We start from the raw sequence: 144179 nt of genomic DNA, 5'->3' as shown, positions 1-144179 counted from the left end.
CACATGACCAGAACAGCTCTTTTTTGAGTTTTTAATGATCATCTTTAAACTGTTGATTCGGATAACGCAGCTATTCCAATGTTTCAAGACTTGATTGCTACCTCATATTATATTTTTATCATTTCTTGAAGAATGTGCAGGCATCAAAGCACCATTCTCAAATGGTTCAGGTCATATCTCACAGATAAGAGCTTCTCAGTTCACGCAGGTGAATAATGGTTGACTGTAGCCACTCTTGCTCGTGGGTTCCCTTAGGGCTCCATTTTGGGTTCTGCCCTCTTTTCATTACACACACTCCCCTTGGGGTCTATTTTTATGAAATATCACATTCCTTTTCATTGTTTTTCAGATGATATGCAGATCTGTAGGCACATAAAAAAAGTAAAAACTCAATGCAGACCTTGATGGATAGCTTAAAACATCAAAACATGGATGGTTTGCAGCTTACTTAACCTTGATAAAAACAAGACAGAGATTATTATGTTTTATCGACCAGGGTTAGTGGGGGTGACGTCAGTCTTGGCCCTTTGGCCTTATATAATCTCTCTTTTGTTAAAAACCTTGGCAACTCCTTCAAATTTGACAGACAGATCAGCTCAGTGGTCAAAATCCGCTTTTTTCAGTTGAAACTTTGAGCCCAGGTAAAACTCTATTGTCCTCTCAAAGTCAAAGTTATTCATGTTTCTATCACCACAGGGTTGTAATTCTTTGTATGTGGGTGTAAAGCAGTAGGTGTAAAGCATTTTAACTGTACTGCACTTTGATTCAACTCCTATTGCTTTAAAATGTGCTTTGACTTTGACTTGGCTTCCAAAATATCACGTACCTAAATCCACCAAACATCTATGGAATGTTCTAAGCTCTAGCTCACAGCTTCCTCAACTTCCAGGATGTCAAATGTCTTGATTTCTGTTACAGTGCATCCTGCCACTCTGCAGCTATTGCTCAGGAATAGCTTGAGGGAAATGACAAAGAATCCAAGGTATTGATTTTGCCCCAAATTTCCCAGATCTCAAACCAATCAGGCATCTGTAGAATGTGCTGGAAAGACACATCTGACCCACGGAGGCCCCACCTTGCAACTTACATCTTGGTGCTTCATACCAAAGGACACAATCAATGGAATTGTGTCCTTTCACTGAGTTGTCATGTTTTGTAAAATAATATGCAATGTTCATATGTGCAGCACAAAGCATTTTACATTTCAGCTGTCTTTAAGATACAATTTGGTCACTGAACAACGTAAATAAAACGACCTAAATATGTAAATTATCGATTTAACTGTGCTACATTTGACTGCTTCATCTGTAACATTTGACAGGAACATCCCTAATTCTATTACACACATCGTTCGAAAATAGTTAGCATGAAGATGTCATTCTGAGTATTAGATATCTAAGTATATAAGCAGCAAGAAACTAAGGTCAAGCCTGCTGATTTAAAATAAATCACAAGTGGGTTACCCTTTTTACTTCAGTAAGATCATACTGTACCATGAAACTTTTAAGATACATTTAAGGTGTGTGGTTAAGTTAATGCACATTTCTGTCATTTGCATGTCTTTTTTTTATTCCTTTACAAGTGAAAATATCTGTATACACAGAGAATCCAGTATATAAAATACTACTCAGTGTTCACTGTATCTGTGTGTCTCTACTGAGCATGCAGACCAGTATTTTAATGTGTGAGTAGAAAGAGGACAAAGCAAAAAAGAGAGAGAGAAATAAAACCCTTTTTGCTTGCATAAGCGAGAGCAGCAGCAGATCTCAAGGTGCGTAAGTGTTCATTTGCTATCATCTGTAAGTCCAGTTTAATGAAAGTTGTAGTAATCCTGTAGTTATGCTAGGAGCTAATGCTAATGCCTCCCGATTGGCCGCCTTCTCTCCAGGCAGACCCGGAGGTGTCAGACTTCATCTGCTCCCGTCCTGCCGGAGGGGATATCTCCCGGTTTGATAAATGATGAATTCCTGAAGGATCGCCTCGAGTCAGTCAGCAGACAGAAAATAGCTCCCAGCTCACATGACGAATGTTACCATACCCACACACTCCATTTGACCCTAGGACAGATGGACAGCCTGCCTTGTTGTTATTTTGCCTCTATCTTTTTTAAATAACACGCTCAACTGTCAGTAATTCTAACAATTACCATGTCCACCCACCAAATGGGTACATTTTCAGGGGACAGATTTAATTCCTTTAACATACGCGTGAATTGATTGTTAGCTTCAGAATCATTAATTAAAGCATGGGACATTTCCTGGCAAGCTGCACATTGATGGAGAGCAGATCATTAGTGGCCCTTTGGGTCCTTTTAATATACTCTTTCGACAGTGGGCAATTCAGCAGTGACTTGAGTAGGAGGACCCAACTCACAAATCAACCTTGTTGACCTATAATTTGTTGTGGGCTGGATATCAGCTGCACTAAAAATAAGGAGACACTCCCTTGTGTTTACCAACTATTGGTTTTACATTAGCTATTGGAAATTGTTGGAAGAGAAGCATAAGGGTTTATAATTATAATAAATTCACAATTTATTGTCACATGTAAGTGACAATAAATATTTGGCACCTCAGTATATTTCTGTATTTCCAATATAAACTAACAGAATCAAGCAGAATCGTCATTAATATTTATTTCCTTTTGTTTTATTTTTTCATTATTTGCCTGCATTTCTCCAGTACTGTAGGATGTGTTGATCCATTGCGACTGGTGAATCACACTGAGGGCCATGGTTCAATAGCAATGATCACCAATCCTAAAATCAATTACATCCACATTTCCCCACTTGTAAGTATAGGCAGGTTGATAGATCTTCTAACTCCAGGGTATTGCATGTAATTAAAAACAGTAAAAGGGGCCCTCATGGTGTCAAGGCTTTGCATTTCAAATGACCTCAGTTTTAGGACTCATATTCTGGAATAAAAGGAAAAAGAAATAGCACGCACAGCAGCAATGACCTCAACTTGAGCCCATGAAACAAAAGGCTAGTAAGATGTCACATTAAAGTGAGTGTCCCAACGTACACTGTAAAAGGCTAGTGACCTTCAAGAGAAGTAAGTGCTCACACTCCATTGACTATAAATTCAGAGTGATGGAGAAAATGACATGTTTTCTGAGAGCACTATTTTAAGAAAGAATAACAAAGGCTATGAATGCCTGGTCTTCAAAAAATATCTCTATGGGTCCAAACATTCGGTGGTGCCAGCTCCCTTTGGCCCACAAACTAAGAACACAGAGACTCCAGGTCACAAATCAAATGAAGCTCTCGATTGCATCTTCAACCAACATTGATTTCCAGGGTCTGTGGATGACCACAATTCAATGTCCGGTCCCTGATTAAACACCACAGGCATGTTTGACAAAGTACTGGAGGTTATCTCCTGACCGCCATCAGTACCACTGGGAATCCACTGCTGATTTTTAAGTGGTAAGCTCACTGAGCAGCTTCTTATTACCCGAGTAACCTTTGACATATGGAGGACTTCCACTGCTCTTGATACAATTACAATCAGAAGAAAGAAAAAGAAAAAAAGGATTTAAGACAAATAATTTGTGCATTACGAAAAATGCGGCTTCAAGTAATGTTGCAGAAAAAGCTCAAACCACTGTCCACTTAATATAGTGTAATCTTAGATTCCTTAGGTTTAATGAATCAGAAATTAAGACAAAAGTTAACCTTTTATCACTAAATAATCCTTAAAAAGGGCTTTATTATCTGTTCTATGATTGCTCAGATAATGGCAAATTATAAAAAAGCCATTTCACATGTACAACTTCTATCATTTGACCTCAGTGATGTTTTCTCTCTGGCTCAAATTATTTTTGTAAAACCTGGTCCTTGTCCATGGCTTTGAAATATTCATTGGTAAAGCCAAATGACAGGTTACGTGTGCTTTTGGCCCTGTCCATCCTAAATAAAAGAGCCATTGTGTCTTTGAAGTCACATTAAACACCAGTTGAAAGTATTCTGAAACATTTGACTTCAGCTTCAATAGATAATATTTGTACCTCTCATCATCAACTGCTCATGACAGACGCCACTGATCCCAGAATACGAATGAAAGTCTGAGTGTGGGCAAGGTTTAACACAACAAGGATGGAAATATTAATGCACAAATTTTACCAATTAATACAATGCCATTTTAACGCTATTTCCTATTGCAGCTCAGGATGAAACACATATGCATTGACCCTCACAAGAACAGAGGAGGCTTGCACATTTAGAATTTTACAGCGAGGTCAGCGTCCAGTATTATCTGGTAACTTGCTGAACACCCAAATAAAACGTGCAGTAAGGAGTTTTTCCCTTCAAGGAGGATGTAAACGGATGGGGTGCTCTGCCAGAGTGGATTTGGGGGAGCCAGCCGAGGCTGACTAATCAGAGGGTGCTTGGGAGAGCATTAAGACAGACGTGTGGAGGGGAAATGTGACACCTGGAAATTACACAATGTAATGGAATCAGCCAAGTGGTAAATGTAGCTTTTAAATAGGTTTTGTGTTCTCCATTAACTTGCCAGACACTGATTGGTTCTGACAGCAAGGGAAAGTGACGGTCAGCATGTTGCCCCCTCCCTGCAGTACAGGCTCAACTGCACGTGTGCACACTCACACCACACACTCACATGCACTCATGCCTCTCGCTGTGGGACACAAAGTTCTTTGTAGTTAGTAGGTTGTCTGGAGCCAAATGAAAATCTGGCTTGAACTGGGTACAGGAGATCACAGCACAGTGGCTGCAGTTGTGCTAAAATCTTCCTGTTTTAGCCAAATCTGCTCCATCTTTTCCTTTTCTATCATTTAAAGTCATCTCTTTCAATTAGAACAATGACAAGTAAAAGGAAGCATCTTAGTAACGTATCGGGATTCTATGAATTACACAAAGCTAATTTTAAAACAAAACTAGACTCTGTAAAATGTAATATTTTCATGTTTGCAGCTGTTTCAGAGTGCTTACTTATTTAGTAACCATTCTGTTTACATATTTCATTCCTAAGGCAAAAGAACAGTGCTCTTGTAAGAACAGTTATACTTTACTGTAGCAGTGCTCTAATTTCTTAGTGACTTTTCTGATTTAATTTCCTGCTGAGAGTGGATTGGATTCTTATTGTGTTAGTGAGACAAGCTTAAAGGTCTTCTTGCTTGGTTGTATTTTAGAGTTAAACCATGTAGAAATGACAAGACAAAATTTTCAGAATGGGGTTTGGCAAAGATCACAATCACTTCATTGACCTAATATTGTAGTTTTATTTCCCAGATTGTCAAGACAAGTCTTTTGATTCCATGTTATAGGAAAGAGGTTTAAATGAGTTCATGGGGTTTGGACAATAGCTATTTATTTATTTATTTATTTATTTATTTTTCTATTGGAAACTGAAATTCTCATCTTTTTATATAAATAATTATGAAAGCACAGATATGCATATTTGTAAATATATTTTCATTTGTTTCCACAGCAATGTTGGTTGTGTACCAATACCAGATTAGAACTATTACTCATTTTTAACACAGTTCAGTTCAATTCAATTCAATTAAATTAAAAAAAAACAAAACTTTATTTGTCCCTTGGGGGAATATAAGATGATATTTGAGATGACAAAGACAACTTTAAACAAAATTCCCAGCAGGTTTGCTTTGTGATCAGACAACTTAGTAAGTGAATTGGCTCATAGTTAGAAAGAGGAAGTTACTCACACTTTTAGTTTTTGTTACACAAAGCACCACACTCTAACCTCCATATAATACACTATGATTAGAATTATGACATCGAGTAACATAAGGAGTCAGTCAGCAGCAGCTAATAACTTTGGTGCTCCAGCTGGCTGCTGAATCTGAAGTGATATTACAAACCTATTTCAGTTTCAGTCAATCAAATTCCTAATATCAGCATTATCAGTTGGTCCCAATCACATCCTGGGGAACTCTATAGGGCTGTTACTGCAGAGAAAGAGTACATGAGGTATATATAGCAACTCTGAGTAAAAAATTACTTTCATTTCAGTTCGAATTCAATAAGATGGGCTTTACTTCTAAATTAACCCCTTGACGGCTATTGTCACGAATTTGGAACATACCACTTTCATTCAGACTGCAGCCGAGATAGCATATCCATTCCCCCAATGACAGTTTGTGCATATTCAATACGTACCTCGGAACCTTTTGCAAGCACTGGTTTCTCGTGAGACCGGTCGGAGTGAGACCTAATTATTATACATGTTAGTATTATATTTCTGTTCAATGTGTAATAGACAAATTAACAATCTCTACTTATCGTAGCATCAGCTGGAAAGCAAAAACACACTTTTTCAAAAATTTAATTGTCAATAAATTCAGGCGTCAAGGGGTTAATACTGCTATTTTATTTTCAACAACAAATGTTAAACCAAAATATGTTCCATCTGTATAGGCAGGCAGTAAAATACGAAACACGTTTAACACTGTGTAACGCATTAACATATTCTATTAGGGTTTTTTTTTACCTGAGTTTTTATGTCTACACTATGCATAGCTGCCAAAAATGTGACTGGGGGCAATGATCGCTGTTACCCTTGCCTTTGCTCAGAGCTCTTACATGTTCACCAACATGTGGGAGTATGAACTGGCTCAAGGGGGCCCACACAGTGCCATGAAGCTCATGAGCCTCAGCCTTCACACGAACCCTGCAGTCCTTTCAATGCAAATGAGAGAGGAAAAGAGAGGAGGGCTTAGCTGGGTATGTTCACTATCTGCCTCCCTGCTTTTGCATTTCAAATGAATAAATGATAAAAGCCCACTTTTTAGTCAGTTGGTGACTGTCCTCTCTCTCTCTCTCTTTTCATTTACAGAGCACCCTCACTCTCTCCACCCCCCATCCTATCACTCTTCTCATTTTGAGTTTATAGTGACTTTCCCTTGACTGTATGGTTATTATTCCTCTTCTGAATATGAAGTTGCTTTTAGCATAACATCTAAAGCTCATATTAACCGGCTAATTTGACCAGTTGTTATTCGTTATTCTGCCAATTAACTGTATTTATTTAGGGTCTCTTGAGGTTTACAACTAGCCATCAAAGAAGACAAAAGTACATTGAAAGGATTATCATTGAAGAAGCCAATGGTCTGTTCAGCTGAGCCATTCTTAGAAATGTAGAATTTTTTTTTCTTTTTTTTTTTAAACTGGATATTCTGCGACAGAGGAGCCACCCTCTCCACCACTGTTTCCACCTCTGCTCTTTAGCTTTAGCAGCCTGTAGTAAATGCTATAGTTGGGGTGCATCGAAATAATGGGCCATTCTGTTTCAGATGAACACTGGAGGCTCGTAATGTTAGAATAGTGGGAGGGTATGATTGAAACTGTGCCCTACCTCATGGGATGTGGGGGTGGAAAAGAGTATGTTGGAGTCAAACACCAATTACTGTAGGCACTGAACTCTGGATAATTCACAGTAAGAGGAACTGAAGGAAATCTGTAGATATAAATACATGTTGTATCAGTGTCAGTGAATATTTGTATGGTGTCACAGAATTAGGACTATTTTCATCGAGTGATACTTCTGATCTCAGATCCAGATGATTTGTACATGCAGCTGATGGTTAATTTGTAGATTAATATAAACTGATATTAGTTTGTTGGGGTGTTGTGTTCTTTTGTGTTATTTTATGACTTTGTTTGGATGGGCTTTCCAGTTTGTCTTTTTTTACACACAGTGTCAGTATGCTTCTTTGGTAATAGTGAGGTTTGGGATTCTCTGGTACTATGCTTTTGGGGGTCAGAGGGTAGAAAGTTTGGGAACATCAGGCAAGCAATTAATGTTCTGTAAATACCTTTTAAAATAACTGACTGTTAAACCACAGTGATTTCTGTAATTATACAGAACAGATGTAATTATCTTTAAGGTTAAGCAATTATTAAAGCAATATATTTACATTTATGAATGAGGTGTGAGTAATCAGTAGGATCACATTTTTAGTACCTGGTCTAACACAGGTGCTATCAGACAGAGATAAACTCAAACTCTTCAACTTAAGCCAAAAATTGGCCTATTCCTGGTGAGTTCCAAGTTCAACAACTGACAGACTGCACAGTTTGTCACAATGTACAAAGTTTAACATATGTACAGTCGCTGCATTGATTATCTGGGAGAAAGTCTCCCAAATCAGGCAAAAAACTCTCCTCACGTTCTGTCTGAATGCAACTTCAGGGTACCGTGGGCACCCACAGGAAGAAAAACTAGAAACTGCATAGAATTTAAACTGGAACATGCACTGACAAACCCGACATTTCTATTTTATGTTCAGCAAAAAAAAAAAAAGTTGAGCTGTGGTTGCATGAAGGTGAAACTGAATAGAAGCCACGTCACTGAGAATCCTAGATGGTGCTTTATTTACAGAATATTCATCCCAAGGGACTCACTGAAGAGCTACGACGTGACATTCATCTCTGAAATTATTCTCTGTACTTTTAGCCCAAGATATTTCTCAGTATAAAGCTTTTCTTTGATGATTTCATAAATTTCTAGTGAAATGGAAATGCTGAGAGTGTGCGTATGTCCCAGTGTTGATTCTGCCAGAATCAACTGAGACTTAGCAAAATATTCCAAATTTTAAAAAAAGAAAAAAGACAACTTAAATAAGTTAAAGAAAGAACAACTTGGAAATAATTTTTCATTACACAGAGTAAAAAACTCATGAACTCAGAAATTGCACTTTAAAATGCATATAAGACTTTTGGAATTGAACTTTATTCATTATTGATGTCAACACCATATAAACACAGTAAGAATTCTAAACTACTCGCATTAAATGTGATGATGAAATTAAAACTTAAATTTTTTCTCTGACAGAAGATATTTAGTTTTGGCTCCAGACGGATTTGCAAGCTGAAAAATCTGGGACAAATTCATTTATTATTAATCCACCTTTTATTTCCACACTTTCTCATTTGATTATCTGTTTTCTGATATGGCAGCACTCATTTGCTTTCAGGCATTAATAATTCAGAATTTATGCTGGTGTTCAGACACAGATACTTTCACATTTGCAGTGTCGTGTAACAATGATGCTTTGTTTCTTCGTTGCATTCAATAAGAGTCCACCAAACTTATTTCCCAGATCCGTGTCTGTAGGTATTAGGATATTTACTGTATTTTTGTCAGAATATAGTAAATGTTCATGTTAGAAGTGATGTTGCAATTACGACTGAAAAATATAAAGATAAAAATCACGTAGTTAGGAAGTGGAGACTAAACAGCAATGCATTAGTCAAGGGTATTTGCCTTTGCGTAAAATAAATTTTTCTGCATCTTCTGATTTTTTCAGTGTTTGGAGTTTGTAAGGTCTGAGGCAGCAGCAATTTTGTACAAAAACACCATAAGCGTTACGGTCTCTCAAAAGCCAAACACTGTACTGAGCTGAGAGTTCCAGCACTAGCTGCTCGTGTTTTCTGCCCTCACAATGCTATGTGAGTAGAAATTCTATTAGACTCAACATTTACCACATTTAATCTTTAATGAGACTGGTTCTAATTTTATCACATTTCCCTTTTTCGAAGCATCAGTCAGAATTGTCCACGCCTTGAGAAAATTCTGAAACCATGATGCGAGACAAGTCTTATCGGGGAAGACAGATGGGATTGTCGATAGTTGACAGACATGCTGATAAAGGATTTTGGTTTTATCTCCAATCACTTCATAGGCTGGAAAGCCTGACAGCCTGCATCTTCAAAGCAACAAAAGGCCAGAAACACACCATGCTCTGACAGATGGAGAGACTGTGTTTTTAATAACCTCAGTGCCACCACGGCCTAGCAATGATGCCAGACACAGGGTTGCCAGCGAGGGACACCTCACTGTTGTGCCTTCTTAGCTGTCACATCTGCAAGACGGCCTAGGTGATAACATCTTTTCTAGCATTACGAAAATGGCAATATGGCAGTGGGGGCACTTGTGGTTTGGAATTTGCTCTTTCTGTATGCTTTGAAATGTTAATAGCTCCTTTACATGTGGTCAGATTTAAATTTAACCGCCAGATGTCTGGTCACAAGTTTGCATTCCTTTGAGGTTTCTAAATCTAAGCAAAGTTAATGCACCATTCCTGAAGGTTATGCAGTGAAGTTTATGTAGAATGGCAGGCTTTTTTGTTTAATTGTTTGTTTAGAATTTACTCTCATGCTGCACTCTTCAAATAAACATAGTCAATGTCAGGTCAATGGTGTTTATCTTAAGTAGCAGAGCTAGTCTTTGTGACGTCCCTGCAGCTGGACTGACATCTCACGCTCAGCAAAGCTGCTTTAACTGTCTCAGTGACAGTTATGGTAAGAGCCACCACTGACTGCAGAGCGTTAATGTGAACTGATCTTGTCTCTCAATGGTGCACTGAATTCTAATGTCAACAGTCATGCTCGTTTTTCATTAGCGTTATGAATAACTGCCTCCACTCGTCATGCCGTTGCTCTAATGACTCATGGCTGTGTAGGTTTGCTGTAACATAACCAATCATTCCTTCAACAACTCCTAGAGGCTTTGAGTGCTGTAATGTACTACTCTGGATGGAAATCCAGCAAAAATAATAATTTCAAATCAGGAGAGATAATATTTGAAACAATAATTCACAGAGCCGACTGAGACACTTGTGTTCCATCATGCATCATCCTGCAGTTTAGCAGAGAAATGGAAAGCTCTGTTGAGAAAAGAACTGACTATTGACTGGCCATTCATAAATAATATATAACTCTACAGTGCAATTTGATGTGAATTGGAGAATGACTCTGCAATGAGGTTCTCAGAGTTTAATGGGAACACTGTAGCAAGGTGTTAATAGAGTGTAGCTACGCAAATAATTTTTTAGTTATTTTCAGCTAAAGAATGCCACATTAATTTAAGAGACAAACTGAGTGTAAGAAGGTAAAAACATGCATACTGTAGCTTAGTGACTTGAATTCAGAGTAAGGTGTTTACAACATGTCTAGATGCTATTTGTGTATTGACATTCTCACTTTCATTAGTAAATATAACACCATTGGTATAACTTCAGATTGCTTTTATGTTCAACCAACAGTTGAGAGTTGACAGCTCTTGACTATACTATACTACATACAACCACAGCAGTAAAATCACCTGCCTAATATTGTGCAAGCCCCACAGGCTCCACCAAAACACCTCTGCAGCGACATGAACTCAACATCTGCAGCAGACCCTCTGAGATGTGATGTGGGGTCTCCATGGATTGGATTTGTTTTCCAGCACATCCCAAAGAATTTCAACCTGGGGAATTTGGAGCAAAGTCAAAACCTTCATGTTCTTTAAGCTGTTTCTAAACAGTTTTTTGCAGTGTGACAGGACACATTATCTGGTGGAAAGAGGCCACTGCCATTGCAATGAAAGGGTGTATGAGTACTGTGCCAGTGTTTAGGTTGGTGGTATGTGTCCAAGTAACATCCACATGAATGCCAGGACATAAGGTTCCCAGAGTCTTACTTACTATCTCAGCTAACTGTCTTTCTTCCCATAAGGATTCCTGCTGCAATTTGTTCTCAAGGTAAATAGCGCAAACCCACTCGGCCATCCACATGATGAAAAAAAAAATGTGTTCATCATACTGGGCCGTCTCCTTTCTTTGCTCAATGGTCCACATCCGCTGCCCACATGCCCATTGTAGCCACGTTTGGTAGTGGACAGATGTGAACATTGGCCCTCTGGCCAGTCTGTGGCTACACAACCCCCTACGCAGCATGCTGTGATGCACTGTGTGTTCTGACACCTTTCTTTCATAGCCAGTTTTCAGCAATTTGTGCTACAGTAGCACCTCTGTGGTATCGGAGGCATGGGTCAGCATTTGCTCCCCACAAATATCAACGAGCCTGGGGCAACTACAGTCCTGTTGCCAGTTCACTGGTTGTCCTTCGTTTGGCCACATTTGGTAGATGCTAACCAGTGGATACTGGAAGACTTGCTGTTTCAGAGATGCTTGGACCGAATCATCTAACAATCACAATTTGACCCTTGTTAAACTCTCCCACTTCCTTAAGCTTGATCATTTTTCTAGCTATCACCACATCAACTTCAAGAGCTGACTGTTCATTTGCTGTGTAATAACTATATCTTAATACTTGACAAGTGAAATTTGTAATGAAATAATCCACGTTATTTATATCACCTGTCAGTACATACTGTATTATACGCTAGATCAGTGTATGATACAGAATATACTGTATTATATTATACAATGACTTTTTTTTTAGATGGCATTTATTTAGGCTAGTTTAGATAGTCTGACTAGTCAGCAGAATCCTACAGATATTTTGTGTTCTGAACTCACTGAATAAATAATTTAAATATATAGGGGAGATTCAACTTGATCAATAACTGTTGACAATATTGTTTTCATTCCTTTCTTGGTATTTGTCTTTTGGATTCTGCTTGCCCAGTGCTGCCAGAATCCCTAGTGCAGTGGGGGAAATGACAAATTTGTTAGCTCTATTGTTTTGACTGAGTCGTCTCTACCGTAAAACATAGCGTACAACTGTAGTACAACCTGCCTCCTAAAATAACTGCAGACTGTTGATGAGCAGCAGGGAACCTCAGGCTCAAACTATACACATCTGTCAGGCAGGTTTGAGCAAAATTTATGTTGCATTATTAATGACGCACCGCTTGGAGGCTAAGCCTCAGGATGACATCTGTCAGAGAGCAACACATCTCTTTCTACGTTGGGGTACTTCAGTCCAGCTTGACATGCAGGGAGGTGTGTGCGTTGGGAGTTTATCTAAGTTGACCTTCACTTTCCTTAGGCTTTATTCATCACCATATTTCTAACTAATTTCTAGCATTACTATTCCTTTTCTCTGTGTGGTTTTATGCTGCTTTGTCAGACAACACACTTGAGGCTATTTTAGAACTCATTAGTTTAATTGGCAATAAACTGCAATTATTTTTGCAGCTGCAAACTGCATTTCTAAGCTACTACACTCACTAAATGAAAAGAATGCCAGTGCCAGCTTTCCTGGATTTCTCCCTCTCTGTCCTGTGTGGAGTGATAATAATTACTGCTCAGGGGGTGGGCAAGTTCATCTAAAAAGTTCCCCTGCATCAAGGGAGTGGATTTCTTCTCCCTTCTCTTAATAATAATACATTTGTAGACTTGTCTGTGGCTTCCATGACTCAATAAAAATAGATGAATAAATAATAAGCTCAATTGAAAGCACTTGGTCAACATTCATGCTCCAGCTTCTCCCTTACACAGAACACTCCCTAATCCCTGCTCACATGAATTATTCACACATTTAGGAATGCAAGTGTGTGGTTGGAAACCTAACTGATGAAAGGGAATTGTACACACAAAGACATTACAGTAGGTATACTCACAGTCAAAAGGGAAGGGTTTAGAAAATACATGTAGTATGTTCAATGATACTATCAGAAACAGTGCCTACACATAAGATATAAATATTCCCAATTTGAAAAAAAGAATTAAAACAAAACTGCACTGAAAACCGTGTACACTTTTTGTGCAATAAACAATGAAGGTGGAAGGAGACAATTATATTAGTGAAAAAAGTGAACTAACTGAAAGATCAAAACTCATTTGAGACCACTTAATGGCCACCCACCCAAGTGTATAATGTACCACAAAGAGGTACAAGGTCTGGTTCAAGACTGGTGTGTCAGAGGTTGTGCAATTAACCTCTGTGAATGAGTGTTTACTGCAGAGGGATACATGAGTCGTGTGTGTGTGTTTCTCTGGTTTTGTTTTTCATGTGTGCATGTGCATGTGCATGTGTGAGTATATTTCTCAGGCAATGAGACCTTGGACAGGAGAGTAATTGATTCAGAGAATCTTCAAATCAATTCTTGGACAGCTGGGGCTGAGGAGATTAGAAGTGAAGCACAGGCAGCCCAGAGTGCAGGCAGACAGGCCCCAGAGCAAACAGTAATCTCAGGATTATAGACCTGGGGGAGATGTACCTGTTTTCTCTCATTTCGTTCCCTCTTGGTCTCCCAGCAGTGACAGTCTATATTCACTACTAACCACTTTCCCCCAAAATGCTGCACTCCCCCTTCCATCTGTAGAGCTTTACAATAAAAAGTCGACTAAAAGCTTCTGCTGACATCGAAGTGTGATTTCAGTGAGAGCATATGAACATAAGGCAATTGGGCAACTGATATATGCTTTTAGATGACTTTTGACCTTTTCATTCTCTGCAATTCCTTTAAATAAAGCTCATCGCAAAAGTAGCCAAGTCAGAGGCAAGTGAAGATTATCTGGCTATGCAGCTCAAAGAAACCACTTAACCTAATGAAGTAAATAAGGTAATGTGTTCAAAGGTCATTTGTATAATTGTTTTGGTCGGACTGACTATAGACGAATGATGCAGTCCTTTGTCCCATGGCTGGAATATATCTTATTGCCCTTTCCAATTGATTGAATTAGATCACAAGAGTAAATGTGTCAGCTTAATGGTGGAAAAATTGGCCTTAGAAGTAGATAAGAAGAAGTAATTTTAAAAATAACTCTGGAACAGGCAGCACCACAGGCTGCAGCTGACATAAAATAAGCCCTTATAGCTTTCTCTATGTGCAGTATTAGCAGTTTGACTTCTGACGGTTTTTCAACTTATGAAAAATACTGTATATAAACCTCTAATTATCCAGAGTGCACAAGGTCCACGGAATGCATATTTGCGTTCACAAACTGTATTTTAATGTGCGCTGGAAAGAAAATCCAAATCCATTATGTCATCTGCAGTATTTTCCAAAATTTTAATTGTTTCTCTGGGGATTTTAATGAACAATGCCACAGCTGAACATGGGCTAGTGTACTAGTTCACACTTAACAATCACTAAAACAAGATACTCTGGAAGTGAAACGAAATAGGCCCGGTTTTTCTCATCATTATTTTCAGAAACAGACCTATTTGACAGAAAGCATTTAAAACTTTAAATATTAAAATTTCGCTTTATATCTCCCTATAAATGAGGAGTAAATACACCTTGACAATGACTCAGTGTATTTTGCTCATGACTATTTTAATAGGCTGTAGGACAACTGTTTACTCCCACGACATAGTGGCAGTTCTGGTCATTTGTAGATAACATGTTTGTGAGGAATAACAACAGAATGCATATCATTACAATTGAGCTGACGCTACCAAATGAGCAGTAACTATAATGGTGCATAGTCGTCTGGAACAAATGAATCACTCATGCCTGACTTATCAGTCTGTTCATCAAACTACCTCATGTCACCCAATCATTTGGCACTGCAACCGAAAACAGTTCCAATTATAACTTGTTGACATTAAATCTATAAGAGTGGCTTTTAGGAACTCACCTTTAAATTCTGATTGAACAGAGGCTCCAGGGATTGTTGGTGTATTTCAACTAACACAAATGATAAGCCTGTTTTAGATCCTCTGAGGTGCTTTTTTCTCTTTTATATTTTCATGAATGGAGTTTCTTTGTGTTTGTAAGTTGAACAAAAAGGCAGTTTTGAGGTTGTCATACTGGGCTCAATTAGTAGAAAAAAATCTAACAAATAATCATTAGTTGCAGCCCTAATCTACATATATCAGAAACTCTGAAGCACTCTTTTCTTTGAGAAATGTGAGATCAGACCTGGAGGTCCTCTCCTCACAGTGGCTTTTTGAAAAAGCTCAAATTGAAAATGTTCTGTGTGAAGAGATTAGACGAGGAACAATAGCTGGAGGATGAATATCTCAGTCAGCATATTTCTACTGGAGGGAGTTCAAATGAAGGCCTGCAACAGGATGAGACGTCTGTCAGCTGTGTGGTCATATTGATGAGAATGGTGGCTCCCAAAAGGCTTAATCAAGGGGCTTGACAGGCTCTTAAGGTGATTATTGGCTGATTAGCATTACTGTAATCAAAAGATGATTTCTGATATGGAAGGGATTGTTTCTCCACAGTTCACGACCTCGGCTGAAGCCTCTTCTCTGGCAAGCGAGTGAAATGAGGCTGGGCAGATGAGAAAACCCCTGACCATGTTCTGCTCGCACAGGAACATGATAAATTTAAACTTTCATCGAAGCACTGTCATACTGCATTTTACAGCCTGTCCCTCAGTCTGACGTTAGAGCGTAATGAATCACTGATCCTGGATAATTTACTCTTGCTATCTCTATTAGCATGGGTGTAGATCTTTGAAAGTAATAGTCACCACTGATGTCTGGAGTTGAGTAATAATAGCACTAAACACAATGGAAGCTGATAGGAATATCTTTAGTTTTGTAGATGTTTGGTCGTGGCTAGTGTACTGGAGATCTAAACAGCTGTTACAAGTTATCCTGGGGAAAACATAAATCTGTGTCTAAGTTTTGAGCAAAAGCATCGCCATGTATGTTATTCTCCCTCCCGATTGTTCTGCAGAAATCATAAACTTCTGGGGGGCTGCACTACAACAGCCACAAGGCATGGATTAGCATTTCCTATCGATGTTAAGGTAAAGGAGGAATCAAGGGAGGATAGTGCAATCGTATCTTAGACGGGTATAGGCTTGGGATTTTCCAGAAATCAGATGCAGAAAAAGGACGAAAGAGAGGCAGCAGGGGTTTGTGAGTAGGCATTGGTTGTAATGCACCACTCTATGTGTGCAATGATCCAAAAAAGAGGGAGCGATCAAATCAGGAAGAGAAATTATAAGTGCTCCTCGCACAGCCTTCCACCGGAAGCCTGACAGAGCTGTGAAATTTTTATACTTGTCAGAATTTGTACCAGATGCATGACATGTAAATGAAACTGGCAACAGAACACAGCCAGTGGGCAATGGAGGCAACAGCGGTCTGAAGTTACCCTTAAATATCTGAAAGTATTACAGAGAAGAGATTTTAAACAAGTGTGCTATTGTGGCTGCTGGAGGAGTTATATTACTCTACAAAAAAAAAAAAAAAACTGTTCAGGGGGGGAAGGGGCAAAATTCCTGCCTCACTTGTTGAACATTGCCGGTGGCAGTCAAAAAATCAATAATTCCAAAATAATACTTCAAAATCTAAAACCTTTATGATTACTCCCACGTCACCAATAACTTCTGCAAACACTGTCCTTAGCCACCCGGCCTCAGATAGTGTGACATGATGTCTAAAATGACCTACAGCTGAAGAAGTACCCCTTAAAGAGACGGGGGAGTTTGCATTTGAAAAAAAAATTTGTTATCTACATCCTCCAGGTCCTTGATGAACATTTTGCAACACAAACAACATAGTAGTACTGTAAATCTAACCACTGATAACCGAGTTTTCTCTGGCTGACATGTGGCTTTATAAGCAGCATCCTGGGGCAGAGCAAAGATTTGGCTTTAACATGAGGTGTTTCGGTCACACCACATTGTACAGGATTTAGGCAGGTGTGGCTTTCATCATGCATATGCTGGCTGGCAAATCCTCCAAAGTGGAATTCTGTGGGAGGATTTCTGCTGGCAGAGAAAGGTGGCAGCAATTCAAAAACAAAGTGAAAAAAAAAACTAAATCCTGAGCACCATCTCATGATGAACACAGCTCCATCTTCTGCTTAAAATGTATAACTGAAATGTAGATTATATGTGGGTTTTCAGGGCATCATTTGGTGACATGTAATTTCCCTCCTTCCCGCACGCACTTTCTTTCAACCTGCCTTCCACAAAAATCTATTTTATACAGTTTAAATCCCAGAGTGACTTTCAAGAAGACACCTGAACTTTTATTCAGTCCGGGCGGTTGCAAAGAGCTCTAGCAAAATAGTGAAAGCAATAAAGTGAGAATTTTTCAGGTCACAAAAAGGTGAATTGCACCCATTACTCAAAAACCTGCCGTTCATCTTTGATGGATTCCTTCCGATATGACTGCTGAACATGGAGGCAACAACACACTGCCAGAAAGAGGCCCACGATCTTTGAATCTGTGGCTCAACTGATGTTTACATTTATGATATAGACAGCTGAGTATTTTTTTTTTCATCGAACTCCAATGTGGGCCCACTGAAATATCTCAGCATGACATGCCATGCTCCATGGATGACCAGTTATCCAGAACCAGACAAGAAAGTCAGACCAGTAATACAAGGTACATCACTGGTGCTATGTTAGTAAATTGATTGAATACAGTGCTGCACAAAGCATTACACAAATCTGATTAGTGAAGAATTATTCCTCTTTAATTAGACACTCATCCCTATTTTATTCAAACAGTCTTGTTTGTTTGACAAATCCTTCAAGAAATTCGCTTTTCACATACTTGTGAAATCTTCAGGCTCACTAACACATTTGATATTATAGATTCTTATGTATTCATGCAGCCACTCCCATTTTTTCCCCCAATTTTCAGGATAGGGAGCACATTAGCGTGATTAGCAGGTGGCCCCAAATGTTGATTAATGTGATTTGATACAGGGAGATAATTCTGCCTGATGCCTAATATTTAGCTGATCCAAAAGACAATGGACATTAATTATCATTGTTACTAATGCTTCTGGCATGAAATGCTCTCATTACCTATTCCCATCTAATTTAACAGCAGGAATGGCAGAGGGAGAAAGAGAAGCACACGTAGAGAGAGTGAGAGAGAGAGAGAGAGAGAGAGAGAGAGAGAGAGAGGTAGAGAGAGAGAGAGAGGTAGAGAGAGAGAGAGAGAGAGTGAGAGAGAGAGGTGGGGGTAGGAGGGATGAATTTATCCTGCAAGAGACAGAATGAGTCAGATCAAGAAGACAGATAGATAGATAGATAGATAGATAGATAGATAGATAGATAGATAGATAGATAGATAGATAGATAGATAGATAGATAGATAGATAGATAGATAGATAGATAGATAGATAGATAGAACAAACACACAAACTTGGCAGTTTTACTCTTACATTGTTGCAGTGAGAAAGACTAGAAACTACAGCATATCAGTCTCAGTAGTGCCAGTAGTTGTAGTGCACACTGTTTCAACTTGTGGAGAAAGCTTCATATGCTGACAGTGCCTTGTGACTATTGCCAAGCTATGATTAGACATGGGCAAGGGGTTTGATAAACTGTCAATTTACAGAACCTGAGTATAGTGTTGCTACCGAAGAGAGACTGTGAAGGTTTCAACTCAGTAACTGATAGAGAACACATTTTGAGCCTGTAGTACAAGACCTTTTGTTATGCTGAAGTAAAATAACTGATAGCTAGGCAGAGCTTAGAAAGGGCCTCTCCTTGAGATGACAGAGGACCTGCACAATGCCTCCTATCCAGCATTCAATGGGAAAACAATAAACAAGCCTGTGGGGAGGGGACGGGGAGATTGATGGGCGTGCAGTTCTGATCGCTCAACCAACAGAAACTCACTTTACCAGTTCTGTGCTTTATGCACATTTGTGTTTATGAAATTGCAATCGATTGTTTCAATTACATGCGCGGCTGGACCATAACGTTGTCACAATTGATGGTGCTACTCTGAGTCAACCTTTGTAAAAAGCATTTGAATTGTGAGCAGTGTTTTTTTTTAATCATATCCCACTGTAGGTTGAAGTGATGAAGGCTATGATTGAGACTATGGAGGTAATTATTAAGACATCTGGGACAAGAAAGTTGTAGTCTTTGTACTGACCCTCATCAGTGGGCACAAGCTTTGGGTAGCGACCATAAGAAATAGATCATGGGTCGAAGCAGGTGAAATTAGGTTTCTCTGTTGGGTGGCCAGGCTCTTTCCCCATGACAGCACAAAGATTTCATTGATCTGGAAGGACCTTGGAGTCAAACCACTATTTCTCCAAACTGAAGTGAGCCATGTACTGTAATGTAGCTAGGGTACCTGGTTTAAAAAAAAAAAAAAAAAAAAAACATAAAAATTTGCGGTTGACCTCCTTTTGTAAGTCACTGGAGTCATGACTTGCTGGACAGATAGTATTTTAATAGAAAGTTCACGATGCTGTTCAGTGTATGATCAAATTAGTCATTGAGTAAACTTCTGATTAACAGGCACATTAATGAATAAGGTAAAAGGTTTGATTTTTACTGGTTTAAAACTCATTGAAAAACCACAAAACCTCTGTGATAAACAATAATTCTGTTGCAGAGATGTGCTTGGGGGTGCAGAAATTAGCACTGAAGCCTCTCAGCTAGAAGTCCCTCGACTGGTCAGCCTTTCTATGTGGAGTTTGTGCTTCAGATCACAGTGTGATTGCAGTGATGCTTATTTCGACAACCTTAATATATTTAGGTATTAAGTTCGCACTGGACAAACCTGAAACGTGCTACTTGGACAACATTCAGTATAGGAATTAGTATGATCATATTGATAAAAATGGTTACAACCATGATCTTTTCATATTCACCGTCAAGTCTTTAAGTTATCTGCCCTATTCATATCATAGTCTCCAATAATCTTTTGGAGATAGGGTGAATAAGACCCCCCCCCTTCTTCTTGGTCGAAACTACTTAATTACTGAGGAAAGGCGATCTTAGCTCCACTGCACTGTTAATTACTGCAAGCATGGCTGAGATGAGCACCAAAAATATGGATGGATGGCTTTATTCGGCTATGGATGATTTAGATCAAGTGTACTATGCATAATAATTTTAAAGTCCCCTTAATGAGTGCTTTCCCAAATGTTGTTGTTGCCATTTTATTGCTCTCCAGAGTGGATGATGCCATTTGGGTATAGCAATTCCATCCTTCCTGAAATTAAGGGTGAATTACATAATTTGAAGAGACAAATGTTTAGTTTTGTCACTCCCCTGTGTGCTAAAATAAGTGCTGCTGCTTTTAAGTGCGACCATTGCACCTTGCAAAAAGACCAAACAACTCCATACATTACTAATGACAGTAAGACAAGGAGAAATCTGTTTACACATAATAAATGAATATATTTTGTGGTTTAGCTCTGTCATGTAACTCACTGTTAATTACTACTACTGCACCTGTGTTTGATTACTGTAGACAAGGGGTCACCAACCTTTTTGAACCTGAGAGCAACTTCAAAGGTACTGAGTAGTAGGAAGGGCACCTTGTTTGATACAAACTTCCTCAATAGCAAACTTGCGTCATCACCTTTAAACAATAATAATAATAATAATAATAATAATAATAATAATAATAATAATAATAATGAAAATAATATGTAAAAAGACTGTCTGATCACATTTATGTTAATTATTCCTTGCAATAATTATTAACAATGATTTCCACAACAATGACGGTAGGAAACACACACACACACACATATATGGAAATCTGTTTCAATATTTAAAAGTCAGAGGTATCCCATCTCTGAAACTTTGGTAAATATCTTTCTTGGCAGTTTTGTATGAATCAGCATATTTGCAGCATTATGTTCAAAATCACACCAGTTACATTTCTGTGCAAACTGTCACTTCTAACATTTTTAGGAAATCATTAACTGTCATCAAATCATGCTTCATTTGTGCAAACCTCTACCTTTGTAACATTTTTGAACAATTCATGAACTCTGTCCCATGTTTGTACAAATTGCCAGTTATGTAAGAAAAAAAATCAACTCTTTCACATTTTGAAATGAATCCTATCACATTAGTACTAATCACCAGCATTTTTCACCAGCATTGCAACATTTTTAACAGATCATAACAACAAATCATTACATGTTTTCAACTAATTATTTTTTACGTTTTTATGTAATGGCACGGTGTTTTCAATGACAGCATGTTACCTCTTTCTCTGTCTGTAAATGTGTGTTAGTGGGAAGCCTGGCATTGCAGAGCTTATCATGTCTTACCTTTACCTTGTAGCTCACGGTTCAGATGGTTCAGTTTCCCAGTGATGTCCGTTAAAAATGCAAGACCAAGAATCCACTTAGTGTCCTCAAGCAGCGAGGTGTCTTCCCCTTTGGACTGCATTAACTCTTTGATTTCGGCCAAAAGTGACAAAAAACGCTGCAAAACTGGTCCCCTGCTGATCCATGGGGTTTCTGTGTGTAGTAACAGGTCACCATGATCAGCTGACAGCTCCTCCAGCAGCACCTTCAATGTCCTGGTTGTTTGGCTTTGAAGCCATTTATGATCTTCACGACACGAGTCATCACATGATCAAATCCGGCCACTTTTGTACATACATATGGCCTGTTGGTGAATGATGCAGTGGTAATGTAGGAATGTTGGGAAGTCTGGATCACCTCTGCATCGTACAATGAAGCCTGCATGGCGACCCGTCATGGAGGAGCCCTGTCCGCTGTAACTGAAACAAGCTTTTCTAATGGTACATTTTTCTCCACGAAGAAACTTTTCACAGCGAAGTAGATGTCAAAGCTGCCTTTAAGTCCCGAGCTTTTCCTGTCCGTAGTGTGCATACAGTCCATGTGCTACCAGGTGGCTAGTTAGCATGGAAGCTTTGTAGCAGCGAAAGTAGCGTCTCTCCACATTGTGCCGCTTTGCCGTCGCAATAGTCGCCGCGCAAATAGGACACACACATTTATCTTTCACTGTCGTGAAAAAGAACTCTTCCTCCCAGTCATCGTGAAAATAGTGTTATCTCTTCCACTTCTCTGTCATGTTTTGGGGGTAAAAACCACATCGAGCTTCCCAAACTGTCTGCACCCGGACGCTTCAGCAGAGTGACGTGGTGGTTTGACATGCGCAGTGAACTTTGACTCGGACACGGTCAAAGTTCATTTACACCAAAGACGTTTTTTTTTTTTTTTTTTTTTTTTTTTTGTTTTTTAATTTAATAAATATTGTAATTTAAAATCTACATTAATGTAAGTATTTTTGATTTAAAAAGAACAGCAACTATAATTTTTATAAGAAATTTCATGGTGACTAGTGTTATTTTTAGAACGTGTCCAGCAACTCACATGGTCTCTGCCGGCAACCAGGCGCCCCTGGGCACCGTGTTGGCCACTCCTGCTGTAGACGATTTCTGGGTTCATATACGTGCCAGCACAGCCTGTCAAGACAGCTCTTCATCCATAATAGGATAGCAATTAACTGTTCTGTGCCTAAATGAAGCAATACAGTGCTTGTGGAATTTAGTTTTTGTGCCTCGTTAGCAGCAAACCTAAAGCAAAGATGTCCTGTTGGTCAGTCCACATCTTCTGCTTTACATGGTCAAGAACAAGAAATCCCAGATTTCTGTACAGATTGCCGTGAAGCTTCATGGTTTTTCATGACAAGGGCCAGGGCAAGGAATTGCATGTTTTATATGACATTTACTATTCATGATCCATAGGGGATGAATTCATGTATGCCACAAATAGGGAAAAAAAAAATACCATCAGGTCAAGGTTCTCAAATAAAAGTCAGATTTCTACTACCGCTATATTTTGGCTGAAAGGATACGTTTGTAAGGAAGATAACTCATATTCAAATTGTCAGATTACCATGACGTTTGCAGAGCATGCTACTGCCCAAGCAATCTCAGCACAGACATTTTGACCCAACAAATGGTAAGGCACAATTAAGTGATACAAAGATATGTTATTTCTGCTTATCCAAATAATATGAATGGCATTGTACAAACATTTTTAAACTTCATGTATAGTGTTTTTTGTCTCATGTTGTGTGACAGGTTGCAAACTCTGTGTATGAAGTAAAAGGTCATGTTTGCTCCACCAGCTCTCGTTCTGTTACTGTGTTAATAAGAATGATGACTGAAATCATATCAGACACATTTATACAATAGCCTCACTTTTATTTTGAATGTTTTCTGTATGTCTTTGTTGTCATTGTTGACTATTTTGACTAAAATAAATCAAAAGCATTCATTGTGGGACTTCTTGTTTCATTATTTAGGAGACCATTGAGACTGTACCTGTAATTAAGGGCAATAAATTAAACTTGACTCAACTAGAAATCCCTCCCGGGCTGCCTAAATATTCAGCATATTGTGATGGCTCCCCTGTGGTCATGTATCTTTGCATAGTTATAGTGCACTCACAAAATGTTTAACATTGGATGCACCCCATGAGTAAAATTAAAAAAAAAAACAAAAACAACTCATTGTCAGCTCATTTGTCCTTTCCCACAGCATACAATTCCACTCCTTCACCCAAAGTCTTTCAATTTAGTGAGGTAGCACAAAGGTGTTGATTGAAATTTCATTGACTGTACACAAATCCCTGGCCTCTAATCCCCATAATTCCTGCAAATTGTATTGTCATTAACCACTCACTGGCTGGTAAATACAAATCCTTTCACCTTTCACTTTCTAGTCCATGGATAATTGCTGTATCCTCTGCTCAGAAGCATTCCCATGGGGAGGACCAAGCACATACAGGAAACAGGCGCTGTTGGTCTTGACAATGTAATATGGACTTACATTATACTGGAGATCACTTGGCAGTGGAAGGAAGTGCCTTGTGTGGGTCTGCTATCGCTGACAGAGCAGACACACTAATTAGACCTTTACAACCTCCCAGTGGTGGAACACTTAAATGTCTGGTCTTTGAGTTGAAGCTCCACTCTTTAAGGCTGTTCCCTGGTGGAGTCAGAGCTTGCACTTTGGTTTATTTGGTAAAATGGAGGATGCTTACTTTAAGCTGAAGCTCTTCTGCTCTGACAGCACAGATGTTGCGATAGGAGGTAAAATGAGGACAGTAAAATGAATGCATGAAATGAAAAGGTAACACATTTTTAAAAGACAAGCTCACCAGTGACATATAATGTAGTTTTCCTGGATATCAATAGCAATAAACCCAGTTTCATTTCAAAGAATATTAAACGTAAAAGAAATGAGCCATTGGATTTCATTAGACAATACAGATGCAGCAACTTAAATGAAATGTATGTGCTTGTCAGGTCACTTCCTTTTATTGACTGCACAAGTAAACGAGGAGCACTCAGTTGCACAATTTCCCACAGGGCTTTCAGGTAATGCCACCATGAACAATACAGGTTAATTAATTCCCAAGATACTTGTATTGGTCCATGACAACTATTTTCAGAGAGATTTATTTAACAACAAAGCAGAATCAAAAATTGCTAATCAGGTACTGATGCGGACCATTTCTGCAGATGGAGCATCAGTGGAAGCAGCATTTTTTGTAGACAAAACAAAAATATTATGTGAGGCAGTCTTATTTTCATTCTCAAAGAAATTGCATTCGAAACCTTTGGAAATCTGCTGGTTTAACTTTCATAACGGGATCCTTATGTTCAGACTATATCATTAATTGTCAAAAATCCAAGTCAGAACTTCCATTGAAAATGTAATTATTTAATTCTCCTAAGTCTTTCTTCAGTGTTAAGATTATTTTGCTTATAGTTACATCCAAGAAAAAAAATCCCACCAGAGATCAAGATCTAAACTCTCATGAGTGTTTCTTTTTTTTTTTTTTTTGTCAAAGATTCACATAAGAACTTCAACTGGCATTGATGCAGCTTATATAACTCTCACATGTCCTTCTTTATATGAAGGCATAAATGTCCATATTTGCCATAAAGGAACACGTTTAACATCTTCAACAGAGAGTTGAGTTGGGGCTAGAAAAAAAAAATAAAAAACTGGTACATTAGTGTCTTAATAACATCAGCAGTGTCTTTGGATGGATTCTCTTTTAGGTGTCTCAAACCTCAGGCTGCAAATCATTGGAATAGCCTGAGTAAACAGACCTACAGGAAGGCAAAAGGCACTGTCATTTCCCACATCCCCTTAAAACTAAATTATTGCTCATAATTGATTTAGCTATCCCTCCATTATACATAATCAATGTCAAACTGTGACCACATTGATATGTGAAAAACTATCTGACAAAAGGACTTTTGATGTGTTCAGCTTCTAACAGATAACATCAAATATAGAGTCTGAGACTGACTCCTGTAACTCAATATATGCAAATGTTAGCCAAGCAAGGTTCACTTGTAGCAATTATCCATGTACAAGATCTTTGATTAAGCCAGCACAGTGCAGTGTACATTGATTGAAAGAGCACCTTTCCAAATGACCCCTGTCTCTCATTACAGTTTTTTCTTTCTTCTTAACCCATTCAGTGATTACTAGTAGGTGTGGTGTTCATCATTCTAGTGTGCTTAATGTATACAGTCATAATCAGTCAGCCATTAAATAGGCATTTTATATACAAAAAAATTGCATGCTTTGTAATAATTTTAAATATCTAATGAATCTTACAGGAATAATGAATAATTAACTCAACGTATTTTTTTTAGCTATTATTTTTTCACGCTTTAGTCCACTTATAATCAACCTATTCATGCAACATGCAACTGAACAGATGCACACAATTAAATACAATCTAATTTCTACATTTTTTAAAACAATTTAACTGCATAATGAAAGGTATTCAATGCTGATGTTTGTTTTGAATAAAATAGAAATTAAAGTATCGCTTCCTGTTTGCTCATCTGCAGCTGTGAGAAAGAAAAAAATGGAGATGGTTTAGATCTTGATGTGTTGGTCAAACATGTGTGTGAACCAATCACACCTCAGCAAGTTCCTTGACTCAAGTGTGACATGAGGGACTTGCCCAACATGCAGCTGTGAATGACATGCTGCTGGTTGGTACGTGCTTCACTTCACACTCATCTGCTCCTACAATGATGGACAGCACACACACACATTCATCTCCACAGGGAGAGATGTTCCAGGCATAGGCCATACAAGACATAAATGATCCACGATGCCCGAGGAATATGTTGCAGCGGGTTCATTCATTCATGTTGTCAGGAATCTGTCTCTGCTATTCTCTTTCTATAAAAGAAGACCTCAGCTCCCCTGCTGCCTTTCAGCTTCTGCAAGCATTCCATGGCTCTGCTACACATTACTTTTCAATTTCTTATCATACAAAACACAGAGGATAATCCCTGAATTGCATCTACAAATATCACGGTGTGAGTTTATCTCATAGATTAATAAACATGTTTTCAATTTTAGGAAAGTGAGTTCTTGTACAAACAGCTGAGTGAATGTAATCATTCAAGACTCCAGTGGAGACATTAATGCAGGGGAGCATGTGCACTTTGTAACATAATTAAAAGTTGTCCAGGGGTAGGGACTGCTGCAGGGTGCAATTACTCATAACTGCCAATGTGATAACATGAAAGTCCACGGATCACTGTATTGTGCAAAAATTCAAGCACGTTTCAAATTGGCGAGACACTGTCTTTCACAGGTTGTCTGAATGTGTGGACGAGTGCATCAGATTAGAACTTAGGTTCATGCAGTGTACACAGACACACACCCAGGAATGGATGCAGCCTTCAAGCTGCAATTCCATGGCAAACAATATTACCAACTTGTGAACTGTTACATTAAACAAGAGGAATAAAACTGATATCAAATGCTGCAAACCTCGTGGTCCCTCTTGTTGCACAAGAACATGCAACATAGAAACACTCCATGTTCACTCAAAATATTTGACAAGCTTATGACTACTATTGTCACATGTAACATTAACACTAAATCAATGAAAGCCTGCATGCCCTGCAAACACCTGCACTTTCATGATACCCACTTTGTGTTGCGGGAGATTTTTAATGGGCCATTGATTTGGCAGACGCAAACGAAAACAAGGTGGAAATGCATTCTAAGTCATTTATAATGTAGTTTTGAAGCTACTAAGCTTGTCTGGGTTGGATACTGCATATAATTAATGTCTCATTGTTTGTGTTAGACAGGGTCATTGAGGTTAATTGAGTCTTACTTCAAAATTCTGGCTGGGAGCCACACGTGCAGTCTTTACTGTATATTCACTTTAATTAATATAAAAGGAGTAGGCAGCCAGCCTTGCCAAGCCTAATGATGGGCAAATGCTGCGTAAACAACAACAAAGGCTGGCCCTGTTCAGCTGCCTGCGCAATATTAGCAGACATAGTGTCTAATCGTACTGTGGCTGTCACCACTGCTCCCTTTCCGTCACTGATAGATAGGCTACTCGAGTGAACTGAGTAGAGAGCGGCGATAACCTCCCAAACAAAGCCTTGTGGGTATTGGCTGCTGGAGCATTTGCAACACATGTCATGATACCAGGCTCTCACTCTGCCTCACTTTGATGCACTCTCTGGAGATAGTAAACACACTTTAAGGGTGCTTCGCTGACGGCCTTCCATAGTTCTAAACTCAAACCCCCATAATTAGCCATATGTTTGTATGCATATTCTAAACTTCTAAGCCTGATTCGCTGCATTAAACTCTGCACAGCTACACCTTCACCTCTCGGGGAGAAAATCAGTGATTATGGTGAGGCAGCGAACATTAGCATTAGTGTATATTCAGCTTTGTGAATTGTAAGTAGTAGAGTAATACCCCACTCTTGTTCAATGTATTTTTACATGACAGTAATGAAAATCAGCAGATGAAATGGTCCGTCAATTAGGTGGCTGAAAAACAAAGGAACCCATTTAGCTGTTAATGAAAAATATTTTCTTTATGAAGAATTTTTTTGTGGGCCCAGTTGGGGGCACTTCTGTGTCTTTGGGTTCTGGACTGGTGGCTGAAAAAAGCAAGTCTAATATATCACTCTGTCTTCTTGATGTTTCGCTGACAAAACTATTGACTAACAAAGACTATAATCAGCAGCTTTATAAATAATAAAAATAACTGTTAGTAGCTATGCGGATATTTCCATGGCTATTTCATTTTCAAATTAGTTGCCTCCACTCTATCAAGAAATATTGATCCCTTCTATGCTTTTAAATATTTTAATTTAATAGGTGGTTTGTTGTAATTTATGCATAATTTGGATACCCATGCAACCCTGTGTTACCAAAAATTATGTTTCTATACAACAAAACTGGAATATAATTTACGTTTTGAAAGAAACATAGTTTCATTTTGATAGAAAGATCTATCTATCTATCTATCTATCTATCTATCTATCTATCTATCTATCTATCTATCTATCTATCTATCTATCTATCTATCTATCTATCTATCTATCTATCTATCTATCTATCTATCTATCTATTTATCTATCTAGTTGTGAGATATGCCAAACACATGCAGTGTTCTGACAGGCACGAGACATCTGGAGAAATTATAACTGCAGGTCCTACACTACTTCAATAACAACTCTTTCAATAATTTAATTATAAAGGTGAAGGATGGGCAATCTCCTCATACAGCCTCTCTTTATAACAACCATTTGTTTTAAGCATCATCTGACTTCCTGGTGCATGTGCAGATGGCACACTTGCTATCTGGACAGCGCCTCCCATGTAATACATGTTTGTATTTGTCATAGCTCTCCAATAAACCAACCTATTCCTTGTCCCATTTTGTACAAAAGAGGAATCAAATGACGTGTTAAACGCCCCTTTTTATGGGGACATGCTCAGAGTGTGGTAAAGAAAATCAGTGTTAACAAGGAAGATGAATAACCATCATTGTGCTAACACAAACAAGATCTGGGTATGTTTAACTAGTGTTGTAGTACACCTGTCAGGGTTTGTGTCTTGTCTGGCACAATAACTTTCACATTATTTTTGTACCTTTTGTTTTCACTCCTTATTTACTTTTGGTTTTCACTCACTATTTTTTTTAGGTTTAAGAACCAATACTACATAGTAAGGTTCAGGAAAATAGTACAGCTAAAGTTTAAATACAACATTTTCCCTTTATATTTGAACCCTCTCCTTCATTTTTGCCGTTGTCAAGGGCATGAGTCCCACTGCATCTCTATAGTCTATGATAGGTTAGCTGAATAGGAGTAAAGCAATAGGAAATGGTAAGGATATGTTAATTAGGACCATTTATGACACAAGTAAAGATAAACAGCACAAAATACATTTCTTTTAAACCCTATTTGACAAGGCAGTTTTGTATAGGAACATTATTTTTGGGAGACCTACTATATAAATTAAAGAACTGAAAGTTGACTTTTAGATTGTCACGTGGCAAATGACAGTCAAAGTCACATTTGTTTATCTTCAGAGGAAAAAAACACAATACAAAGAGACAGCGCGTGCATTCCGTGGTCACTTTTTCACATGTACAGTTTAATGTAATCCCTTGTTCTGCTGAACAGTTCACTTTTATGATGCCTGTAATATTCAGAGGTTGATACTGTCATAGAGGTGTTAATTAAACTATATGGTTTAACACCAAGGTCAGCGATAATAGTGGTGAAGTATTAGACTGGGCCGCATTATATTCAGAGGTGAGAAGGACAAAAAATTTGAAACCCTTCTCCATATAATGCAGTCCAGCACAATGCCACCTTTAACTATAACCTCAGTAGGAAGGATGAATGAATTTATATAATTCTGTAAAAGGCCAACAAAATAAATATCACATATTTTGCGAAAGCAGAATTTACAGTACAAATGAGACACTGAACCACATATATTTGTGTAGTTGTGTTTAATGAAGGGTTCGGGTAATAATACTATTTGCTGAAGGATTATTTCACCTTGTCAACATATTATAATCAGGCAGATAGAAATATGATGCATCACAAAGCATAAGTCTTTCTTTCTGAAGTACAATTTACATAATGATAGGTAAAGGCTTACTGCATAGCTTCTGGGAATAAACTAACATAATGTTAAACAGCCACATGCTGTCATTTGAAACACTCAATGACAGACACCTCAAAAACAATCAAATCTGAGCAACAATTACATCCAAAGCACGGCACTGACTATGCAAATAATATGACCCCTGCATACGACAAAAACAACATCCTGATCCTGACTGCATTCTGACGACAGCTTGAGTGTAGGTCAGGACCAATGATGCATACAGTGTACACAGGGTCAAGTGTAATCACAGAGTTCTGTGAAAAATTAATCACTCCTTAACTGCACTCTATAGGTTCTCCAACAGAATTGTTCAAGTGCGATTTTAATTCCCCAGTTTGCCTCCTTGACCTTAAAGACCTCCTTGAACATCAAGGACCATTCACGTGAGAAGTGAATGACTCTGGATTATGCTTTAGTTGGAAAATATATTTTTTCTTCTTCTTCTCCCTGTGACAGACTCATATAACCATCTTTGTAACCATGACATTCATTGTGATCTACGGAAGCATCACCTAAACTCCAAAGATAGACGTGTTGATTTAAAGGTCATGAGACTGTCTGGGATTTTTTTTTTTAATGCGTGCCTACAAAATGCTTCACAATTTTTAGCTGTCATTCAGTATAGTTACTGAAGATAGATGATGGGAATGATAAGGATGATATCACTAATAATTCAATTGATAAATCAGGTTGGTCAGGAATCCATTATTACTCTGTGCCTTTCTCATCTATAACCAGTGGCTGAACCCCGCTAGCAGTCATTTCCCATCTCACAGACTGTCTGGATGACTGATCAGGGTTGTGATTGTCTCCCCTCTCCCCAACACACCACCGCCACATACGTCAGCAGTGGCCCATACATCTTGAGCAGTCTCTAACTCCAAGCCAGAGCATTCTAGAGCCCCAGTAAACGTTGCAATCAATGGCAGAATTGGGCCAATTCCTCATAACCTTGTCTGCACATGGCACCTTGCCTTGAATCATAAGAACATACGGCTGTAGCAAGTGTTCGGTCTGTCTGCAAAGCAGCTATATTGCCCCAGTACAGTTGAAGAGGGTAAATCGACATTTAATTATCTGTGACAGCCCACAAAAGCTGCATGGGTATTGTAGATGTGATATAATGGGGTTGCCACAAACCCTGTCATGATAGCAACATGTACAAACAGCAGTTATATGACACTGCAGCCTGTTCCATATGACTGCTCTGTGCTATGACCAACAGAGGATGAATATTTTAAAGAAATCTTTTTGAGATGGTTTAAATATCTGTTCAGACCTTCATAAGAGAGAGAAATATAAAAAGACATCACAGGTGTACTTTATTCCACTCACAATAAACCCCAAAAATCCAAATGTGGAATATTATTTCCTAAATAGTAAGCGTCTATGCCTCGCAAACCTATTTTTGATTTGTCCTTAAGAGATCAATACAACTCCCTCGCAGTTTGAAAAGTAGAATTTGTTTTTTTATAAAGCAATCATCTTTTCTTTTAACAAAGCCAAGCTTCAGCTTAAAAAAGTGAATCCCATCAAAGAGACTTTAAAACGGCATCTAATTTATAACCATATTAGACTTAGAGATGAGTTCCCATTGACCATTGTTGAGGGGAGATGTTCGATCTTAAGCATTATGCTCAGTCTGGTGGCAGACTTCTTTATGTTTCTTTTGAAAAGAAAGGCAAAATCAATAGTGAAAATGTTTCACATATTCACTTGTAAGGCTCAATCGAAGTAACAGCAATTTTTTCAAATAATTATGAGCAATCTAACATCTCAGATTGCACATCTTCTCCAGCCAATCACAGGCATATGAGCAAGCAGTGAAAAGCGTTGTGGAAATTGATTGTCCTTTCTCCTCTCTCAAAATCTTCAAAAAATAAACAAAATGTGCTGATCAATGTAGTCACATAAGTACACCTCTTGTCAGTGTCTCCAGTTTTACAATGGAGACTTGATGTTTCTGGAGCCATTAGTTATGACCAGCATGGCAGACAAGGCATTGATTGCGAGCTGGTTGTAAATGCAGCAGCAATCATTTCACAAAGAAAAATTAGAGCTGACTATGCTATGCTATAAATGTGTGACCTGTGCAAAAAGTGTCAAGTTAAATGACTTTTTAATTTACTCAAAGTACAGAGTGGAGTTACTTCAGAAGTGGTTGTTATTACAGACCTCCGTGTTCTTCAGGATCACTTTTACACTTCTTGCATTTCACAGTTACATCAGATATCATCTAAACAAGAAAAAATGTGAAAATTCGCCAAAATACTATATTTCTATATCCAGTGGGAAGTCTGTTCAAGCATACAATAGGAAACTGTTGGTGTAAGTGTGCTGCCTGCTTTATGCAGACTCAAGCGAGTTGACACTGCAGTTTTTTCTGAACTGGATTTTGATTGTTGCCATGTTGCGGAGAAACACATTTGTATAAAACTGAATCATAAGTGTGTGTGTGTGTATATGCTTAATTTTGCTTCATTCATTTATTTTGCCCTTTTGCACTTTGTTGTCATCATCCACGCCATTATGTATATCTTTAGTTCATTGCATTGGTATTCTGTATATTCAAACACGTGCCTCTGAACGTTGTTCCTTGTAACCTTATACATAGGGAGGTCACTGGAACTGCTAACAGTACAAAATTTGAGACTTGAAGTCAATTTGTCTGATAATTATTCTATCTTTATAATGAGGTATTTTTCACACTGGCACTTTTACTTAGATAAAGCGTCTGACTTCTTCATCCATCACTGATTTCAAACTTGTCTGCACAAGTTTGAAATCAGTCGTTTGTGTGCAACACGCCACAAACGACGAGAATGTAGAAGACACCCACACTGCTCCATTTTTACTTCTAACAATCCTCCTGATTCCACTCCCTGCTGAAGTGTATTTCTTCTATTTCTCATGATGGCAGAGTCATTATAACATATGGCTCTTCTTACAATGACACACAGACAGAACTGATGGCTGAATAGCTGTGAAGATTTAATGCCAGCTGCTGTAAGAAACAGAAACAACTCAAATTCAGTTTGCTTCACCAGCTATTTAAAATGTAGGAAATTGACTGAGACACTGTTTTTTATGTTCCACATTTACTCTCTGTCACAGTGGGGATCTTTCCTGCCCCAGGGCCTGACTCCTTCCAGTTATCAGCCCAGGTGATTAAGAGCACAGACCGCCATCTCTCTATAGAGGGCACCCACAGACCCAGAATGTCTTGTTTGCTAGAGCTGTGTACATTTTGTATTTGAAAGAGCAGGAAGTCAATGAATCTCGATAATGCGAGAGCCGGGCCACATAACTCACGTTGATAGTCCTTACATTGCGCCAAGAGGCGATAAATCTGCTCTGGGAGACATGAATATGCAGTGGCACTCAGTCTGGCTTGTTCTTGCTTGCATGCCCCCTGATGCACAGTTTATTCCTCTCCCATTCCAAACACAAAAATAAAACCAATGAGCCGCAGCACTATCTCATCAACAGCATTGTATTAAGCACCAAAAAAAAAAAAGTAACAGTGCATCTTTCAAAAATATGCTTAATAACTGCAAATCATTAATTTGAAAAATTGCAGTTTGTGGTGTCAGCTTATGAGAATTTCATATGTAAAATATCTACTTTTAATTATGATTTCAGAAAATATAACATTTATCTATCTATCTATCTATCTATCTATCTATCTATCTATCTATCTATCTATCTATCTATCTATCTATCTATCTATCTATCTATCTATCTATCTATCTATCTATGTGGCAATATAATCAAATCTAAAATATGACTAACTAGCATTTTTTTTTTAAAGTTGAAATTTAAAACTACAAGCTGCAGCTTTCATCTTTACAAACTCTATTTCAGTGTTTTCATAGAGCTAGAAGTTGTCTGTTTTAGGCGAAATGTACAAAGCACTACCTAAAATCATAATTCCATACATTCTAACCGCCTTTGCCTCGTCCTCTGCGGTAGTGAGAGAGACATAAGCAGTACTCTATGTGGTTGTTTTTGTAGCTTGTGTTTGACGCCACTTTTCTTAAAGAATGAAAAATGGACCGCCAGATAGGCACCATGCAGTTACGGGGGATTAATGTACTCATTGACAGAGACAGAATGCCTCAAATAACAGCGATAAGAAGCTTGCTTTGTCAGTGGTCCAACCCTCATCTGATGCTTATTTCCCTCATGCAAATAATTTATCCTTTTCACAGTACTGCAAGCAGTTGGGGGGTTGTTTCTTTTTTGCTTGAGGCAGAAAATTATATTGCAATTTCTATCTCAGTGCCAGAATAGAAAGAAAAAACTACATCTTTAACATTCCTGAGAACACAGTAACACAACTCCCAAATTGCAGTGATAAAAATGATGAGGAAATTAATGGCTCTCATAATGAAAGTGTTCACAACATTTAGAAAAGTGGAGAATCATGGGTGCTTATTCGGATCCCTCTCACATCCATAAAACACTTCTTGGACATACTTGACAAATATGCGTAACGACGCGTGCCTCTAGTGGCACTGTGGAAGGAGGGTCGTCAGACGCACGCAGATGCACCGCTTTTCCGCACTACCTTTCCATCCTGTGCAAACTAGGAGATTTGTTAAACGAACACTGTGTAACAGAGGTCCTTTTCAGTAGATCTGGACGTCCTTCAACAACCAGCTTCGCGCAATCGTGCGCAACTGGAGAGGAGCGTCGCGGAGCAGATTTCCTTCAGTGTTCTGAACTGTTATATTAAGTGAAATGAAGGACTGTAATGATTAAACTGCAGCAAGATCTTTTTTTTTTGAGTCACTGAAGTGTGTTGAAATTCCTCAGCACTCATCGTGCAACATTTTTTCTCTGTCTGTCTTTCGGACGACAGAATCGTTCGAGGCAACCCAAAGTTCCGCAGGCGCAGTTCTCCTCCACACAGCGGTGCAGGAGTCCGACTCGGCTGTTGCCGTGGTACTTGCCAGTAGATAGATAGCATCGTCGGTAGGAGGGGATACAGAGACTCCTGCAGGCTTATTGTAGCAGCCTGCAGTCGCAGGTGTTTCGCTGATCTGCCTGTGAGGGACTGGCGGGTTCCATCCTGACCGAGTCGCTCTCAGACTTGTGAGAAACAGAAAAAAGAAAGAAACCCTGGGAGAATGTTGCACCAAGTACAATGAGCGCAGACTTGTCGCAGACACTAAAATCCATATATGCTCCGCCGATTTCAGTTTTGATGAGCAATTCTGACTCGTCTTTGGAATTTTAAAAAGTGGATCCCGCGACTTTATAACCATGCGAAATACTTGGCTGTCTCCCCGGAGTGCGATTTGGGAATACTGGACATCGCTGATTGCATGTCTCTTTTGGATTCAGTACACTTACGGGATGCCTCATGTTATTCGAATAGGTAAGTTGTCCACATTTAGATCCACAAACACACTCACACACACATGGTCACGCGTTTGTATTGTAACCTTGAAAGTTGCTCCATATTCAGCGCGTTTCACTGCGAGTGTTGCTTCGTGTTTTCACGGCTGCAGCAGTTAGTTTTTTGGAGTGGGCTCGATGAGCGCTCCATTTCATTTACCGTCCGCCTCAGCCGGGTCGGGTGTGAATTTTCATTTTATTTAAACATGAGGCAGCCAGGCAGCAACAGGAGAGAAGTACATAACAGCACACGGTCGCCTGTAAAATTGAGGATGCCTTCTGCACTTAGAGACCTTGCAATGGAATATTGTGGGTTAGTGTGACCTCTATGCACTCTGCTTTGTCTGTTCCATTTTCTACAGCCAGCATGTTGAGTCACCAGCTAAATTCAGGCTCATTGCCATGCCTTCTGGAAATACATTTTTTGAGGACAGTCTGTTCAATTAAATACTACAGTTTAAAATTGAGAAGATCAGCTCCAGTATAGAAAGTTTTGGACATCATCTAGTCGAGAAAGAGAAATGAAGTTGTATCTCATATTATCAGACAAATCAGAACAGAAAACGATCTAAGTTGTGCACTTAAATACTGGTTACTTTTCTTTTTTGCACATACTGTGAGAGATCCAGAAGGAAGTCTATGCTGGCTTTGTCTTTTTCCCCCCAATCACTCACTGAGGAACAATGTGAGAATTGTCATTCGGAGGCTGGCGATGCGATGAAACATTTTGCGCGACCAAGAGACAGGGACAGAATGAAGATCAATACGTTTTTGTCAGAATGCAAATCGTTCTTGACATTTGGCAGAGTGCCATGCAGGACAATTACTCAAAATGGCATTGCCCCACATTAACATAGTACTACAACGCAGGCAGAGAGTGAGAGCATCTTAATGGCATTTTGTCTTCCAGGTAGAACTGATGCTTGGAAGTGGATGAATGTTGCAAAATTCCATATTCCACATCCTACTCTAAGAGCAGCAAATGGCCTTTTATAAGCCAGTTGTCTCCTTGTGTGACACATCTGCAAATCCTCAGCATCATCCTCTGATTTTGCAATTGTTAATTCCTAGTCAGGTCTGTGGGTGGTCCCTGGAAAGCTATATTAATTTAAAAACAAACAAAAAACTTATTGATGAGATATACGTGCTAGATTTTATAGTACACATTTTATAACACTTTAACTTAAAATGAATGCTAACTTTCTGTATATTTGCTATAAACATTTTGAATAAAAGCTTACAGACACACACAGAAACACAAAGTCTAAGAATAATGTTTACTGCTGAGTGTCATATGCAGCCATCAGACAGGCCCAGCATGCAGCTACCTGTGATTGACTGCTGCTCTCTGAAGAGCCGTGACTTCTGACATCGCAGTGTATGGAATCTGGTGATGTCTTAAAAAAACACAGCATAAATCCTAAAGCTCTCTTTCTACTAAACTGAACTAAAACTGTTTGGTCAAAGGGCCATTTTTCCTCTCAATATTATTTATTTATTTATTTGTTTGTTTATTTATTTTTTTGTGTGGCAGCAGCTCAAATGAAGACCTGAAATAGACTTGACAGGCTTTGTTTTTAAAAATGTCAAAGTGCTGAGACAAATTTACCCTGAAATGTGCTACAGTCGCACCATTGCTTTTTATAGAATCCATCATTGCTTGTGGTGCAGGAGCAGTTTGGTTTTCTTGTGTTCCTGAGATTGTATTTTGACAAGTTGAGAAGAGGGACATGCGAGGAAGGAAGGTTGCGGAATTTACTTCAACGGCAAAACAAAAAAGGAAATCAAAAGGCCCATGTCTTTGTATGCTCTTTTAAAACAGAGTGTGTTTATGTACAGCAGCCACATGTGTATTCACTTTACTTTGTCCACCTTAAAAATAACAGCTCGTGAAAATATCATGAATAATATTCTATAAAATAACATTTACATAATTGAATTTTATCTATCCTAGTGGATACGCTTGAGGGTGTGTTTGAAATATGCAACGCGTGTGTATTATTGTAAACATACTGTAAGTATTCTCTATGAGAGAATGTTAGCGCTTTTTGGAGTAGAAGCGTAGTGGACCTTTATTCCCTTTTTTTAAATTTATTTGGAACTCGGTGTGCAAATCTGTATGGGTGCTCTGTGTCACGGCTACCCTGCTAAAACCAACTGAGGGCTCTCTTATAGTCAGTGCACGGGGGCTAATGTCGCTCTTCAGCACTGGTTACCAACACAAGCGAACCAGTGAAATTCATCGAGGTGGGCGGTGGCATTTGAGCACGGCGCTCTCTGTTCTGTGTCTGCTCTTGGTTAGGTGGCCTGCAGTTCTCCAAGTACACCATCTGGGTAATGGTGGGCATCCAAGGTAGAGTTGTTGCCATTGATTTTAGTGCTTTTACAGTGCATTGCTCTAAGTTGAGGCCAGATGGTCGCTCCGTCTCATTCAGCAGCTTCTATTTGTTGGAGGGAATAAAAGACTGCTCCTTCTGTATTTGTCCTCTTACATGCTGTGCTTCTCTTTAGTCTCCCCCCTGCTTGCCTTTCATAGTTCTTTTTCTTTCTTCCTGACATGTTTTGCAAACTCTCATCTCATCCAGGAACCATTTCAGTTGATAACATAATGTTTTTATAATAAAGACGAAAGTGCTCAAGGATGGCGATGTGATTTTTTTCCTCTCTCTCTCTAAAGATAGCATGTGTCTGTAGATAATTTGTATGTTTGCCAGCATGGAAAAAAAGACACATTAAAGTAGTACACTGATGATTTCATTGAATTTGGTAGTTGATTTTTTTGCTTTATTCTGTAACCACAGTGAGTGGCATTCTGCATACAATATATTAAAACCCTTCATGCCTCGGTTTCTTCTCAAGACAGGAATTGCCCTAATTTAAAATTATGTTCGGAATACTTTTAGAATAATATATCATTAAAGCATACAGTAATGACAGATCATTGTACATTGTCTCTTTCATCTGTGGATTGATTAAACTAATTTATCATTTGTTGTTTCTTTTCTCTCTCAGTGAGGTTATTCACTGCCTGACAGGGATTTATTGAATAATCAATTACTTTATCTAGCTAATACTTAAAGCACTTAATCAGTGCCAGTTAATCAATCCCCTTCATGATTTCATGTTGATTTCATTTCCTTCGGGCCTCGCTCTGCCTTTCCAACACCGGGTCACTTGCATTTTTATTTTTATTTTTTTTAATTTAGCTTTCCTGAAATGCTTTGTGCAGGAGACTTGAGATTTAATTATTTTCTGTGAAAGCACCCCAGCATTTAAGAGTAAGCTGACAAATGTGCAGCACTTGAAGATGTATGCAGTGTGACCACTCAGAAGCTTCAGTGGGATAAATCGCGTTTGTGGTCACCACTTTTGGTTGAAGTCTCCAAACACAGAGCCACTTCAGTGGCTTGTCGTTATCCCCACACCAGCAGCGGCAAGAGACTGAGAAGTTTTCATGTGATTACCTCTTCTAGCAGGCTATAGAGTGCACTCCACTCGCATGCTCCCGAAGATCCTCCTCACCGGGGTTTGTGCAAATGTCTCATCTGAAATGACTCAGACATATTTCAAGAGACTGCAAAAAGCTGTAATGGTACTTTTCAGTTCTACTTTTAACTAAGTCAAATCCAAAGGGGTGCTCGTGTTGAGAATTACCCAAAGGAGGGATGCTATGGTTGGGTGGGAAGAGTGGGAAGAAGACATAAAAAAAAAAGTATTTGGTGATGAAAAAGAACAATGAGGAGATGTTGCATCAAAAGTTGCATCAAATTAAGATGGCCATCAGTTGCTGAGTGGAAATGAATATTTCATTGTCATCTAAATTTATTCTCTCCCTAGACAGAGAGAGAGGAAGCATGGAGAAGCCTGCTGGCGGAGACATGGGGCCTGCGAGTTGTTGTGGTGAATATGAACAAAGGCTTGTAGAGGTCACATAAGAATTGGATACAGAGAGGAGCTTCTTTGATGTGTAATTCCATTATCTGTTAGCAAAAGCAGAGATTGAAATGGGAGGAATACAACGGTTGTTTTACCTGTGCTAACACGCTCCTCTTCATCCACTTGTATAAACATGGATGGATAAACGAACTGCAAATGCAAGAGCAGAGGCCCATTCTCTGCCTCTTCCACTCACGGGCATCTGTATCTTAGCTTGCACACACACATACACACCAACGCACACTATATAAACCCATACTTCATCCAGAACATTTTCTAAAACATATGTCTGGTCTCACTGGGCCTCTTGTACACAATCCAATTCCATTCTCTTTGTCAGCACACTCGTGGCTCATCATTAGCTTCAATCTCACTGATGAGAAACGGCAGATGTTCGTTTTGTTGAGCAGAGGACCCGTCTCTGAATGTGCCATCTTCTCTACTCGTCTGTGATCCTGTTTAGAGGCATTAGAAAGGAACATTCTACTTCCACTAACAAATATGGGCTCTAGCTGTGCCATAATCTCTTTTTTTTCTGAAGCACAAAACCTACCTTTAATTGAAGCCAGTAAAGACAGTCAATATGCACAGAGCATACAGCGTGAATCCAAATCAGAGTATATCAAATAAATTGTGTGAGTATGTTCAAGCAGGGTATCATAAATGCATGATGCTTTGTTAGGTGGACAGACTGTATCTGATCACTAACATTACCAAAACAAGTGTGTCAAGGAAGTGCAGGTACTTAGCTCTATGTTCAGTCACACATAGTAATGATCATCCAATAATCCAAGCCACTAGGGGCTAATAGAGCGGATCTACCAACCAGTAAGATAATCCTGTGGCACAGCAGGGCCCTATCTAGCCCCAGCTAGCTTAGCTTAGCCACTGCTCACACACCAGATGGTGTTTTCATATCGCACTACAAAGTGGGTGCTCCGTGGTTAAAGGTCTGCTGAAAGCATATGCTTCTGCCTATTGAAATAAATAAGGTGGTGGGTGGTGGGTAGGGCTATAAATTTCAGCTGTTTCATTCAAAAAGTGAGACAATCTTTTTGCAGTTTTATGCAGGTTAGATATTATTTTGCAGCCAATATTTTATTGTCTGTCATATGTAAAATTTGAGAGTAGAACAGGAGCTTTAAAAGGTTAATTCACCCAAATAACCAAAAACACAGTGTTGTTTGTCCTTGACGGTGTAATTCCATTAAGATAATCCTGGTTTTATCTGGGTTCTTAGATTTTGCCTCAGATATTTCTACAATGGCAGTGAATGGAATATGTTTTGTGGCTTCAAAAAAAATAGAATTTAAACAAAATCAACTCAGTAGCACATTTAGATGTTAATGGTTGCACTGATACACAGCAAGAAAATGTGGTGGTCTCACAATAAAGACTGTAAAACTTTTTGACTTCTTCTTTTCTTATGGCCTGTGTCTGCATGATGTGACAAATTTCATGTCACACGACTAATCAGTTTCTTTTGTTTCGCACATAAAAAGAGCAACCATGTCGGCATTAGAAGGCTACAGAGGTGTTGATGAAATTAACCAAGTACAGAATTTTCACTCTTGAGATAGAAATTCTAATCTGTGTGGACCAACAATAGGGATCATTATTATTTTTACACATTCTTGCATTTTAGTCGCATTTACCTTCATTTTCTGTTGCTGTTTTTTTTTTTTTTTTTTTTTAATCATTTCCAGTCAATGTTTGCTTTGGTATATGCAACAAAACTACCTGGATCAAGTTTAGACATTAAAACTACTTAGTTGGGTTTTTGGAAAAGGTCATAGTTTGAGTAAAAATATACTCAAACACTTTTCAGTCAATGTTTACTTTCATTTTTATTCCCTATTTTCTGAAATTCTGTTTTTTGTGGCAATTTGCTTTGTTTATGCTACAAAAATATTATATATATATATATATATATATATATATATATATATATATATATATATATATATATATATATATATATATATATATGTATAATCGACTTTGAATTAGAGACTTAACATTGACCTATATGGCAGCGTTTTGACACCAAAGTACTTGGTTTGGAAAAGATCACGGTTTCAGTGTTAAAATACACCCCTTAAAATGATGACTATCCTTCCCATTAATAAACCCTTACAAAATACAGCATGTCACAATTTCACTTTTTTAATGAAAATCATACACTGTGCACTGTAGACCAACACAGTTGTTGCACGTTTTTAGTGAAACTGGACTGTAAAAAAATATACTCAAGAATGACATCAAGACAAGGCAGAGAAAAAGATTAAAATAGTAAAGGGAAGGAAAAGGCGGGAGTGCATCAATCACCTTGAACTTGTCTGGAAGGGAATACCACATTTAGGGGCCATAGTAACTGAAAGCTCCCAATTTTAAAGTGAATTATAGAGATGGATTGTAAATTACCACCCAGCAATTTAAGTGAGCTGATTCTAGCCACAAGGTCTTGGATGCTTTTAAAGACTAGAAGAAGAATCTTTAAATCAGGTCTAAAAGAAACAGAACACGTCTCAAAATTTGAGCAAATAAAATTGTATTACCTGCCTAAACAGATCTTAATCAAGTCTCAAAAGTGCTGTTTGTGTGGTTATTTGGGTAAAACAACTCCTTAAAATTGTTCACAATTTGACATAGAGATGTCCATCAAAAACAGCAATCTGACTGATTTGGTCCACAATTTGTTTCCCGGTTCCCCTGCAAGCCTCTCAGGGACTCAATGTCATTATAGTGGGACGTGCGCTTTTTGGATTTGACAGTGTTTTGAAATTCATGGCATGTCAATGTTGGCTATTTCCCTGTGAATGTTGCTGTACCAGGGCAATGAATCAAATTTCATGCTCTAGCCATTTGTCTTTATTATGTGCCCTTGTCCTTTCCATTTGACTCTCCCATCTCAGCCCTCCTCTGGGCTCTGCTGGAAAAGTCGAATAGCATCAAAACAGTTTGAGAAGAAAGCTTGATCACAGGGCTTTCAGGGTCACGCTAGCAATATAACATAGTTAATTAGAATGATCTTGTTGGAGGTAATTTGGTGATTATTTTTTACATTTCAGCATGGGGAGCAATTTGTCTTCACTTTTTCCAGACACACTGTATACGTTGGCAAACCGCGCACACACGGTAGGGGCGCAAAGCACTGCAGCAAAAAGAGACAGAGGGAGAGAGAACGAATGCGGGTTGTTACATAGATGAAGCTAGGGGACACTTATTTAGCTGGTTAATTAGCTTGAACCTTTTGATCCCAATTTAAAAACTCGCCACGTTGCAGTGCTGGCTCCTTTTGTGTGTTGCCCCAAGCCAGATAAAACTCAGCTTTATTCCTGTGCCTTTCAAACGCCATGGCATTCACCGAAGCAGTATTAGCTTTGCTTTCTCTCCCTGCGTAAGCGTCACCCTTATCTTTACCCAGACGCTCTGTGTAAACTTGGTCACCCCCCCGACACCTCAGTTGCATATAGTAACACACATGCATTGCAATAACAAGACCTTTTCTTCCCACTGCTTTAAAGCAATCAAATTTTGACAGTGGAGGTATCAACCGCAGCGTCCAGGTCTAAATCCTATTTAATTTGGGCTAAGGACAATGAATGGAAGGCAACCGTGTTTCATTCTGCCCTTTTAATCAAGCTCTCATTGTTAAAGGTGCACTGCAAATGTCAGGTCTTGGTTGTGTGATTCCCTCAAATTGCTGTTCCATGACTGTAGGGAGATGTGAGTGCATGAGCGTGTGTTTAGGAGGGGAGGGAATGAGAGAAAGAGAGGAAGTGTGAGTGTGTGCATGACAAGGGGATGTATAAGGGGAGCTGGCATAGAATCCCTGGAGCATAGGGGTAGAGCAGGAGTTACTAATCAACTGTGAGAGAGCAGGCTAGAGACGACTCACCCTCTATTTTCCCCCCAGAGAGAACGAGAAGGAACAGATAAGACAAACCTCTTCAGGCCAAAAAACACTACAAATGAATGGCTATCACCAAAAATATCAGGGGGAAACAGAGATCCTTTCCTCCCGCAATCTGCCTCACACATCTTTTTTTTTCTCTGCCCCCCCACACATCCTTTTCATCCCGGCAGTAACAAATGCGAGGACTACTGCAGGAAGTGCATACGACTCGGGGGTTACCTCTCTAGCCCCTGCGCTCATCCCTCCACTGATGGATAGCCAGGAGGTTGGAAGCCAGTGTCAATTTAGTTAACACAGCCAATACCCAGAAGATTCCACTCAGCACTCGCGCTGTGTGCAGGCAAGACAATCTAGGATGGGCTGTTCTCCGTTTCAGCGAGTGTTTTACCGACTGCCGATCCACTGTCCAGGTTGCCCCTAGAGAGCAGTGTGGTTAACCGCAAAATGTTCCCCTGTGACTCATCTGAAGACAGCTTGTCTGCATGTGACCACCTTAAGATATATGGAACAAGACAGAGATTATCATTGACAGGGAAGGGAAGAGCAGGAGAGGCTGTGGGCGGTTTGAGGCTGGCAGTACATTTTAGTAAAGCTATTAGTGATGCTTGTATGAATTAGGGCTTTTAATGTAAAGCCAGAAAAGCTAGTAACCAACTGTCCTGCAGCCTTTTTTTTCTTATTTACCCTCTCAGATGAGGTTTGGAAACTACAGATGGCTGTCATAGTAACCACGTATAGTTGGCGAACTGGTTTGATTAGGGGAGATTATAGCTTGTGATTAAGCAGCAGGTTTTTTTTGTTCGAATCAATTTTCTATCACAGAGAGTTAATGAAGAATGCGGTTTCTGATTGTTCCTAAATCAAGTTTTTCAGTCTCAAGTGCCTCTGTTTCGAGCCTCAAGTGCCCCTCCCATTAATTCAGTGTTCAATCTCAAATTTTTTTTAAACACTGTCACCGCACCCAGTGTCAATTTTAATACAGTTTAATCAGTCCACTGCTTTATCATAATTTATGAAAAGCTCACACCGTCATTTTATTCTCCTGAGCCATAAATTATGGTACATTGTTGTATGTATTAAAAACTTACATCCACAGTTACCCTTTCTGCTTTCCAAACCCTTGACCTCAGAGATACATAATTTTGCTTGTCCAGAAAATAAGACAATTAATTCAGTGAAATTTGGATAATTTCTGAATAAAATCAGGCAAAATATGAGCTATGCCCCTAACAGCTTTTCACCAAGATTGTACGTAATACCGTAAAATTTGCCTGCACCAAAATAATCTGCAATCAGCAAGCATTATCTGGTTTGATGAAAAGGATCAATTGAAGTAATGCTGCAATAATCATATGCAAACTTAATGAGGCATCTGCAGCGTATTAGGCTGATTATTTCCATTGCCAGAGCAAACAATGCATGTCCTTCTTGCCTGGCTTTTTAGCCAGAAATGCCATAAAACATTAGCATGAGATATCATCAGTATTCTTTCAAACATATTTACAGCTTCTGTTTACAGTGTTTGTGACCTTTTATACCGGTAGTGTGTGTGTGTATGTGTGTGTGTCTGCAAAACCTCAGCGCTTTATCCTTGTAATAAATGCTAAATGTAATTTTAGGTCACAAGTGGTCACCATAATAAAATGTCTTCAGTCTTCTGGGACTCAAGCAACAAAAGAAAAAAAATGCCTATTTTGCTTTGATTACTTGTCTAGACAGATAAATCTATTGTCAATATTCTAAATGTCTTGAAGAATCTATTAGAAAATGTCATAAACTGGACGGAAGTGGGTGTGATGGTGGTAAATAAAGTCATGTTTAACTACCTCCAGGATGTTAATATCCCTGGCTTACATTTACACATTATTTTCTTTTCATTTATACCACCCGAACATTCACTTATTTTTCTTTAAACAGATTTTTTGAGTGTACTTTCCTTTTTCACCAAGTGGCTTTTTTCTCTCTACCTTCATTGTTACTTGGAGAAATTTCTAACTATCAGAACACTGACCACATTAAAAATAATTGGCATCATGCTGGCATCACAGAATTAATGCTCAGCTAATATGCTGCTCAGCCTCCCTCTGCACTGTTCACATATGGATCGCCTGTCTGCCAAAGCCTTAATTACTTCAAATGTGGGTAGGACCATTTTTCCTGCATTGAGAACAGAATATAATACTCAGTATGTGAAAATATATCTTGAATATTTTAAAAAAAGGAATTAAAACATAAATGAAATTATTTTTCAATTAGTCAGTCAGCAGAATATCTAAGCATTGTTGACTATGTGAAGTTAGTAAAATTACCAAACAATAAACGGCTACAGTGTCACCACTTATGAATTTATTCATGTCAGTAAACCTGTGGTCGCTACATATCTCACAACTGTCATTTGACATTCAGTTTTTTTCTTCTATAAATAAATATATAATGAGTTTAAATAACCAGTTTATCCAAAAAATGTGGAACTGAGACAATCAGCTAATTAGCTGATCATTAGCCTTTTATATAACCAAGCATTTATTTGTTCCAACTTCTCATTTTGTGAAGATTCGCTGTTGTCTTTGTTCTATGTAATAGTAAACTGATCATTTTGGACTTTTGGTAGGACAAAACAAGTTGCATGAAGCTATATAAAGTTGCACTTCAGGACACTGTCATGTTTGCAAAATGTTCTGTAATTTTAATGTACAGACCAATCATAATTCTTAACTTAATCTGTGATGTTATGATAAATAACAGTATAGAGTCAGTTTAATGTAGTAACCAGCACAAAGACTTTGAAAAGTCTCAGTATAGCGAATGATATGAAACACATTGAACATTCTTCATTGTCCTGTGTAAGTAAGTAAAGCTTAGCGTAGAACATTTTGAAACAGAAAGTTACCAAGTGCTCATGAAATGGTCCTTCTCCTCAGCAGGGGAGAAAGTCAGAGAGGAGAATGAGGCTGAATTCCCAGGAGATCATTCCCAGGAATCATGTTTTCCTCTTTCAGAGGCTTTAGGAAAAAATGAGGCGATCAGCAGGTTTGGTGATCTGGAGTTCCAGTCTGTTACGACCTAGCTTGGGTAACGACAGATCAGAGACGTCACATTCTTTGTCAATATTCTGCCCTCGGAGGACAGTATGAGATGACAGGATGAGCCTGGTCTATGTGTGCTTTTCTGAGTGGAACCTATTATTATAGGGAGCCTCTCCAGCCACTGCCAAACTTAAAACAGAGGACAGGAGGAGATACTACCTCCAACAATTATGTGCTGTCTTCCATTTGTGCATTGTGAACAGTATCCAGCTGCAGGCCTGTCACACATTTTTCCAGTTATTAATTTATTTTTGTTTTATATTATATGTATCATGCTGATAGAAAGGGAGGCCCCCACTCCCCCTTCTCTTGTCTCTTTCTTCTATTCCCCATCTTTTTGTCCTCATGAAAAGAAATAGCCATTGAAGTCATGTTCTCTTTAAGAGGGTTAAAGAAAAGCTTTTCTTTAGGTCCCATTCATTGGTCTTCCTCTTTTCTCATCAGGCAGAAAATGTGACCCTGCTAACATATGCTCATTGTGTTAATCCCTTGCCAGGGTGAAATGAGAACTCCCTTCTCTCACCTTTCCTGACCCGTACACCTTCTGTCTCCGCAACACACTGTATTACAAGACTTGCATTTTAATTTGCAAGCCCAATCACTGAGATCTTACCAGCTGCTGGTTGGAAAGCAATTGAGCCTCATTCAGTCTGTTCCCCTCATGTTCCCAATCCATTTATGATTATTTAAACATATTAAATGTCTTGAGCAAACCACTTGCTGAACTGAATGTATTTCTCTTTCTCTGGCTTTTTCTTTCATCTCTCTTTGAACACTTCATTTGATTGCACCTACCAGCCACCTTTGCTTCTATCCTGTGCTTTCCTGGTCATCTGTGCACCTTGATTTGAGAGTTGAAGGTTGGGGGTGGGAGGAGTAGGGGGAGGGAATAGCAGCACATGGAAATGGGCTGGTGATTGCCTTCCTTCTGGCGTTGTGATGGAGGGCTTGAGTGATCGTGCCCCTCAGGCCCCTCCTTGCTGGTTGATTAGCTGTGAAGCCCTGGAGCTCCGGAGTGACACGCCGGCTCATCAGACCCTGCTCAGCCTGTCGGGGACCCCCTTGATTGCAGGGTGCTTCATAATTGTTCCCCATTCTGCTTTAATGTCCGGTGTGCTGCCATCTCGTCTTTATGTCACAGAAGATGGCTCGTTTCGGCTCGACAACAAACTCTCCCTGCACTGGCTCATCAGACCTTGCTCAGAATGTCGGGGACCGTCTTCCCGGTGCTTCCTAATTGTCCCTCATTCAGCTTTGGTGTCTGGTGTGGTGCCATCTCATCTTCACGTCAAAGATTGTACCGCGTGATGCTAGACTTTTTCCTGTTGCTTTTGAGGATATACACACAATGTTTCCAAATGGAAATGATGTGTCATAAAAATTGCACCGTCCAGGAGATTCGAGTTGCCAGCAGATGACAACATGATAATATGCTTTGAGACATTCACTGCATAGAATTAACAGCAGAACTCAAATGTGCAAGCTCTCCGAGGCCTGATCACTTAGTCACAATGTGTAATGTATAGAAAATGAAAAGGTCCAGGATAGATAGAGATGAAAGGAATGTAGTTTTGTAGTGATGAATATGGAATTGTATGGATGCAAGGTTGAATTCAATTGGCAGCTGCAGAAAAGCGCGACACAACATTTGTGTCAAGCAGCGCTTCTTCTTGCTCCCTGTCTCTGTCTGCCAGGACCGGCAGCTGCAAATAGGCCTGGTGTAATGTCTTTTTTAGTAAGGCAATTGGAAAAGAATTGCCATCGTGGCATTCATAATCATTGAATTGGTAGACATGATTGAAAGTTAAAGCAGTCAGAACGGAGAACTCGGAGGGCTCTGACCCACGTTATTGATTCATATAGCTTCTGTCGGTGAACTGCCCGAGGTGTGGAACTCATTAAATCATAGACTGTATTAATTATTTTTATGTCCTGGCATTAGCCTCAGGTGACACTTGAATTTTTTTTAAAGTTGAGACTTATGCCCATGCCACCGCGATATAGCTGTAATTCCCTGGCCAACATTAATTTGAAGCAAGTCTTTTGACCCTGCACTGGACAGCTTTGGGTGAGGAGCTAAAATGTGTGCAATAGATTCAAGGATTCAAAGGGTTATTTGTCATATACAGACTTAAGGCAATGGTTCAAGAATTTATGCAAAAATAATTTTTAAAAGAAATATATAGGGATAAGGGAAAGGGAAAATGGATCAGAAAGAAAATCCAATGATGGTGCTATTTCCATCTGATATAATAAATGTCATTGTTGTGATTATAATGTTGCTGAGCCCTAACCTGCTTCCCTTGGTAAAAATTCAACATACAGATTTAGATACTAGTATTAGTCAGGTTTTTTACATTACTATAAATTTTTATATATATATATATATATATATATATATATATATAAATATAAATTTTTATATATATATATATATATATATATATATATATATAAAAAAAAAAAATAATTCTTGTGATTTAAGGAAAGAAGCCATTTCTTTGTGTTAGACTTGTGGCTACAGAAGCGTTAGCCTGAGTGTAGAATCAGAAATTCTGTTGCTGACGATCCTTTATAATCCTACTAGCACTGGTTCTGTGGAGTGAGGAGTGTAGATCCAATGGTACGCTCCGCTCGGCTGAGCAAACCACTCTCTCTACGATCCTAGGCAGAGCAGATTCCATACAACTCAGTGATGCCCCCACTGTTATGCTGCATCACCACAGCACCACAGAAAAAGCCTTTAAGTCTCTGTGTATTTCAGATTCTCAGTATGTGAACTCCCAGGTAGGTGCTGAAGGTTTTCAGCTTCTCCACAAGTATCCCATAAGTATTCTTAAGGTCTTATTGTACCTCTGCTGCTTGCGCCCAAAACCCACAACCAGCTCTGTTGATTTGCTGGCAGTAGATATTGTTGACCTTGCACCACAGGCCTCCATGTCTTCCAGGCCTACCTGGAATTGTTGGTGATAATCGCAACTGTGTGAACTTGCTAGTGGAGCTGGAGCTGTTCCAGACCATGCATTTATGTGTGTACATATAGTGTAGCTAAGATACTAACCTTTAGGGGCACCCATGTTGATGCATATGGAGGCATCATTGTGTTAATTTGGATGACAAAAACCATGATGAAAGACAATCATTGAAGAACTTTTTATGATAAAAACAAAACTAAAACAATAAAAAAACTGCAATATATCAAGATGTCATGGACTAATGGACGAATGAAAAATCAATAAATGTTTCTTCTGCTGCCCAAAATATCTCTCATTAGGATGCAGGCATCCTGTACTGATACTAATAAAAAGCACACTAAATTCAGTAACCTTGTGTGGCTGTCAGTGGTATTATCTGATGTTACTGGGTTTTGGAAGATTTATGAACTAAACTCAATGACAATTAGACAAGAAGCGGCAACAAAACAGTTGAGACACGCTATGAATGTGCAGGCAGCAACCTGACATTAAAGAAAAGGCAAGCTAATGTTAATCTAACACTGTTAATGAAACAAAGATGATGTGGATGCATTACTAATGTTACTTTCAGTCTGATATCTTTCATGTTGCTGTCAGAAGGAATGAGTAAGTTCCAGGATTGAGGACAATGCTCAGTCTAGATGTTCATTAAAGAAATGAGACTGTATTAATGTTCTCCATGTTGACCCAGCCAGGGAACAGGATTTTAGAGGCTGAGTGAGGGAATCATTTTCTGAATGTGGTGGTGCTCTGGAGCAGGGAGAACAGGTATCTGCAGTACTGCTAATGTGAGGTGAGTAGGATGGATAGAAAAAGAGAAAGAGAGAGTGGTTCTGTTCAAACGGCCAGAGTTTGGAGATGATAATGCTGCAGGATTTACTGAAGAGAGTTGGTGTGTATCACTGCAGAGCAGACGGACATGGACACTGAGCCTTTTCCATTAACCTCGCCATAGATGAGAATAGCACCTGTAACCAAGGTAACCATACACAAAGATGGTGATAGCTGTAGGCTCAAAGTGCTCAGAGGATCTAAAAATTAGAAAATGCAAAAATTAGACTCAAATGTCACTGAAATAGCTAGACTAAAATATTTCTTTTGGTTTTGCTGACTAAGGCTAACTAAAATCAGATGATGAAAAATTGAGTTAAACTAATAGATATTTTCATCAAAAGCAAACTACATCAATATTGGGTGCCAAAATTAACACTTTCTGCCCTCAACGTCTGAGTTCTGGCAGTCATGAAGCCTATAATCCAGGCCTACAGGGGTGTGTTTAGTCCCGGGCCCATTTCATATGTGTCTTGGCTCAGCATAACGCAGCAACTTTGCATGACATGCATCAGACAGCTCTGGCTATGCTTCAGGTCCCTTTGCTTTGCCGCTAGTGTCAGGCCCAGCAGGACTGCTGTGTCCACACATAACTCACCAGATAGCTGTGATGACCTCCAGTCTCTCAACCCAGCAGCTGCTTTTCCATCAACCAAGACATACAAAATAACATCTTTCTGGGTTTTTTTTTTTTTCCTCCTAGAAGCTATTTCCCATGTTCAAGGCATAAACAGAACCTAAGAGTAAGACTTAGAAAAAAACAAAACAAAACAACCAACTTGCCCACTGTTCATGATGTGTGCAATTGCATTTAAGTGCATGCCAGTTTATATCTTATTTTCTACGGAAGAAGTGGTGACTGTGGCCACAGGCTTATTCATGTCCAGACCTTTTACTCACTAATAGGCTTTTTACTGTTGTCAAGCTTTGGACAAAATGTTTGTTGGTGTGTTTTCGCTTGTGTAGTTCTCATTTCCTACATGCCAAAAGTAAAAGCATGGTCTTCTATGTCTCACTTCACCACTAGCTTTTTCTTGCTCTTCTGTAATCTTCTGTCTATATTGACATATTTGCTTTATTCATCCATTACAGTTTCAATAATTTCACTTGCTGAACATTTACCAGCCTTTGAGTACAATGCATGATTTTATCCTTGGCGTTGCTTTCATAGACATTATAGTGTCACAATTTTTGAATGAAATGGGACTCAGCATAAGCCTTGTGCGGGGTGATCGACTTTTCAGAGCTGGAAGAGACTTAGATTGAAAAGTAAATCCACTATCATATTCAGCACAAGCATTTACATAAGAAGCAGAGGGCTGTAGCAGATTGGTGGCTCGTTGTAACATTACACATTTGTGCAGTCAAGGTGTTTGCCATGCACCAAAAGGCTCGGAAAAAAATCTGCTTTTGTCAAGCGTCCCTGAAGAGTGTTGTAACCTGGGTAAAATGACATGTTGGTTTATGCTACCTCTCCGAGGGTGTCTGTTTGTATCTGAGAGTAGAACTGAAAGATAATGAAGATACAGTAAGTGAAACCCAAGGTTTTTTTTTTTTTTTTTTTTGTTTGTTTGTTTTTTTGCAAACTGTGGAATATTAATAGTTTCTATTTTTCAGGCATTAGCCTAATGATTTGGTTCATGGCACTTTAAAAGCTTTTTGTTTGAAATGTTGCCCTTTACAGTGTGTCAATCCTGTACTATTTCATTCTCATTTCTCATCCCTGTACATATTGCAAATATTATTACTACTATTTGATTATTATTTTATTACTATTATTATGTTTATTGATACATAAGCTGCTGTAACAATGTGAATTTCCCCTGGCGTGGGGAGAAATAAAAGACTATCTTATGTTATCTTTTCATAGCTAACTTTATGTTAGGCATATTTGAACATTTTGTGTGCTACTTAAGTGGCAGGGAAACATCAGGACACATATTTGTGATCTCAGGGCTCCTGAAAAACATACAGTTTCCCAGTGTCACTGTATGGTGACACTAGGAAAGCTGACTTTGAGTATGCCTCAAGATAAATCTAGGTCTGTATTTCTTCTTGCAAAATCAGAGTTCTTCCTGTTAATCAACTGATAATCAGGTTAAAGTAAGATGTTGTTATGATTGACATTTTTTTAGACCTGGAGATTAATCAACATACACGTCGTTTTGATTCCACTTACCAATTCCTTTCTCATTCTCACAATGTTGATGGTTCTCAAAGTTTGGTGACATTGTTACGATTTGGACATCATGCAGTCGTTACAGTTGGTTGTGGCTGGTCTCATCTGTGAAAAAGATGGATATGAAAAGAACGGCTCTGTTAAAGTTGCTTTTCATTCATCAGAGGAGGGTCATAGCAAGGTAGATGAAGCAGCATTGCTGATTGATGTTGAGATGATTTTCAACTGGCGAGTGGCAAAGAAAAATCATGCCAAAGTTAATCAAAGTTGATTAATACGTGAAAACATTGGAGATACGCGACTTCACTGATTATGCTGATTCTATTTAAATGCATTAAAATATGTTTTGGTTATAATGTTATTGCTCAGTCTTAAGCCACTTGTCTTGGTATCATAGTGAAAATTTAATGACTTCTTGCACTCACCTTAAAAAAATGAGCTCACTGTGGATGCTACTGCTTATACCTTTCCTTTGACATACTGTAGATGTGTTATGAAAACTTAATAGTCAGTAACTAAGGCTACAAGCAGGCATGACAGGAGAATTTGTGTTTGCACTGCCATACACTGCATCAGACCTCATTACAGTTGTACGCGCACAAGACGCAAAACAGTGAGTCTGCTTCCTCGAAATTGATGGTCTGTATTGTTAATGGGTATTTGTAAGCATTTAGCCAAAATAGTTATAGCATGTCCAAAGTAAATCTATGTCAAATAGTCTGTTTGAAAAAGAAGGTTTTTTTGGTTTTAAATACAATTTCAGAAAAATCACAAATCAGTACCAACAGAAACTGACAAGCATGGTAAGACTCATTTTGCTACAACAGGCATTTGATATTTTTGACTAATTTAATGCATAATCAGTATAATCTAATAGTCAGCCCTGATCGACTGAACACTGCGTGTAAAAATACACAGGATTTTCAGCATAGCAAAAAAACCCAACAAAAAACAAACCAAAAAAAAGTGTGCTTACTCTCCTCCTTGTGGAATAGAAATGTGACTCCTGAGTCCATCGTTCAGACTTTTGTATTATTTATTTATTTTTGTCTCTTTTTTGGGGGGCATTTTCACTTTTATTAGGCAGTGACAGTGGAGGGAAATGAGAAATGTTTGCAAAGGGAATAAGGGAATGACATGCAGCGCAGGTCCTGGCCGCCTGGGAATTATGCTGGGGGACTCATTGCTTGATGGCACTTGCACCTGTGTAGTATGCACTCGGCTATCACTCCGAGTGTATTCCTTCTTTATGGGCTGAATAATATGTAATATCTCGCAAAGCTGCACACCTTCCTGGTAATGCGTCATTGCTGGAGACAGATATGCTCACCTCAGTTTAAAGTAGAGCATGTCACTGTGTTGATAAGCTGTAGCCGGGTGCTGGTGAACTTAATTGGGAGGACAATTCGGAATAATCTCTCAGAAAAGTCCACCTTGGCAATCTGTCAGTGCTAAGATCACTTGACTGGAGCATGTAAATGTGGCTGAATATAGGGTCAAACAGTGATAGAACTAATCCACTGTTTAAAACAAACAGCTGTATATGCATACTGCTATTAAAGAAGCAGATAAGAGAAAATGTGGCTGAGTTATAATGAATTAACAAAGCTTAACAATGTATGGCTTTTAAAGGCTTAGTGTCTGAGATATATATTGCAGTAGTTGAGTTTTCTTGTAAACAGTTATGTTTACACTGAAAATCCCAGAGACCTCAGTTTGAATGTAATTCATTCTTCATAAATCATATTAAAAATTGAAAAAAAAAAAAAAAAAAGGCTTCTTTATATTGACACGCAGTCTTGCTAATCTTCTCGTCACATTGGATTAGGTTTACTTATGATTTGTTCTTTGCTAAGGTAATATTTTCTGCAAATGATGGCCAGCTTTGATATACCAACCTAACAGTTATTAAAGTGTCTTTTATTATTGTTTCATGTCTTTCCCTTCTTATTTTATGGTTTAAATGCACTTAACATTTGAATTACTGCCTTCTAAAGTCAGCACACTTGTATTAGTTGAAAATGACAAGCAGACAAAATAAAACATTGCTCCACAGCACCACTAATGGCCTAAAACTCCACAGTATATGTATGTGTGGTTGTTCTAAAGAATTTGCACTGTGGCATATACATCTTTAAACAAATTCTGTCATTTAAAAATGAAATAATTGCTCTTTAGCTTTTTTTGTTTGACAAAACAACTCTGGGAAGCAAGTCTAAGTTAACTGCTTTGCTCATGGACACTTTGATCATATGTGTCCTGAGATAGATAAGCTCTCCTCCAGGCTACATCAGTGACCTCCTGGTTGCAAACCCACTTGACTGACCTCAACTCCAGGCATCAGGCCACGTGAATGTTGAACAGAAAGCAGTGTCTGATGGTGATGGTGTACATTGTAGCCTTAGGCCTTCAAATGCAAAAAGTCAAAGTTGAGGCACATATAGTGTTGCCCTATCTAGTGTTTCGCCAAACACATTTTAATTTCATAAACTCTCGGGAGTGACAAGGAATATGGGAATCAATAGGGTTTGCTGCTGGCGTTGTGATTAACTTGTCCAGAGACTTGAGATACCCACACACTGAATACGTGCCGCACACTTGAGGTCAGGAAAATATGGGAAACATTTGTTTTCCACACTGAATTTGGTTCAGGAGCAGAGTCACTACTGGTTATTAACTTGTTGTAATTCAACATCTTTTAAAGGCGGATGTTACTTTCAACCCCATGCAACCTCTTTCACTTTAGACTCTCCTGGTACTTGGTCATTCTGCCCCAGCATAGTGTAAGCTTTGTCCTTTGAACATATTTATTATCAAAGCGTAATTACACTTGCTGTTTAAGTCTACATGTCTCTACCTAACCATTTTGCGAGATGACCTTCAATTAAATTTCTGCCAGAGTGATGTCAGTGTATCTCCTAATGTAATCACTGCAAGTTTGTTGAAATAAAGGTGATACTGCTCAGCTCCCTGCCTTCCTCTTAATTAACAAAGGGGTATGCATTACATTTCCTCATATCACTTCTTGGTTGTCATGCGTTTAGACAGTGTTTAATTGAAAAAGGGTGTCTGTAATTTCTTTCACCAAGTTCATAATCAGCACTGATCGTAGAGTCTGTTGATATGAAGTGTTATTTGCCCAGAAATTGCACTTTTAAAACATTTTACATACAGCATCATGATGACCACGATCCACCACTGTCTTTGCTCCATTCCTCCATCTGTCTTGTACACGCACACACACGCACACACACATGCACACGCACACACACATGCACACGCACACACACACACACACACGCACGCACGCACGCACGCACGCACACACACACACACACCTCAATGCTGCCTTGCCCAGGCTCTTTTGTAATTTTCTTGTCAAGCATAGCAGACAGCATAATGTGAGAGGGCAAGCAAAGAGTAAACAGTGGGCCGATTTCACATGTATCATCGTAATGGAGTAATTATCCATCAGTGGGGGACTGCACAGGGCTGCTTACCAACACTCTGGTTCAACAGAATCAAAAGGAGTCTTCAAATAAGGTATTAAATTTTAATTACTAGCGTCTTTTGGCAGCTTCATTTAAGTCAGTTCATCATTTTTTTTGAAACCTTGATGCTAATTCCCACTCTATCCCCAAAACATATTGTAAATGTATCACTTTTAATGCACAGGTTGATTGCACAAGAACATCTGTATGCACTCACTGATACCACACAGGTAAATATACCAGGAATTTTATATATATATATATATGTTGTTGTCTTGTGATCAATTCATTTAGTAGATGGTGGGCTAGACAAACATGTTAAAGACATATATAGCACTGCATTACAGCTTTAATACACCCCAGCACAAATTCAAAAATACAAAGTTCAATCGCTCATGTAACAAAGTGAATACACATCTTTGTTTCTTTACTTAAAACTGAGTTTTTTCTTTTAGTTTGCTTGTCTCCTTTGTTCTTTCCCCCTAAAGTCTAATGTTTATTTCATAAAAGTAATAACTTCTACAATGATGGCAGAAATGCTTTATTCTTTTAAGCAAGGAGGCTCATTTCTAGTAATGAACACTTTAGGGGAAAAAAATCATATACAGGATTAGTTCTTATTGGCCCAAGATTTTATTTATTTATTTAACTATGCCTGTGCATAAATCCTAAATCTTTTATAGTTCTTGAACAATTATGCAAATAAAAGAACAGGACAGCTTCATGAAATTATTGGCACTAATTGAGCATCAATTTGATGAACTTTCAATTAACTTTCCAGAATATATGCATATATTTAATGTCCATATCACCTCATTCTAGAATTTATACTAAATGCTATAACTAATTCAGAGAGATTTCAAACGGTCCATGAAGTCAGTTGCAAAGCCACTGTCATGGTTCTGGTCAAAATCGATCAGTGTGATGAAAATGACAAAATCACAAAACAGTGTCAAAGATGAGAACAATGGAGTTTATAACAATGTTGCAGCTTTTCATCTTACTTTTTCACTCACTGGGAAGTGTGGTGTCCCATTGGTGCTCACAGTTTGTGGCGGCTGCTGTACTGGATAAAAAAAAGAAAAAAATTAGATTTAATAGTATGTAGGAGAGAGAAAAGCAATGAATAAATAAGAGGTCATACAGTGGTGCAATTCAAATCAACCTTGGATTCAGTTTGTCGATGGAATGGTAATAGGAGGGCCAGAGAGAGGAGGCAGAAAATGGTATGTGGTTTCCTCCACTCGCTGGCATCACACCATGCTAATTTGTGTTTTATGCTCTGCAAGTGCAAGCATGAAACACAAACCTTGGTGAACAATTAGATTTTTTGTTTTTGTATAAGTATTTTGTTTATTTATTCATTCATTTGTTACTTTAAAAGCTTTAAAATCAAACACTGGTTTTGGTAATATTTGCTAATGCTGAACAGCTGTTTAGTACTCTTTCACAAGAACTACTTTCAGCCCGAGTGGCCGCTCGTGTTTAATTTTCATGATGTCTGCGTAGCCTTGTGGCTCTCTTCAAAGACCGCAAAAAAGTGTGTGAATAAGAAAGGCACAGTGTAAATGGCCCTCCTAATGACTCTCAGCAGGACTACTCCTTGTATCTTTTATGAGCCAGGAAGAAAGGCGCACATCATTATACAGTGCCCATCTGAAATCTACCAGCAGCATGATGCTCAGCTAAAAGAATCCCCTCCTGGCAAATCGGGCGTAATGGGACACATTAGCGTATCGTTAGCCTGTTAGCATGCCTGGAGGTCAGACGCTAGCTGCCAAATTCCTGCTGCTGTAGAAAAAGAAGAGCTGGCTTTAGATGTCAGTTCATTCATTTCTGATGAAACGGCTGAAACACAAGCGCTGACGTGTTTCTGTAAGGATCGCCATTAATAAATGCTTTCACATCTATTGTATCAAGAATAGGCAATGATCCAGCCCAGCAAACATTGATATTCATACACGTCCCTTAGACTAAGTGCTGATTCCACAGAGTAACAGCTCAGTTCCTCACACTTAAATGTAGGGAATGGCAAATGTTAATAACACCTCCTGTATGCATTAAGAGCAAATGTATCACTTTGTCTCACTAAAAATACACTGAACATTGGTGTCTTTGGCAATAATGTTAGGTCGTTAAAAAAAATGTACTGAAGCGAAATTTCTGTTTTAATGAGGAATCATTTTTAGCTGTACTTATTCTGGGGCTCTCTAGTGGGGATGTACTACAGGTGTGCCTTGTTTAAAATGTCACCAGTTAGAGCTAGAGCATAATATGAGTCCATAGAAGAGGCTGCAGAAGATGCTCATTGCCCATCTTAGTTTCTAAAGCACTAAATGGCCTTGTCCCCTCTTATATCACAGACACTTTAATGCTCTACGGTCCTCCATGAATCCTAAGATCCTCTGAAGCTGGTCTTTTAACTGCTCCCAAGGTTGTCACAAAATCCTTCAGAGGTGCTACTTTTGGCTATTATACCCACAAAATATGGAACTTCTTTAAATATTGGACTTGCTGACTCAGTGGGCACTTTTAAATATCAATTTAAAAGTACATATATATGAAATTTTTCCTACAAAGGATGACTCTCTGTTGTTGTTTATACATGGAACTGTGTAATGCTATTTATAAATGTTTATACTGAGAGTTGCACACATTAATGTGTTTTGCTTCTTAAAGTCATAAGATATATTTGCTGATAATGTTACCAATTGCATGATAAAACTGTCAGTAATTGATAAAGCTGCACAATGGATCCATGACGCAAATGTACATTATAGAACAGCTAGGCACATATTGAATGGAAGATGAAAGAATCTCAGCAACAGATGATGTAGATAATGGTGGAGAAAGCAAAAGATGGATGGTTTTGGTCAGGGAGACTTTAATAAAGAGAGAAAAAAGTAATGAGGGCTGTGACTGTGGCAGTCACCTACTACCATCTGTTACCCAGTATATAGTGCTCTGTTGATAGGACTCAAATCCAAAATATCATTTAATTTGATTCACCTTCAAAATGATACGCACCACCACAGGCCGATTGTATGGTGGATTACAGGAGAATGATTCTGGAATAGTAAAACAAATGAGCTGCTGGATCCTGCAGCACTATCACTTGTATAGAGCAGGAGATGCTTCGATTTCCAAGAAATAATAAATGACATTTCAATGCATCGCTGTGCAATCTAGTCAGGGGTGGAAGGTGGGAGAGTGGGGAATTGTAAAGGCTAACAAGTGCCGGGGCTAGTCAGCAAATAATGGGAAAGTCATCTGTGAGAGATGACTATCAATTAAAGGCACTTAAGGCACTAATGATCAGCAAAGGGTTCCTAATGAGGATATGTGAAGGTGGGATCACATCTCTAGAAGTCAAGTGCAGTGTTAAGATTCCAGCAGTATGCTAAAAGTCATGAATGCACACAGGCCCACTCATCACACTATCAAGGTCATTAGATGCTGTAATCAACTTAGCTAGCGTTGTTTCGGGGAGAAACAAAGTTGCTTCGCTTTAGAGCAGCGGTGGGAAACCATGTGCCGTGGTACAGCAGGTGATTACACTAATTAGTTCCTTCTGTCAGCTAGAAGGCATGCTAATCAGTGAAATCGTCCTGTGCAGTGTTTGGTTGGAATGAAAACCTGCACACTCTGGGCCATTCCCTGTCACATGGTTGCTTATCCCTGCGTTATAATGGAGAGCCGGAGACAGTGAGCTCAGCTCTGGAGTCCAGTGCTGCTTTTTTGGCTGCTTCACTATTAACTGATTAAAGATAAAGGTTCAAATAATTAATTACACTTATGGTTACATTAAATGTAGTTAAAATACAATCACAAAAGAAAGATGAGCATGTTCTTCATACTATCTGTAATAAAGGGTGTGTTACACAATATATACTATAGGAGGAAAACATCAACTATGACACAATTCATTGGGCAAAACAGGTCACTGAATGGTTTGATGTGTGTGAAAATGAGTCCTCTGCTATGGCTTTTGCAGTCACCAGATATCAATCCGGTTGAGATCTGGACATAAAATATTTTTAAATCACAGCACCCTCCACTACCACCTTTAAAACACCAAATGAGGGAATCAGGCTGCACAGTGGCGTAGTGGTTAGCACTTTCGCCTTGCAGCAAGAAGGTCCCTGGTTCGCGTCCCGGCTTTCCCGGGATCTTTCTGCATGGAGTTTGCATGTTCTCCCTGTGCATGCGTGGGTTTTCTCCGGGTACTCCGGCTTCCTCCCACAGTCCAAAAATATGCTGAGGTTAATTGATTATTCTAAATTGCCCGTAGGTGTGAATGTGAGAGTGCTTGTTTGTCTCTGTATGTAGCCCTGCGACAGACTGGCGACCTGTCTAGGGTGTCCCCTGCCTTCGCCTGAGTCAGGTGGGATAGGCTCCAGCCCCCCCGCGACCCTAGTGAGGATTAAGCGGTGTATAGATAATGAGTGGATGGATGGATGGATGAGGGAATCACTTTTCAGTGAATGACATTTCATACCTCCCCTACAGTTCCAGAGACTTATAGAAGCACTGAAGCTGTTTTGGTGGTAACTGGTGCCCCAACATCTTATGTAGACACTTTATATTGTGTTTTCCTTTAATGTGTCACCCATCCATACATAAACACATTTCTTTCATCAGAACCTGAACTTTGTTAAAATGGTTAGGTTTAATGCACATCAGTAAATAAACAGAAGCAGCATGGATTGAGATCACTCTGTCTTGGCTTCAGGAAGAAAACATTGTCTGGGCAGGAAAGAGCATGATACCACTGACACGGCACACTCTCCAGAACCTCTGGATATTTTATTATCTCCGTAGCAACATGCTCGCTGATGACCCCCATTACCTACCTGAGACACAGGTCAGACACGCATTGCTTCAAATAAAATGCACTTCCGGACAGTCTCACTCACAAGGTCACAGAGAAACAGAGAGAGGCTAGACGATGGTCCTTGACGACAATGGAACCATCTGTGCATCTGTGGGTTGATTCAATCATGAGCTGCGCTTCTACACACTGTATTATTCCTGCCAGATGTCTGTGTGGATCTAAATGATGTTTCTGAAATATTTATTTATGCTTAAGAGCACTGAAAGCTTTTGATGTCCAGAACTGCAAATGCAATTCCTCTGTGATTTCACTCTGCTACCCATTTTCTCACATGGTTATTGTAGCTCAAAAATCTATAATGGAAATATTTCTAATGATAAATGTTCAATTTAGATCGTTATGCAAATGAATACCTTTATGACTTCTGACATTAAAATGATGTGAACAAAGATTTTGTAGATGCAAAAGTGTAATTTTCTGAAGACCTGATGGCTAAGCTGACCCTATGTGACCTTCATAAGTAAGATTTGCATTCAGATGAATTTGAACAAAAACTTGGTTTTACATTTATGTATCAACACCTAAAGTCATGTATTTAGCTGTTTGGCAGCCTGTTAATGTTCAGGGGGTTTACATCTATTATGAAGTTTTATTTTTTGGACACATAATAGGAAGCTGGCAAATAGTGTGCATATTAATGGCTTTTTTTTTCTCTTCTCTGTAATGCCAGATTAATCCCATACAGTGGCTCTAATAGGATACAGTAACACAGTAAATAAAAGTGAGGGTTTTTTCAAGCTTTGTAACCAATGCACAATAAATCATGGGATAGGAAGAGCACAGAGAAATATACAATACTGGTTGTGTCCTCTTAATTAAGACAGAATTATGCTGAATTTCACATTTTTTTTTAACCGTTCTTTTGTGTACTCTCTGCTATCCATTCATCTTCTCCCCTTTACTCTCACCCCTGTCGGTCAAGGCAGATGGCCTAATTCACCAGGACTGGTTCTGCCAGAGGCTCTCTCCTGTTAAAATTGAGTTTCTTTATTCACACTTTTACCAAAGTGCTTGTTCAAACGAAGTCATTGGGTTTATTGGATTTCTCTCTATAATATAATATTGCAAGGTCTTGACCTTACTATGTGAAGTGCCCTGAGATGAATTGTGTAGTGTAAATGTAACTGGAACTCATTTGCATTTGGAAAGAGAAAATCTCAGGTTTGAGGTGTATAGTCACACATAAACTCAACCAATTTCTGGATTTATGAGACTGATACTTGCAAAAAAAAAAAACAAAAACATGTAGTTGATGACTGAGACTAGTCATTGGTCATGCAATTTACAGATAAACACAAATAAGAAAAATACACTTGTCAGTGTTGACAAAAAAAAGTTATTATTTTGTTGAAAGCTACTTTACACGTGTCTTTGAGATTTTTGGAATGTATTGTCTGCTTATTTATTGGCTGCCATTTAGGCTGATGCCAATATGTTTAGTAAGCTAATATGGACTAAGGCTTTGTTACTCTTTTGGCTCTTGTACAGTCAATTTTTTTCTACAACATTTCTATCAACTACACATATATTTTACACTGCTTCTTTTTTAGAGTCACCAGCAACTACCACTGATTAGTACAAGTGTTTACAAAACTGACAGGGCAGAAATCAGTTAACTCCTTGATTAAATATAGACAGGGACAGGTCATCCCTGAAAAGCTACATGACTCATACAGCTGCACCTTTCTGACCTGCAGTGCTACCATTATTGTAAAATCTGGGATGCAATGGATGCTGGGGGATCTGAAGTACATGCTGGACAACATATTGGCTTGTATTTGGCAAGCCAGTGAGCATGATATCTGGGATGTGATCAAAAGTTAATTGTGTCTATGTGGGAAAACAATCGCCTCCATTACTTTTTCATCTCATATGTCCACATGTGTAATTCTGTGCCATGTGTCTTAGCGGTATAGATTGTAAATTCAGAAGAAACCTTGCCTAGATACTGGCATCATCTCAGGCACCTCATTTACAAGACCACCACTGTTTACAAGTGCAAGCCACTATGAGAAAAATATAAAGTGTGATTTTGTGGATGTGAAAAACTGCAATTTCTCAACTATGGATATCGTTTTAATTGAGGTCTTTTTCACCCTGTTTCGTGACTGAGTGTGTCGGGGTCATGTGGCCATGTGGGTGTTCTGGAATAGGGTGAAAGCTTTCATATATCTTGCAGGGTATTTTTTCATTCACTCAGCTGTGTTAAGGAAATGGTGAAAACATATGCCGTAAATCAGTTATTAGGTTTCTCTTACATGAAATTATTTTGAAACCAGTCCTTCATGGTTCACAAATGACATTTCTCCTGAACTGTAAAATGGAGTCATGCTTGCCTGTCTTTTATCTTAACGCTAAAAAAAAAAAAAAAACACTTTCCTGTGCAGCTAAGTTTGTTGTTGCATCAGTGTTAGTTCCCTGTTCATCATTATTTGAACAAAGGTTTAAGCACATCACACTCTGCCATGCTCTATTATAAAAGTCAGATGAACTGAGATAAATGCAATGATTAGTTAAATAACCAATACTTTAACAAGGATCTGAAAGTGCAACTAACATTTTAGCTCTAATGACCATAATGTTAGCCTCGTAACCTCAGCACTGTGTTTATTACCATCTGCATTTGACAAGGTAAGTAACCTATGCAGTCACAGTGTGTGCTCAAAGGTCAGTCCTTTAGCTGATTAGCTGCCTGTGTGTCAAAATCTTTAGAGCTCATCCACATACATTAATGTAGTGATCAACTTGCCAGTACATATGTTGTCATCAGTAATGTAGGTTCAATACCGTGGCTTAAAAATAAATTAAACTTAACTTCATTTTTAGTAATGAAAGAAAAAGAAACATCAAAGTTATATTGATTTCCTAGATTCATACTAAATAATTTGAACTAAGCAGTTACAAGAAAGACTGCTGTTTTCTTTTTTTTCTGTGTTTTTAACAAATGAAGCAAACATTTGGTTAAAACTTTTTCTACACAGCTTGGTGGAATCATCATAATGGCGCCCTATAGAGACTCTAAATGACTAACAGGGCTCCAGTGGTACCATACAGTGTTCAACAAAATGAGCTACAGTCGTGGCCCCTACATGAAGCTCTCAAGAGAAGTCCCTAGCACCCTCCCACACCTGCCAGGGACAGGCCTTCCTGCAGTTGTGTCTCCTCTTCCTCCTCCCACTGGCAGCAGGGCAGGCGGTAATTAATTTCCACATTTTAACTGGGAGGCAAAACGGTAGTGTCCTGGGACTGAGGCGCATGCCACCAGCCTACATTCTGGATTCAAGGGATTAGGATAATTAGCCCCCGGAAGAGTGGGCAGACAGATGGAGAGAGGCGATGGTGGCACCTCGTGGCCGGGAAGGCTGATGCCTCCTGTTCTTTCCTCTAGCTTATGGAAGTAAAGTCGCCGTAAACAATAGTTTTCTAATTGAGAAGGAAAAAAATCTAAACACAAACAGATTGCTGTATGCTTTTGCTTGAGGGTAATCATTTTCCTCTGGTTTTGGAAATATTTCAGTCTGGATTCCTCTGCTGCTAAAGCCTTCTAACTTGTTGCAAACATAGAAAGAAGAATGTGATGTGTGTGATTCTGTGTGTGTTCATTTATAGGCATAAATGTAAGCAAGCCCTGGCTTTTCTCAAAAAAGAGTGCCTGCTAATGTGTGCGATGGTGGGGCTGGGTGTTTTGACAGCAGATCTGCTTTCTGCTCTGCTCAGCCTCCAGGATCCCTCAGTCACTTAATGAAAAAGAGAGTGGACTTGTTGCAAGTCACTGATGCAGAAAACAGATTAACTCAGCTAGGCTGTACTTGCCCAATATGATGTACAACAAAAGCATCACCTCAAGTGGCTGGCATGATGAGAGAGAAAGTACAAGATGAAGGAGAGCAGGGAGGAAAGTTAATGCAGTAATGTGTGCTCGTATGCACGACCAAACAATGTCTTTTTTCTGGAAGTTTGGTTCACTGGAGCACGAGACAATTATGTGTTCTCAACATCAGATGGTATTTTTAAATGATGAGTGTACCATAGTGACCGCTTCATCCACAGACAGTGTTGCATTATGGGTTGTTTGTCTCAGCCACATTCCTAATTTAATCAATCCAGATGTCTACGTAGGCGGCATAACAGCTTGTGTTGTACTTGTGCTATATATAGGCACAACTTCAAAGTTGCAAGTGAGTGTTGTTGGTCTATTTTTCAGAGTTAATCCTCTGTTCTGTTCTGTTTTGTTTGCCCAGTTCAACCTGCAGGAGTTTCCAATGGTTACCGTTTTACTGCCACGCAAGAAACAAATGTATGACAACAGAAAACGAGTGAAGAGTGTCTCTCGACATTATTACAGAAATTAAATTGGGAGAAAATGATGTTCAACAACCAAGAATTATAGCTGTCACAGACATAGAGCTCGAAAAGTCAATCTGATGCATAAACCATTTCTAAGAGCCTGATAGAGAGTATGTGATGCATAGACAGTCTACATTACATCACATATATTACACATACTGGAACTCTCTTCTCCCAGGATTAATGGAATCTCCAGGATTTTTTTTGTAACATGATAAATGTAAAGTAGTTTTCTTTCCCCAAAAATGTCATTTATAGTTTGTTTGTTTTTTCCCCTCAAAAGTAGATGTAATTTAATGCAATTAATACTTGCTCATAATTACTTATTTAGACAACACAGATTCATAAAACAGTAAGACAATATGTTCATATCATCACAGTAACATTTCACCAAATGCTGAGAAATTAAATATTTGCAAAACAAGCTGATAGTAATGTCAAGAAATTAATATAGAAAATGTATTAATTATTAAAATCTTATTAAGAACAAATACCAAAATGGACTGTTTGTCACACAAACCTTGCAATCTTGCAATGACTCTGTCCTAATGTTCTGCAAAACAAATATAAATTGGATACCGGACTTAAAAAAAAGAAATTAAAAAAAAAGTCTGAACATCATTGATTGTACAGTTTCGTGTAATTACACACTACCTAGATTGCCATTTAACACAGTTTTTACAGCAGCAAATCCATGATGCCTCATTGCCTGAGTTACCAGGTCAGAACCCTCCAGAGGTTTTATCATGTCAGTGCAGCATCTTAAGAGCCTGGTCATGTAGATGTTTCTTGACGACAGCTTAAGCCTGTATTAATTGATTTTTTATCCTTGTGGGGACAGTGTAACAAGCTGTAAACTAAACATTGTCACATGACTAGCGCACAGTTGTTTTCTTTTTACACATGGACCAGCAAACATATACCAACAATAACAGTAGATTGTGGTACTAATGATTTCCTTTGTTAGAAGTTTTTCTGGTAACGCGATGAATGCAAGTGCTCCACTGGGTTTATCAGCTGGGAGTTTTTGACAAAAACAGCCTCAGTGAAAGCGGACCGAAAAGGAGAAGCTGTGAGCCAAAAGATGCTAAAGGACTTTGTATAGCTCAGCAAAACTGCAGAGTCAGGTAATAATTCTCTGTAGGATCATTGTTGAAAGTGACCCCTGTCACATTATATAGTCATCTGATACATTGTTAATAAAAAAAGTTAATTAAAAATGAACAATGATTGGTACAGCTTTAATATAAGCCATTTTAATTAGATAATCCAACTTATATACGCTTCTTGGTTTAAAAAAAATCAAATTATTAATTAAAACCACTGACAAGTGAAGCTAATAACATTTGCTATCTCATTACAAATGCACCTGTCAAGTGATGGTATATAATAGGCCACAAGCGAACAGTCAGTTTTTAGGATTTATGTGTTGAAAATAAGAGAACTGAACTAAACTGTGATGGCTACATGATTTGGTCAGAGTATTTTAGTATCTACCAAACTGTTTAAAGGAACCAGTAAACCAGCAACTGGGTCAGTAAAGGTTCACTGATGTGTGTTAGGAAAGATGGTGATCCCATAGAAAAACTATTGTAGCTTTTATGCTAATGCATAGCTGCAGACCATTCCCATGCCCATTTTGACTCCTGTCCACTGCAGAAAGTTCCTATAATGGCATATGACCCCCAAAACTGGGCAATGGAGCACTGAAAGACTATGTCATGTTAATGTTCTTTCACACATAATGAGCCAGTTGTGTTCCGCCTACTTCAGTCAGGAGGAACAAATTGTTACTTTGGCATGTACCACCTACCCAAACAATGTTGCAGGACTTGAACACTCCTTTATGACAATGTTATTTCCTGATGACAATGGCCTCTTTCAGCAGGATTATGTGCCTTCCCACACTGCAAACACTGTTCAGGAATGGCTTAGAGGAACATCACATCTATAAAGTTGACTCAGCATCCAAATTTACCCATTTTAAGAATTTGAAGTTTGAATGATGAGGGAAGTGCTGGAAAAACAAATCTAATCCATAGAAGCCTTCAACCTTGAAGGTTCTGCTGCTAATGTCTTGGTTAGAGATAGACCAATTAGAGGTCTGGACAATGATCATGGCCAATATTCGAAATTTTTCCGATAATTGGTGTCAGTGAATTGTTGACCGATTATTGATAAATTAAACACACTACTTCAGGTCTGATGCAGCCACCTCTCTCTGTCATCACTCTGTAGTCTCAGAAATGTCTCTCAAGCAGAGACTGAAAAAAATGAACAAGAAACTCAAACTGTTGCCACAACCCAGAAAATCACCTACTCTCACAGCTAAGGCTAAGGCTATGCTAATGGATAGCAGCCAAGTTAGAAAGCAGCCAAAGATTACTCTCAAAAAGAGTCTGGAAAACAATAATTAATAATGCTTTAAGATATGGGCCTCAGTGGGTTATTAAAGTGATAGAACAGTGAAAGATTAGGAAAATGGTAAACAGCTGACAGATTTGCAGGAGACAAACTGATCAATTAGTCAATCCCACATAAACAGAGGACAGCATCCTAATTTAATTACTCCTATTTGTATTTAACATATTTGGTTAGAACCACCTTTATTAATGAAGAGACTTGGTGGTTCCCTGCTATCAAATGTTGTTGAAACACCCCATATAATGTACATTGGGTAAAAATATCAATTATTGGCCTTTCTTGATCACTAATAATTGGCCTTGGTATCAACCCCAAGAAACCCATATCGGTCGATCCCTAGTCTCGGTACGTACTACCTCAGGACCCTTCAAAGGTCTTGGAGAGTCCAATGCCTCCGTAGATCAGAGCTGTTTTCATGTTATAAGGGGTGCAAACACCATTGTAGGTAGATAGATCTAATGTAGTGACTGATCAGTGTATAAGTTACATAAGGTTTACATAATATTCCACACACGTGCATAGTACTCATCTTTGCCTCTGAATTCTCCCCTAGCGCACTGTAGCAGCATCACTGACAATACTAATGTTACATGCCTTCCAACATGTGTATGGCCTAATGATTTCTACCGCTGGCTGCCAGCCTCAGCCATATCTTTCCTCTCTGAGTGGGATTCTGGGCTTTTTGCTCCCTCTCCTTATGAAAAGCACAGGGAAAAATAAGTGACAGTTAGCTCCAGAGACTCCAGCACAGTGGTGCACCATGTCTAAGGCTGGCATCTGACAGACCACAATAGGGGGGCTGCAATCGTGAATAGGCTCGAGTAGTGAGCGGGGGTTGGCAGCGAAGGAAGGAAGCCAGCAGTACAGTGAAGGCTTTTGACAGGTAGACAGCAGGTGTGAGTAAAAAGGATATACCTGCTCCCATGTAGAGTGGGCTGTATCACTCCAAGTGTTTCTGATATCATGTTTTTTTTTTTGTTTTGTTTTGTTTTATGAAAAAAAAATCAGTGGTCTGTTTGCAAAACTCTTGGTTGGGTCTCTGTTCATTTCAATAAGGCAGCAAATCTATTCTTCCTGTTTCAATGATGTGCTTTGCAGATTTCAAGTTGCATTTTTAAAATGTCAGAGAAAGGGTTTCTTGATCAACAGTAATTACAGCGACTTGCTGCAATAATTCTCTTAGTCTTTTAACTCTTTTGGAAGTAGCAGCCACTGAAAATAGCCTTTGAGGTCACTTCACTGAAGTGACCATTCTTTAGACTTGTATAATTAAAATTCACTCTGAGTTTACAGTTTCATTTGAAGTCCAGCCCAGCTTGAGTCTTAATCAAGTTGACCTTCAGGTTTAGTTAAATTCACAACTGTAGCAGCTACTTCAGCGCAAAAGAGCACGCTGTTAGCCCCTTGATGCCTGAATTTATTTACAATTAAAGGAAAAAAAAGATTTGTGTTTTTGTTTTCAAGCTGATGCTAAATTAAGTGGAGATTGTTAATTTGTCTATAGCACTTAGAATAGATATATAATAATAATAATAATAATAATAATAATAATAATAATAACAATAACAACAGATATATAATAATGTAGGTTACTTTCGGACCGGTCCTATGAGAAACCTATGCTTGCAAGAGGTTCTTAGGTACAAACCAGCATTGGGGGAATGCATACGCTGTCTTGGCTGCAGTCTGAATGCAAGCAGCACGATGCAAATTTGCAACGATCAGTGTTAAAGGGTTAACATGTTGTATATTATATACAGGACGTAGTGGTGAGGATTAGGTGTTTGCTCATCTCCTGCAAGGTGGTGTCAAAATAAACTACTCTTTGATTTATACAAAGATACCAAAGCTGCTGTGAATATCTGTTCTCTTTACTACTTTCTGTGAAGGAAATGCTGACCCAGGCATTATCCTGTCTTAATGTTGCTTTGCGTTAATGCTCTCAAAGGCAAATAAAATCTGCTGTTAGTGTCAAATTTCATAGTGTGAGTTCACAACAGATATTAAGGCTGGATGTGGGTCATGAGGAGGAGAATGAGGCATGTGCTGAGCAAGCTTAATTGTTTTGTGTCTCTTCTGCTTTAAAGGTAAAGAAAGTAAAAGTGTCTCTTGTGTGTCCAGTCAATTCAAGTCAAATAAAGTTACTGAACCACATGTTAACACAAGATTTGATCAGGACATATAGCATCAACATGGTAACTTAATATCCTGTGTATCATAGCAGTCATAAATCTTTCCCAGGAAGATGAGGAACATCTAGAGCACATGAATCATTTTATATGTTCCATTCCTAAACTTAGAAATGTTCATCTTTTGGGAAATGCATACAGACTAGTTCTTTGTCTTAACAACACCTGGCAGATACAAAAACCCTGTAGATTTTGCGCAGCAAATGATCGCTTGAAAGAAGAATAATTATGTCCACATTACCTGGTAAGCAATCATTTAATTCTCCTTGTCACATTGAATAAGGATTAATTTGCAGGCAAATGTTACACGAAGAATTATTGAATAACTCATCTCCCAAGCCAAATTAATCTTGAGGATTGATGATGTGCATGTAACCTGTGATCGGAGTCACATATTTCATGAGTCATTGGTGGTGCACTACGCATTCGCAGGGGCATTACCAAGTGATAGCTTGATTTCAACTGACTGTCCCCATTTGGACTTAGGTTATATAAACAAACAGGGCATGCTGGTTCAGCAGTAGACTGAATTTAGATTGCATAGTCACTCATCTTTTTAATTAAATCTGTTAACGGATTATGACAGTTCCTGAAACATCACGCACCATATGTAATGACTCATGTACCATTCCTTCCTGATTCCTCCAGACACCCACAATGATTTAGTGCAGTGTCCTTTAAAACTTGAGTGAGGCTCCCTTGATGCTTGGGAATGAGACTCAGTGATGCATACCAGTTACGCGGCTGTACAACTTGATTTCCTGCAGTCTGTCATCCCCCCTCAGAAAACTGTAGCAGGATATTATGGACAAGGTAGAGCAGGTCATATTTAAGTTTCTTCAAACATCTTAGCACTTCAGGCTGATTCTGGTTTGAATGACAAAATAGGTCCTTGACTTCATCTACTCACTGGCTTTACAGTATCTCTGCTTTAAAGCACTAGTGTTGGCGTGACTGTTACTAAACTATTACAGTGTGAAAGTACTCAAGGAAGCAAGTGTATCACGGTTGATCCTCTATGTCCTAGTCTCTTCTATTGCTACACTGCTGGCCCTCTTTAGGTCAGGCGTTATGCTTGCTTTGGACTCTTGATCCCATAAGCACCCTTGAGATTGGCCAGGCGGGTTTTGTAGTAGCCTCCTGGCATATGGCCTTTATTATGCTATGTTGGGTTGGCAGAAGAAAACAATTGCACTTTTCTCTCTCTGTGTGTTGGAGGCTATAGGGCAGGGTCTCACCAAGTTTCAAGGTTGTCAACAATATACCCAGCAGCATTCACCAGCCTCCCACAGTACACCCTTGTCCCCTTGAAATTACATTTATATGCTACTAATATCTTTTGCCAAATATGTTTTGAAGGGTCCTTGTTTTACTTGTATTGTGCATGTGTGCAGGGACCCAAATGTGCAAATGCCAGCATGCTTGCGGCGCAATTCCTAGCCTTCCGCTGGTTTGGAGACACAGCAAGAAAAAGACGTACTAAAAACAACGTCAACTGTTTGATAAGGGAGGAAATGCACTTGGCCAATCTGTTTTCAATCAAAGATAAACACAAAGTGTTTTGATAGAAAATGCTATACTTGAAGCCACTTTTCAGTATTTCATCAAAATCGCTTTCTTAAACCAACCCTAACTAATTCCTTTGAGTGCTTAAACTCTAACCCTCTAAGCCACAAAAAAGTTTATCAAACCAGTTCATTCATTTGTAATCATATTGTTTGAATGGATAGTGAAGTAATAATTAAGATACTTCAATTAATTATGTTTCTTCAATATGTTGATAAAAATGGAGTACATAAACATACTTTACAGGAGACAGGATTGGACAGTGTGAATCATGCAGGGCACTATGGAGGTGCTAATGGTGACTATGATTTTCAGTTTTTATGCACATGCACGTGTCTTAACATTTAAACATGTTTCTTTAACCTCATTCTGCCTCTTTAGAGCATTGACATTTCTTATTCCATCTAATCTGTCTAATCATTAAAAATATCTTGGTTTAGCTTTCATTCATATTCATCAAAATGCATTTTGTATGAACTGGACAAGCTGCAGCCTCCTCAGCCTTAAATAATGGAACAAAGACATATTTAGTTTAATATGTAACAGCAGCTGCAGAAACACTGGGGTGCGATAGGGGGAAATATGAGATTAAAAGCATGACCTTGACTTGACACTAAGCCACCAGCATTGTGGTGGCCAGAGAGAAATCGCAGTGTGTGCAGTTATTTTTGAAACCTTTTATTAGTAAATGCCTCATAAGAAAAGCTGTTAGCCTGCTGGTTTCACTGGGTAATGAACTTGTCAGCTCTGAGGTTTTAGAGTTTGGTGGCTTTGCCATTTTTTGTTATTTTTCAATTCAGCACCTTGGTCACTCTTCTCCCCCTACTGATTTCTCAAGTCTCCACTTGGCCGCTTGTTTTGCACAAGAAACATATTTTAGCTGCTCTCAGTGGACCCGAGGTATCGAATTGCCTCTCTTTCAAAATAAATAATCTGCTCCCATAATGCTCGTATTGTGTATTCCCACAAATGCTAAGCAGCCAAAATGCTGTTGTAGCAAAGGGATTTTCTGTTCTTTTTCAACAGCCCATCAATAGTATTAGGTCTGCCAGATAAAAGCACTGAGACTTGACTGCACAAGAAGGTGAGGTTAGTATGATGTATGGATTTGCCTCAGTCCTTTCTCACTTCATTTGAGATTTCTTGCCTTTTTCATTTGGCGAAGGAAAATGCCATCGGCTCAGGTGGCATACTTTACTCTGCAGTGGGTGGGATGAAGTTTTTACTATCCCCTGTACAGTCTTTGAGTTAAGCAGATTCATGCACAATGTGTGAGTATAGTTATTGATCATACAACTGTCTGATCAAGTAGCAAAATTGTACTTGAACAATGCAATGCCATCAGAAGTAAGTTCAAAATGCAATAAGACCTACATTACAACACAAACCAGTTAACAGAAAAAAATGATCTAAAATGTAAAATACCTAGAAACAATTAACAGGAGCAACTATTTTGATAATCTATTTATCACTTTAGTGGCTTTTAAGGGAAAAATGGCAAACATACCCTATTGTTCCAGTTTCCACAACCTCAGGATTTCAAGTTACATACCATTATAAAATTTATATCTGAAGAACACAACTAATTAATTCAGGAACCTGTGGCTCGCTTATTATCAGCAATGATGATAAACAAGCTCAGGTATGTAATAATTTCAGAGTTCATCGCAGAATAAAAATCATCGTATGGCTCCAGGTTTATCTAAAGTTTTCAGACTTTTTGTTTCTTTTTCATCTAAAATAAATGTCTGAATATTGGTGACTGATATGTTTGCTCTTGTCTAATGTTTCTCCTGTTAACTTGCTGAACTTATTCTTGTTCAAGTTAATTTTCAGCAATTAAGGCTTGTCAATAAATGTGAAAATATCACAATTTGGTTTATAGTGACCATCTTTTTTTTGCAGTAAATATTCATGACATACACTCTGCACTACAGTTTACTGAGTGTAAATCACTATTCCACTTCAGACCGGTGGGCGTTTCTGCTGTGTTTCTCAGGTGAAAGATCAGATGTGAAGCACAGCCTGTTGTAAAGGCGATTCACAAGATGCACTCGTGTTGTGTGTTTCTTTTAACAACAAAGCGTCAGATGATTGTCAGTACTCCACACGGAGCTGCTTTAGTGGGATGCCATGTCCATGTCAGGGATCAAAGCAAACAGTGAAGACAATTTATGCTGTGCAGTGGATGTGACCAACACTTGCAGGGCGAGTGGGGAAGAAGTGATGTGAGAAAGCAAGCTGTTGTGGTGCTCGAAAGATGTTGGCAAGAAGACAGTGCTGCTGTTAGGATGCCTTTCCAACTCTTTCTTAAGTCACCTTCAAATATTCATTAAATATTATCTGTGTGATTTGCAAAGTGTAGTATTTTGCGGAAGGGCATCATAGGTACACTCTTTATCCTCAGTTAAAAAAAACGAAACAAAACAAAAAACCAAGAAGATCCAATACAACGAAATAAGGTGTGACCTTGAACATTTAGGGATTGTTTAAATGTCACACACGGTTGCTAGAGATACAAGAGTTTTCAATTATTGTGGGATGATGAACTCCCTTCAATTTTAGACCACTTTAGTGACCTTCAGACTAAAGCATGATAGTGACTTGAAGTGCAGCTGCATTAAAATATTTTGAACGATGTCCTGTGAATATAACTGCATGGTATGCTAGAAGGCTGTAAACAATGTGGTACAGCATTTCACTTTTAACCACACATGCAACATGCAATGGATAATGATATTTTTGGTGCATTTATTAGAAAAGAAACAAATAAAAAATCATACATTTTTCACAGGATTGCCTCAGGACTTTATCAGTCCCTGTGGAATGAAACACATACTTAATGGGTTTGTTTGAATGGCCTAATGGTGTTCTTGGTCTGTGTCCAAACATACTCCAAAAGGCAATACAAGAATAATTCAGACATTTAACTTTAAGCTGTATATTTTTGTCAAGGGCACTGATCTCATTAGAATTACTCCCTTATGCCACTGACTGACGCTCCTTTTTGTGCTTTGGTTATTCGACTCACAAGTGTTTGCTTTGATTTCGATTTTGCTGCGATCGGTGGTGCGAAGGAACTTGGCGCTATGAACAAAGATCAGTGATGAGACTCGTTGCACCTGTCAGAGCTGACCAGATCAGGTAATGAGGAAAGTCCCTCAGGATGTTAACGAAGCCATTAAGCACTCATGTGTGAAACTGCTAGGAAACTGGCGTGTTAAATCGTAGGAGCCAAATTAAAATTCACTGCACATGGCACTGAAATGTAAATATCCTGCCTTTGCAAGGATGAGCTGGCCTCCTTCTTCGTGCTCTAATCGGCTTTGAAAAGACGGTGCAAGGTGCTTAGGAATAATGCTTGTGCTCTGTGATAAAACAGGCAGCTTTTATTATAAACCTACAATAGTCAAGCCATGTTTGAAAAAGAACTAAAATTTAAGCTTTGCGCATTTTGTTCTCCACACTGAGAATAAATGACTCTCAATTAGGACACAACATGTAGGCAACAGTTTACTCAACTGTCTCAACATCTTGTTTTATCATTTTGTTTTGTCTTGTCATCTCCAGGATAATGAGTTGACATGTCTGGAAGCTGTAGATTGAAACATTCATTTAACAATTTGGTTTTCAAACAGAAATCATAAAAAGAAGTATCCTTGTATATAAATCTAACTTGCTTTATGTGTTTCATGAAACTAGATGACTGGCCACGGAGAGTGTGTTTACAAGAGATGTTTCATGTAGGCTGTCAATCACATCAGTGCAGTCAAACATGCTGATTTACATACAGTCATAGGGGGAATGTGCTTTGAAGCTTACCATTAAATCTATTTTTTTAGTTTTTATTTGCCATCTGAGTATTTTTATGCAATAGATTTTACAGTTGTGAGTTGAATATATATATATAAAAAAGCCTGCCTGTAATAACTTAAATATAGGTTCTATAAATGTCAAATTTGGCTCAGAATGTATCAGTTAATGTCGCTCGGTTGACTGGTCCTTCACATTCATTGCTCCTTGCTCTCTACTAATCCTCATGAGTACATGGCCCTCTCTACAAGCCCTGAGGGGAGTAATCTCCCTCCTCATACCACCAGAAAAGTTGGAGCACGGATAAAAATGAGCACCTAGGGCTTCGATTCAGATGTGTTAAGATTGGTCTTGTTCCAGAGGATGTGAGCGCTCCTGCAGACACAGTGAAGTTAATTTCCATTGGAGTGCCTCCTGTCCCAGAAACTAGCCAGAGGTGTCCCAAATGATCTGACCTGCACCTCCCCCTCATTTGTCTACATTAACTTTGCATGTGTGGTCCGTCCAATATTAAGTGGGGCAGATTTATATTTAGCCTCACCTGCAATGACTTTGAAAAACAAGGTAACTCTTGTCTGTAGACCCTTGTCAGCCATTCAGCTCAAGGCCATTGTTGGTTTGTATTACGATAAAATCTGGGCCGTATTTTTTTTAGATTATTCGGGTTTATTGCAAACATTGACCCATCTGCTCCTGTCATTATGTGGGTTGCAACCAAGCTGTATGGGGTTTTCTGCATTGTAAATGAAAATGCAATAAAATCTGTCAGAGATGTTTATTGCCTTTTACAAAAGTAAGGCAAGAGATCATAAAAAGATACTTAGGTCCTTTTTTCATTACGTCCCTGGCAAAAGACACTAATTTCTGTGGGTGGGTGACGATAATAGCACTGTCAAAGAGTTTTATATGTAGCTGAACTCAAACTCCTGTTCTAATTATGTTAAGCATTAAAGCGACTAAGTGGTTGTCAAAACTACACGTTAATAAGGTGGCCTAAATTAAACAATGCCTTCCCATTTAAGTATGGACTTTGATGCAGCTTGCAGGGATAAACATGGGCCTTGACATTAAATGCATTTTCAGTTGTAAAATCAATGTCCATTCCACAGCACAATTTTTGTGACCTGGAGCAGTTATCTAACTTTCCACTTTGGAAACTATACTTCCAACTGTGGTGCTTTAACCCTCAGGATGAGTCAATTGTACTGCAACAGGTTTTTGACAATAAAATTAAAAGGTCCCTCCAAAGTGCTGCTAATGAAAATGAAGCCCTGGAGCCCCTAAGTGACCAGGCACAAAGAATATGAGCACAGAACTCTGCAGTGAAGCCTCGAGGTAGGAGCCTATTACACTCAGCCTTTCAGTGCAGCTGCTTCACTGACACATCACAGTATATTGATTCAAACATAAAATATAGTATGAGGAAAGCAGTATAGGAATAAGTAGTAAAGGTGTTTGTGAGATGTTACCTGGGGTACAGACGGAAAACAGCCCCGCATTTAAAAAGAATACAAGAGGCTACCTCAAGCCTGTCTCACAAAAATTACATTCCTATACAACTAAATTGCATTCTCATTTATGCTTGAAAGAAATGTTTTTTTCTTCTCGAAAGGTAAAACTGTGGCATTGTAGGAAATTGAAAAAGCCACAAAAGTCATGTTAGGTGAAGGCAGAAGTCTGCATTGAGGCTCATCCAGGAAACTTTTGTTTGACCATTATTCTTAGAAATTATTTTAATTTGCTGTTTATTTTCATTGTCACTCACTGTTTGGTTCAGTTTAGGAACCAAATATGTTTAGTTAGGCTTAGCAAAATATCATGGTTTGGGTTAAAACAAACATTTTCCCGACAGGTGTAATGGTTCTCCTCCGTTTTCTGGCAAAAAATCCTGCCCGATCTAATATGTAATTTGGTAGCTGAAAGAGAGTGACAGTAAAGCAATGAAATAAATGGCAATGTGGATCAATAATGTGTTTCTTAGGTGCCACAAATCTCTGAGAAAATATTTTTCATTCGAAACATAATTAAGAATGCAATTTAGTTTTATAGGAGCATTATTTTTAGCAGTGGTGGAATACAATCTAGAAAGGGGAGTTTGAGTAATAGTGGATGCAAAAGTTTCAGCGGTTTAAAATCTATCGGAACATGTTTTACAGAGAGTGCCAGGTAAAGTGCAAAATATCCTGTTCACATAACATAAATGTGTGTATTTGCATTCATTTGAACAAGTGATTTGTTGCGCTGCCTTCAAATTGGATCCAGATTCTACTTTTTTTGTCCAGCAACCCCGTGTTGTTGCTAAAACCTGCAATGGCCTAACTCCTGTTTTAATGCACTGGTCTCATTGAAATTAATAATGCAACCTAGTTCTCATCACATAGGAATGCATGGGTGTGGCCAGCAACCCTTTTGCATAATTTATCAATGAACATCTGAAATTGGTGCCACGAGACCGCAGTAAAAAGTCCTCTGATGGTGTGTTCACCATTGTTCGTTTTTGGACAGCAAAGTATACATAGCATATATTACATGTGTCAGAGTCTTCCCTGCGTTAATCAAGGAAAAGAAGGGGAGGCTTATAGCAGAAAGGAAAGGTTTGCTTGAAACATGAGCTTAACATTGTGAAATGGTCTATTTAAACCCAAACCAAGTAATTTTGGTTCCTAAACCTAACCAAACAGTGACTATAAAGGACAATAAAAAAGAAGCAAAATAATAAGTGAACAATGTAACAGATCCTCATGGGACACTTGGTTAAGTCGAATCACACGTTTGACTTATGCTGCCATCCACTCCTTTGTTGCTTATGACATGACCCCTTTAAGAGGACTTTTTCAGTCACCAGTGTAGGGAAATGACACTAAATGGGTACACAGCCTCCGCAATAAAACATTTCACTGAAGCGTTCAGATGTGTTCAATGAAGAGCCCATGTCTTTTTTTTCCATGCAGTGCTATTGTCTGTGTGAACACAGTCTTACTCTAATCTGTTCAGGTTCTCTTTGTCTTTCTTGCCTGCCACATATAGGCCACTTTCTTGCACGCTTCCATAGATCCCTCATCTGGTCAGACTGGGAAAGTGAATCTAGTTGTGTGTTTATGGGGCCACAGCTTGTACTTCCTGCCCTCCAAAGGCTACATTTCATATAATTATATGTTTACTTGTTTGTACTTTGTGAAGATTAGAACATGTGGGGGTTAGAGGTTAAAAGAGAATAAATGTTTTTTTCCTTTCTAAAAAATTATAGTGGAAATCCCCTAGTCATTTGTTGAGTGTGAGTAAACTTACTTTTGCTAGTTTCTGAAAGAGCATCAAATATAATCACTGGCCTGTCAGTTTTATTCTTTGCTGGTATACTATGTACTCACTGCTGTGGCATAAACAATGTTATGCCATGCATAAATTACTTATTCAACTGCATTTTCCTTATACAGCATATGGAAAACCTCCAATGTCACTGATCATTTCAATTGTAGCCATAGGGGCAGGTTGCTGGAATGTTCAACACATAGAACCAGCAGATTTCTATGTTGTGTGACTTAATGTGTTGAATTTGAAGTGAGCAGGAGCACAGTCAGTTCTGTTCCATTGTTTATTCACACTTGCATGAATGCTGCAGGCAATATAAATATATGTGTATATATAATATAAATATATGTCGAAAAGAAGGTATAGAGTAGTCAATAGCAGAATAAGTATGAGGCATCACTACTGGTGTGTGTGTGTGTGTGTGTGTGTGTGTGTGTGAGAGAAGAATCATCTGCAGGCAGAGTATCATGTTTAGGTGAGATTAAAGACATTCTTTAAAGTAAAAGATAAGACCTGATCATAATAGTATATCTATGATTCTATTATTTTTGTATTACATAGACCTAGAAGCTTTTTTGTTGCTCTTGACAAGACAAAACAGAAACAGCACAGTATGAGTACTGCATTTTTAAACCAGAGAAACAAGAGGCAGGAATAGCTAGCTAGTGAATAAGCTTGTTTGGGGTCATGTTAAAATTGGTTATTGCCAAATGTTGCCATGGATAGAATAGGTAACAATTTTGTTTATCTTTATATAAGACCGCTTCCTCAGCAAACAGAAAAACACACTTATTATTGAGGATTCGCCTTCCAAAGCTGCTGTTTATGCACAGTGTGGATCTTTTTTTGTGCTGTTGGCCACCTTTAAGTCCCACTGTGACATGGTGCCAAGGCTTCAGGTCTGCATATTTTCTGCCACCATATGTAGACAAAGAAAGGTGGCTCCAGGTGAGGAGATGGATGGGGTAGGCATGGTGATGGACACAGGTAGCTTGGCACGGCTCATAGCCCCCATCCACCTGGCATTAGTTACCATTGTCTCGGTCCCTGTTTTTCCTGGCACGGCCTTTGATTGAACTGGCGGTGAGGTGAGGGTTTAGCATGGGGAGGGTTTTACCTCCATGATAACAATAGGCCACAGACAGCGGAGGTGGCTGTTTGTATCATGCATTGTGGAAAAGGATTGTCTAATGGAGGTTCACTGTGCATTGTGCGCCGTTTCTGGAAAGGGATTTGTGGTTTGTAAAAGGGCATCTGAGCCCTGCTGGTGGGTTTGGCTAATCAATCCTGTGTCCTTCTGTGCTGGGTTGTCCCTCAATTGTCCTCATACAGTTTCAGGCTCCTTACTAACGGATCTAATTGACACAGCCAAGTTGTTCTAGCATGGAGCAAGAAAGATACACCCATTACTTCTAGTTTAGTCAAAAAAAAAAGAAAGAAAAAAAAGTATTTTCATTGCAAGCACGCCCCGACACCCCTAATCATGACCAGGGTGCCCTGTACGGTGCAGAGCACTGGCTCCCGCCCTGACAGATTATCCGGTGTGAATGTTTGGGAATGATAATGAGATCAAAACACCTCACTAAGCTGGGAAGAGAGGGTGGAGACTGGAGAGGGAGTAAGAGAAAGCTAGCAGGAGCGAGCAGCAGAGAAGGTGAGCGATAGCTGCGATAAATTGCAGAAGCAGAACCACTTGAGCATAAAATTAGATTTTACAAATGTGTTGTTACCTGACAGTCCACTGACAGAGGAGATATCACAACATTATAGGGCTGCATGAGTACTACTAATCGTATCAAATAAATAAGAATGCCTCTCAGCTGTGCTGGAGCTGAATGGAGATTTAACATGGACAGTGAGGTAAAGGGAGAAATAACATAATTAAAACACTCGTTCTCATTATTCAAACATTAAAAGCCCAAATTCAATCTATATGATAATATATTATGAAGTTTGACAGCTGTACTTATTATTACAAATTTGTCTAAATACTGTGACACCTAAAGCACTGTCACAGATTTTATATTTTAAAGCTTTAACAATAGGTTTTCTAATGTCAGTGATTTCTCTCTTTGACGTAGGTTTTCTGCTACTGTTTAAAAATGCTTCCAATATAGTACAGCCTCAAAACAGCCACCGTGACTAAAAGACACTTGCAGGAGAACTCACAGGACCTTGAAACTGAATCATCTGCCCCATACACCAAAACATGTTCATGCAGCTACCAGTTACTAATATATGCCTTTTTAAAATTTAACACTAAGAATCTATCTTCTCTGAATCCTGTAATGCAGTGAATGCTGCATTAATTCAGTGAATCCAGTCATCGAAATGCATTCAGTGACTGCAAGAAATCTGTTATACAAAATATAGCAAAATGTATGTTAACTATATGCACAGCCTGTCAAAAGTAGGAAATATAAACAGTCATTCTACATAATGGATTGCTATGAGGCATTTGGGGAAACAATTATTTGTGACTGGCGGTTACAATAGTAAGTTAAATACATCATTAAGGCAACAATGGAGACTGAATGAATCAGTCTGAATGACGAATAGAAGCTTTAATTCAAGTCAGCTTAGCAGAGAGACAGCGTGTGTGAGACTCAAGTCATGGAAGCAAGCTTTGTCTACAGTGTGCTGCAAGGAGCAATAGTGTGTGTGTGTCTGAACCCCTTGCGATTAAATATATACTTTTCTTCTACCAAGGTGATTAATCTTTGGGGAAATATTTTACTTGATGTTTATTGCTTGATATTTCAAACAGATAAAAATGGTTTCATCCATTATAGTGTCAATAGTCTTCACAATGATGCAAATAATAAACAATAATCCCCTATAAAAATTGCAGACATTTTTATGTCTATAATTTTGTAACAGTTGGTTTCACATTTTTTTCAAAAGCTTATTATTGTATTTGGAAAGATTTTTTACATACTTAGAGCAGATCAGTCATTAAGTTTATTGAATTTAGACCAGATGGCACTTTTGCACCTTGGGAGAAATTTTAAACTATCAGCCAAATGTTCACTGCTTTATATTTTGAGATAAAACAAAGTGGTCACATTAACATCAATATTTCTATGCCAGTCAGTCAAGCTTTGCTATTAATTGTTAACAGACACAACTATTCATTTTAATGGACTCTCATACAGTGGAAGTGGGAAATTAATGGATCAGATGTTAAGGATGTAACTTAGATGGTATTGTTATGGTTCTGGAAAAAGAAGCTAAAGCTATTCTTTCAAATGTTAAGTCATATATTTCATGGCAGTGCAGAAAGCCCCTAGGATCACATCAGCATCAGTGAACGAGAAACTTAACACTTACTTCTACTCACTGTCATCATGGTTCAAGTTGCTAATATATTAGGCTCATATTCCTATTCTGCTTTGTTGCAATTATCCCAGTACAACAGGATTTCAGTTAATTTCACTGAGACTTTTAGTATTGAATAAAATAGCTATTCCGTACATTGTCAGTAAATAGATACACACTGCATTATATACATTAAAGTCAAAGTAGATGATTAAGTTAAAACAAAAATCATTTGAATCAAAATGACAGAGACTTTTTAGATTTGATGATAGAAAGACAACTGATTTTACGTTGTTGGAAAAGGCTACTGATTGCAAGACAAACTTCTGTTTGCACTGTTAAGATAAGGAAGTAATATTGTGACCAGATGTTCATACAACATGATGGCATAAATGTGTCATTATTTTGGCATAATCACTACAATTGAGGAACAGATTCATGTTTAACGGTATGTACTACACTCATATTTTTTACAGATTCATATAAAAGGTGAGTTATTCTTAAAGGGAAGAAGCCTGCATGAGTAGAGTTAGTATACTGTAATTTGCTCAGAATAGCTGTGGCTACAATGATGGATCCATATTAGCTGCCATTAAACTTAACTGCGGTCATTTGCTCTGCCAGTGAACACAAACACTAAGTCAATAAGTCTCCACGGTGCAGTTTTAGTGTGACGTGCATGACTGCAGTGCAAGACGAACACACAAACACACACACACACACACACACACACACACACACACGCACACACACACACACACACACACACACACACACACACGGTCCAGATAACTCTTCTATAATAAAAAAAATTCATTCATCACTCCTGTACACTTTTAATAGTCACTTGCTTCATTTTCCAGCATCAGCATGTCTCACACTCGTCACTCATCACAGTTTTAGATTAAACAGTATTAGCAGCAGTGACCCTTATAATCTAACACTTAACACTCGGATTAAGTAAATCAACACAAGCGCTGGATAGCTCACAGTCTATATTCTCCTAGAGGATTTGTCTGTCGTTATTCTATACGAACACAGAGTGTATCACACCATGGTGGCCTGTGTGGTTACAGTATGATGATTTTACACTGGGGATGTATGTAGACATAGTCTGACATTTGAGTTTGTCTGCCTGTTTTGTTTCTCTAATGCTCAGATTTAAGAATTAAATAGTTGAGACTTTAAATCATTAGCCCCTTGATAAGGGTCACAAAAAGACTCAAGCATTAGCTAAAAACACATTAAAACACCCTGAACAAGCCACTGATCCGTTTCTGGGCCAACACTTATAAATACATTAACACTTACAGTAAATATAGAGCCCTAGATTCATTTGACCTGCATGTGTTCGGACAAAACCAGAGCAGTCGGGGGGAAACCTGAGTGAGCATGCAGAGAAGAACTACAGCTAAGATCAAACCCAGAATTGCCTTGCTGTGAGGTGACTTCACTAACTAATGAGCCAACATGCTGCCAGACACCATTAATTAACCTGCACCCTTAATTTCCTCTCATGATACTCATCATTGATTAAATGTAACTGATTCCTGGCCTGTTTTTTTTTTTTTTTCTTTTGCTACGTGTAGTCAAAAATGCAGCCTTGGCTAACTTAACCGAAATCCCCAGTGTTGTATAACTGTTAGTCCCTAGTGTTGTGTTGTTACCCACAATTATGAAGGAACATATTCTTCCCAAAATTGGCTGGATTTCCGAATGTTCATGGTGGCTTGTGCATGTGTGCCTATTGCTGGTCATTGTTTGCTGCCATCATTGTGAAACTGAGTGCTGTTGCACATCCAGGGAGACAGGAAAGCTATTCACAGGGAGATTGGGAATCCCACCAGTGAAGAGAAAGTACAAAAGAGCAACACTCAGAAATGCAGTGGGCGAGCACACATGTATCCAAGAGCATGATGAGCTACTTTTATTGTTTGGGCTTCTGCATTGGTTTGTCTGGCAGCAAGGAATATATTTTAACAAGCTCAGTGTAGCCTACAATGAAGGGCAATAAAAATAAAAGATGAATAGCATATTCTTTATCCAGGTACCCATGTAACTGTTATCAATAGCATATGCTAATGTATTCTATCCAGAATGACAACTTGTCTATGAGATTATTTTGTATTCTGTTCATATACATTAAAATGACTACTTTATTTACTCGTTTTGACTTTGAATGGAAACAAATCTTAATGTAAGCTGTTGTATTTGTTTAACCAAAACAGGTCCCAGCAGTAAAGTCCATCTGATGCAAAAGAAAATAAATAAATAAATAAATAAAATAGCCAGGTGCAGCTGCAAGTAAGGTCAGATTCTTACTTGGCAGAAAATAATAGAAAAGTAATTGATCTTGCCTCACCTCTGTACAAATTTCATGTTGCACAAGGACAGTGGTATCACAGTTTTTACCTTACTTGTAAAAAGTGCAGATATCAAAAATGACCTTGCATTGCTTTCAAATTGCAGTTACTGCATTTATTTTGAACAGCCGTACCCATCGCTTAAAAGGAGAGGAAAAAAAAGACTTTCTGTATGCTGTTTAAAGTAGGAAGAGATGGTGGATTTTCTTCGTTTAAACATCAAAGCTTTGTGATTGCTTGAGAAAATGGATTCTAATCTGTCGGTATTTAGGTTGTGTTGTTGTGTAATTGTTCTGAGGACATAGACAAACACCTTCTCATAAACAATGATATTTACACTGCGCTATAAAAGCAATATTACTTCTCCAATCTTGGATGTAAACGCAATCAACTGAATGACATAAATAGCTGGAAAAACAAAATACCAGTCAGGTGCATAAATGAGTTCATGTTATCACACAGTGGCTTTGAGATTAGATTGATTTACTTCGTACGTGCATTCAACAACAACTAAATACTATATTTAGACTTCTGTACTTCTATTCTGTACATTTAACTATGCCATTTCCACTGCACGTTACTTGGCACGTTTCTTTCCTTCTCAAATATTCCTGTTACTACAGGAAATAATGTGGCTCATTTGGTTCTTTTGTTAAATTAGCCATGTTTATGATAGTGCTCATTTCACAGCATGCAGGTGTTCCACCAAAAGAATTCCTGCCAACACTATTTTGACACTGCCCAAGAAGATAATAATTAATTTCAAGAAATACAGTGGTACAGGTCCGACTGTTTTTCACCCTGCAGCAGAGTGATAATGGGTGCAGCAACATAGCAGGAATTTGCTAACATTTAGCAAAGTCACTGACCAACTAGACAATGAAAAACTTTAACATAATGCAGTAAAAGCCAACAAATCAATAGAAAAACAAAACAACAACAGCAAAAAAAAAAAAAAACATAAACAAAACCGTTGCACCCCTGGCATTATTCTGTTGTGGTGTTTAATTTTTGTCATTCTGTCACCCAAATCACACTCTTAAAGTCCGTAAATGCAGTAGACGATACAAATAAGTATTTTCAGTCACACCCAGAATGATTCCAACCAAACCAACTAAGCTGGCTTGCAGGCAGTCTGCCACTCCATAACAGCAGAGGGTGGGTTTAGGCTTGTGCGTTTGCCCATGTTGTTTGCGGTACATAACATGTGGGGCTTTCATGCGACAACACTGATTTTTGTTAGGGCAGGTACAGCTGAAATGTGAAATGTCTGATTCTGACTCAGTGCAGCATGTCTCTGTCACTTCCTTTAGGTCCTGCAGATCCCTCTGCACCCTCACCTTCTATTTAAGAATACAATTCAACTCACTTTTTTCATTCACACCGCAAATTACCAAAGGCTGCCATGTGCACACAGCCCAATGTTTTAATGGATGAGTATTAGCTTAAATAATAATAATGTCTTGTGAACTTAAAAGCCATGCCTTTATTTGTTAGCTTTACTATTGTTAAACCAGTTCCATGATCAATGTTTAATACTACACTGACATATGTTGATAGATATTTCATCTAACAGTTAACAAGCAGATTTGTCTTTTTCTTATTGGGTTGTTGCCAGGTTACCTGCCATTATGTGTGACCCTTTGGATTTTTTTGATAGCTTTTCCCAGTGTAACTCAATCTGCAAATCTGTAAAGGTTAAAATAGATGTTGTAAGCCACAGTGACACAACCTATTATGACAACATAAACTTTATGAGCAGCAGAAGTCTGTTCCAGCACTGCACATTTGTAACTTAAGTAAGCCATTAGGAAAAAAACTTGGACACACTGACAAATATTATTAACAGAAGTAACCACTGTTTGTCTTGCCAGTTTTACTTTTGCTTTTTATTATATTATACAGTAGCACTGTTAGCTGTCTTTCTTTTTTCTGTTGATATGCCATTAAGTTTGGTGGTCTAGTTTCAGGTGTAGTTTTCAGTTTAAGCTAAAAACATCTCCTCTTCACGTACATCAGTCTGTGGCTTTTGAATGCAGCCAATCCACAAAGTCCTCAAAGGAGAAATTAGGGAAACAGATGCAATTAGTGGCTGATTTATATATTGTGGTAGGACCTTAGAGACTAATTAAAGGTCTTTGTGTGCTTGTCTGTTGGATATATGCTAATTTGAAGCCTTTTGACTGAGATTCAGTAGAATAAGTCGGAAATTCATGCATCTCAATTTGCACAAGCCCACTGCATTAACGAACATTCAGTATAGTTGTCCAAATGGGAGCTTGTAAACATGTTCCAAAATATTCCAATCCCTGCATCATTAGCGTGAATTCTGTATGATACTAAAAAGAAGTGCTTTTCCCTTATTTGATAGAGTTATGGGAGGTCTTGTACATTAAGCCTTGCTATTGTGCTTATAGCAGATTTCTGAAAAGGGCAAAGCAAGTTATCTGCAGGATTTTCCTCCCAGGGAGCAGGTTTCTCCCTGTTTATTAAATTTGTTAGAGTGCTTCTGAGCAATGCACATTTTATCCTCTTAACAGTCAAATTACTATATACTCCAGCAATTACTTAATGTACTCTAATGAGATTTCCCCATGAAATGGAAGGATTCATTTATTTTAATGTGACGCATTCCACCGGGCAGGTTTATGCATCACGTCCCCTCGCTATCCAGGGAGGCTTTGAGTCATAAATAGTAAGATGAGCACGGTTTCCAGAATTGCCACTCTGCCCACAGTAACAAATGTATATGATTCACTGATCCAGGCACTCGGGGTCTGTTGAGGGGCATCATCCGGTCACAGGTGCTATTTCCAGCTCAGCTCTCTGCAACCAGTTTTTCTCTAGGATTAGTGAAGTAATACCTGGCTGTCAGGCAGTGTTTGTGTTGATAGGCCGTGGAAATGCAAAAATCCAAAACACAAACAACACACCAAAATGCAAAAAAACCCATAAAACATATCATATGCTCTTTCTGTCCCATTGGCAAAATTAAATGAAAGCTTTGTTGCATATTTGCTCTCTGCTTTTTTACTATTTAATAATGGTTATTATATACATACACAAATACATTTACAGTTTGTATAATGTATTGAAGGGTAAAGTACACCAATTTAAATAACAGAAAAAAAAATTATTTTAAAAAAAAATCCTCCCTCCCACTGAAGGCAATATCAATGTGGAATATACTAACATCTCGTATCCTACAACAGAATTAAGCAACTACTGAAATCAAAATAGGAACAATGGAATTGTCCATCAGCAGACAATTCAAACATTTTCAAAGTTTCTGCTTTTACACCTGGTTTTCTCTTCATTATGTCATTGTGAAATAGATATTTGTGGGAGCTTGTTTAGTTTCAAGAAGGAAATGGCAGAGAAATGTACTTAATTGAACCAACCAGGTGATTGTGTGCAAAAAACTTGAAAATATACCAATGCCCAATGATAGCATAGGGGATAAAATTATTAGGCACTTCAAAATGCTCTAAAAAACTAACCAATATTGCCCTAATGTCATTTAGTTCTCCTGAGAGGATTGAAGTACAGATAGAAATGAGAAGTGTTTATCAACAGTTAAGCTTTAACATGCATTTGCAGACAGCAGAAATAACTTTAAAGACATCTGCTTCATTTAGAAGTACGCGATGTCAGCGCAGAAAAAATGGTTTTGAAAGGTTGTCTCTATAGCTCAAATGATGGCCATAAAAGTTAAACTTAAGTACAGACATTTGTAACTTTAGATGACAGTGTACATTTTTTTTATCCCCAGAATTGACAAAAGATGGCAGAGACATTTTGCTTTGTTACCGAAACAGATAATATGATGAGAGTGGAGGTGGAGGAGCAAGTCTCTGTATAAGCTGATGTTCCTGCAGGCATCTTTTAAGAAGCTGTCTAAACTGTCTTCTTGAAGGCTATAGCCGACTTACAGAGGGACTTGGCTGTCTTATATTTGACAGCATATGTAATGTTTGTTACTTTACCAATTACATGTGTGGAAGTTAGATTATTTTAGCATTAGATGGAGCAAGAATTGGCTTGGACGGCTGGTGAGATTAGCTTCTTATATAGATCTCAGTGAAAAGGAGGATGTAACAGACACAATGATACCCTGCAACTTGTATGGCTGGGTTTCCATAATGACAAATTTGTATGAAATTACATTTAATTAGATACTCTGAGCAAAGAATTACTGGATACGGGAGTGAGGTTTAGGGCCAACTGGGATTGGGCCTTAGGTTTCCTGGCCAAGTCAAGCCAACCCCAATGACATCACTATGACATTATCAGGGTTCATTTCTCAGACTATAGAAAGCTCCTTTCAAGGATATTAAAGAACACTTTCCACAGATTTATCAGGACTCTTTATACCAAACATACCAGGCTACACATATAAAATGTGTTCCCCTTTACATATAATATCAAAGTTTTCTTTGATTGTTTAAGTTGTATTGTACTAGTTATTTGGCTATAGAAGAAAAACACATTTAAACTATTCAAAAAAGTTTTTTGTTTTTTTTCTCTGCACCACAGAGTGAAGTTTAGGATTGATACACTGACACACACCACCGTCTAAAGCAATACTTTACTTTGATGTTCATATAGACATGTTTTTCAAGTTTTGAGCAGCAGTCTAGGCTATCTGCAAAAAAAAAAATCCTTTGAATTTTATGTAAAAGAAGAGTGCTAAACTCCAGTTATCTGCTCCACCAATGTGGTATTCAGGTGAAATAAAAGGATATCTTAATGGAGAGACAAGAGCCTGAGACTCTCTGCTGCCCTGATGGAATAGACAGACAAGCACAGGCACATACACACAAACACACACACTCACACTCACAGTCCTTAAATCCATTATGGTCTTCGACTTCAAAGCTGATATTGGTTTTTTTTCACCATTCCCTGAAAATGGAGAGGGTTGCTCCATGTTTGCTGAGCAAATTTAATACCTGGTGTAATGTGTACTGCTCCCTTCACTGCTAGTCCTTAGTGCAAATGCCTCTCAATATTTTGTTCCTTTTAGTCCTACCTGATACTGTGTTTCTCTGTGTGCCTGTGATTATGTTTGAGAACAATTGTCATGGTCCTTACAGGTCTTTCTCTTTTGTCTTTCAGGTGGGATTTTCGAACAAACAGACGGACCTGTTTCACTTGTTAGCGCAGAGGAGCTTGCCTTTAAATTTGCTGTCAATAATATTAACAGAAACAGGACTTTGTTGCCAAACACAACTTTAACATATGACATACAGAGGATTAATATCTATGACAGCTTTGAGGCATCAAGAAAAGGTGAGTGATTTGTTCTGTGTTAATTCAAGGATTGTCATCACATTGTGGATGAAGGCAGGAATCTAGTTGTTCAAAAGCTACAACAATTGCAGTTTAGTAAATTTGTTTTTGCCTTACAATTAATTATCATGTATTTAAGTTATTAAGATTTCTTACTTACTATTATGCAACTGTCTCTACAAAATTGTGTTCCTGTATAACTAAATTGCATTCCCCTTTACATTTTGAAGGAAACATAAGTTTTTCTAAAAACAATTTTAAAAAATACAATTTATTACATGTGACAACATCCAAGTCTGAATGTTGGAGGGTAGGATGAAGGAATAAACTAGACACCAGGCATTCACCCAGAAGACCAAGATTCATGGAGGGAGAGGCCATTATTCTTAGACTGCAATTTTGTTTTCTCGCACTCACTTTCAGTTTTCACACGTTTAATGGTTAGGTTTGGGAGAAAAACAAAAATCACATTTTGTTTGACACTTTTAGTGTAGGCATTAAAATTACTTCATTGGGGTTATGAAAAATATCATGATTTGGATGAAAACCATGTATATCTATCTCTCTCTCTCTCTCTCTCTCTCTCTCTCTCTCTCTCTCTCTCTCTCTCTCTCTCTCTCTCTCTCTCTCTCTCTCTCTCTCTCTCTATATATATATATATATATATATATATATATATATATATATATATATGTATGTATATATATATATATATATATATATATATATATATATATACACACACACATACATATGTAAATCTTCTTTTAGATTTTCTGGGTTACCAGGGTGACTAGTCCCTCCTCATCTAACATGGTTGGTCGACTGAAAAGGAGCCTGGGAAAGCAATAAAATAAATGACATAGATATGTTGACTAGAAACGTATCTGGAATACATTAACAACAAACTTAATCTGGCAGAAATTTAAAAAAAAAATCCTCTCCAAGCGTTGTTGAAAATGGAGTATAGTTGTATAAGAACGTAATTTGTAGAGACTGTGTTACACTATGACAGAACACAAGTTAATTTCATCTTCTTCCTGTCTAGCTTGTGACCAGCTGTCTTTAGGTGTGGTTGCAATATTTGGGCCCTCACATAGCTCATCGTCAAATGCTGTGCAGTCCATCTGCAATGCACTGGAAGTGCCACACATCCAGGTGCGGTGGAAACATCACCCGATGGACAACAGGGACACCTTTTATGCCAATTTATACCCAGATTACTCGTCCTTAAGCTACGCTATCCTGGACCTGGTGCAGTTTCTCAAATGGAAAACAGCCACTGTTGTATATGATGATAGCACAGGTAAACAGACTTTTATTTGCAGTGAAAATACAAGAAATCATGAAAAGCCATGACTTCACTTGTGCTATTTCTTGTCTTTAAAAGGTCTTATAAGACTACAGGAGCTGATAATGGCCCCATCCAGGTACAACATCCGACTAAAGATCCGTCAGCTTCCTCTTGACACGCAGGATACGAGGCCCCTTCTCAAAGAAATGAAGAGAAGTAGGGAGTTCCGCATCATCTTTGACTGCAGTCATCACATGGCTGCACAGATTCTGAAACAGGTTAGTGTGTGGCTGTTATAGATGTTCGTAGATGTTCAAATAAAAGCGTACGCTACTATTCTGCACTGCTTTTGCTGATACCAGTTAATTCTCAGATGTGTTACGATAGCCTGCTACAGGCCACCTTCAAAGTGAGCCAACGAGTGTCCAGCATTAGATCTTGAGTCGAAAATTAACCAAATTATACTTTTAGACTCATTGAGGATATATTATAGGGTTTTTCTATATTGTAATCATAAGCAGAAACTGTCATTGTGTTCTTTTGTTTGTTTGATTTTTGGTTTTGCCAGTTAATATTTACAAAGATGAAAAAAAATGAATTTCTCTCATGCTGTTTTTCCATAAAAATCTATTTACACATTCTGATTCTGTTAGCTACTATCTTAACTAACAACACAAGAATGAGATCCAGCATGTTTCATAATTGAAACTATCTATATGTGTGTTTTGATATAAATGATTGTCAGTCAACAAAGAGCTGTCAGTGTGATGATGGGAGTAGAGGATGTGTAGGTGGTCTGATGCTCCATAGATGTCAGGAACATGCTGGTGGATCCCCCCTGCATTCAGTTTGCTGCCAGCATCTGTTAGCATGTTTACCAAATGCATCATCTCCTCCAAAGTTATTCAAATAACTCAGTCCTCTCTAGTTATTGAGATTTAAGGTGACATATATTTGCTTGTGGCCATTCTGCACATCTTGCGTCAAGAAATCAGCGTCTTCTTGGCAAGTGGTGAGAAAGGGCTTTCAGGCAAAAAGGCTCCAGACAGGCCTTTTCCATGACTGAAGCGACCAACGCTTTTAGATATAAATATGGGAAAAGAAGTGAATTTTGTGCATCATTCATCACTGACTGCTTTTTGTGCAGCATTGGTCACTTAAACTCCCAAATGTGCATCTGTGAATGCTTGTGCTGCTCAGTACAGTAGAGACCTGGACTGCGTTTTCTTGCAATGCCTTCTAGATAAAATCAAATTGTGAGGATTTACTCTTTTCAGAATTTATTAGACACAACAGGGCCATATTGCCTGTCCATCACAGTCATTCCATATAGATTAGGGGAGAACTAATGATTACATTCATTATCGATTACTATGCAGTTATTGCTTGGGCTGTAAAATGTCAGACAGTGATGTTGGCATTTGATGAGCTGGAACCAGCAAATGTGGGGCATTTTTGCTTAAAAATGTAACAAAATAATTACCTGAATAAATTAATGCTGATTATCATTTTCCATACAAGATCCAGATGACAAGCAGTTTTGAACCCAGAACCTTGCAAGCAAATGTATCACCATGGACCCAAAGTACTTGAATAAAAATATCTGAAAAAATTATGTGTAATCGTCAAGTCAAATATTTGGACTGTATTCAAAAGTGGATATTTTATCATATTTACTATCTGCAGAACTACAGGATCTTAATATTGCACAGTGCTCCATTGACCCATATACCAAAAGGCTGCTTAAGATAATAAATAAATGCTTTGAATGTATGTGTAATGAGACTTGCTTTAGATGGCCCCTGCTACAATATAGATGTAACTGAATTTTGAAAGGGTTTGAACATCACTACTGACGCGCTGTGTTATGCCCTTGGGATCTTTCCATTGTCATGCCATGATCCTCAACGATATGTTCGGTCCTGTCTTTGCTCTGACAAGCTCACTTGCACTCAAGGTGCCTCTGCCAACTTATGTTCCTTCTCACACTGGAAAGGAGAAAATGGGAAGCAAGTCTACGACTGCATTTTTAAAATTATTTTTTAAAAGGACTAACTTTGTCCTTGTTTGTCAAATGTTCTTGTTAATAATTTCAAAATGTGGCCCTGCTATTGATGGAACTAGGGACATTTAGAAGCTTACTAAAAAAAAAAAAAAAAAAAAAATAGAATAAAGAGGCTGATGAATACTAGGAAAGCTACCAAAATAACAGCTTATCATATTGTAAATTCATTGTGCAGCAATGAAAAAAACAAAAACTAAAAATCACATTCAGTAATGAAAACTCCTGCTTACAATATAAAACATGAAACAAAGTTTCAATGTCATGTATTTGGCTTTGTCTATAGACGCAGAAGCAAATTTGCCTCCACATAAGCTTAACATCTTATTTACATAACCTTGGCTTTTTTTCACAACAGATGGTACAATTAAATGGGAAGCATAGTCGCCATGGGAATGTGGTGCCTTTGAATGTAGATGGAGAGAAACAAGTGGCAGTGATGGAGTGTTTGGATATGAGGCAAAGATTACCAAGCTCTTTTGATTGAAGGCTCTCTCCTCTGCCTGGATAACATCACATGCCCCGAGCCATTCCAAAACCATTTAAATGCATAGAAAAGCACCAAGTACAGTTGCCATTCCATAATTCTGCAGACCACATATGGTGCAGTGATGGCAGAATCATGCCCACAAAATGAGCAGTATGTTAGTCATTGTGCTCATTAAAACCTTGGTATTTTTAAATTTATAGATAAAAGTCTTCGTACACCCCTTCAGCACTGTTTGTTCTGACGGTGCTGTTGATTCTTTTAAAAAAAAAAAAAAAAAAAAAAAAAAAAAACTATCTTGTGTCTTTTCATTCACACCTTTCTATCCCATCTTCTGTCTCTGTATCCTTCCAGGCCCAGACCATGGGGATGATGACAGAGTATTACCACTATATCTTCACCACTCTGGTAATGTAGCATGCTTGTTAATGCAAATAGAGTCTTGTTTGTTCTCATCTCCCCACCACTTGAGTCTTTGATGAATAGTGGCTAATTGCCAATGGAGTTTGGATCCAGTCCATAGCATCAATTTTGTTTGAGAAGCCAGAGGCATAATGTAGCCTTCGGTTTGCTGTAGTAAACACTCTGCTTTATAGTCAAAATCAACAGAAGCCTTTGAAAAACACAAAACAACAGATTGAGATTCAACACTGAATGTGACTTCCAACTTAGAAAAGTAAATTAAAAATTGTCCTCTATGAGCTCTTCCAGGATATGTTATTAAATATGGTGAATAAATCAAATTTGAATAAATAACTGAAAACAAGCAAAATGTGGGTGAAATGCAAGCACCCCACCAGCAACATTAAAATATCTGAATCTTAACCTGATACCTCTCAATCAGCAACAGCCACAATCAGCCACAAATGAATTATTGATTTCAGACCCTAATCAGGGTTGATTAAGTGAACATGAGTTAAATATAACTGATTTTTTTGAATGAAATGAGAAACAACTGCTACTTTTCATCTGTGCATATACCTGTAGTTGGTATAGTGAAGAAGTCACATGGTGTGAACAAATCCCACCAAAACCAAACCAGAAATGACTTGGCAATAGTCAGATCCTTCCATTTGTCTGTGTCTAACTCTGCCTCATAGAAATTTTGTTCATATACTGTATTACTAAATTATTTTTCCTAACTCCATTGTCGTGGGAATGTAATCACTGACTGGATTATGTTCAGAGGCAACAGTTAATGAATGAATAAAAAATTAATAAAGCGCTACATTTACCTACTATGCCAGTGTCACATTTGGAGTAGCTTAGGGCCAAAATACCGAGACTGACTAAAACAATTATGGATGACCATATAGTTAATATTTACACGATAAAATAGCTTGTTTTTTACTATCACGCATGTTTAACCTAGGTGTGTAACTGCCTACATCCCAGCTTGAGTATCTTAAGCTCTCACTCTGAAAAAAATGATCTCGTCCGACTAACACAAGCAGACCCAGCAGGGAGCCATTGCTGCTCTCCACTGCGACCCTGGCTATCTGGTGACAAACAGACTGAATGGGAATGAATACCAGCATGTTGTGTGCTGTTCCTTTCACTCTCTGTTATTGTCTCTGTTTCTGCCTCTCTTGTGCACTCACACTCACTGTCTCTCCAGACTTGGCCCGTCTGCTGTGATAATGCGATATGACATAGAGGTCCAGACATGATGTGTGTCATCTTTCACGCTCGACAGTGTGGCAACGACATTGCTCTGCCATGTGTCATGTTTGCGTAGCATGTTTATTGCTTTAATAGGGAAATCTAAAACTCCTTTTTATTCCTAGTGCACCGGTTTATGTGTTTAAGTGCGACCGTTCCCCGCAGTTTGTGCGGCAAGATGTTTACTCGAGGATTAACTTAAAAATTTTCATTTGATATGATTTTTTGCAACAACATTATTTTTCACATGAAGACGGTATATCTTTATAGAATCAGAATGTGGTATCTATCTAAAACTGCAATATGCTGTCATATTGATAGACACACCATTTGGAAGATTATACCTGGTGGCTTGATTTGATCCAGAATGATGAATACTTGCATGGTATACATGGCAATACAATTTCCTCTCAATGGAATCCACTGATGTCTGTGTTTTATCTTCTGAGGTGAAGGAAATGCCGACTTATTAGAGCGTGAAAAGGCAACAGCAGAGTAGTATGGGGTAATAACTTCCTTGTCCTTTGAAATTAGCCTGTCATTGCTCTCGACTTGCCATAGTCCTCTCTGAGAACCTAAAGCTAAGAACTTTGTTATATTTGCCACCACCATAACATTTCTGTATGCACTCAGAAATATTGCTGTGTGTTCTCTGGGTGAAGATTTCAGTGTAATGCTAGTGTAAGATACTATTGTGTTTGTGTTACACATGTGTGTACAAGGCAGCACTGTGGAAAAAGTGAACTTGTAATTGGAACAAGCTGCTTTTCTGACACCCCAAAATGCCTGAACAGAAATGAGGATGTCACAAAAGATGAATTGTATTAAACAAACAATTCTGTCCCAGTTAGTTTGTATTCCTAGCTTCAAAGCTAAGAAGCCTGTAACCTGATCTATTTTACTAAGCGTTTCTGAATGTCATATAGAACAATAGCGATTTACTTTGATCTCTCTTTGTAAAAGAAAAGCACTGTACTGCATCCTAGTAGGAAAGACAACGAAAAGAGGAGAAATATTTCAGTGACTTGCGACGACCCTTCTTTAGTAAGTGTCTTACACGCTCTTGTTCCCCCAGCACTAACCCCACAGGGTGCTAATGAAATATCTATGTTCATCCAAATGTCTTTTCCAAGCCCCCTGGCCCATTCCGACACGACATGTGTCAACATGTGACTTCACACTTCAGCTACAATGGCTGCCCCAGAAATTACAGTGGCTCAAATTGAATTGCTTTTTGCTTAGAAGTTGCTAAGGGAATCTAAGTGTTGAATTATTAATGTAATCCAACAGAATTGGTGTGTTTCTCTCTTGCTCTTTAATTTTTGTGAGGCATGAACATGAATAAGAATCTTCCCAAATAAAACAATTGCACCATTAGAGATTTTTTTCCCCCAAGATTGTGATTGAGAACGGAAAACTATATCATGAGCTTGTACCTTCTGCAGTGCATTTCATTATTATGTAGATACAAAAACAATAACAATTTGTCAATTCTAAAAGGATTTGCCAGCAATGACTCCGCCACCAGAGCCTTTTTTAGAATTCATTTATAACAGAGACACAGCTAGTACTTAAATCTCCTGATTCAATGTTGAAAAGTATTGTATTTCTCTATTCTTTCACTTTAATATACTCATCTCCTTTATCAACTGCTGTGTTTTTCTCTTTGTCAGGAGAAATAATGTAACAAATGTGCCCAGTGCTACCACATTAAATAAGAACCCATCTTTTAATACTTCTGTCTCCCCAAAGGACCTGATGGCCATTGACTTGGAGCCGTATCGCTTCTGTGGCGTAAACATGACCGGTTTCCGCATTCTCAATGTGGACAATCCTCAGGTTTCATCTATTGTGGAGAAATGGTCAATGGAAAGGCAGATACCACCTAAACCTGACTCCGGCCTGCTGGAGGGAATCATGACGGTATGATTTATTACTCCGTGCCACAACGTCAAATCTTAAAATGCCAACATAAATAGAAAACGTGTGTAATATTCTGTCTTATATATCTAGTATGGCTTTTGATCTTGGTAAGAAATTGTTTTAACCCTAATGGAAACAGTAATATATAGTTTCACCTCAGCAATAACAAGTGCATAACCTTCTTTATTAGGTACAACTTTAACAGCTCACTCTCTCAGGCTAGGGGTCAAGCATGAACAATACAGCTACAGATTAAATGCTAAATGGGAAAGATGAATATTTTCATTCAGTTTAAAAGTGGTATGGCCGCAGCTACCTATATATATATATATATATATATATATATATATATATATATATATATATATATATATATATATATATATATATATATATATATATATATATATATGTATATATATATATGTATATATATATATATTTTTTTAAAGTCCTGAGATTTTGTTCGCTTCAATGCCATCTGTTATCTTGTCTGTTATATTTGTAGCAAAAGGAATTATCCTTAAAGATGCATGAATACAATGCAGTAAATCATTTAGATATAGATGGGATCCCAGAAACGACACCCTGGCAAGCCATTTTTTTCATTATAATAATTATCACTCATTATGCAACTGAGTAGCTGAGGATACAATGAGCAAAGATCCCTGAACCTGAGTGGCTGAAAAGGAGAAAAAATATTGCCTTGTCTAAAAAAAAAATCTTCCTTCTGTTCTGGCATGCTGACAGCAGGATCAGAATAGCACAAAGTGATGAATAATGCTTTCAAAGTTGCAGACATGAGCGATATAATGTTGTGAAGATCATTTATTAAGCCCTCTCGCAATGAATATCCTCTGAACACTCTGAAGTCCCCTTACACGTTTTTATTTGCCGTTCAAATGCATCCCTTCATAGCCACCCTTGTTCAGATATGGAGTTTATAATGGTTCATGCACCATCTTCTCAGTATATTTCCAGGAAAATAATAGCAGCTTTTGCTTTCTCAACTAACCCACACAGTCCAGAATTCATCTCAATACAGCTCCTTCAGGATCAGTTCGAGGAGGATGTTCACAGCATGAATGTGTTACCAAAAAATCTACAGTTACTATATTTATTTTTTACTGTACTTATCTAGTTAGAAGTGTCAACCAGACAAAACAAGGTTTTGTATTGAATTATTAATCAAAAACCGCACAAGATGCTCCTATGTCATATATAATTTAAACTTAAGTTTTCAGTCTCATAGGGATGACATAAGAAAAAAAAAAGAATAGATCGCTTGCTTTGGAGCTTCACATATCATTGTGAATGAAGGACTAATTGTGACTCACTTCAGCTAAAATAATGTTCACCCCTTATTCCAGACAGATGCAGCTCTGACCTATGATGCAGTCCACATTGTATCCGTTTCCTACCAGCATGCTCCACAGATGACGGTAAACTCACTGCAGTGCCACCGCCACAAACCCTGGAGATTTGGAGGACGCTTCATGAGTTTCATCAAAGAGGTGATGGGGCACCTTTGGCCTGTTGCTGCTTGATTTAAGTTATTTATATTGGTACATATTGACTGAGTTGTGAACGAGACAATAGGAGTGGAGTGAGGACCATGTAGTCATTGGGGACTTAGATATTTACCCAGCAAATCAATCATATCCACATACAAAGTAAACCAAGTCTTGATAGACACTTCAAAGCAGTGTTGTTGTCAGCTTTATAAATTCTCTCTATTCATAACCTATTTTCCAGAAAGCATGTACTGTAACCTTTTGAAAGCACAACGTGTGTAATCGGCTCTTATTTCATCTAACATGAGAGTCTGACAGTGCCTCAGAATACAAAAACAAGCCTGTGCAAAATGGCAGATTAAGAGTGCGCAGAAAAGCTACTGCTTGTATCTTGATTTGTTCCAACTGCAAAGTCATTTGTATTTGTCCTGGGTGTGGTTTAGAAGTGTTAAAAATGAAAGAAATTCCATTCCCCCCCCCCCATATAATTACTCACATTATTGGGAAATTAAATCATTAACCTCCAGGACCGACTGTGCTTTACGCATTCTATGCCCTCTAATCAGGATCCATCATCTGTGGGAACTGGGCAGATCAAAAGCCTGTTTTTCATCCATTTTTCTTTAGCAGAATGGATGATAACTTATCATCATCCATGGTTTGAACCACCAAAGCTTTTTTTGTCTTTCCTATTAAGCTAGGGGATAATTGTTAATCACCACGGTTGGTATTTTACATTCACATTTGTGACCAGTTTGTTGGTTTTCTAATGGCGATCTCTCTTAGGTTTTACTGTGATGACAGTGAGGGAGAGTGTCTCTGTAGATCTCCTGATCCCTACTCGCTCATTCATAGCATAGCGGCATCCCTCTCAATCAGGATGCCATAATGCGTCTATGCAGTGTCACCCCCCTTATTGTCATGCTAAAGAGCAAGACTGCCACAACACTGAGGCCCCGGGGCCAAAGTCAGAGTAGGTTGCCACCGTGGCTGAGCTGGCCACCTTCAAATGTCACAACTTTCTGTGCTTGGCCTCTAATGAGAGAAGGTGAAGAAACAATAGGTAAGCAGTCTCTCTTACATACTGTAGGTTCATTGATCTGTACCTTCACCCCAGGGGTACAGAGAGCAAAGTGTGCATCTTTTTATGTAGTCTATCCGGTTGCCTAGAAGAATGCAGTGTGACCTATTACCGGTATACATGGCATCAGTGGCCACTCCCACTCCAGTCTTGTGTACCAGGATGTCAGAAGCTCAGTGCAGGACCTGGCTTGCAGCCTTGTTCAGTGATGAGAAGAGGGAGAATCACGACTCTAAAAGAAAATTTGTATAACCTTTTTCTGTCCTGAAAGTGTGGGCGTGTAGGAGGTTAATATGGCCACAACTTGTAGCTCTTCCAAAGGTTTCCTTCACCAGCAGACAGCATCCTTGAGTGAGAATTGCTATTGTATTTCGAGTAGGCCGTTTAAAAAAAAAAAACATCCCTGCAGCTGCTTAACTTTTAAAAGACTCACTGAATGAGTTATGTGGAATGAGGCCTTTGGTTTTAGGGTTGAGCCAGACTTGTTTAGTGCATAGAACCAACATTTTTTAGTGTGTGATTTGGCAAACTGAGGGGCAAAGCAGGTAAAGTCCAAAATTTATTATACTGTTTAATGAATCTACATTATTAATGTGGATGTTACATTATTACTGATTATCAGCATTGAAATAAACAAATGGTATCACCTTAGTTGAGAAAAAGTTCATTTCCTCCTTCTCTTCTAATCACAATTTGACTGTTGTTACATGTAACTCTGCTTGTTTGCCAAATGTGCAAAAAACAGTATTGCATATACCATTATAACTCACAACCAAAAAGATTCTATTGTGCATGTTTGAAACCTGTGTTGAAAACAAACCCAGCATTGTATGAAGATGTATTATTAGCAGACACATTAGAATTGTGTAGTGTTCTTGACTAAAGGCAATATTATGACATTTTTTGTCCTTATACCAACATACTTTAGTGTTTGGTTATAAATGCACAAACTCAGGCCTGATTTACGTTCACTCCAGACACGAGTGTGACATGTTGTGAAGGTCAAATAGGCCCTGCGGATGTGATATGACTGAGGCATTTATGTCACTCTCTGAATTAAAGCTGTTTGAACATGCCACCCACCTCGATGGCAACAGGCCAGAGGGAATGAGGTATGAGAGGGTCTGGAAAAGGAGAGTGCCACAAATTTCTCCTTGAAGCTTCCATCGTCTCACAACAAGTTCTGGCAAGCTACCGGCTACACAGACAGCTACAGCCTGTAGGGTTGTCACAGTTTTGATTTTAAATATCAGAAAAATGCTGCAGCCCAACACTCAAGGATTGATTACCCTATTGTACCAAGACCTATTAAAGAGCTAGTGTTTGCATCGCAGAGTGTGACTGAATTAAAGTGACACCAATAGCCAATTAAAATAATCTTAGCATGACATTTTGAAAAACGGATTCCCCCACAATGACTGAACTTGCAATACAAATGCAAAAGATAAAACTAAACTAGACAAGGACAGTGACAACCAATAGACTTAGTTTAATCAGTGCTGAAAGATGGCCGACTCTGTTAGCGTAAGTTTAAAAAGGACAGGATTGTACCGTAACACAGACCGTCATGTGCCAGTCTTTGCCTGTGCACACATCTGTGGAGGTGGCGGGTATCAGGGAATCATAATAGGGGGCAGTTATATGTTTTTTTTCTTCCCCCCCTCATGGGGAATCAAGCAAAAGGAGATGGTTGTTAATTAACTCCGTAGTCTGAAGGGAAAATGTGTTGGAGGCGTTGAGATGTAAAATGTAATTAAAAAAGGAAATACAGCCTGTACGGTTCATGTTTGTACTTTTGGTCTGTGTGTGTGGGTGTGAATTTGCTCTCAGTGAAAGATAAAGTGTGTTGTGGTGTGCTTTGTTGACAGGACTTACACATTTCTCTGTCCTTATTTGTTTCTTTTTTGTTGTGTCAAAATACATTGTAAAATTGCCAACATACAGTATATAAACAGAACAATGCTTGTGGTAAACAAGTAGGTAAACAACGCAGTGGAATGTCATGCAACAGCACCACCCTTATGAACTGAATGATCTCCAGAGCTACATTCAAACCTTTTATCTGGACAACGAATGGGGATTATTAGTTGAAAATATAGAGGCACCTGCAGGATTATATTAATGGTGCTGCAGAGGTGTTTAGTTAGTTATATGCAGTATTTAAAATTACATAAATAAGGTTTTTAATACAGATTTTTTCTATGGATATAGGAATAAATATGTAAATATATTATCTTTCAGTCCCACTGGGATGGTCTTACGGGGAGACTGTCCTTTAACAAGACAACTGGTCTACGCACAGACTTCGACCTGGACATCATCAGTCTAAAGGAGGACGGACTTGAAAAGGTAACTTTAAGAAATTATCAGTGGATGCTATGCAAAGATAGAATAAAAGAACAACTGCAACTGTGATGAGCGTGTCATTAAAAAAAAAGTAATGGATTACTGATTTCAAAATGCGTCTCAGATTTTCCTTGATGTGAAACAGATAATGCAAATTTGACAGTATCATTTACCTCCTAACAAGGAAGCAAATTGCCTGTTTCAACATAAGCATAAGTTAGTGGATCATAAAGCAAATTGGATTAGGGTACACATTAGGGTGTTAATTGCTGCCTCTCTTAATGATAATTTGAGGTGATGCCCAAAATGCTGTTTGGTGGTAATGAACTGTATAAACATGTTTTACAAAAGAGGGGGGAAACAAACTAAACGGTTGGTATTGTAAAACTTACATTATTATACTGGAAGGTCTATGGACTACTACAGCTATTCTCTCCTAAAGGGCTTTCATACATTATGAATATATCAAATAGGGATAAGTCTCATTATGACTTCCTCAAGTACTCCCTAAAGGCTCAAGACTATATAATAGCAGGGGCTTTTCAGCTTGTAACCCTTCTGTTCAAGAATTGAGCTTGTAACACTGCAGCTTTGAAATTGCTCCCCTTCTCTCTTTCACTGGCATCTTATCCTGCATGTGGTCAATTAAATTGAAGCACAGTCATCTTGCAAAAGTATTTGATGCCATATTAGCGCCTTCTCATTGTGCCTCTGACAAATCCTACGCTAAAGCATGTTAGCGTTGATCCAGCAGTGTGCCGTAGATTGCTGGATTTTTTATTTTTTATTTTTTTTTGTATATCCGTGGAATCGGCTTTGACTGTTTGAGCCTGTTAAGATGTGGACTTTTTTTTCCTCAACTAATCCATTGTAATTGAATATTAGCCTAAGTTTGAGTTCATGTTGGAATTATGAACAGGTTTTCAGAGTGCCACTTTCACTCAATGCCAGGATGCTCAGGAGGGTGAAATAAATGCAATGCTCTCCGTGTGGTTGCATGAGTAAGTAACTTTTGAATTAAGTCTTTTGTTAATCGTGTTTAATGAATTGGGCTAATTGTAATTGGGTACAATTAGAAAGAATTTTGCAAAGCGGAAAACATTCAGATATTTTTAAATCTCCCTCCTGGAGTCCTCTTTGGTTGTGTGACAAGCTGTAACTAATGTGCTTTTCAAATTAGAGCATATGCCTCTCTCTGGATTAGGCAGGGAGGACATTAACAGACGTTTTTCATGCTTTTCTGTGGGGGGGTTGTATGTCTTTAAATGGATCTACCTCAAGCACAAAGCCCACTGAATATTAAAATCTGTGTCTGTACTAATAGAGAAAGAGGGAAGGATGGGAGGAGGGTTTGGCGGAGGGCTCGACTTGCAAACAGCAATTGTTACCGACAGCCACAGGACTATTTGTGCTAATGACATGCTCCGGAGTGTCTCTCCTCAATATGCAGAGATTTTTGCCGGAGGGCTTCTTGCATGTATAACTCTTTTTATTTGTTCAAATCTCTTGGCTTATCTTACTGACACTGCAAAGCAAAATTACTTTCACAATGCAATCCCAGTAACCCCATGGTGTATATTCATTCAAATGAACTGTAGTTTTTTGCAGCATTTGCTATTTTTAAGTGTCTGACTAATCTAATTGCAATTCATTGTCTTAATATACAATTCCTCCTATGATTGTAGTTTCAATTTGCCCATCATGCTTGATTTCTTTCAAGACATACACTTAACTACCCCCTGCTTTCTGGAACACCCCGGCCTGCTGATAAAAGGTGACTCAGCTAATCATCTAATGCAGCTGGAGATGTGTTCAACCTGGCACTAATGTGGGAGGATGGTTGGCGGGGGAGTCTGCTGAGGTCAGAGTCCACCAACAAACACGTAACACTTAGCCACACACTTTTCATCTTCCACAGGTAGGGAAGTGGAGTGCGTCGGGAGGTCTTAACATCACAGAAGTGCCGAAGCGAAAAGGGATGAACATCACTGATTCCCTGGCTAACCGCTCCCTTGTCATCACCACTATCCTGGTAGGTCACCTGTGTAGCCGGGCATAAAAGATATCCCACCCCTCCTGTCTTCACAGTTTTCTGTTGGCTATCACATTGAAATCCAACCTTTACAATAATGTTTTGTCTTTAGTTCTTTGCTGTGGTGTTCACTGCAATATGGAAAGCATCAGCAATGTTTTACTCTGTGACTGGCACATAAGTATTTTGCCAAATCTACATAGCACTGTCTAACAAATCATTCAATACACGAAATCCCACGTAAATGTAGCTAGATACAGATTTGAGAAGCTATTGAGCAAAAGGATATATTATTGAGTCAGTGAGAATAAAAAAAAAAATATTCCTGAGATTCTGTGTATTAATTACATGTTCTGAGAGAAATGACAATGTGATCCCTCCCCCAAGTCCACATCACATTCATTTGTTTCCCCAGTTGTATGTGTTTATTACTGCCACTGGCTGTTGGGGTCTTTTCTGAGCTATCAGGGAGGTGCAGGCACAGATGTCCTCCTGTAAAGTCCTTCAGGAAAGATAGACAAGTTACAGTGCTAACCCCTGTTATTATGCCTATATTAGACTACAAAGCTGTAATTAAGACAAGTGAGGTCAAGGTGGGCCACAATTACTGCCTATCAGGTGCTGTCTATGTTAATTCTGTCTCAAAGATGAGACACTGAACAAGGATTTAAGTGGTGTAAAGCTGAACTTACTGGTAAACAACAGTGGTAACCGGTTTAATGTCAGAAATGTTGTGTAGATTTGTTTCCGAAGAAGTGTTACAACTGCACTTCACGTTTCCACAAATATTTGGGATCATTTTTATCTGAAAACATATTTCTGGCATATTCCTTCATTTGCTGTTTCTTTGAATCATTAGTTTAAGATCATAAAGTTGACTATTTTCAAATTGCAGAAGCGAGCTTCAGCTTTAATATCAATCTACCCTTTTAGTGTAATGACACTGCATCAAACTGATTCCAGTGATGCATGAACAAGACGTCTGACGGTTTTATAGTGATAACTTTGGAGAAGAGATTAAGACACTTAATGTGTTTTCCCCTTACATTAATTGTTTGCACTCCATTGCCTGTAATGTCTCGGCGCAGGCCCACCTTCCTCCTTTTTTTCTGTTTTGCACGCCCATGCTGCGACTGTGAGGTTAGAACTGGTATAAACACTTTGATTTGAGTCCAAACCTTAGGGAACAGCAAGAATTGGAAGGCTAGAAACAGATGGTAATGACTTTCTCCCTTAACATGCAAACTTTTTATCAAGTTAATTGGACAACTTGAGCAAAGTTTGTGGCTAAGCACTCGCTTTCTAAATGCATTGTCATCAAGTATTCACATCTTGTTTAGTTAAGCGGCCATCCTAATTTTAATGTCCAAGTGGCTTCATATTATGATAGACAAAAATGTTTATCAGTCATTGTACTTTTTTTTCTATTTAGTCTATTTAGTTTAGAATTTATTGTATAAATTACGGCCTACTTGATGTAAGGCTTGTTTGATGCTATTTACAGAAAACTTGCCTCCACTAACAATGCGACTGTGTCCACATGCCACCAAAATACAGCTAGTACTTTTGTTTCCCCCACCTACAACAGCTCTGCCATCCCCTATAAAAAGAATTTCCAGAAGGAATAAAAAAGTACCACAACTGAATATTTTCTCCTCTTTGACTGCATCTTTTTCCTTCGTGCCACACAAGTAGTTGAGCATGGGGTCACCTTCACAAGAGAATCAATTACTCTGCCTCTGAGCTCAGTTTGTAAATTATACATCTGACTATTGGAGGCAATAAATTGTATTACAGCTTTTGCATAAATGGACCCACATGTTTTGAAATGCACAGCAGGATATACAAGTCTATCTGGCAGCAAAATGGTAACAGGCACTAAATAAAGGAAATCATTTATGAGCAATTCTGTATTTGTCGTTGTCACTGCAGGCTTTAGCTCTGTTGCTCTCCCCTGGAGGTTGGTGACAATTGATGAAGGCAGCATCGTGGGCATGTTCCATTTCACTGCTGCATTCTGTTCCTAATCAAGCTTTTATACAGCTCAAATTATGAGCAGCCAGGCAGGATATTACAGGCCAGTAAAGAGTGTCAGTTACCTGACCATAAAATGAACCGACCTGTGCACCAGTTATATAGGTCAGTGCACAGCAGTGTGTGGGAGACAGTGGATTTAGTTAGCTCAACACTGCAGGCACATTGATAGTATAAACATTCCATGTGTGCATTGCTATTATGACAGACACACAGGATACAGCTTTGCAATATAAAAGACATTTACTTACATTGCAGTCTTAATTTAGCTCAGGTCTCCTTTCGTTATTACATCAACGTAGGGAAAACCTCAGCCTTCTTTCATATTTTAACACTGCCTGTATCCGCATCCTGAACTCGAATCTGCTGTCACTGCCTGTTAAATGCAACAGCAGCTCGTCAGTTCAGATCACTTTGCTTCAATTAGGTGCATGTGCTGAAACAAATTGAAAAAGCTGACCTCACCATTGCTTTTCATTTGATCTTTTGGGTTTGTGCAGGAGGAGCCATATGTCATGCTTAAGAAGTCTGACAAGGCGCTGGTTGGGAACGACCGTTTCGAAGGATTCTGCATTGACTTGCTAAAAGAGCTGGCCAACATCCTGGGCTTCACATATGAGATCCGTCTGGTTCCTGATGGGAAATATGGCTCTCAGGACGAAAAGGGCCAGTGGAATGGCATGATTAGGGAACTTATAGAACATGTAAGTTTGACTTTATTGTGTCTTTTTTTGCTTCCTTGCCCAACATTACCTGAGAATATGTCACTCTGTAAGTGTACAGTAAATGTGGATCCAGCAGTTGGTTAATTAAGCTCAGCATAAGAATTATAAAAAAATAGCCACACTCTGTCTAATTGTTAAAAAAAAAAATATGCATACAAGCACACTTAAAGCTCATTAGTGAACATAGTATGGTTTATTTGTTTAAGAAGTGCCAATGACAAATTCAACATTTTACAAGGAATATGTTCTGGTGTATTTCTTAGCTGGGAGCAGTTGCCAGGCAACCAGCAACAAAGTTAAATGTCAATTTTAAGGCACTGTAAAGGGGGGTTTTGTTACCTTTGGTGCTGTTAGTTCTTTCCCCCTGTTTCTTTTCTTTATGCTAAGGTAAGCTATGCGACTGCTAGGTGCAGCTACCTGTTTATTGTTGTGGCGCTATTTTGTTTTCGAGCTCTTAGCAGGAAAGTGAATGGGCATTTTTCTTATTATCAAACTACTCTTTTAGTATCTGCTGCAATTACGTAGCTCCATAGACTGTTAAAAGTGTATTGCATCATCATGCAGACTTACAAAAGCATGCCATTGAACTGAATTGCAGGTTATGTCCTCCATGCGGACAGTGATATAGTTATGATTGAGTACAAGTCAGGAAAAGCCTGCAAAACTGTCAGTTACATTTATGGCACAATTATGTCAAGGTTGCCTAAAAGTTACAAGTGCATTGATGCCATTCAGTGAGACAAACCACTCCCTTCCGCCGGCTAAACCAGAGATCTAGGACGAGCGTGTAATACTGCATATATTGTAAGGATTCTGGGGAACACACCTCAGTCATTTTTCTGAGGGATAGTGGGAAATCGCAGCCGTCTGAGTGAAACTCAAAGCCTCAGTGGCCATGAAACAGCCTCACATCAAGTGATGGTGGCAATTCTCTGCTGGCATTTCATAAGTGTCCCTGTCAGTGCTCTCACTTTGTCCTCAGCCACATCAGGTCAGCGCTGTACTCAGCTGAAAACTTGTAATAGCTTAAGTGGCATTTAGTGCAGGGAATTGTATGGCAGGAGTCAATGGCTTGGTGCTGAAAGGGTTGGAAAAGGTGGGCTCCCTCTGCAGCACTTTATTTCTCCATCCAAGCTTTTTGCTGGATCCATGTTGATAACAATAACCTTTAGAGGAACAAATGGATTACCAAAGGCAGAGACTGCTGGCACGAAATGGAGATGCATGACTCCTTCATTAAACAGCACATATGGTATCTGTATTAGTCCTTCCTTTGGTTTAAAAGGGAGAAGGTGCAGGTGGCCATAGAGAGTCTGGTAATTAGCTTACAGCCAAAAAGAAAAAAGAAAAAAAAAGATTGTTCTGTTGGTGTTTGTGACATAAGGTTTACATGTGTTTTGTAAAGATGTAGCATCTGGTGATTGAGACCTCTTCACTGAGCTTAAATATAAGCACAAGCTGTTGAACACATACATATACATAAAATGTCTAGCTTGATTTTCTTTTGGTTTAGAGCTTTAGATATAAAAAAAAATTCTTGCGCAGCAGAGAAGCAGGACTAAACATGTGAATTCAAACATGAGTTTTTGCCCTTTTATGCATGTTGGCTTTATAAATAGCAGCAGAAGTGGAGATTAGAATCTATACTTCTAGTGACTGCTTTTACTGCTTATTGTCACATTACCAAATGTGCAAGATGACTTCTTTGTGAATGTTTTGTCGGTTCTATTTTGTGGTCCAGTGCTTTTCTTACCTTCTTGGTATAAATAAGCTGAGCAGGATTCAGCAGACCTGAAACATAAAGTTTAAGGTCAGCTCAAGAGATCTGACCCTGAGATAATATAAGATACATATTTCTTAAGAGAAAAGTAGACCCCAAACTACTGTCCTGCATTTTTCCTAACTTTGCCAGGGGTTGTGATGTATTGTGCAGTAAGTTTTTCACCCAACATATTTTTTACAAAAAATATTGTATGTATGAATTGCATTATTCGTGAACACCATATACAAGAAGATAGAGATAACAGTTTGTCTTATTTACTGTCAATTCAGTTTGAATTCATAATTATTTTCTATTAACCTGTTAAAAACAGATTGCCTTGTATTTTTAAGACAGATAGATAAGCTAAACTAAGTTTACTGGAGATGTGTGCCTTTACTTAAAAAGGGTTATAGTGGTAGATAAGGTGAAGTGGAAAACGGTTGGTTTTAGCTGATAAAATGGTCTTGAGGCTCAAGGCCCATACAATCGTGCTATCAGCTCACTTCCTGTACCCTCATAAATCATCACTGCATTACAAAATTGCACAGAACCCTTTGACTGACACCTTTTTAAGAGAACAACAATGGGCTTTATTAAAATCAGTTGTAAGCTTTCAGTCAAGCCTGTAGCTCATCAAGCTTTTCACACAGAAAAGAAAACATGACAGAAATAGAGTAAAATTCTGTGATGTACATGTGAACATTTGACTTTTTTATGTTTAACTATAGAAATCATTGTATTATGTAATTTACTCTTCATGTAAGTGAAGCTTCTGAATGAGAAAGCACAATGTTGCCAAGTGCAATGATTTAGCATTGTGCAAGTGAGTAGTCACAAAGCTCATTGCGGTGCCAAAGGGCATTGTTTGGAAGGTGCTAAATGATGCAACAGGCCTTGTTAAACTTGATTTAGTCACAATAGATGATCATTTTAATCATGCTGTGATGCAAATGTTAATGGCGTCCTTAACACATAATTTGTTTCTGTCATGCCAATTAATCTTTGCTTCGACAGAAACACTGGAAGGTTATAGTCAACCCACATCCCCTTTGTCTACATAGATAGATAGTGGGTAAGATTTATGTCCGAAAGAAGTTGTTACTCCAGTTGTAACACACAGATTTTGCATTTTCATGATCATTTAAACATCCATCCCTCCGTTATCTATACACCCCTTAATCCTCATTAGGGTTGCAGGAGGACTGGAGTCTATCCCAGTTGATTTGGGTGAAGGCAGGGGACACACTGGACAGGTCACCAGTCTGTCACAGGGCTACACAGAGACAAACAATCACACTCACATTCACACCTACAGACAATTTAGAGTTACCAGTTAACCTCAGCATTTATTTGGACTGTGGGAGGAAGCCGGAGTACCCGGAGAAAACCCACGCATGCACAGGGAGAACATGCAAACTCCATGCAGAAAGAATCTGGGACGTGAACCAGGTATCTTCTAGCTGCCAGGCGAAAGTGCTAGCCACTGTGCAGCCCATCATTTAAACATTATTTGTTAATTGCGTGCAGCATATGCTTACAAGTGGATGAACAAGTGTGATTCTGATGTATATCTGACACAGGAGGATGCCTTGGTAGTGAGTGTGACTGACTGACTGACCCATAGCTGCAAGGACAAACGTTCACACGTCAGAACAGTTAGAACATGTCTGTCCTACAAATTGCCTTTGAGTAAATCAGTTACTGGCCACAATACAATGGGAATCTACAGCTTACACAAAGCAACTAATTGTTGATAACACACTATATACTTCATAATTGCCATTTACAAAATTTTGATATGACACTACGTTATACGAGGGTCCATAGTATCTATGCTGTTATGTGTTATCTGCACATTAATGTCACCATGTGCATTTATCCTCCACCAAGGCTTGCTGTAAATGCATGTACCATTGGCCAATCAGACAATTTTAAATTCCCTCAGCACCCCTAAAGCAAAAATTGTTGTCTCTTATCTGTGGTGAACATTGCATCGTTCAGCAAAGTGCTTCTTAACACCTGAAACGCATTCTGAAGAAAAATGAGAATTTCCATCTGCTCTAAATGTTTAGAAAAAGAACAGAAAGATAAACATGGCAACACTATATGTACTGTACAATATAAGTGCAATGCAATCCTTATATCAGAATATGCTATAAGATGTATATATGTTTCAAGTAAAACCTGCTTTTTATTCACTTTACAAAAACAAAGAAGAAAATATAGCTCAGATTAACAATGCATTATGCTCAGTGTATAGTCAGTAGATTGAAAATATGTAGATCATATTAGTAACTTCATTAATCCTCGAGGCTGTTGTCAGGTGACGAGGTCCGGAGGGAGAACACCACTAAGCCCACCATCTGCAAACCAAGATAACACCAAGCCATGCTGCACATAGCGGGACACTATCAGGTTATCTTGCTTGTGCCCAGTTTGTGGGCCTAAGCAGAAAAGCAGAACAAGGACATGCGGCATGTATATTAGCCCACCATAGGGATCCCTGGAATGCATGCTGGTCGATCTTACGGCTGAGTGGCAGGTTGGTTTCAAAGCTGCAGTAGGCAGCAGAGAACGGGGGGAGCAGTATGTGTCCAACAAATTTGAATAGTTCAAGAGAGACAGCAGACACACCGGGGTTCACTGTTTTTCCCATCTTTCTACCTCTTGAAAGGCCACTGTATATTTAACTACCATGGCGTGGACCACAGGAGCACGTATTCTGTGGCGCCACACGCAAAGTGGAAGTGTTTTCTTTCAGAACTTTGTTTACTGGATATGTGGTAGTTATCAAATGAATCAGAGGGAAGAACTGTCTGAGACTGAAAAAGTTGAATTCATGTTGAGAATTGCCAGAGGGTCTGTAGAAGGGAATCTGGAATTTAAAAAGTACACTTTAAGATGTAAACACAACAACAACAGATCATAGAAAATGCTATAGAATACATCAGTTCACAAGAGAGAGAGAGCAGGGCATGGGTGCATCATTCAGCTCCCTTTCTTTTCATTTTATTAGGGTGCTGTGTGTTTATGCAAATTAAATTCCTGTAGGTCTAGTGGTTTTGCATAAAGTTCCAAAACAAACATGAGAACTTATTTTACTCTGTGAAAATGCTGTACGATGTAGTTCTGTATGAACAAGCCCTGTTCCTCTCCCATTGCTCAGTATGTAGGATGTAAAGAAAGCCCCCCTTTGTGAGTTGTGTCGTCTCTTAAAGAAAAGAGGTATTGGAGCGTGAACCAAGCAGCTGGTTTCATTAACCTCCTGTCCAGCCGTGGTGCAGGGGAGCTGCTGAGGCCGCCAATATAAATGGTAACCTTCTGAATATGTAGTCATACATAAATATAATAGGTGACTGCAACTTCTGCTGTCATGCTCAGCTGTGTTGCTATATGGTGTCATATGTCATTGTAGTGACACAAATGGCTTTATAAATGGGAACTCATCTAGTACATTAAAGCAATGTCTGTACTTTTTCCCAAAAGGCATCACTGAAGAACAGAAAAATTTCACATTCACATCATCATTTTGGATGAGAATGTCTCAGAGATATATTATTGTATATTTCCATACTAGGGATAGATTATTGGCCTGACTGATTGTTTGCTTAGATATTTTGCCAATTATCGAAGTTGTTATTTTTATTTGCTGATTATTGATAAATCAGATGTGCTACTTCAGGTGTGATGCAGCCTCCTTTCTCTGTCTGTAGTCACTCTGTTATGTCAGAAATGTCTCTCAAGCAGACACTGCGAAAACTGAACAAGTAACACAAGCAGTTGCCTCAAACCAGGAAATTTAGCTACTCTCACAGTGTAGAGGCTAAGCTAACTGATAGCGGCTATGTAAGAAGGCAACCACAAATTACCCTGAAACAAAATGTGAGAAAAAAAATGAATAATGCTTAAGGAAGGACAGTGAAATATTAAGAAAACAGAACAGCAGACATGACTGCAGGAGACAAACTGATCAATCTCAGTCGACTGCACATAAACAGAGGAGAGCGTCTTAATTTAATGACTCCTATTTCTATTTTACATATTCAGTTATGGTCACCCTTATTGCGAAGAGTCTAATTATAAATGACAGGTTCCCTGCTATTACATGCTGTTCAATCATTGCATGTAATGTATATCAGCTCAAAATTTGTTACCTTTCTCAAGCACCGATAATCATTGGTGTCGGCGACAGGAAGCCCATATCAGGCAATCCCTATTCCACACTTTAAATAATAATAGTGACAGTTGAATCTATTAGTTTATCAGTTTTAATGGTAATCATTGTATTATAGGCATTTTCTGTAAAACAAATAATGTTAACTTCATGGTAGTGCTGGAGGAACAGAAAAGGGATCACATGCTACTTTCAACTGTTAACTTTAGCACCACATTACATGGCACTACATTTGAATGTTGTTGAGATAATAACATTGCTACCACAACAGCTACATTGTTGGCTTGATTAAAATTTTGGCAATATCAAAATAGAAATTAGACTAAATTATCATTTACTATGTTGTGTTTTTTTTTTTGTTGTTTTTTTTTTTTGCCCACTACAGAGAGCAGACTTGGCAGTAGCTCCTCTCACCATCACCTACATGCGTGAAAAGGTCATCGACTTCTCCAAGCCCTTCATGAGCATGGGCATCAGCATCTTGTATCGCAAACCCAACGCTACCAACAATGGCTTCTTCTCATTCCTGAACCCCATGACTCCTGATATCTGGGTCTACATCCTGCTGGCCTACCTAGGTGTTAGCTGTGTCCTTTTTGTCATTGCCAGGTAAGTGCAGAAGTTACTTGGTATTTGTCCTATCAGTCCTTCAACAGACATAGTAATTTACTCTGTTATCATTACAGGCTGAGGTTCGAGTTCACAAGCGAGTTCATCCTACTGCGTTAGCTGTAGGTAGTGATCAAGGCAGTTATGCCGGCATGGGCTCTGTGCAGCCCAGCAGTGGGAGGAGGAATATACAAAACCTCCATTTGAGTTGCAATGTCTTGTCAAATGTGCAATTTCTTGTTTCCTGTGTCTTGTCTTTGGGATTGGTAATTCAGCTTTAGATGACTTTTTAAATAGAGAAAATTATGCTCAAGTAAAAAAAAAAAAGAATAACTCATCTAGTTATCATGTTCAGTAGTACAAAAAAATATGCACACCTGATGTGAAATTAAAATTGAAAATTGCAGAAGCTATTTATAGTTGATCATCAGCATTCACATATATTATAAATAATGGAATTCTTGGCTTTAATAAGTCAGTCACTATTATTATGGAAGGAGATTAGCTGTTTGATTGGGTGAATAGTATCTTACTTGTAATTTGGAGGTTTTTTTTTTTTTTTTTTTTGGTCATGAATGCGATCTTTTAGTATCATTGTCTGTATTTCCTGCTGCTTCGCATGCAAAGTGGTGCTCGAGGAAGTTCTAGAAAAGCGGCCGTTGAAAGGAGTTCTCGGGCTGGAGAGCAAACAGCTGCACTCCTCTATCCTAATTCGTTGTTGTGAGACCAAACAAATTCTGGAGTGGCTTCACATGAGTACAAAATCATCTTAAATTGTTGCATTAGTCTTTTGGAGGCTGGCCTAGATAGCTGAAAGGTTGCATCCCTATAAGTACATCGCCTATAAAAAAATAGACAACACATCAAGCAAAAACGGTCATTTTAAATAGTGGACAGGGGTGTCACCATACTATGAGCAGTATCAGGCAGAGAACTCTTTGCCTTGGACTTTGAAAAGCATGAATGATTCTACCTTGGATGAGCATTTATGCTCTGATAAGTGTGCAATGATAGCAGTCTCTCATAGAAATCTCACATAATAATGCAGAGACCCTTTGACCATATACAGGCACAGCTGAGCAACTGTTTCTACATAAAGATATACAGTGTGTGTGTGTGTGCATATATATATATATATATATATATATATATATAGAGAGAGAGAGAGATTGTTACACTGCATGACATGCTCTTTGATTGCCATAAACATGGGAACTATAGTTTTTTTGAGTTCATCGGTTTAAATGTTTAAATTTGAAGTTTAATGCCTTCCTGTTTAGTAAAATATTTAGTATATTTCAATAAACTATGCATTGATTGAGACCTGTTTTTAAATATTTCAGTTTTTAGTAGGAACAATGAATGTGGCTTCGTTTGAGAGCCACATTCATTGCTGGAGAAGTTGAAAATATTTCAGAGAGATGTGTTCTAGGGCTTGATCTTTTTGTGAGAATAGTCAATAACAAAAATATAAAATATCACTAGCCTAAATATGTAGTAACTTTAAATTTCAAAACCACAAATGGGAATGTGGGTTAGTGTGCTGCTCTTTTTTGAGTTCAATTACATGAAAAAGTTTTTGGATCCAAATTATTGCGTTTTTTTTTTTGTTTAGTTATAGGACTGAGCAATTAATTGCTTTCGAAACGAAATGGAAATAATGCAATTAGCAAATTGCACAAGCTGCAATTTAGAATATTCGATTTGCTTTCATAAATTCATGCCATCTTCCTTGTGTGACAGCCATGCTTTTGCTGGTATCTTGCAGGGTAAAGCACATGCTTTACATCACAGCAAAAGCTGTAAAACAAATTCCAATTTTATTTTTTCTGAAATGACTGAGCTCAACTAGTTACTGCTAATTGGAAACCCGTTGTAATCTGCATTTCCTCAACTTAATTTATAGCTGATTGTATGACACGTGTCCTTGGGTAAGCTTTGCTTCTCTGTAATCTAAATATTGACACTGAATATAAGCAGACCTGTTCTTCAACATTTCAAACTGAAATAACTCACATGTAAATTATTATTAGAGTGTTTATTTAAGTGTGTAAATAAATGTAATATAACAACTGACAACATTGAAACTCAGCGGGTAGTAAATGTTGTGAAAGCACAGAGGAGTAAGTGCAAATTCAGTATTGTGTTTGTAAATCCAAAATGAAACCTTTGCTTTATGCTGTGTGTTTGGATGCCAAGCTGTTTCCAGATCACATCCCTATGTGCAGGCTGTGGTGTTGGAAGCACGTGGTCTGCAGCAAGCATATGGCTCTGCTTGACGGCACAACCTCTTTAGAAATTACCAGTGAAACCAGCAGTATTGAATCAGCGCCATGTAGAAATTGCACTCAGAATAATGAAAAAAGACTTTGCCTTTTCCCCTGTCATCTGTGTGTCCTGTTTAAGTCTTGCTCCTGTGTATTTTGGCTACGTAGCCTCTCCTATTTTCTGTGCTTCTCCACTGTGACATATTATACAACCACGGCTTTCAACTTGGCATTAACGTAAAACAAATGACACTGAAGAGATTCATTAAAATGTTTGGGAGTGCCACATTTGTACAACAGCTGACCATGGCCTCTCTGATGTCTGCAAATGTTATTAAGGGGCAGATGGATTAGGAATGTTAATAGAAACACTCTCAGATGGAAACACTCATGAGTATATTTGACAGCAACAATTTAAGTCCACAAGAAAAAAACTCTTCAACGCTGGGCAAAAATAACAATGTCCATCAGTTCAGATGTCTGGGTGCATTACTAAGATGAGAAACATTTGAACAATGTCTGGAAAAGACTCCACCGACTGTTTCATGATTAACCATCTGTCCTGTTCCGTGTCTGATTGAAGCAGACTGCAGACATATTAGAAGATATTTCTACAGCATGTCATTAGTTGATTGATCTTTTGAACAATATCAATTTCAATTAATTAAATCTCTCTAGATTATTCACAGTATATTCATCAGGATGAAAAATATGCACCAGAGAATTCACCAAAGGTTCCAGTGGATGTGTATTCTAAGTTATGTCGATATCTAATTAAAGTAACAGATATGCCATATTTCAAGGAAATTAGTAGCTTTTTCTTGAAATACGGTATACCTGGAGACTAAAACATACAGTTAGAACACCAGAATAAAAGGCCCGAAGAAGACTTGTTCACATATTATAAATACATTTTGAAAGAAGAAAGTGGTGACATTTAGCATGTTTTATCTTCAGTATCTGTCTGTGAAAATGACTTTGTGCTATGAAGGTGTACAGCAATTTCAGCAGATGTCACACTGACTAGAGGAGAAATGGAGGGATGCTTGCTTTATTGTTTCATGTGACTTTAAGAGGAGTCTTTATTCCTCCTGTTCTCAAACATGACATTTTGTACCCTCTGAAAAATTAGATTTTTTGTGCCTCATTGGTCACCTTTAACTACAAAGCACGTTGGCAAAATATAAGATGATTTTCAAAAGGTATGGCTTAAAAACCAGGACCAGTTGATTTAAAAATGTTTTGACGTGATATTTGATAGTAGATTGACAAAGTTTTTATACTTCTATAACCAAAACTACTGCATGTAAACTAAATTCATGGATGGGTGGCCACATTATTCCCCTCATGTTGCACTATTTAATGTGTTTTGTGTGAACAGCTGATCAAAGGGCCCTGTGTAATGTCAAAAGCTGTCACGGATGGTAATGAACGCACAAACATAAATAAATGAATAATTCAAACAACCCTTCGACGTCAAGATCTTCTGAACCTTTAGGTGTTTTTTCAACTCATTGTTTTAGTTTTAGTGCCGACAGGTTTAATGTTTGAGTTTACTTTTCCTGTTTGTCACTCTTACTTATAGCCACTGGCATCTGTTCTCAGCAAAAACTAGAACTGTAAACTGTAAATGTAAAATTCTGTCATGCAAAATGTCAGATAAAGAATCATCAGTGGTGATGTTCAGAGCTTATTCTGCTACCAGAGTGGCCAGAAAATCAGTTAAGGCTGCTTTAAGTACTGCCTGTAGAGCTACTGTCCTAATGCAGTCGTCAATAGTTTTGTTATTCCACACCAAGAATGGAGCTCTAAAATGGTTGCACTTCTCAGAATAGCTCTCAAGCTAATGCGATTCAGTTTATGAAATACTTCTTGGAGGAGTGTTGCTCAAGCCGGATAAGGAAAAGATCATTCCTGCATTTTCTCAGATCTCATAACCGGGAGAGATTTAAAAACACCTTCTCAACTTCCTCTCCTGATCCCAGGTTCAGCCCGTACGAATGGTACGACGCCCATCCTTGTAATCCCGGATCAGATGTGGTGGAGAACAACTTCACCCTCCTCAACAGCTTCTGGTTTGGAGTTGGTTCCTTAATGCAACAAGGTATGGAGGCGCACACACCCTGTTCCCTGTCAAAAACAATAACATCACCCCTACCCCCATCCCCTCTTTTCCTCTTCGCTGCTAGCTCCTTTCTACCTCTTTAACTGACAAGCTCCATGATTTCCATTCCGTGACTGTTTCATAAGACATTTACCTGTCAGGGACAACTGCAGAGCTCAGTCTTACATGACAAAGGAAGGCTGTTGTCACCTACCTGCTGTTTAAAAAGGGAAGTGTAGGTGCCAGGCTCTTGTCAGAGATTGGCGGGTAAAGATGGAAAACAGCGTTGCATTCCTTTCCCCGTAACACAGTCACTGGCCCTGCTCAAGAGCTTTTGTGAGTGTTGGGACGAAAAGGGCAAGTTGAGGAACATGTCTGACAAATGCCAGCTGTCAGCCATGCTCAAACTGCCTGGTGTGATGTTTTCAGCACTGCATGACTTGCACTGAGAGTGACCCGGAGTAGAGAATCCATATGTCTCACTCATAACTGTCCAACAAGTAGCTCAGCAGCTAATGTCACTGTGATCTTGCTTTTGACGTTGTATAATGTCGAAACCAGGTGTCATATATTTATAGTGTCAGAAGACAAAAAAAAACAGCACTTTGTTCCTTAAGCACAAGAAACCAGCATGAATTACTTAGCTTTGTGCTGCAGATTTCAGGATTTTGACTGAAAAACCAAAGAGATATCAATGGCTTTTCACTTGCTAGGTGTCCCTTAAAGGAATAGGTAAGCAAATGAAGGCCCAGAAATAACATAATGAAGTCAACTGTGGAGAAAAGACCCAAATAACAGAATGTTTAACCTCAATGTAACAAGACAAATCAAGGAGGCTTAGTGAGACTCGGCAGTGGATCTTTGCCCGTAAGGATAGCAAACACATTCTGCAATTCATTAAGCACAGAAACTTGGCAGCACTCTTGTGAAACTGCATAGCAGCTCTGCCAATTTGTGGGTGCAGGCAGAGAGCTCTGAGTGTAGCACCAGTGTGCTAGAAGGGAGAGAAGAGAGAGAATCAAAACAAAATGAGCTAGTTAGTAGCCTATATTATTAAACTAAACAGGGGAGAATTTTCCATTATAATTCATACCGTGGCACACACTGCTGCCTGTAAATGCCTGAGCTCCAGTGTTTCTCCTATTTCCTCAGCTGACTGAAGCTGCTGCTGCAAATCAGCTCTTATTCATACCTCCCCGAATACAAATTTTCACATTGTAATATTGAAGTTAACGTGATGTTCAGGTGTGCTTTTTTTTGTTCTCTAGCAGACTTATCTGTATTATGACTATGAGCCCATGGTGCATATTTTTTATGTTGAATAACAGGATATTTTAAATGAAGTATTATCAAAATATGTTGACAATCAACATACGATGTATGTGAGGTTAAAACCAACACAGATTGATTCTGGCTTTCTTCGACACCAGTTTGAGCTACAGTACCTTGTAACACATGCTGCACGGCGGTATCTGCAGCGAGGTATATTTTCTCGGTGTCACATAAACAGACATCCCTTGCTTGTCTGCCAAACACAGTGACAGCAGCTGAGACGGAAGCCATTTCCTTGACATGTTTAAAATGCAAATGGACGTGTTTGAGGAGATCCAAAAAAAAAAAAAAATCTACCAGCTTGTCTGTGGGAGGGAGGTGTCATAGACAACACAAAGAACAAAATATGAGGAGGTGCAAAAGCAAACACTTTCTGTACTTCAGATGCCTTCATGGGGGTCTCAGTAGGCTTTTGCTCACAACAAACATATGTCTGATTATCTCCCGTAAATTGGTTTCCACATATGAATTTTTTTTTGAAAGTATATTTGATTTAGAGTCAAATTATTCCCAGCTCTCTCATTCTCAGACATAATTCCTTCATTTACTGAAATACATTTTTCTCAATAATATAGTATTTTCTGCAAAATAGAATATTACCCATGGTTTTAAGACTAAACACTCTTTATTTGGTTCTTTAAGTGGAATTAATATGTGCTGGCATTTTGTCTCTACTTAAGAAATTGCTGTCATGTCTTTGCATCTTTGTGAGGTTCCGATCAAGAATTACTCACTATTTACCTGCAGTAGAATAAACATTTCCATTCTCAAGTGCCATTCTTTTAAATCAATTAACAACTAGCAAAAAGCCTCAAACGCTAAAAGAGTCTTTGCATTATGACTCCACAGAAGAGAATGCTAAGTGCAGGTAATCATTCTCATGGGAAGGAGTTGTTCTCTTGTGTTGAGGTGAGGCACTGCTTGTGGGGAATAACATTACAGAAAACCGGTGCACCATGTTTAGCATGATGCACTGCTGAATCCACAGAGAAAAGATTTTTTTTTTTTTTTCCAGGATGACAATTTAAAACCCATCATTAGATGCAAAACAGTGTTCATTTATTCAAAGGATAATGGCGGTGTCAGACTGTCTTCTTTATGATCTCCGCCTAATTAGTGTAAACTGAGGTGTTAGTAGTGGCTGCAATTGTAGTGTATCTATTATTAACTCACTACCAGTTTCCTTTGCTTCTGGTTAACTAAGAATATGCATGCATTACAGACAAGCTAGAAATAGAACACCTCAAAACTCCATGTTCACCTTGTTATATTAAAATCATAGTGCTGCAAGAGATGAATAATCTAACAGTAGGTAAAAAGTCAGCCGTACAGTTTTCACAGAAGTCAACAGAGTCGTACTTTTTAATATCACTAAGATATGACACTACTTTTGAGGCAATGGAAAATTTATTATTAAAGCTATTGGCAATCTGAGGGTGGGATGGGGGGTCCATACCCATTAACAGTGAGAGAAAAGAGGCAGAGGTGTTTCATTGAATATCCAGTGTCTGACTCACTAATCCTTTACCTAACTGAGGTTAGGAGTTAGAATCTATGGGCTCGACCGTGGCTCTGATATAATACCAGCTTAATAGTACTGTGTACTGATAAACTCATGGCTCTCTCCATGGTGCTGAAATTCAGAAAGTACCTTTTTTCCTCTCCGTCTTGGATCCACTATGTTAGATTGTGTAGCCTATGCGCTGAGGCAGTAGAAACATCTCTCCCATAAACAGATTAATTTCTTTCTCAATATCAGGTAGCTTGGAGATAGATGTTTTTGCATTCTATAAGTCCTTCATGCAATTGTTGTAAGACCAGATGGTGAGCTGAGTGTCTTACGTTGTACGGAGAGAAGGTACAGTTGTGCTGCTGTCTTTCTGCTTTGTTTTGATGTGATATTTGATGTTTGCTATTGTTGAACTGTAATGAGCATTTCTCAATTAAAAGATAAAATGGGCAGAAAAGAGTAGTGTCACCTTTCATGGTCAAAATGACAAGGAGCTACGTCGAGTGTATCAGCAGCAAACACTATCTAATGTATCTAACATTCGCTGTTTCTTAGGTTTTTTGAACTGCCAAATGTGTGTCAATAAAAGATACAGTAGATGTTTAATGCAGCTAAATGTTTTTTTTTCTGAGCAATGTGGTGAATGGTAAATATTTCATAGTAGCCTGTATAAAGACTAAAAGCAGGGGGAAGTAGCTAGCTTCTATGTTGATTGTATATGCATAGAGCATCTTTTCCAAGTCTTGTGGACATTTAACAGTTCCTCCTGATGTTGCATTATCTCCTGTGACTTTTTAAAATTGCACGTGGATTCCTGAATCTGATAGCAAAACTAAAAATGTAAGTTGCATCCTGACATAAATCCCACAGCAACATTTACTTCTGCATGGGCAGTGCAGCATTTAGTGAGATAGATGCAATGTTCTGGTTACTAAGCGTATCAGTACTGTCTTCTCTTGAAGGGATATTTGTACTACCTTGCTTTACAAGAGACAAGTCCTTCCTCAAAGAACTGTATGGTATGTTGACACCATTTTATTTCCCTGGCACCATTTGACTGATCTGCTTTTTGTATTTATTTAGACTGTTGTGATGCTGCGCCATATACTGTTCCCTGCTGACAACAACGCTTTATAGTGTGGAATTCAATTTAGTTACCCGTTGCTTCACTCACTCTGCAACCAGAGAGTGCATCTGGATCTTCCCTCTCTGAAGTCATAGTGAATTAAGGGATGCTACTGTCTTCCCTTGTTTGTAACCATGTAGAGTCTTTGTCAAACCACAAAGGACAAATCCAATCAAATTTGGTAGAGGAGGTTAAAGAGCTGACCACACTGCTCCCCTTCTGTGGGCTTGTTACTCTTCAGAATTGCCCTCATAAATCTTCTCAGTAAAGTAACAGAGTGCATGAAGCACAAGGGTATTTTAAAGGTTGTCAGAGATGAGATATAAAGTAACTTTAACATCAGTCAGTGAGCCATTGTAAACATAGTATTATTAAGCAGAGGACCACTCAAAGTCAAGGCTGATGCAGAGATGTACTGTCAGTCGGGCCAGATACCATATCTTGATTTGCCTTTATCCATTTGTTATACATGCTGTGATGATGTGTTTGCAAATGTGTACATGCAGTCGACCTGATGAGATATGATTCGACGTGATATGAACACGTTTTTCATTTCTTGAATTATAAAAAGACCTTTTTCCCCCAAGATTTCATATCTTATATAATTTCAACAAATGAACTCGTTTGGCAGCTGGTTCACCAAAACTCATTTCAGACAACAAATTCAGCAACAGACTATGACTGACCACAATCGCCAGTGATCCTCAGTAGATAAATCTAAAACGGTAACTGAATGCTGGCAGTGCTTTAGCAATAGAAAGCTGTTAAGTGTGATTACAGTGGCGAACAGATACTGGACAGAAGAGTATGAATCATCTCTTCTGAGACAGAGTTACAATTGTATAGGAAAAATATTTTCCATGTTGCACTGACAATACAGAATATGACAAAGTTTTTATATAATTTTGCTATACTTTTATGAATGTTTTGTTAATTATGGTTGAATAGCTTGTCAGAATGCACAGTGGAAGTTGTCCTATAGAATCTTAAGGTTTACACGAGCTGCAAAAAAGCACTTGTAGCTAATATAAAAGCCTGGGCAACATACAGTTTCACTGCTCCGATCTACTGTTTCTGAACTATTAAGAGTTTGACTTATCTGCCAAGCCGGCTTCAATACCTGTTTTATCACTGACACTACCTCGATCAACACCAGCGGCGCTGCCAAAACATTTGCAAGCTAATTAACAAAATGCTAGTGATCGTGTTACTGCATATGTTTATTTCAGTTACATTTCAGTCAGTTGCTTAATACACTCTCACTCTGTGTTGCATACAGGCTCAGAATTGATGCCCAAAGCCCTGTCGACCAGAATAATTGGCGGGATCTGGTGGTTCTTCACACTCATCATCATATCATCCTATACAGCTAATTTAGCAGCTTTCCTCACTGTGGAAAGAATGGACTCCCCTGTGGACTCAGCTGATGACATTGCCAAGCAGACCAAGATTGAGTACGGTGTGGTTAAAGATGGTGCAACTATGACTTTCTTCAAGGTAAAGTACAAACAGTACAGAGTAGTTATGACTGAGTAATGCAAAAATAGAGTCACTACTAACAATTACTGAAGGTATACATATATGTACATATACACACACACACACACACACACACACACATATATATATATATACACATACACACACACACATATATATATATATATACACACACATACACATACACACATATATATATATACACACACACACACACACACACACACACACACACACACACACACACACACACACACACACACACACACACACACACACACACACACACACACACACACACACACACACACACAGTTTCTAATTCGTAATTCCCACAGCAAAGGAAAATTCTTTAGCTTCTCCACACTGTTTGATGTATGCCTGATGATTTTTTTTTTTTATTCCAAACTTTCAGCACTTGCCTGCAGGGTTTTTGACTCTATTTTATTATTTTAAGCTTTGCTTTAGATGCTTCTGCTTCTGTGGTGCTGAATAACACATGTAACAGAGTTACAATTTCTCAGAGTAAGAAAATGAAAGCACTGCACATTTTATTGGAGACAGTCCATAACTTTATGACATTCAATAACAAAAAAAGGGCATCAATCTGCCCTAGTTTTTATTCCCCCAAATTTTCTAGTTGTCTTCCAGTTTTCCAGTTTTCTTATTCAGTAAATCTGCAGAATGGTGTGTACGCTGGACTGCACAGCTTTGATTATGTAACTGTGTTCAGGATTTTTGTTGATATCATAGATGCTGAAGACTGCAGTGATATCTTGAAATGCATCCTATTATTTTTTTTTTGAAATATTACTAATTACTAATCATAGCACTTTTCAGTCAATAATTTTTGCCAAAATGTAATGATGAATAAAGATTTTCAAGGAAAAACAGTCAACCTTCAGGTCTTCAGAATAGCTATGTAAAAGAAAGTTATTTTAAAACATTTTATGCACTTTCATAAATTGCAGTTGTGATTTTCCTGTCGTAAATAGAAGGACACACAGGTGTCTAATTACCCAAAGCTCAAGTGCCCTCTGCTCTCTCTTGCTCCTACAGACAGGCTTAATGACGTTAACTCGATGAGGCACAGAAGCATGATAAATACTGATGAGACCCAGTGAATAGATAAAGGTTTTGCAGGTGCTTATAACTGGAGGCTTTTGCTTCTAAGTTTATGTCACAAAATATATTTAACTGTCTGTGATTGTGCCTTTGAATCCAGTCAAATGTGCTGTGAGATGCAGCTCGAGAAGTGTCCACTCCAGGCATCCGCCCCATAGACAACAGATGGCCGGTTGTGAGGCAGATGTATTCCCATGACATAGACGCAAAAATTAATGTGGAGTTGATATTTTGATTGTGGATCATGGCAAAATCCGCCACTGGTAGTTGGTTCATCCTGATTTGATTTGCTTCACAAGACACTGGATGAATGTAAAACTTTACTTTCTCCACACACATGCTTTCAATACCGTCTATTTGTAACTTGTACTACATATGTTGATTAATTCACCATCCAGAAGGCTGTTACATCACCTGAAACCCATCATGAGCCTCATAGATAGATGCTTCATTTGTTATTGCACATTTTCATATACAACGAAATCATGGAGGAGTTGTGCACATAATAGAGTCGGAAAGTGCACACCCAAGCAAACACTTTCAAGGAATGTAGCTTTTACCTGCTAATACACCTCTTACCACCTATTGTTGACAGATTAAAAGAAAAATACTGAATGTGGTGCCATTTTCCACTCTTCTCAGAGAGATATGATTTCTCAGGAAGCGTTCTTTATCATGAGTCATTTGATATATGAGTAACACGCTGCAAGTTGTCATATGGTCAGATGCCAATTTAGCAACATTTGTCACACATCTTAATTGGTATTTTTAAGTTTTAATATCACAGTATCATATCTTAGTTTAAAGCAGCCAGGACTGTGCTTCTACTCGAGTTAACCATAATAGAGGGCTTCTTATAATAGCATCTTTCACAATTTGAAATGGTTTATAGTCTTTAGACAGTAATTATCTAGGATTAGACATGGCATAAATGTGACCTCATAGAAAATTGCATGAAATACCAAATAGCCTGATGCAAGACTAATGGCAAGGCATTCTATTATTGCTGCTTTAGTAGCACTTATGAGAATAGATGTGTGCAAAGCTTCAATTTACTGTTCTTTAATCCTGTGACAATGGAGATCTGTAGGAGTAATCATTTAAATCTATTTGGTCACTTACCAAAGAAACCACATTCATAAATGCTGTAAATGAACCAGTACTATCTTTGACATTTCCTATTCAAACTTTCATAAAAATCACCATAAGTGCAAAGTTATTCTGTCATTTTTTAGAGTTTACAAAGGGACTAGCAAGATTTCATGCTTAGCAATATTTTCTGCTTCAACACCTTGGGCTAAAGCATATGAAAGTTATTTTGCTCAAGTTTTTTTTTTTTCTTTTTTGCGGTAAAAGCATTGTATATTTTTTAACTATATTTTCCTTGCCTGCAGCAAGAGAGATTGTTCAAATGAGGTTCAAAGGCATACATTTCTTTTTTAACTGGCTCGTTCCATCCCCTACAGAAATCTAGGGTTTCTACTTTTGAGAAGATGTGGGCCTTTATGAGCAGCAGGCCGAGAACATCATTGGTGAAGTCCATTGAGGATGGAATTCAGAGGGTGCTGAAGTCAGACTACGCCCTCATTACGGAGTCGACCACTATTGATTACATCACGAGGAGGAACTGTAACCTGACACAGGTGGGAGGGATTATCGACAGCAAAGGTTACGGCATCGGCACTCCCCTCGGTAAGACCAGAGAGTACATTTGAGACTAGCAAGTACTAAAAAATTTAAGCCCTTTTCATAAGTCCTGTGTTGCTTTTTTTGAAGGTTGAGGGTAAGGTACGGCTTTATAGAAGCAGTAGCAGCACAAATTGTGTTTTTTAGCTGCTGTTCAGAGAGTAAATGACAACGTGTTTATGAACCCTATTATCACAGAGTCCAGCTGGCGTTTCTTCCAAAATAAAATAGGCCTTATGTTGCTTCCAGGCTCCCCATACAGGGACAAAATCACCATAGCAATCTTAAGCATCTTGGAGGATGGGCGCCTACACATGCTGAAGGAGAAGTGGTGGAGTGGGAGCAGCTGCTTGGATGAAGAGCGTCGTGAGACAGGCCCCATGGGTATCCAGAACCTGGGTGGTATATTCATTGTGCTGGCATCTGGCTTAGTGCTGTCTGTTTTTGTGGCAATCGCTGAATTCATCTACAAGCTAAGGAAGACTGCGGAACATGAACAGGTATATGTCCCCATAAATAATTTGAAGAATATTTTCTTAATTTGATTTTTACTCTGTTGTTTGGATGCATGGAAAATTCATTTAAAATGAATTCAATTCCATTCTACTAGAATTTCACTTCATCTCAGCTTGATTTTTATACTTCCACATATTCCACATAGCCTCTAAACCAAAGCTGTGCTCTATTCATGGCTTTTAGTTCAAACATGTTATAAAAGGATTTGCATGCCTTTGGCTAATCCCCAGTAGTACTTGGCCATAACACCACAACATTTACTTATTTTAACAGGCATAATTGCAAATTGGAGCATAGAGAATTAATCCATTATTAGTCATTGGAGATGTCAGAATAGCATGAACCCTTTACTGTTGTAAATCACTAATCTGAGTCATGCTAAGTGAGTAGATGCATGCATGCTCATGCACCACACTTGTTCACACTTTAAGACACAGCAGCCATAATGAAATGAGCTACATGTGGTGACACATGCAGGCACACACATATACATACTGCAGCATTAACGCAGCATGAATGTTCCAATCCTCTTTGTGTTCTTTAGACTGTCAACACTCTCTGCTGTCAGAACAATTTAAAGCTAAGGCATTTACCCCCCGTCCCTCTCCCCTCTTCTCCCTCTTGCTCCCCTCCCCGTATCCTCCCTTTTCGCCCAGAGGTCTTTGTGCAGTGCCATGGTGGACGAGATCAGACTGTCGTTCACCTGCGAGAGACGGGTGAAACACAAGCCACAGCCTCCAGTCATGGTGAAGACGGATGCAGTGATCAACATGCACGCTTACAACGACCGACGACTCCCAGGAAAGGACAACTTGAGCTGCAGCACTGGGATGACTCCCGTATTCCCATGACATTGTGTTCCCCACAGGGCAAGAACCTCCTGAGCAACGTGTCAGGGGTGGTGCCAGAGACTAGAGACAATGGCATAGACGGGATCACCAGATACTCCATTAACCACAGTGACATGGGGACACTAACGAAACACGGGCATCTCAAAATGGCAGCATCAGCCACACAGGTATGACAACATTCACCACTAAAATCCAACTACAAGAGGTAAAAAAAATAGCTGGAGAGCTTCTGTGGGAAAAAAAAAAATCAATTCCTGAAAAGGTGGAACAGTATACCCAAATAGTCAGTTTCAAGTCTGATGTTTACGTGCGCAACACAAAAACACAAGAAAAAACAACTTTCAAGGAATCCTCAGTCAGTGAAAAGACTGGAAATTTTGTGTGAGAATAAGGCCTAAAACAAGAAGAAAGGTTTTGTGGAGAATGGCAATAAATGACAGACATACAATGCAAGGAGGACAAAGAAGAGAAGTTTTCATTGAAGATGAGTTCTGCCACACGTGAAAATTGTGACATAAAAAAATTCTTACCTTTATCCTGTTTATTTAATTTTTTGAATGGCCTTTTGACAGCAGAAAATAATGTTACCTCAAACATGTTGTCTAGGCTAGAATGGTTGTCTTTGAATCACAAGCTGTAGGAATACCCATTTAGCATCTGCAGTATTGTTACTGGTGGAAAGCCACAGCAAGATGTGGATCAGTAAATTTAAGTTTGTCGTAACTGTGATGTGTAATTAACTATATTGTTAGACACAAGCAATCCATCACTGATGCAAAGTGGATTGTGGAGAAATCTATATTACAAACAAGAGATTCCACCATGTACTATTGGATCTTATTGTTATGGGATTCAATTCATTTGAAGTACATTTTAAGTCAAATGATTTTGTACATGATTGAATTTTAATCAGTAACAATATTGATAGCCAAAGATCTGACCATTCAATAGAACTATGTACAGAAAGAGCCACTACTGTTCACTTAGTTTTTTAGGGCACTCATTTTTGTGTTTAATGCAAAGCAAATTGATGTGGTTTTTCCAGCCATTCAGGGTAGTACGTATCCAAAGTAAATTGTATTTGGCACAGTTGTGGCATTGTATATTTGCTGGTTTTTTAAACCAGATCACCTCAAAATATCATTACCAACACTGTAATGTAAAACAATTATTGCATAAACAATAGAATACTTTCTTGATCAGATGTCTTTCTTGAAACAAACCTGGGTGCTGTGTAATTTCCAAATGGATAATCATGGAAATATTGGGCATTTATATGAACCGATTTCTAATAATGAAATGGTAGCATGTACCACTGTACTTTTCCAAAACCTCCATGTATTGACTGGGTTGGAAGGCATTAGATCAGGCGTTTCTGTTAATATCTAAGATAAGTAAAGAACTGCAAGGCACAGAGACAAAAGGTAAGCGACTGTGACCTTAAAACGTAAGTGCATTTTTTGAGTGCATTTAATCACGACCTTCATTAAACTATGTCCTGGTCTTTGTCCATGTGTGGCCACAGAACCACTGAATGTTCCAGGTACTTCTGAACTTTTTTTTTTTGAGCAGTTCGTTTCTCAGATGTGATCTAGAGGCTCTTTGGCAGAAAAATGGTTGCTTTGCATTAAAAAAAAACTAAGAAGGGGTTGGTTTTAAGGCAGAAAAGAAATATTTTGGGGTTATCAAGTTGTTTTTCTGTTCAATTTACCTGATGGACTGAGTCAATCCATACTTGTGTGTCAACACGTGAAAGACAATGTGGTGAATAGACAAAAGACAGTTGATAATTTTGTGTGTTCGTGGTGACTTTAATGCCTACATTGAGTATGTGTATATCTTCAGCAAGTGTCACACCGAAGGAAGATTCGAGGAGTCTGTGAGCTGCAGTCACCTGGGAGCTGAACGAACAGCAAACCTCTGTGAGGTTTACGTTGTTGAAATACAGAGACAAAAAAGAAAAAAAACTTAACTATCTATGATTCAAGGAAACTCCAATCTGTAAAACTTAGCATTGGTTTGGTAGAGATTCACTGTATAATTGTTTATTGATTCCCTTCTGCAAAGTAGAGTATGTAGATAAGATCAGCAGGAGAAAATGTATTTTGCTAAATTTATACTGTTATAAATGAATTCTGTTCACAGTCAAATATGTTCTAGATGCTATTTATTTCATTAGAGAGGTCACTTTAACCTACTCCCTCACTTTATCCCAGTTCCACAGCCCCAAATGTTGTTTATTTATTTAATGGAAATGCATTATAATATGGTATATTGGATTACTATCATCCAAATGGGAAAATGTATGTAAATCTTCTTTTATGATGGCTAATATATTTCTACAAGGTGAACATGAAATGGAGATAGCGAGCTTCCCCAACAGTGTAGGGTACACTCTCTTAGACTAGGTTTATCTTATATAAGTGGACCTTACTCTTCATGAAATCTGGATTGCAACTTGGTATACAGTATGGCTGATTTGCAGTTATACTATATTACTGCTACCCTCGTGTGTACTGTAGCTTTTTCATGCAGGTGATTCAAAGACTCCAGATTGCTCGTATTTCACCTCTGTAATATGTGAAAATAATTAAAAATGTCATCATAATCAAAAATTAGTTGGAATTACCACAGGGTTTATGATTTGGCTGATTCAGTCAGTTTGACTACTGGATATATACATCTTTTTTTTAATAAATTAATGTGAATAATACTGTCATTTTACACAAAAATTGTATGAAATGTGAGAGAAAAGTAACGCAAAATGTAAGCTACATAACCTGTGTTCCATTAGCAGTGTGTGATACGAGTTTTGATTTTCCAGCGGTCATGACGGTATGCCTTTTTATGTATACCTTTCTTTTGTTTTGCAAAGCTTCTCTCATTTAGCAGAAAACCTCTCAAACAATACGATAAATATGTTGGTGCCAACCAGGGTTTTCTTTGTGCACATGCAGAATTTCTATGAATATAGTTTTTGTAAGGTTTTGTAAGAAAAAAAGGAAAAAAAGATTTTGTTTTCCTAGTAACTATATGTGTTAAAAGAACATTAGAATAACCGACATCTGAGTAAAACATGGGGAAAATGAACAAAGTACTATAGAAAAGCTATTGAATTATTTTCTTTTTAACACACTGTGAATAATTCAATTGTACAGTTTGCTGTATGGGTTATATGAAGTTTTAAATAAAAAATACAAACTATATCTGTTGATCTACTGATTGATGGTTGGTGTCGTCTTATCATGTTAAAAACAGGTTTCTTTAACATGTGAAACACAACATTCACATTTGATTCTCATAAATTAAGATACTATAATTAATAAATTAATATTTTATCATTTAGAAGGTTTACACTGAGAACTAGAAAACTAACTAACAATTACTTAATTCTAAGTATATTTTAATGAAGATTTCCCCCTAATGATTAGACTAAACTAGACTAGATGAGACCCAATTAGATTCGATTTAATTAGAATGCCCCTGGTAGGTGACTGTAGAATACCAATTACAACCTGGCGAACATCGAAGGTACCACAAAAAATTAGAGCAACCAAATGTGTTTAACAATACTTTTGCTCATTACAAAACAAAACAAAAAAAGTAATAATAATTAACTGCATTTTGCTGACTATCTCATCACATGTCAAATATGTAACACTAATGTACTGTATAGATCTATATGTTTAAATTCGAAAATTTACGAGTAACTGGTTTCAAGAAATCAACCTTTTAATGTTGTTTTATTTGTCTGAAGCTTGATAAATAAATCATACTTTGACAAATAATCTGATGATCCACATATTCAGTGTCCACCATTTGAGGATTTTTACTTTTGGCATTGTTGATCCATGCAGCTGTAGGAGACAGAAAATAAAGCTAAATGGCCACATAATAGCATAACATAAATACATAATCTTGACTAAATGCTTTCTATAATGAACATTATTAATATTCACAATGCATTTTGCCACAGTTATTTTTCACAGTGAACAGAGTAAAACACATAATACCATTTTGCCAACCATGAGATAGACTAAATGGGGTGTTTTTAATTATTAACCGTTACCCAGGAATGGGCTTTTATTTTCCTATGCCCTGTCACAATAAATAAGAAATAGGTGAGAATTTTAATACTGGTCTCCAGTAATACGAACTCCAAATCCAATATGTTATGCAGACATGCTGCATGGTAACACTTCCCACCTCTCATAAAAAACAAAGAATATTACCAAACTACAGAATAAGAAAGGAATAAACTCGTGCCTCAAGCATGACGGAGTGTGTGTCTTGATGTGAGGTAGCCAATCCTCTGCGATAGAGAGAGATTAACCTTGCTGGCGTTGGGATGGCAGATGTGCGTGTTAAAAAAGCCGGGGAAACCCCAGGCCACGGCTTTCAGGAGCAGCGGGCGCATAATGAGTGATGGGCAGGGGCATTGCACCTAATGGGAAGATTTATTATCTCTCACTATCAATTAATCCCTTTGGACAGACCGGGGCCAGCAGGAATGCATCAGGAGTATGTAAAAGAGAGAGAGGGAGACCAAAGGAGGATAGGAGTCAGCCAGATGAAGAGAATGAGAGATGTGAAAGGACGTCAGAGGTGGAGGGAGCAGGAGCAGTGGGGCGAAATGAAAAAAGATTGGGTGAGAATAGGAAAAAGCGAAGGAGGATGATTTGAAGACAGTAAAGTAGCTGCAAAGATTTGAGAGCTATATTGAGAGTGAAGGAAGAAAAATGATGCGTTGATGACAGAGTGAAGAAAGAACAAATAATGAAACTACACTCGATAAAGAGAGGCCAAATCATTTTTCAGAAACTCAGTCAACATAAAACAGAATCTGGAAGACTGATACAACACCATGAACTACTTTGTGCACTTGCTTTTAAAGATTACTTATATGTTCAGCTGGGAAACTCTGGACTGGCTGGCTAGTGGTGCAATATTGTAGATATCTGGAGAAGTAGGTCAACAAATATAGTATACTATTATAAGAAAACAGATTTTTTGAGTCGACCACATCTTTAAACGAATTTTTAAGAAAATAATTATTGCATTTAAAGGCAGTTATGTAATAATGAAATGATTGGTTTAATATTAATAGCTTGCAGCCCAATATAGAACCATTAACTATTCATTTTGCTTTCATACAGTGTTACTCATGTCATAAATAGCAGTGGTAATGAATGAAACTGGAACTTTACAGATTCAATGCAATGTGAACAGATTTAGAGGTCCAGCATGGAGAGAGTAAAGCTGACCTCAAACAGCTTTCCAATTATGTAAACTGCCTTGGTCCTTGCCTGCTCTTCCTGGTTTTCTCACTCTGATGGCACATGTCCAGACATATGCTCTTTTTTGACGACCTTGACAGGGCCTTCATTGGGTGATGTTCGGCTTGACACTCCTGGCCCATGTGCTGGAGGCCGGTGGCTGTGCATCATCGACCCATTTGGGGGTCGATGACTGCCCGACCCAAACCATGCCCGTCTCTGTGGTCCCACTGGGTGAAAGGCCCATCTCTGCTGAAGCTGCACCAGAGAATTGGCTTGATAGGAGGGCTAGTGGGCGCTGAACCTTATTATAAGCAATGTCATCATCCCAGAAACCTGAATTCCCTCCAGGAAGTGCAGGATATGTAGCTGTAAATGATACAGCTGAATAAATATTGTTTTGGACGAATGGAAATATATATCGCCTTAGAATAAAACAGCAAGCAAGACATGGGAAGTTAACTTTAAAGTTACGGCCCTTAAGATTTTCATAAAATCTATTTCTATGTTTGATACAATCTATGGTCAACGTTTTTTTTTCCTGCAGTGGCTGCTCAGTGTATTTACATTCTGTAATTACTTTTCAGTGTTTGTGGTACAGTTCTTTCTGTTTTAGATTCAAATCGCCTTCACACACCCGCAAGGGAGTCACTAGTATTCAGCATGTAATCCACCAAGTTACTATGTTTAAATTTATTTCAATTATGCCAGCCTTATTATTCATCGGTCATTCTTCTAAAGCCATATCAGAGCTGTATTAATTTACAGCCCAGAATCAGCATTTCGTACTCCCGCTGCTTCACAATAAAAGCTTTTAGTTTGCAAAACATGGAGTTCCTATTATTGCAATGATGCAATGTGTTTGTAACCAAAGAATCTACAAAGCTTGATCATTTTTCATTTTTGGAGGCAGGTAATGATACAAGAAACAGGAGCCACAGCGAGGTGTAAAATGAACGCGCACTATGAAGTGTATTTTAAAATGATAAATGTAAACATTTTGTGCTATTGACCTTCCAGCATAAAGTCAAATTCTAAATTGTTGGAGGTGTCCAACTTACAACTGAGGACACAAAGAAAGAGTTGCAGTTTATCACATATATTTAACTGAAACAAGTCAAACACTTAGACTGTATTGACACTGATACATTTACACTTAAACATGTGGGCAGCGTGCCAGAGCAGAATTACAAGACTAATAGGTCGATAGCACTGTCCATTCCAATAACATTAAAAATGATGAACAATTAATGAGTGTGTAATTACAGTACACCATAATGCTCTAATGAAGTGGTACCACAGTGGGAATACTCATGCATATTCTAACTTCCATAATGAGCTTGGCATTACATTTGTCGTATTTGTACAGGGAGACACCATATGGCAGAGTGTCATAATGAGAGAAAGCCATTGTTTATTCCAGACCTCATCTCTTTCATTGCAAATCAGTGACACCATGAGTATCAGAGCTTTGTCTTCCCACCATCATGTTAAATTATCCATTTGTGTTTAGGTGAAATAGCCTGATAGAGATGTTGCCCATGAAATGCCTTGGTGACTTGCTCTTTCTCCTCTCTGTCTTTGACCCTGATAATGACTGGAATAGAAGCTTTTCATGAATATAAATGAAAAGCAATTTTCTCCAGTGTACATAAAATAACACTCTTGAACGTTTAATGCAGAGCAGTGTTTGTCAAGAAGGTACTGTGCTTTTGCAGTTTAACTTCACTTTGGGCACACAGTGGCCACTGCACCTCTTCATTTATGAAAACCCTTCACTTGTCTCAACATGTACATGAAGTCTAAGCATACTTAACCTAAATGTGGGAATGCATATTATGCATAACATATATTGGCAAGGAGGGGGCAAATTCCTTCCAACATTAAAATATGCTGAAAATCCTCCCTCCCATGTGTGTGTGTGTATGTACAGTCATAAAAAAAAATATTAGATCACCCTTGTTTTCTTCAATTTCTTGTTCATTTCAATGTCTGGTACAACTAAAGGTACATTTGTTTGGACAAATATAATGATAACAAAAAAAATGTTCATAAGAGTTTAATTTAAGAGCTGATATCTAGCCATTTTTCATGTTTTTTTTTTTTATGATAACCAAAATGACTTCACTTCTTACATCAATAGCTATGGCATGGTACTGCCAAAAACAGTGCTTTCAGGCATTCCATGTTTTCTTTTCTGCCTGTTTTAGTCACATGATACACACAGGAGTTAGTACTTGATTGCATAACCATTGTTTCTGATGACTGCAGCCATGCATCTTGGCTGCTCTCCACCAGCTTCTGACACTGTTCTGCTGTCACAGCAGCCCATTCCTGTTACACAAATTCAAACAAACTAGCTTTGTTTTTGGGCTTGTGGTTCTCCATATTGCGTTTGATGATTTTCCACAGGTTTTCAATTGGATTTAGATCTGGTGATTGAGCAGGTCAAGGCATGGCTCCAACGTTCTGGTTCTCCATCCAGGCTGTAACTGACCTTGCCATGTGGTAAGGGACATTATCTTGTTGGAAAATCCAGTCATTGGAGGCAGGAAAGAGTTTTCCAGCTGATGGAAGAAGACTGTTTTCAAGAGTATCCCTGTACATGACCTGGTTCATTTGTCCTTCACACAATTGCATTTGCCCTGTTCCACCCAAACTGAAACAACCCCAGATGGTCACTGATCCACCCCCATGTTTTACTGTAGGGGCAGACAGTCTGGTTTGTAGCCTCTCCAGGCTTCCTCCTAACCAGTAATTTGGCTGGAGTGGGCATCAACTGAAAACTGGATTCATCACTAAATAAATAAATAAATAAATAAATAAATAAATATATACACTACCAGTCAAAAGTTTGGACACACCTTGTCATTCAATGTTTTTTTCCTTTATTTTTACTGCGTTCTACATTGCAGATACATAATGAAGACATCAGAACTATGAAGCAAGATATATGGAATTATGTAGCAAAGAAACAATTCTAAACCTAAATATGTTTTAGATTTTAGATTCCTCAAGGTAAGTCACCCTTTGCTTTGATGACAGCTTTGCAAACCCTTGGCCTTCTCTCACTGAGCTTCATGAGGTTGTCACCTGAAATGGTTTTCACTTCACAGGTGTGCCTTGTCAAAGTTAATTTGTGGAATTTCTTGCCTTCTTAATGGGGTTGGGACCATCAGGTGTGTTGTGCAGAAGTCAGGTTGGTACACAGTTGGCAGCCCTATTTGACAACTGTTAGAATCCATATTATGGCAAAAAAACAAACAAACAATAAGCTAAGTAAAGAGAAATGACAGTCCAACATTACTTTGAGAAATGAAGGTCAGTCAATCTGGAAAATTGCAAAAACTTTGAATGTATCCCCAAGTGCAGTCGCAGAAATCATCAACCACTACGACAAAACTGTCTCACATGAGGACCACCCCAGGAAAGGAAGACCAAGAGTCACCTCTGCTGAGGATAAGTTTATCTGACTCACCAGCCTCAGAAATCACAAGTTAACAGCACCTCAGATTAGAGCCCAGATAAATGTCACACAGAGTTCTAGTAGCAGATACATCTCTACATCAATTGTTCAGAAGAGACTGCACCAATCAGGCCTTTATGGTCAAATAGCTGCTAAGAAAGCACTACTAAGGAAAAGCAACAAGCAGAAGAGATTTGTCTGGGCCAAGAAACACAAGAAATGGACATTAGACCAGTGGAAACCTGTGCTTTGGTTTGAGATCTTTGGTTCCACCCACCGTGTCTTTGTGTGACGCAGAAAAGGTGAACGGATGGTCTCTACATGCATGGTTCCCACCGTGAAGCATGGAGGAGGAGGTGTGATGGTTTGGGGGTGCTTTGCTGATGACACTGTTGAGGATTAATTCAAAACTGAAGGCACACTGAACCAGCATGGCTACCACAGCATCCTGCAGCGACATGCCATCCCATCTGGTTTGCATTTAGTTGGACCATCATTTATTTTTCCACAGAACAATGACCCCAAACACACCTCCAGACTGTATAAGGACTATTTGACCAAGTGAGAGTGATGGAGTGCTGTGTCAGGTGCTCATCATCTCTGGAAACGCCTTTAAGACTGTTGGAAAACCATTTCAGGTGATTCCCTCATGAAGCTCATTCAGATAATGCCAAGACTATGCAAAGCAGTAATCAAAGCAAAGGGTGGTTATTTTGAAGAATCCAGAATATAAAACATGTTTTGACCTATTTCACACTTTTTTGATTACAACATAACTCCATTCTGTATTCATTCATAGTTTTGACACCTTCAGTGAGAATCTACAATGTAAACAGCCATGAAAAAAAAAAACATTAAATGAGAAGGTGTGTCCAAATTTTTGACTGGTAGTGCAGATTCTTGTGCTGTGTTACATAAAATGCATTAGGAACTGTTTCATTCCTCTTTAAAATATTGAAAGGAAAATGTTTTAGTTGAAGGCATAAAATCTATTGCACAAAAAGGCAAATAAACAACCCAAGATGATTTTAGGAACCAAGACTCCAAAAGCAAACATAACCTGTAACTTGTATTGTTTTCAGTTTTGCTCAACTGTCAGTAAAAATAATCAGGACTTTTTATAAGGTGCATATTTGAAGTTATTTTTTACCACGCTGGTGTGTGCCCACATCCAGAAATTGTTGATTCCTGCAAAGAAGGAGACAAACTACTATCTATCAACCCAAACAATGGATCCTAAACCAGAAAAGGACCTTTGAGATGAAACGTTCACTGCATGGATGTTTCACTGAAGTTACTTCAGAAAATGTTAGATGTTTTCCAGTCATCAAAGACTGAGATTCCTTTGAAAGCTCCCAGTATCTTGCTGAGTCCACACAGAAAAATTCAGTCTGTTCTGGATGAAACAGAGACAGCTTTGCATCATTGTCACTAATGAAAAGCACCTAAAAGCATATTCATCCATTTGCAGAATAGCAGTATATTGTCTACAGGAAGCAAATGTTAAAATTACAAAAGCTATTACTTGCCTTGTTTGTATGAGGGGCACAGCATCTACATCTATAGGATTACACTGCAGCTGGTATTGCTTTTTTTTGCTGGCTTGGTGTACTTAATAAAATGGCGATTACGATGTGCTACATAAGCAGGTCTTCTCATCATCAAACAGGAACTCCAAACTTCTTTTCTCATTGCTACCTGAGGAGATACTGTCAGTATTTTATTCCAAGGTTGCCCGCAGCCTACAGCAAGGCTGTTTGATGTTGGCCCAGGACCAGACTCCATTCAGTTCCAGAGGGGGATGAGGTTCACTAGCAGATCATTTGCGATTCTCTATCAAACTCAATGCCTACATTCCCATCCGTCAACTTGGGAAGCTGCCAGTGCATGCAACAATATTCTTTCATGTAAACTTCTATAAAATTTGCTACAATATAAAAATTGAGGCTGTACAAAGGCAATGTTTATCAAGATGGGCAAAATGGCTTGTGCTGACTGCTCTGTGCACCCTTGCCAGCTGAATGCTAAAAGAACGTTTTTCAGAATTGGCAAGCATTACCCACCCTGGCTTTGCATATTCGCTATAATGACATGATCATGATGATAAGTTTAATTTCTTTTACAACAAGAGGGTGAGAGCAATTTTGCTTTACAATTGCAGAGAGGAAGTAATTATGCCAGGAACTCAATCCAAGTATGTCTTTTGCAAAAGTTTCCTTTGCCTCCTTAATAAAACATAAAAACTCCTTAGTGATGGAAGTCAGACAGTTGCTATTCTCTCTTATATGTCTCTTCTACATGGAGAAGTGGCCGTTGCACAGGGAAAGTGCTAAAAGGTGTCAGGCTGGCTGGGGGGAAAGTTTAGAGTCTGTGACGGCCAATTTGAGCAGCCTGCAGAAGGAGAACTGCCATGGCATCTTCCTCCCTCTGTCGCTTTCCAGTAGAACGTTAAAGACAAACAAAAAACACACAGTCACTAAGGTGACAGCACTATTGGAAATTATTTATCATTTTGTGAGGCCATGGCATGGATTTGCGTCTATAAACTGCTCATTAATATTAAATAAGGAAGTGACAGTTGGAGGGACTTGGCATGCTCACTTGGCACCTCAAGCGGAATTGCAAGTGAAAGCTCTGTGTTTTGTTTAACCCAATATGTGGTGGTTAAATGAAAGAACAGCTGCTTCTCACCTCTAAGACCAAACTGCTGCTCAATGTTTATTTTATATCTAACATTATAATACTGCTCTTATTGCACTGGTGTAGGAAAAAAAACAGAGCTGTCTTTTAATTTTGGCAAATGCAACGTGTTATCTTGAATTGTCAACAAACCCTGGGCCTTTGAATATAACAGATTTATTCACTGTTTCATTCTTAATCAGTTTTTTAAATGGTATTTTCGTGCGTATCTGCTCAGAGTTGAATTCCGGTCCTTTGGATCGAGTTTCTGTCACAGACTTTGGCAGCGTTTCCCTTGTTTCAGTTAACCAACATCCCCTCATGCCACACACTAAATATTCAGTTGCAAACAAAGCCACACACTGCAGCCGTAAAGTGCATGATTAAAACAGTGTCAAGCTTGCAGTATTTATAGCAGATGACTTCCGTTATGCTAGACCGCTTTTAATATCCACACAAAGCTACAAAAATGTTAATGCGCGGTGACTGAAAATAACAATTTACGTCCCCAATCCTGCTTTATTTTTGCGGCTCCTTGTTGCCTGTGTTTATGAGTAAGGCCAAATGAACAGTCATATTTAATTACAGAACATTATTGTTCAATGAGGCTTTGTTAATGCAAGCTTGTGTCTCAGATATAAAAGATAAAGAGACAGCACCTGTAGCCGAGCATAAATGGGACGGCACATTATCTTTTTTTTTGGTGGCTTAAAGAGTAATTTGATTTATGAGTGCATTCACATCAGTGAATTTGGAGATAAAATGCATAAGCCCTGATGCTCAGTTAAGTTGGATGAGTAATAAAATTCTGTGTATGTCTTTGATTTGTTAAAAGAATGAAAGTAGTGTTAATTTGTGTGCGGAAAGGGACCTGGAAAGCAGCTTATCGGAATTCTTCCAAGCACTCAAGTCATATTTTATAATAAAAAGCCACCAGTTTTGAGAGAAGATTTGCGACCCCCACACCACATTCCAATTCTTTGCCTTAGACTTCTGCCATGAAAAGACCGTTAGGAAATGCTGCTTGGCATGAAGCGCGTGGCACAGGCTTCGTTGGCGGTTTGTGCCATTGCATATGGGAAGTCCTTCAAAGTCAGCCGTCATGCCGCAGGCAGCATTCTAATGAGGTCATCAATAACCTGCAACAGCTGCTCAGAGAGAGAGACCTCATCTGTTGAGCTCGCGCCACCAGTGACTCTGCTGTAAATGAACAAACAGCTCCAAAATAATGAGGATATTCTATGTAACATACAGCAGTATTTTACTATGAACCATTAATCCTTGGAACAGCAGTAGATTTTATGTTGAGTGAGAGTGAATGTGAAGGTGGAAGGAAATTCCTCAGGGACTGTCACTTAGTCGACTGTTAGACTTTTGCAAGAATGAGCTTTTCAAAACAAGGCCGCAGCAAACATGTCATCTGCTATTAAATGATGCAGTTCCCTTTTTAGGCCATTCAAATAAATTCTGTCCTCACTGTTTTCAACCTCAGATACATATAAATATTTATGGGACACGATATTCTGTTAAATATGAAAAATCAACAGAACAATCAACATTATCTATAGTATTATCCATTATGTGTGATAAACAAATGTACCAATGCCATCACTTGTTAGTATAAATTCTGATTAGCAGCATCAAATATTATTCTCTTTACTGATGAATGGGCACAGACAGAAGTAGGATGAACAACGGGCAATCCTCAACCTCTGCTGTAATCCATCAAGGGAAACAAAAATAGTTGACTAGACTAGAAGAACCTGTTTGGTTTCTGGCGTCCCGTTGATAGCTTTGAAAGGCCATAGTGACCTTCAGGTTTTGATATCATTGCAAAATTTGGATGAATGACTTCTGATCCTACCCTGAAACATGTCAGAGTCAAGCTTTTTTCCATCTCACCATGCTGTTTTCATCATCACTGCATGGTTGACCCCTTCTTCTAACCCCCCTTCTCCTACTCAGGGGAAACACCACGAGCTCATCTATTTGTGTGACATTTGCAGCATGGCACCTGAACCTAAAGATTCTTCTTATGCCTCTGTAGCTGCCAAGAGGAACCCAAGCAAAGGCAGCATGATCTCTTACTCTGTTGTGGATTTAGCCCACAGTTTATTCTTGCTTTGGATAAAGTAACACTAGACACGAAACAGGTGCAACTCCGCTTGCCAGCAACAAAATGTTTGCCAGTAGAAAGTCTTTCTAGGGAATACTGGTCAAGTTTTATGAATGTCTAGGTGGGACATGAAGTCAGAGCACACTCAGTGCAATTCATATACTTGCCAGATGTACCTGTGCCTTGACAATGCAGTTTTTCATACTCGGTATATTAAGAGTAAGTCTGCACATGTGCTTGGAAGCCATTTTTGTTTGTGTCTTACAACTTACAAGTTTTGGCAAGTAAAGGTAATAGTTGCTACCATCGCATATAGAACATGGATATCTATTGATTTAGTTGGTTCAATATTTTTTTTTTTGTAAAAATGTACGACTCTACCAGTAGTTCCCAATGCAGATCAAGGAAGTTTAAGCACAGCTGTTTACTATCACATTCATTTGTTCAGAGATATGTCAAAATGTGGATGAGGAAAGTACTTAATATGTTGTATTGAAAAGTGTGCAAAAGTTCAAAAGGAAACACACAACAGTGGAAGAGTCATATATCTATACAGGAAACTGAGGTTACCTAGGTATAAGAGAGAAGAAAAATGGCTTCAACCTCACTGTGTGGTGAACTGTGCAACTTTGCAGATACAATTATTGGCTACTGTGTTGTTTGAGTTGCTTATGTGCCTCACCTCCTGGAATATAATTTCAACTCAAATATGGACAACTCACTTTTTTGTATGAGAAGTTCCATCTATACAGAAGCAGGTTTTCACTCCAACCGAATATCTATTATAAAGCTGTCAGTGCGCGATGGCAGGGATTGCAGTTCTCCGAAACAAAAAGAGATTCGATTTGCCATGACTAATGCTAGTTCCTCTCACACCCACTGATAACTCCCACCAAGTTTCTAACTATGCCACAGGTGTTCCATGCACCTCTTTCCACAAAAATACCAAATGCAATCATAATAACCAAGTTCATGTTGGACTATTGGCTGAATCATAACAAAAATAACCTTATAGGAGTTTTTATTTGGATCACTTAACTGAAATAGATGTTGGAGTTAATGTAATTTTTTTTGCCACAACTAATGCAAAGCTACTCTAGTTTGCAATAATTTAAACTGCAAAACTTTACAGCTGGTGGTATAAATGGGCTTCGTTTGCCCATTTAAGTAATGTTACTTAAGGTCAGCTTCAGTGTGATTTATCCTTGAATGGTGTGTAAGGTCTCTGTGTGATGTTGGGCAACGTGGATAAAATTTCTGATAAGCTCCTCTTTCTCTGTAGTTCTGCCAAGATGGCTGACACGAAGAAGTAAGTAGGGAGGTGGTGGAAGGATTAGGGCGAGGTTATATCTGAGGCTCACTTGCAGTGGGACACACTAACGGTGGTGATACAGGTTCAGCAGATGCTGCTGGAGCATAGCAACATAGGCACAGATTAGATATGGAGGCCCAATGAAATTATAAAAAAGGCTCCAGCTGACAGCAGCCTCTCCACAATCCTAATGTAAATTAAAAATAGAATTGATGAATGAAACCAGTTTTTTCAATAAATACATGACGTTCTCTTGAAGTGCTTTCATGCAGTGCATACATGCACAATGCAGTTAACAATATCCATCTAATCTAAGCATTTGGAGCCTCCTTTCTGTCACTTTAATTATCATTATTAGAATTTTCTTGAATAAATATACCTAACTGTCAATTAATCACCTTTATTATACAATTATTTAGCTAATGGAATCTGCTTAGGTATGCCAGTCCTGTTCAAAATGATGTATTGCTCTTAGTGAATGGGCTGATTTCTGGAAATTGCTTGTGTTCACCCTAATTATTCCAGCAGATTAATTTTCACCGTGGTGTTACATGTCTGCTGCCTACAATATATGCACATGTCAGAACATGGGTCAACAGCAAGAGTCTCCCAGCAAAACCTGGGGCACTTGATCCAAAAATGACAAATGATCCCTGTTTTGCTTTTAAAATGTGTTAAGTTAAATTGGGCAGCAGTATAATCTACATCATATGACTAATACTTTTCATGCAGGGGACACTGCAGTATATTGACAACACACCTTTTATGGGACTAAAGTTAGGCGGTGGAGGTTACTGTATCGTTAAGAGACACTGGATGCATTTAAGTGAGCAAAAAGTGAGTGCAACATGCAGTCTGACCTCTCCTTGTCCTCTCTGTAACTTCAGCAATAGTTAACATCATAATGCTGCTATTTATGGCACCTGTTAAATAAGGCAATATCTCAGGATTGATTTTGCTGCCGCTCGCTCTCCCCTTTGGCACTCTCTTCCAACACACGTTGGATTTGATAACTCAAGCTCTATTGATTTTTCTATAAGCAAAAATAGCCTGCACAGAGGCATAAACAAAAAATATCGGTTATGTCCACATGCTTTTTTAAAAGATCAATATTTAAATGTTTTTGTTTAGTTTGTGTGAGACAGTGCAACTTTGTATATTTGAGTGTTAATAGATATTGAAACTATACTGGCAATCGATGCATGAATTCTAGAACAAGTCAAAGGATGGAAGGGGAAAAAAGGAAAATTACAATAAGCAAAAAATAAAATTCCCAATAATTTCAATTTGCAGAAAAATCTATGCAATCTAGCTGTTGCAGTACAGTGTCACCTGCTTAAAGTATGATACCGACAAGAGCGTCAGTTCTCCTGCTGAAAGATTGCCTTGCGTGCTATATATCTTCTTGACGAGGGCATGTGGGGAAAATATGTTTTTGGAAAGATGATAGAATGGCGGGATGATATACAGGAAGATTGCTACGCAGACAGAAATGGAAATACACAGTATGCAACAAATGCAGAACAAGTAATACAAGTCAGTGTTTGAAAAGATCATGGTGGATGGGAGGAAAAGAATGTGGGGGGAAATGGAAAGAGAAAGACCGTAACATTCAAATGGCAGATTGTGATCTAGCTTCCTTAGTTGGGGAGAAAATGACAGAGACTAATGGATTTTTGTGCCTGGTGTGATTAAGAGGCTGTACTAAACCTGAGATAATGTGGTGATATCTACTGGGAACTGCTTGACGCTGGCTGATCATAATCAGTGGGCCCAAGACAGTCGAGAAGCTGCTCACCTCTCTGAAGCACTCAGCTGACCCTAAACGTCCGACCTGGTGAAGAAAGACCCCTATCTTCTCTACAGCTTTACAATAATAGAGTATTACAGTG

At 38.5% G+C, this 144179-nt stretch overlaps 1 protein-coding gene across 1 annotated transcript; it reads left to right on the top strand.

Moving 5' to 3' along the window:
* Positions 1-34900: 34900 nt before the first annotated feature.
* grik3 (glutamate ionotropic receptor kainate type subunit 3) lies at positions 34901-130644 on the top strand. The gene is made up of 16 exons (XM_035950820.2): positions 34901-35764; positions 89543-89716; positions 90765-91022; positions 91107-91288; positions 93914-93967; positions 96974-97144; positions 98515-98658; positions 101981-102088; positions 104004-104117; positions 106652-106855; positions 113198-113421; positions 117674-117792; positions 123040-123257; positions 125852-126077; positions 126321-126571; positions 127246-130644. The coding sequence occupies exons 1-16, from the start codon at positions 35650-35652 to the stop codon at positions 127609-127611; spliced, it is 2928 nt and encodes a 975-aa protein (XP_035806713.2). The 5' UTR covers positions 34901-35649; the 3' UTR covers positions 127612-130644.
* The last annotated feature ends 13535 nt before the right edge of the window (positions 130645-144179 follow it).

Source organism: Amphiprion ocellaris, chromosome 9, assembly GCF_022539595.1.
Source record: "Amphiprion ocellaris isolate individual 3 ecotype Okinawa chromosome 9, ASM2253959v1, whole genome shotgun sequence".
NCBI lineage: Eukaryota > Metazoa > Chordata > Actinopteri > Pomacentridae > Amphiprion > Amphiprion ocellaris.
The sequence above is the reverse complement of the archived record's forward strand: the minus strand, read 5'-3'. Positions and strand labels throughout refer to the sequence as shown.

What these genes read in the sequence shown, in the direction of transcription:
- grik3 (XM_035950820.2), top strand. Translation starts at nt 35,650, where the DNA reads ATGCGAAATACTTGGCTGTCTCCCCGGAGTGCGATTTGGGAATACTGG. An exon ending in AGGAGGACGGACTTGAAAAG is followed by an intron (nt 102,089 to 104,003) that starts GTAACTTTAAGA and finishes CATCTTCCACAG; the next exon opens with GTAGGGAAGTGGAGTGCGTC. An exon ending in TGGTTCCTTAATGCAACAAG is followed by an intron (nt 117,793 to 123,039) that starts GTATGGAGGCGC and finishes TGTTGCATACAG; the next exon opens with GCTCAGAATTGATGCCCAAA.